This window comes from Semicossyphus pulcher, unplaced genomic scaffold (assembly GCF_022749685.1).
Source record: "Semicossyphus pulcher isolate SPU_LCO1_2020_fin unplaced genomic scaffold, fSemPul1.0.p SCAF_12, whole genome shotgun sequence".
NCBI lineage: Eukaryota > Metazoa > Chordata > Actinopteri > Labriformes > Labridae > Semicossyphus > Semicossyphus pulcher.
In genome coordinates this window covers 7,385,714-7,525,561 of record NW_027211626.1, presented here as the reverse complement: position 1 = coordinate 7,525,561, position 139,848 = coordinate 7,385,714, and the positions used below count along the sequence as shown (strand labels likewise).

The window sequence follows — 139,848 nt, the reverse complement described above, 5'->3', positions numbered from 1 at the left end:
TAGGCAGATAGGAACTTCTTCCTGTCTCACTTCTTCCAAGAGACTGTAAATTAGACTAAAAAGTGACATCACTATGGTACCTAACTCTACACCTGCATTCTTTCTTTAGACAAGCAATGAGCTGCTTCAATACTTTTGTTTTTGCAACCAGAGGGAAAATGATTCTACTTCTCAGTTGATTTATTACCTCAGTAAACATTTTCCTAATGAGTTTATGGTGTCAGGCGCTAGTTTCAAGTCTTTTCCGATAAAGAATATTTAAGAATATTTATAAATGATGCTCTCATTTAGGGTAAAATTGAAGATTACGCAGGGTTTGCTTTAGGGTATGGCTACCTGTGATTGACAAATTGCTCCTATGGCGGCAGGAAAGGGTTATCGCAATGCATATTCATCTAAACATGGTCACTTCTGGCTACAAAAACCAAGATGGCGACGGCCAAAACGCCAAACTCAAAGCTTCAAAATGGGGGTCCACAAACCAACGGGTGGCGTTACATTCTCATACGGCTTTTAGTGATGTGTTTTGGTTGGTTTACATTTTTTCTCTGTACAACAAACCACGTATAACATCTTAGTTGAACCACTGATTGACTGACTGGGACAAGAGCAAATAAACTACAGGTTTGAAAACCCTCCAAGACTTATGCAAGTTAAGACAATATGCATTGTGTGGTCGGCCTGATTTCTCTCCTTTCTTCAGTTATTTCATCCTGAGGATCCTGAGGTGTTGCCAAGCTCAATGACGTTTGTAATCCCTCAAGTTTTTTCTTCAGTCTATTCCGGAGTCTCATCCCACTGTGGGGAATTTCCCCCAGATTGAGTCATCTGATAGATGTCCTTATCGAATGCCCAAAACAGCTCAAGTGGGGCTTTTCAGTTCAAAGGATCAGCAGCAGTACTCCGTCTAGATTCACAGTCAATAAGGACAGTTTTCAACTGAGAAAGATCAGGAGGTAATATTAATTTCACTCCTTCTAATAAGAACCTTGGTGGCTACTTTGAAAGTTTGGGTTGTGAGCTCTTCTCAGGCGCTGCTTAATTGGCCATTTTTCTGGCTCTCATATCTGAAAAAGACTGAGAAGCACAAAAATCAGCCTTCAAAAATGTCCCTTTTGAAACCAACAGTAGGTGACTTTAAAGACACTCCACCAATGTTTTTCTCTGGCTTATGTTCTACCTCAACCCAATTGGGAAATGTTTATTAAAGGTCTAAGCTCAAAGATTTCAGTAGCGTTCCACGGTTGGCTTCCTTTGTTGCAGTTGCAACTCTTGATTTTCCTGGCTGACGGTCGCTTTCCTTTTTAGACTGTTTGCTTCATCTGAGCGTCGAGTTTGTTTCTTTTTCTTTGGATTTTCACTTATTTTTGAAGTTGTATCTGTAGTCATCCATCTTTTCAACACTTGCAGAAACCGGAAAAGCAGCCGCTTAGCTCCGCCTACCCTCTCTGGAAGACCAACCACTGCTGGGTGATGGAGAACGCGTCCCTAGCTGGGCGCTGCTTGTGACACCGGACATCCAGTCTGTAATACTGCAAATGCAAAGGCTTTCATCAGTGGGCCATAGGCTCAATCACCATTGTGTGACCTCATTCGGTGATAGATAGTGACTTAACAGACATTTATTTAAATGAAAATCTTTGAGATTATTTCTTTAAAGTTCTTTGAACTTTTCATATTTTGTAATTACATTTTTTCCCTCTCAATATGCATCTATAGTCGACAGTAGTCAGATGACTGCTTTTCATTTTTAGGGAGAACTTCTCATCTAGTTAAAGTCCCGTGTGCAGCTGTAGTGTCTCTGAACAGCTCTTGGTGACTGTCACAACTTATTCGATTGAAAGCGAAAGCTTTTTCCTCTGCGTCTTTCTAAATTTTGCTCCTGTTTAGTTTGTCCTTGTGCTCTGCCAAGCTGCTGCCCCCTCCAATTATGTGAAAAGGACATACATGGCCTCTGAATGTAAATGCATATTCATTGTGATTACATCAAGAACTAGGATGTTGTGTTGTTCCCATTTTTAGCACTAGACTGAATCCTACAAATGCTGCAGAGCAAAGAGCAGATTCTAAGTATAGAAAAATAAATAAAACGGCCCTTTTCTCAATTTGTTTTTTTTGTGACACATCTCAGTGTGCTCATTTCTCTGTACACACAGACGCATTACATCACAGAGGCACAGACGGAGCAAACAAAGAGGCTGAAATGCAACAGTCTGTTTCTTTTGTATTTTAAGCCCCCTGACATTTTATATCTACTGACTGAAGGCGTTGGTCAGACTTTGGTCATCTGTCTCGAACACAGAAAGATCAGGAGGCTTCAGAGACACGGCAGCTTCACAGTGATTCAGCCTATCTGTGCCTCTGCAGATGCTCTCATCTAGTTTGGATCCCTAGTCGTTGCCAGTCTTAGTCATGAGCTACTGCTTTCTAATTCATTATTTAGGTATTTATTTTCAGTCTCAGCTCAGATTGCAGATTACAATGTTTGATACAAATTTATTTGAGCAATGCCGTCTTAGGTGTGCGCACATTTTTCAGATATTTATTCAAGACCTTGGCTACTCTGCCTCCTGCATTTGGGTGGCAAACCATGGACATTTTTTTTGTCTTGACACCTTTTTGCTGAAGAATTCTTTTTCATAAAACGTGTTAATATTTGATGTTTTCAGTAGAAAAGCACAACAGAGCACAAACGTATCTGTTTCACCGTTAAACCTTCATATTGTTTTGCACACAAGAAACTGCTGATATCCAAGGATAAAAAGATTGACACGGTTAATTTCATGTTGCAAATAATAGCTGCTTAAAACGATCCTTGAAAGCTTTATTGTGTTTAGGGTTGTTTAAAAACAATAGGCCTTTTACAGTCGGTTTCACACTCTGACATGTCACAGTAGGAAACACACACGTGTACATAATATCATTAATGATGGCTGAATTTCATGCAGCTGTTATGGTTTCAGGGTCGTGGTGTTGTGCCTGCTGGCTCACTGTCACACATGAGTCACTGAGAAGAACAGATCCATGGTTAATGCTATCAGTAACACCTGTTTCTTTTTTCAGGCAGCTTAGTCAACATATCTGCCGTTAGAGAGGGTCTGGACTCTGAGACATGAATAATCACACCTTAGGTGCCTGAGCTGGCTGATTGAGAGTTATTGTACACAACTATTTCCAGCAGTTATATGAGTCTTTCCAAATATTCAGAAACAAGTTAGATACGTCTTAATTTACATACGAATTATTAACATTTGCACTAGGCAATAGCCCTTTTTACACTGTGGTTCCGCCTTAGCGCCGTAACGAAGCTCCGCCGTCATGCAGCCTTTCTACATTGGACCAAGCAACGCCAGCGTAAAGCTGTCCAAGTGTGTGTTTTTACATATCCTTCTGCCGTTGAAGAAGCAAAACGTGCGTGAGGTGTAAACAAACAGCGCGTGCTTCGAATACACAAACACAGCCCGGTTCCGCCTCTCTTACGCCTCTGTTACGACCTCCGATGTCGGCTCAGAGCCTACGTGCGTTTTACATAGAAGATGTAACATAACAGAGGCGTAATAATCCGGCCTTGAACTGGCAGTGTAAAAGGGGCTAATGTCTGTGGTGGAGCAGGAATTCAAATCCTCGACTGATCCTTGATACATTTTTTCATCCTGCAATAACAATGGTACACAAGTATATAAGTAAAGCCAGGCAATGTAAAGTGAACTTCAGAGAAATGGCCTTGACTTTTAAAGTATTATTCTGGTCTGGTTCTGCTCGAGGTTTCTGCCTGTTAAAAGGAAGTTTTTCCTTGCCAATGTGCCGAATATTGCGAAGTGCTACTCATGGTGATTCATGTTGGGCCTCTCTTTAAATAACATAACAAAGAGTCGGTCTAGACCTGCTCTTTTTGTAAAGTGTCTTGAGATAACTCTGGTTATGATTTGGCGCTATATAAATAAAATTTGATTTGGATTTGATTTTGATGATATATTATATAATGAGATGACTTGCACCAGTGTGATAATGTAAATGAAGGAGTTTGCTTTTTTTCCTCAATTTTTTCGATTGATCGTTTGGTTTGGTGAAAATGCCTCATTCTTATTAAAATTTGATAAAATAATTTACAGGAAAATCTGAAAATTGTCACATTTTTGAAGATGTAACCATTTACCATTTACACCATTACATTTATTTTTAATATCAAATGAGAAGGTTGATTAATCAAGTAATTGTTCCAACTTCATGTGTACATATTCATGTTTTGTGTGCAGAAATCTGTAAAATAACTGGTAACTAAAAGTGAATAAATGTAGTGCAGTATAAAGCACAGTATATCCCTCTGAAATTGAGCGGAGTAGAAGAAGAAAATACTCAAGTAAATACCTTTACTTCAATTTGTACATGAGTACAGTAATTGAATAAAAGTATGTTTGGCTCCTGAACAGTGTATCTCAACATGCTGTTGGAATTATAAAAAGGAAAATCTAAAACACTGTATGCAGCTTGACTCAAAGTTTTTCTGTATGACTTGCTCCGTGTCTCCGTGTCCTGCTCTGTCAGATTAATCTTGGTCTGTTTAAGCGGTGTAGCGTCATTAATGATAGGTGGTATTATGTGAGATGCTAAAAGATGAATGACGGTGTTTGCCTTGGCTATTACTCCCTCTGTTAGAGCGGAGCAGCGTGAGCACCTCACAGCTCATCTAGATCCGTCTAAATTTGCCTCGGGCAGGTGGGATCAAGGTCAGCGAAGCTTTGCCATCACAGTCACACACTGTGAACTATATATAATATAGCTCAGATAGGTTGGTACTGTGCTGAGGCGCTGCGGAATGAACAGGAATTTGTGGTTGGATGAAGTTTATCCTTTACTACGTGTGAATAACAGAGTAATTAGATGTTTTTGTGTGTATGTGTGATGCACAAAGAATTGTATGTGTATTTAGGAGTTGCTAGTATCTATGTCTGTGATATCAGAGCCTTGTGTCAGTGCCTATTTATTCCTTTTATTGATCTACTCCTGGTCCTCTCCCTCACACACTGGCGCCCACACAACACATTTCCCTCGGGGGGCTCGCTGCTCCTTCCCTGACCTTCATACAGATCCCAAGTCTCTCTTCCCTCCTCTTTCGCTCTCACTGTGTGTGCAGGCATGGGACTGTGGGAGCAGTCCACTAATAGAAAGTCTATTGACTGGGCCAGTCACTCATTGCTGCTATAATAGCTGCAGAGGCCCTCTGGACGCCAGTCGATAAAAGTGGCTTGTCTTGGTGAGAGGCCTTTGTCAGCACTGGTGGAAAATTAAATGTTTGATCGACCACCTGCAGTGTATACTGCCCTACAAAGGCAGAGCACAGTAACTACGGAAGCACTGAAGTTTAGGAAAAAGGATCTCAAGTTTCAGGCTGGACGACAAACTGTGTAACAGACAGATAAAACGGCTGTAATAACCTCATTTAATGTCTGTTAATACTGATTAGTTACCACTTATTATTTTGCAACACAGCCTTATGAATACCTAAAAAGGTAAATACTGGATTTTCTTTTTTCGTCTGTTGTTACCCGAAATATTATTTGTGCTTTTGCTGTCAAAAGTAAAAAAGATTAAATCTTTAAATGTTCCTCTTGTATGTTTGGAGTTTGCCTTTTATTATTTAGACTGAACATTGACTGTTGATTGAAAGAAATATCAGTGGATGTAGCCTTCAGGTAAATAGAGCTAATCTCGAAGATCTCAGTTTCGTCCTCTTTGGCGGCACCTGTGGCGATAAACGGTAATTGCGGGAGCACACTTCCCAGATATCCAGACAGTGTCGCATGTGTGACGTCCACGGTTGGCTCCGGTTGTAACTGTTGATTTTCCTCGCTGACGGTCGCTTTCCTTTTTAGACTGTTTGCTTCATCTGAGCGTCGAGTTTGTTTCTTTTTCTTTGGATTTTCACTTATTTTTGAAGTTGTATCTGTAGTCATCCATCTTTTCTTTGTTTGTTCAGCCATAGTAGATTACTGTTTACTCGCAACACTTGCAGAGACCGGAAAAGCAGCCGCTTAGCTCCGCCTACCCTCTCTGGCAGACCAACCACTGCTGGCTGATGGAAAACGCGTCACTAACTGGGCACTGCTTGTGATTTTTCATTCAAAAGTCGCAACCGACAACCAGTCTGTAATTCTGCAAATGCAAAGGCTTTCATCAGTGGGCCACCATTGTGTTACCTCATTCGGCAATAGGCAGTGACTTAACAGACATTTATTAAAATGAAAATCTTAGATTATTACTTTAAGGCAAAGTGGAAGTTTATTAGACTCTCATTCTTTTTAATGGCCAGCAGGGGGCGTCTCCAGTGAGTGCAATAAAAAAAATAAAATGTAGGAGTTGTAAAGAAAATGAGCCTTTTTCTCAGTTGGCTTTTGTAGTTACTGGAAAATGTAAACCATTTTTACATAAATTATGCATTATGCTTATAGCCTGCTTATAGTTTACTTGCTAATCAAGTCATAAGCTTTACTTTTTGGCCAAATATCTGTACTGCGTTTTACCTTTGTAAGGCTACATCTGTGTGTGTGTATGTGTGAGCATGAACAAAACCTGTGTGTGTAAGTGTAAAGAAACACCTGAAAATGGAAAGCAGGTTTGACAGGGGGACGGTAAAGCCTCTTTGATTGTCTGAGTTTACTGTGTTGGGGAAGGTGTGTGTGTGTGTGTATGCGCGTGTGTGATAATACCAGTGTGACCGCTAATTCCCGGGAAGCGTGTTCTTCTGTTTGCCTGGACAGCAAACAGCTGGCACAACTGCCTCACTGTTTTTTTTTTTGCTGCATATCCACAAACACTCTCTTATGCCAAGTCCTCCAAACAACATTTGGCAGCAGAAATTCGGTCTTAAAAGAGACAAAGTGAATACAAATTAAACTTTGCATCGTTAAAAATGGACAGCCAAGTAAATGTTTACCTCCGGTGTGCAGGGATGGATATCAATGAACGACCGAAATGTGTCTGTAGAGCAGATAGTTCCTGATTTTCAACCAGAGTTTTATTTACACCGTATTTTGTTTAGACCGAGCTTTTGTACAGCTGCTTGTGTTTTGACTACATGAAATGTCTGGCAACTTCCACTCCTTTTGATAAACAAAAAAAGGGTTTAGCAGAAAAACATTTTAATATTTCATAAAATAAGATATTGATTGAAACATGCATTATTTACAGCGTCCTTTTTTTGGTTGTCTCCTTCACTAAAACTACTATAACCGTCTCTATTTTCTCTCCACACCAATGGTAATGACTGCCCTTGTATGAAACAGTCTCTCAGGCAGCATTTTGTCCCATAATACCATCATGCACCTCATTAGAAAAGTCCCTAAGGTAGCGCCGGGGGGGAGTTAAGGAGGCGCTTTGATTGACAGTGCTGGCATTCAGAAGTAGGGGTAGGAGACAGTGTGGAGACAGGCAGCAAGGTCACTGTCAGGGGGAGAATAAATATGGAGGGACCTGCTCGCGCTCATAAAATCCGTCGCACATAGTGAACTGCTTCAGTCATGTCTAAACAGAACGAGGCCACCGGGTGAAGGACTATGGTGAGACAATGGTATGCACTTTGGAGGTGTTGGTGACTTGTGAGCCACTGAAATATGTAACACCTCTTTCTCTGGGCCACACGATCCTCAGGGGGCTTCACTCTTAGCGTAGCATGGCAGCATTGTGAGCTAATGCCGCTGTCGCGCCGCTAACCTCTGACACCTGATTCATGTCATAACTCTTGGGCCACAGCGGCAAGCTGACACGAGGTCAGCGCATTTGAGATCTCGAAAAGTCTCGAGTGGCAATCCTGAGGCTGTTCAGAGTGTCGTTATCAGCACGTACAAAGCCTTTAAGAGTTGTCTTTGTCGACACTTAAGCTGCTGTCTTTGTCAGGAGAGTTGATCACAGACGTTAGATAACTGCAAAAGTACTTACTGCTAATTCTGTCCCACATTTATGCTCGAGGCAGACAAGGAGGGAGAGCGGTTAATATGATTACGGCTAATTTCTGCCAAACTGCTGGTAATGCGGTTGAGGGAGGGAAAACGCATCCAAACACGCACGCACACACTCCCTGTGTCCTTCCATGCGCAAACATACACACACAAAATGCAATGACAGGCGACTGCTGATTGAGTTATGGTAAAATTAACTTTGTGAAAGTTGTGCTGCTTCCCTACCGGTGACAATCCGATTAGCTTCATTAACATACCTGGCGTCTGTGCTGGGATGGGAAGACAGGCTGATATAGAATTTGACAATGTATGGATGTATGTGGAGGGGGCGGCGTTGGCGGCGGGCAGGGGGTGAAATGAGGACGAAGCAGTAGCCAGATGGAGATGAGGTAGAGGAGGGAGAAAGGGAGCGGGAGGTAAGGGCTGTGCCGAGTGATATCTGCAGCGTGCAGGGTGTGAAGCGTGTCATCTGTCATCTAATAGAAAACCTGTGTGTGGCTGAAGCTGAAATGCAAAAACATACTCTCCCTTCCCTTCTGACGCTCGCTCTCTGCTGCTATGTGCACCCACAGGGGAACAGGTCCAATCAGTAACAGTTCCTCTGCCGTCCCCATCCATCCGTCTGCCTCACTGTCACCTGTCTCATACTTGCAGTTGTGATGCAATTCCCCACAATTGCGTGCTCAGAATTTTAAGCGAGCCGTGACTGAGAAGTTGACTGAGGCTGTTTGTGTTAGAGTTGTTAAATGCAGATTTTTCGACGGAGCTGCATTTTCAAGGCTAGGGTAACGAGCCTCTCATTTTCTTTTCAGATGAATGCATCTGTTTACTGCTTGTTGGCAAACAGTTATCTTTAAATGAAAGGCCTGATTGGCAAAAGATGCTTGCAATTAGTCCTTTGTGTGCTGCAAAGAGGATGTAATCACATAAACATGCTGTCCTTAATGAGCTGCTTTACTACGGTCATAATACAAATGATAATGAGAAATTGCACTAATACTTTATTGATGTACAAGAAAATTAAGAAATCAGTCACACATGAGATCCAGCTCAACTTTGATGTTACTGCAGCTGTTGTTCAAGGTCGGCGTGACCTTGCTGCAGCTTTGTACAGTGAGGATGCTGTAATGCCTTTAAGCTGACGTGTTCACATGTAGTCTCTGAGGATCTATTTACTCAGAAAGACGGCACCTGGCGTGGCGTGTGTGTTTGTGTGTGTGTGTGCATTTTCTGATCACAGAAGCGTAGCCAGTAAACATAGACTGTTGTGCAGATCTCATTCACTGTTTTAAGAGAAGAAAATTATTTGTGTTAGTTGTGTTGACACGTACACGACGCTCGTGACTCATGTGCAAACTGTCAAATGCCTTCACATGGACGTCCAAACAGCTCCACAGATTTTTAAGCATGACATCACCCACCCTTGGGATCTGAGTTATATTAACAGTCTATTCAAACCCTTGCAGTGTTTCTCATCCCACAGCGATCGTGATGACAGCCACCCTCTGCTCTGTGACCTAAAAGATTATATATCCCTCCTCGTGGGGAGCTCAGCACAGTTAACTCTCCGGCCTTTTTTACATTTACAAGCACAAAAGATGAGCCCTCTTGCCGTGCAGTCACTTTTCCCCTCCACTAATGAAGGCTAAGTGCGTTTTAGTGTTCTAATGGCTCTGCATTATACTCCATCTCATCCAGTTCACTTATACAACGGTGGCTGATTAAGGCCAAGACACGTTGATATGCTGCTTTAAAGAGGAAAAGGGTCGTGTATCGTTGGAGAGTGAGTAGCGCTATTCCATTTCAGTGATTAATTATTAATTTCATGCAACTTTTAAGACCTTAAACACATGAACCATTTAATAAAGGGTGTCACATTGATTCACTAATGATTTATCTTACTAAATTTGTTATGGGCACATTACAGTATTCTTAAGAGAACGGTGTCATTGTTTCTGCTGTCATGGAACGTTACATTAGGGCTATAAGTAGGCCTGCACAATACAAGGGGAATCTGCAATGTGCGATAACATTGTTCATTATTGCAAAGACAATATAACCTTCTATAAATACACAAATACTGTTAGCGATGACATACAGCTCCCAACCTTTTACTTGTTGGCATGTTTCACACAGTGCCTTGCCTCTCCTGAATCCTCTTTGCTCTTTGTGAGGCACATTTTCCTCGTTCTTCTCTACTTTATTAGCAAATGTGGTCGCTAACCTCGCAGGGACCACAACATTGACACAAGCTAACCTGAGGCAGATTACTTTTTAGCTGGTCACCCTGCTACCCTACCTTTTTTCGGGCTCTTTTTCTTCATTTCTGACTTCAGCAAAGTGAAACCTGCTTTGTGGATTTGAGGTCAGTTTGGGAAATCATGAATATTTCACAGTTCAGCCTTAAAAACTCCTCGGTTGCTTTGGTTGCACGTTTAAAGTCAGTGTTTTGCTCCACTACAATTGGAATGCACATAATTTTATATCCCTGCTTTTCACTTGAGAAGCATATTTTCTTTGCTGGTGTGTGTGTGGTTGTGAAAAATGGTGTGTGTGCGTGTGTTTGAATTGATGAATTGAATGAATTGAATTACGTGTTGTAGTCTTGTAACTTGGTGATGTTATTATGGGGAGCTAATGCCATTATGGTAGGACAAAAATGCAATTTGGCTCTGTGCCTTTGGAAGACGCTATCCACGTCTCCAATGGGCCCTGGAAAACCTCCGCCAGACAAAAAACGCGTCATCTGGCGGAGGCCAGGGAGCTCGCTAAACTACACTTCCTCAGTCTAGGACACCTGCCTCCAATGTCTGCAGTGTTTAGTTTAAAGAACCACATACCGTAAAATACTCGCTCTCCTGTTTTCCCTCCGAGACATTCCACATTTATAACTGACTCATGTCTCGTTCAAAATCGTCAGGTTTGAAATGTTGTATGTGTAAATGATGATCCACCGTCGTGTTTCGGATTCTGTCCCGCTCTGAGCCATCGCCTGCAGTGAAAACAGTAATATTTCACTTCAGCGTCTCTCGCTGTGCCGTTCCTTCCAGAGGGAGGGGCGCAATGCATGCTGGGTGTTGTAGGAACGTAGAATGGGCGAAACCTCGAGTACAACTTTCTCCACAGCTATGGCGCCAATTGTAAATATTATTGCTTCAATCGATTACAGAGAACACCAGCTTTGACTGACAGTGGCTTTTTCCAGGGGCGAATTGCTACTTTAAGCTAGCTCTGGTACAATTCATCGAATGGTAACGTTCATGTTTAATATTGTACATGGTCCCTTTTTAAATAGATAAATAAATAAATAAATAAAATTAACTGACTGAAGGATATCAGCACCCTTAAACACACACAAACCAGAACAGCAGAAAAAGTGTCACTGCCCTTCTAGTTACTGACATCAGTTTTTTTGAAAAAGTTATTACCTCCTATCTTCTCTCTTCTCCCGCACACATAAAGCTGATCCATCAAAAAAGCTGCCGCCCTGTTCTGTTACTGTGCACACATTTTATTCGCTCCGTCTCCTCACTGTAGGGTAATTTTCTGCTTTGCTCAAACTCTTAATTCAAACTGTGAATTTCCACTCGTTTCAGCTCACGGAAACAGTTTTCATTGGATTTGTTTGACATTTTACAAGATTTGGAGCGAAGTCACCTCACCCAGACAGGTGTGCATGAGGTAGATACTACATATGTATAATTTGCACATCACAAGAAAAGGATGTAGCATCTCTGACAGTATGTTTCTAGAGGGAGGCTTTAAAGTTGGAAAATGTGTCCCAGATTCGCGCACATTGCATCTAATTATAGCTGTACGTTTTTAAGTATGTCGTTTGTTCCAGACTAAATACTCAATGAAATTAAGTGTTGTTAAAATGTCAGTATGCATGCTCACTTTTGATTGACTCTTGACTGCAGTGTTGATTGACACTATTCTCCCACGATGCAATTAAGACTGGAAATAGAGCAGCTGCTTACAGCTACAAGATTAACACAATTTGCATTTGGTGATGAGACAGCTCCGGAGAGATCAGACAAAATTAAAGCCTCAGACATTTTGTCTGCGGAAAACATTGACTTTTATTGCATTTATATTTATTTACTTTAAGTCTTATTGAACGCACATTTCCAAATATAAAACAGGCGTCTTAGTTGTATGAAATTAAATGGGTGGGATACAATCACTTCCAACTTAATAATAAACTCTGCAGATTAGTGTATAGGATTTTCTGAACAGTGTTATCTGGATTAGATACAGTCTTGCTGCCATCTTGTAAGTAGGATGAAGATGAGATGCTAAATTTAGGCAGTAACGTGTAAACTAAATGGAGCCGACGAGCGGTGAGTAAACAAACACCTGTCAATCAAAGCAAAAGCTGCTCCCAAACAGCCCTTTTTTTCAGCCTGACGTTGTCTTTTATAAGACAGGTTAGACTTTCCCTCTGTTCATCTGGCCTCAGGAATGCTGCTTATTGATTCTTCATTCATTACAAGCGGACGTGGAGGGACGCTTGGTTGACAGTCAAACAGAGCACCTGACTAGCAGCCTGTTAGCTTTGACAACCTAATTTCAGCTGCAGACAGGCTGTCTTTGCATGTACGCGTGTGTATGTGTGTTCCAGTGTGTGTGTGTGTGTGTGTGTGTGTGTGTGCTGGCTCACAGATTAAGATCCCTGCTTTGGGGGGAGCTCCACAGGCCGGGAGCAGGATGCTAAGATGACAGCAGTCACGGGGGGGAACCATCAGATGTAGCCGTCAGCCTACAGACAGACTTATTACTCTGTCTGTCCCCCTCCTGAGCCGAGGCCCAGATACATACAGTATTAGGCCAAATGCTGCCTCACTGGCCCAGTTTAAACATAGCCTAGTTTAGAGGATTGTAGGTATTGTGGGACATCCCTGGAACATACCTACACTCGATCCCTTTTGTTTAGTGTAAGCCAGAATGTGGAAGCTACACTATGCAATGAAAGAGGAACAACATCAGGTAAATAGATTTTTGGTTGACAGAAAATTTCATTATTTTTTTTGTAACTCGCAGTTTTGAAGACGTCATTTTTATTGAAATTGAATGACTCTTGCTTAGAACGAACAAGATTGATTTGTCATGAAAGTCTCCAGATGGTGAAATAGATTTTAGACGGAGCACGCATCTTTGTAATGAATTTTTTAGAGAGCAGGCACACTGCAAACGCTATTTGCAACGATACTCGCATAAATCACAAACACACACAGACAAATGCACACACAGACTCACACATTTACATAAATACATAAATATGCAATAAAATACCTGTATGTGCACGCAGATATACAGACACACACACAAAGATCCAGACACACACACACAAATGCACACCCCTTTTAGAGTATGCTGGTGCATTCAGGGGCTAAAACAGTGAACGTGTCAGATCAGGGTTTAATTAAAGCCTCTCTGACCAGCCGTGGAGCAGGAACAAGAAAAAGCTTTTTACAGGCGGAGTGTTTAGTACTTGGCAAAGCTTTCTTATTTTAAAAACAGAAAGGAACAGATTTGGATTATAGCACAAGCCAAAACAAAGTGTCTGCTTGAATGGAAGTACAGCCTTGTTGTCTTCAACTTCAAACAAGGTTAACTTAAAGTGCACTCAGATTTGCATACGAGTCTTCTTTGAAATGCAAATCTGCAAGAGCAACCACTACGGATGTATGTCTGCTGCGCCCTTCCACCAAGATTCATGTACGTTGTGCCAGTATATTTTTCTAGTGATGTGTGCAATTTGTTAGTCATTAAATGTTGCTGTTTTTGCTAGTCAGCACCACATGTAGAACTATGATTATACTGTATATATACACATCAGCTATCCTGCCAGGATGGAGAGCTGGTCTATCTGACTTAAAGACTAATCTCAAGTTTATGTTACTAATGTTCAAACATCTGAAGATATATATAGTAACCAATACTTGCGTTCATGACTAAATCCTCCTAGTAAATGCTAGCCAGCCAACCTGCTGAACTAATATGGTATACATGTTAAACATTATATCTGTTCAATCTCGAAACCCTGCAGACAGACAAAGGCCCAATCCCAATCTCCACCCAGGGGCCTAAGCACTGAACCTTCACGGACTTGGGGCGTCGGGCATGCAGTGCGTGAGTGTGTGAGTCTCTGAGGGTTTGAGGACTGCATCAAAATGAGGAGTGGGACACGCTATCATGACATCACATGTTGCCTGGAAACCAGATGCGCCATTAAATCTAATGTTACATGTTTACATATTTTAACAAACTATCAAAAGTCAGAAAGGCCTTTTTTTTGTCACGGTTCCGTCATTGTTAACATTTAGTATTTTTTGTTCAAACTTTATTGAATACTACTTCAATGCACCAACGTTTGTTTACATTTAGTGGGGGGCCTGGACAATCACGTTTGTGTACTTCACTAAGTACGCTATGAACTCTGGGTAAATCACACAGGAAAGCCCGCAGATATGTGGACTCACGGAAAGTCCGTAATTTGGCGCTGAAAAGTCTGCATCAGAGCCCTCGTGCACTTGGTGGTTTGACAGTGGTACAGCACTGAGCACTCACACACTTACCGGGAACTCGCCGCAAAGTCCGTGAGTGTTGAGATTGGGATCGGGCCAAAGCCTGCTTATGTGTGATTTGTCAACACTACTCGAGCTACAAACGCACTACAAACAGAAACCAGAACACTTCTGATACCATGTTACGCTCCTGCGACGAATCTGCATTTCATGCAGAATCTGTAAATGGAGATTACATCTGTTTAGCATGATGCTACATGCTGATGTTGGCATAATATCAAAGTGGGACTGTACATATTAAAAGCCTCACAGAGCTGTTTGCATAGCTGTAGCTGTAGTCTTTTTTTATTACACTGATGGCACTGACAACAATGTTTTTCAGTTTAATTTATTTCCTGACTAAATGACAAATGAGAAAATTAGTTGAACCCAATGATTGTGCCAAATATTACGCTGAATTAACAGTGTTCAGTCTGGTTCAACAGTGATCCACGACTGTCCTTTTTATTCTCTGTGCATGGGTCATTTATTCTTACCTGGTCCAGCTGCTTGACCTTTTAAAGGTCAGTTAATGTGGGCCAGGTCTAAGGTCAGCCTGCTATAGGAAATAAATCAGGTAAATCAGGTCAGGTAACTCCCTAGAGATGTTAGATTGCTGCTTTTGAAGCATCCCTTCTCTTTTTTCCAAGAACTAGCGCTAACTTTGGTGTTGATGCAGAAGCATTCGGTGCTGCGTGCTGTGTGGGGCTGCCCGAGTCACCCGCCAGCCTGTGATCCACTGTCTGAAATGCCAGCCCGGGCTGTGGGGCTGAGTATTGTGATGGCAACAATGTTTTTTGACAGGGATGCTCTGACAGGCTCTGACAATGAACAGCCTGCTGCATTGAGCAGAGCGACGGAGTGGAAACCTGTTACCACTGGGCTGCACGGGGTCACATCACCACTGCTGACGGCAACAGCCAGTTCGGAGCATGCACACGCAACATGTGACAGGTGATGTGAGGGAAGCTGGGAATTGTGTGTTAAAACGTGCAGGTAAGAGGGCTCTAATGTGAGTGTTTGTATTTAAGCCTCCTGCGCTTTGTCTGTCCTTGTTCTTTGTGATTATCGTAAGAGGTTTTCATAATTGAATATGGCTCCCTGTGCACCTCCACCGTCGGTTTAACCTTTTCCATCGGGCGGGCATTGTTATTTGTAAATGAAAGAACAATTGAATCAAAGAGAAGTTCAGAAATTTTAACATCTAATGTTGTTTCTCCCCTGAAAGCTATTCTTGTTTGTCAGGAGGGGTGAGTCATTGTTTACAACTGCTTCGCTCTCACACAGAGACAGTACAGTAGTGAAATCGTCTCTCCGCTGCATCTGTGGAGGATATTTTCTGCCTTGTGTGACCTCTTTGCCCCGCATGATCTTTAAATGTCAACCGAAGACATATCTCCATCTTGACATTTCCTCAAATGCTTGTCATAATGATGCAGCTGTACGGGGTCACCCAGAGGAAACTACAACATCCAGTCCACTGTTTCTCTGGGTATCATTAGTGTGAGTCACTGATACTCATTCATGTGGTGTGCAAACATTACACAATCAATTACTACTGCTAATTCAGTGTGAACTCCACCGCGAGACGGGGCCGAGCTAACGTTGCAAATGAAGGAGTTCAAGAAGCCGAGCTGTGGTCGGCAGCTTCAAAAGAGAGATGAACTTTGCAGTAACACATCCCAGAAGAACAGGGGGTTACAGTGATAGGGTCATGAATATGGATGAGCCAAGATAACATGCCCCACTGAGGGCCAAGGGGAGTAGTTGCGTAGTATTCTCACACCCACTGGCTTATGGTACATAGAGGTTGGATGGCACAGTGGAAATGACATAATAGCAGCTTTAATGTTTTATTTAACTCATCTCCTGTTGACTATAGAAGGCCATTAAGAGCTCACAGCATCTCCTGTTTGTACTGATTTCCTCCCCCTCCTGTCGCTTTTCTCCTCTCTCTCTCTAGCACTTGTTTTTCCACAAATGTACCGTACTGTTCTTTGTAAATAACAAGCTTGGTTCGAGGAAAGAAAAGATGATAAACATTTTGCTCCATTGTGCAGCCGTCTCGCAGTGCAGTCTTGCTGTTCCCGTGTCGAAAGTCGCTGGGTTATTATGCTCATTATTTCAACAACATTTTTAGGAATTCATGTGTGTTTATGTTTTGGTGCTCTTAGCGCACCCTAAACTTTCCACCCTTCTCTTTCCTCTTCTTGCAGGGAACGGCAGTGTTACCAGGGAAATTTTGTGGAGGGAAACCAAGCTTTGAAGCTAATTGCTGGATCCGAACAAATTCTACTTTTTTTTAATATAATCTTCAACCATCGCACCAAAGGTTCAGATCACACCTCTACGCTTTCATGTGCTTCCTCTTTTTCTATATGAATTAATGATGAGTTATCACCATGGTGAAAGCCTATTTTACTTGATGTGCGTGCGTGCATATGAGACTTCTGACAGGAACGAGAATATCTATCTCCTGCTTAGTGTATACATGATATATAAACCTATACGGTCGGTTTATGGCGGTGGTTTGGAGAGCCAGCAGCAGTGGCCATAAAGAAACAGCTTATATTTTTATGTCGGCTGTACATTAGACCATAAAGAGTACATCAGCATGGTCGATACTATCGGTATGTAAGGAATTGTAATTTATGGTTATTCCAAAAATGTCAGAAATATATTTGAGGTTATTTGGAAAGTGCCCCCTAATATTGTAATGGGCTTCTATGATTAATTACCGTGCAGCAAATGCATGATTTAATCAATCAATCATGGTCGCTTGCTGAGCCGCTTCAGACTGATTTCAATGCATTTTGTCTTGTTCTTCATTAAGTGACTAGGTGACAGTTTAAACAGTCTCCTCGCTCACTGGTAAAATACATTTCCCGCCTCTGCTTTATTTCCTTGAAGCTTTATATTAAATTTCATATAAGTGTAATAAATGTCTTCTGACTTAAGTGGCGGTGCACCTCTACTCTTAAACGCTGCGGGAAAAGCATGCCATTACTACAAGAGATAATTCTTGAGCCAAATTGCAGGCACTTATACCCAAACATGTCAGTATATATCAGCTTAAATCAAACATTTTTCATGTCTCTTTCATTTGTTCATTTTTATTAAAGATATTTTTTTGGCTTTTCCCTTTATTATTTATAGTGCAGCTGAAGAGAGACATGTTGAGAGTAGAGACTGGGGGACGACATTCACCAAATGATCGGCAGACCGGGAGTTGAGCCTGCGATCAGTGCGTCGAGGACTGTGGCCTCTGTATACGGGCGCCTGCTCTACCAAGCTGAAGCAGCGCCCCATAGTTCGTATTTTTTTTACTGTTAGTCCACCTTATCGATCACCTGTCTTCTTCAAAGCTACAAATATCCATTAATAAGACTGTTTTACTAATATTCTGCATTTAATATTTTATAGAGCCAGACCGATATTATTGGCCGATACGTGCCTAACATAAATACATTGGTATCAGCAATTATGTTTCTGATATGCTCCAATATGGAAATTTTTTTTTTAGAAGATGCAATGCAGAAAAAACGCTTTGTGTGATTTAAAAATAAAGCATCACAGTTGAACAAACGTTGCCCTGCAAAAGAGTTGGTTGATAATGTATGTTTAAGTTATTTGTTTAAAAAACAGTCCTCTGATTCCCTTTTTGTAATGCTGTATTGTTGCGAAATCACTGCAGAATCCAGGTAGAAAAGCAGCTCAAAAATCAGCTTCGTACCTGTAATCATTTTCCCTTTAAAATCGGTATTGTTCTAAAAATTTCCATCTTCTCAAGACTCTAGTATCTTGTGGCTCTCTTTACTGAGCCGCAGTTTGATGGTTTTTGTAAGAAAGCACACAGAAAAGAAATGGTTTGGGTAAATGGAAAGAGAAACTGAGGGAGAAACTAAATGTAATAGGGGATTAATTAAAAAGATAAATAATTAAAAGAATTACTGTGAGTGGAACTGAAAACTTGAAGTTTTGCATTTGTGGAGAATTATTTCTGCCCGTATCAGCCAATTTGACACACATCTGCGTCAACGTGGCGCAAACAAAGAGAGAAATAAAAACACAGGTGTGGATTTTGCAAGAGAAAATAGATATAGTTGTCGTCTTCATTGTATTCATCATCAGGTGTGTTTACAAGTGTGCTCACAGTACACAGCTCACAGCGAGTCTCCCACTGCCAGCGCAGTTGACAGCTTGACATACACAGACACCCACCCGCAAGCATCATATCACACAATTCCTACCCATAGATAACATCTCTGTCATATATTATGTAACATCTGCTAAAATATGTGACTCACGGCACAGTCATCCTCTGCACTGACTGTGATCCCGGCACACAGACGCCACTTCTATTGTGAATACACCAGTGCTGGAGAGAGTGTAAGTGGTCATCAAAACAGTCATGGTGCACGTCAAAAATGCCAAATGACTTCTTGTTTTTGTGTTTTTCTTTCGGCAACTGACAACAGAGGGGTTGGTCATGTTGTAATCCAACAGCTTGTAGTCCTGCATCGTCCTGTTTGCTTTTTTATGACGCATATAGGATGTTTCTCTGAGGGGACAGTCTCTGTAGTGATTGTGGTCGTCCTCATGAAAACAGCCGTTATCAAAATCCCTCATGGCGAGTCCGATGCCTCTCCAATCGCTGGATTTTGGTCCATCCTCGCTGACTCCTCGGCTAGGGTGAGTTAATTTTCACTGGTTATCCGTACAAAAACATGACCCACCAATAGACAGTTTATTTCAATGCCAGCATATAAGTATCTTTTAATAATATCAATAAGAAACACATTTCCCTTATCACCCTGTAGTTCAGTGCAGATAAACACTATTAATACAAAACTCTTGTACTTCTTAAAACACCGATGTCACCTGCAGCTACCGCGTATTTACACAAAAAACACTTTTTTTGCTTTGTAAAACTATTTCACTTCAAACCCACAATGTATGGTTGTAAATATTACAGTGTGATTGCATAAATCCTAACTCATCCACATGTCTGTAGATGAAAAATAAATGTAATCAGGTCATTCGTAGTTCGCTCTCCACCATGAAATCAACAGAGCACAAAATGAAAACACTCTTTAAGTGTCACAGAGAGGAAAAAAAAAAAAGCATGAACCAAAAAGAAGTAACAGAGGAAAGCTAAACTGTAAGTGTTTTTCAGTCCTTAGAGAGAAATGCTGCTCAGTACCATTGAGTAGAGTGGAGCGTGTCTTCTTTATGCTCATGTTATGATGCTACAAACCCTCGTTGAAACCTACTTTACAGACAATCTGAAGACACTGCTGAGGAGCGCAACACAGCCGTGACTGCTCTAATTTCCAGGTATCAAAAGGTTTCCGCTTTTGATGAATAAATTAGATGTTGAAAAGAAGCCAGTTCAGCACTAAAAAGGTGACCTCTTTGTTCAGGTGCAGGCGTGTGCAGTAATGCATTACGAAGCTATCACTAGAAAGCAGCGCTATTGCCAAAACGCGCAAGCAATAGGTTTCAAAAAGGCAAGTGAATGCAACGCTTTACATCTTTCATGCATTGGATTACATCCCAGTTGTATTGTACATTGGCTGCTACATGGTTTGGGAAGTGTTTTTTCTCTGGCCATAGCAACAGAAAAATAAAAAACTATTATCTACATGTCGCCCGTCTCCACAGAGAAGAGAATTTTTGTCACCTCTGGACTGCATCTGACATCAATATTCAGTGCTATGGGAATGTTTTTAACAGTAGATGATTCACAAAGTTGCACAGACCCTCGATTCAGAGCAGGAGTTTAAAAGTCTTTGTGCTGCTTTTTCTCCACTGCCTTCAGTACTGTCACCCTGACACATCTCCACATTTTGATCATATGGAATATATGAAAAGATGGGTTTAAAAGGACACCATTTGAGAAAAAAAGTGACACCAATCCACAACATTTATAGACAACACTAGATTCAAACCAAAAAAATACCTTTTCGAAGTCATGGAAATTCATGCAGTCTGTAATGGCTGAGGTTGTCGGGAGTTTTCTTTTCCTTGGATTTGAAAGTCTGGGCCTGAGTAGGTCTCAAGTGGTCTGAAAGTGAGCCATGCGTGTGCCACCGTCAGCCTCGCTGTGTATGAAGTGCATGTAAACAGAAGACTGTGTTCAGACTTGGATCACTGTCAGAGCACTTGAGCTTGTTACAGAGTTATTACTACTGCTGCTCTATGACTATCATTGTAACGGTTATTACCACTCTGGGCAACGCACTGACATCAGTTCAATTTTTAGGATTGTGGTTCACACGGGAGTTTTATGGCAATATGCAGCCGCAAGTCTTCTGCAACTGTCGGTGTCGAGAACTCATATCAAACACTTAGGTGCTGGATAAATCTCAGAGATATATTTTTAGATCAAAGATAGAAGTAAACACACTCAATATGACCCACACATGCATACTGCAGATGCATGCACGGATGCCCATGACACCCATACACGCGTACACACATTGACACACGCACGCTGAAGTTACTTTGCACTACTTCCTCACGAGCTTCAGTCTGTGACACAAGTCCTTTTTTCTGAAGTTGTTTATTCCAATAATCTCTGTCTTCGTCTTCTTTCCAGAGCGGCCTGTCTCCGTGGCTTACTGCTGGTGTTGCTTCAGGCTGAAAACAAAACACAGGAAAGAATTTGTTAGTCGTGTTTTTTTCCCTCTGACACAGACAGATCCGACAAGACAGCGCTCTTTAACCACAGGGAACAACGAGCCCACGGGGGAAAGATATTCTGTTTCTGCCATTCTCTGTCCCTGGGAGGTAATCTCATTTACCTGTAACTCTATGTCGCATGCCATTCTTAATATAGCGTAGTGGGCAAAATAAACAAAGTCCTCATTGGTAATGGATCAAGACAAATGTGCAGAGATGTAACAGTAACCCTGCTATGCTTTTATTCTTCTGCTGCAGTACAAAGAATTTCCTTTGACAGCTGTACTGTACGTGAAGCATTAAGCAATAATCCTGTTCCACCATCTTCTCATAATTACAGCCGTGTATTACGCCTCCTATCTGGCCGTTCCCCAAATTAAAACAAAGAAGAAAAAATAGGAGCATAAACCCTCATGTTTAAGGTGTAATAATTACTGTGGATTCGGTCTTTATCTGGAGCTGCTGATTGTTTTTCAAGATGACAGGCGCTGTGGCTGCATTCTGCGGCTTTATCGGCAGGAAACAAAGCAACTCCAGAGGCAAAACCGCCACATTTAATTAAAACAAAGAGATAAGTTGTATTGAAGCTCATGCAAAGCAACACCCACCTAATTGAGTGAGCATTTTACACTGAAATTTATTTGGGATTTAAAGGCAGGAAAGTGTTCAGTGATACTGCCTCTGATCTCTGCAAAGAATGACTGAGATGAGAATATCACATTAGCATTCAGAGTTGGTCTCAGTAATTCAATTGCCTGAATGTCACAACAGAAATCCCGACAATAACGTGCAAGTAATTCAATACGTCTTTCATCTCTGCAGCTTTTTGTGTAATTGTTCCTCTTGTCAGCTTAACTTTGTTTCACGATACAGCTTTGAAATGTTTTCGCCTCAGTGTGACCTTATCGTGTCTGCTTTTACCTTTTGTTCGGAGAGACAAACAAAATCAGACACATAAAGACACAATGTTTGTCTGCGTTTGTGGCCAGCGGTCTGAGCCGGAAACAAAGCGCGTCCTAAAAACGGCACAGCAAATTCCACTATTTTCATCACAGTCCTTGTTAAAACGCTCCTCCAGAGTTTTCTAATGGGAGCGTTGCCCGGCGCACACTCTCCCAACCCTGAGAGGAAGAGAGAGAGAGAGAGAGAGAGAGAGAGAGGAAGGGATGCACAGGCACCATAGCTGTCAGCACCTATCCCGGTAATGGCTGTTAAAACAGTGGCCTCTACACCCTGTCTGCTCTGTCAGGACTCATCAGGCACTTTGGACTCTCTGAGGAAAGGAAGGATGAGACTCTGGTTGCCTTTAGTCTTCTCTGGGAGGGGACAGGTAGTAGCATGAAAGGAGGGGTGGGGGCAACAAGAGGAGAGGGGCAGAGTGAAAACAGAGTGGGGATGAAGAGAGGGGTCAGAGAAGTCCTGCCTGGGTTGTAACAGTGAATTGCGTGGCAGATGGAAAGAAAGAAGTCAGTCCAGCAGTTGTATCCAAATCATGAGTACACTCCAAACACCTTAAAGGTGTATACTACCTATTATTAGTGCAGATTGCATTATACTGTATATTCCTGTGTTCCTGAAGAAAACATACTCCAACATGCATACATACAGCTGCTACTATTGATAACTTTCCTTATCAGTCTGCCAATAATTTTTACGGCCTGTCACAGTGTTGACCAACAGTCAGCAGCAAATTGTCATATTTGAGAAACTGCAACCAGATAATCATTATTTTTTCCCTTCTAACTGATAAGCATCCTTTTTTTATTTAAACATTTCTGGATGTATTTTCTTTTCTTTTTAAAGACTATTTTTTTGGCCTTTCATGAGCGGACAGTGGATCGTGTTGGGAACATGGGAAGAGAGTGGGGGATGACACGCGGCAAAGGGCCGAGGGCTGGAGTCGAACCCAGGGCCGCTGCATCAAGGACTGCAGCCTCTGTATATGGCCGCCGATTTAACCGTTGAGTTAAACCAGCGCCCCTGGATGAATTTTGTATTTAAATAATTTGGGACTGCTCAGATTTATCTTGCAACACCATGGAGATCCTGCCCTCCAGGTTAGAGAAGGCTATTGGATAAAAAGGTTGAAAATAAATTGGAAAAAATGATAATTTTCAAGAGCCAAGAGCAAGAGATATGTTTACACTGATACAGTCAAATATAAGTTATCAATTTACAATGATATAAAAAAGATATTCTGTAAGTCTTCACATTTTAACAAGTTTGAACCAGTACATTTATTGACATCTGTGCCGCTTGTAGCCTGAAAAATGTATCAAAATTATTTCAGAGTAATCAATTAATTCAGAACGTTGTAGGAGCTGGGTGGGGTACACTTCATAATGTCAGAAGAAGAAATTTGCCTAAAGATACAGCTCTACATGTTTGTCATAAAGATGATAAAAAAACGTCCAGCTGCCACCAGCCATATTGTTTTGAAAATGTCCCCTGATGAGGCTTTTTTTTTCTTCTTTGTAGTGAGTTGCCTAGCTGCATATCATCAGACCAATTCGCAAATGCAAATTAGTCTGGAACCTCTCAGTTCATTTTGAAGTTAAAAGTGGCCTTATCAGTGGTTGCTGACAAAACTGCTTCTGGATGCTACAACCAATCAGAGCATAGCAGTCAACTGCTTGGTATGGCAGTCGGTTCCATGATCAATTCATTGGCATGGCGTGATTTAGTAGCCAACACTAAGCATTGTACGTAACCTGAGCTGCTGGCCAATGATGCAATAGCACATTCAGAAATTTGCACAAGTAAAGTTAGTCGTTGAAATGCCAGTTCACTGATTTTCAACCTCAGTCCTATCATGCTATCATGGGGAGCTAATGCCATTATGGTAGGAAAAAAATGAAATCTTGCTCTGTGCCTTCGGAGGACGCTATCCGCTTCTCCAATGGGCCCTGGAAAACCTCCGCCAGACTACGTAAAACACATCATCTGGCGGAGGCCAGGGACCTCGCTGAACTACACTTCCTCAATCTAGTATGCCCGCCTCCGATGTCATGTCTCGTTCAAAATCACCACGTTTGAAATGTTGACTGCAGACCTGAAGACTTTTTAGACGATCAACAGGTATATTCGCATCCTATTTCGGATTCTGTTCTGCTCTGAGCCATTGCCTGCAGCGATCAATGTCCTTGACTGGAAAACGGCAGTATTTCAGCGTCTCCCGCTCGGCCGTTCCTTTCAGAGGGAGGGGCGCAATGCACGCTGGGTGTTGTAGGAATGTAGAATGGGCGAAACCACGAGGTGAAAGCTACAACTTTCTCCACAGCTATGGCGCCAATTTCAAACATTATTGCTTCTATCGATTACAGAGAACACCAGCTTTGACTGACAGTGGCTTTTTCCAGGGGGCCAATTGCACCTTTATATTAAACCCGCCCCATATTAGATGGAAGGTTGTGATTGGCCCGACCTGAGACAGGGGAACTCAAAATTAGGTCTCAGCTTCATTTGGTTCAATGGTTAATACCCAATATTTTCATTTACTTGGGATGCATTATGATGGCTTTTTAAATTCATACATTTTCACATAATACATATGTATACTAACACAGCACATACTCTGCAGCAATGCACATAGATTTATCCTAATGAACGTTATTATTAGCATAGGCATGATATTAACAGTTGGGGTGTCGGTGTCTGAGAAAGGAGCTACAAGTTGAGGGAGAGTTGGACGCGGACAGGAGACCTGACGGAGCTGAGGAAGGTGCAACAGAAGGTGAGGCAGGGGATGGTTACAGAAGAAGGTCATGGTCTGTGAGTGAAGGAGCTTGTTAAAAGACTAATCCAATAATCTGTCTCGGGGACACACATGAGGGATGTGAGATATATGAGGAGAAGAATGTGTGAGAGAGAGAGGATATAGAGAATGCGTTTTCCTCTGCATCCTACGATTTGTGAGGATGCGAAGGTCACCTTGGCACCCTGTGTGTGTGCGTGTGTGTGCTACGCCAGGTAAACGCAGTCTGTGTCGATTGCTAACAGAGCTGTGAGTCATGATTCAGGCATGACCCCCCTCCCCCCCATGCTCTGACCTTATTAACAGCACAGACAGTGATGCTCTGGGCAGAATGTGTTCATGTGTGTGTGTGTGTGTGTAGTAAACACAGACTGTGTTTGTGTGAGTTTTGGGCGGAAGGTGTTGGGGAAGACAAAGACGTGTGCCTTTGAGGGAGATGAGGAGAGCCTAAGGCCTGAGCCTGCATGTTCTGTGTGTGTGTGTGTGTGTGTGTGTGTGTGTTGAAGTGTTGCAGAGGAGGCATGCGGGAGGAGAGCTCACCAGCGACAGTCCTGAATTAACCTTTCCCCTTGCCTCAAGCAGGGATAGGATGTGCACACACACACACATGCGCACACACACACATGCAGCTAGCCTGGCCTATTAGCAGGTCGATAGCTCAACCATTTGCATTCAGAGTTACTTTACACTAAGCACTGTAATCTCTCACACTGGTTGCCACCCTCTCTGTGCCTCTGCCTCTTAAATGTGCATTAGTTTGTTCTGCAGTTTGTGTGTGTGTGTCCTCTGTGATACTGATGCTGAATAATTACCAGGGTGAGTAGGCTAAATGGATTGTCCCCGACCTCGGCCACCATACCCTTGGGACTTGCGTTGACATCAGCATCAACATCACACACACTCACGCACACACACATAAACACACACAGAGGCAGGCCAGAGGTCAGCATTGTGTAACTTAAAAGCGCCGAGAAAGCAAAGGCCATGCAAACGTTGTGAGCGATGTGAACATGGATAATATTATACGGGTAGTTACAGCGACGCAGCTTCATTGGTTCAGATTACAACCCTGCTGACAGTTCCCATCGAGAGAAGTGCGCTTTACTGGTTGCTTTGTTTTCTCTCTTGTGGGCTCTGAGGGGCTAATTAGTGCCTGTGCCTGTTTTATTCTCGATTTTTGTTTTAATGCATGTATACTTGGACAAAAACTTTTCAGGCTGCATAAAAGCCACCATAGCCTGGAGGACATTCTCTAATGTGACTATGAGCTCTAAAGCAGCACTTGCTAATGGCTCAGACTGCTGGGTATTTCTAATAGGAACATTGTTTAACCAGACAGAGAAGGATCTACATAATCGAGCCTGACAGATAAATCAACATGCTGTTAAGCTGATATTATTGGCATTAATGTTGACAAATATACAAAAAGAGATTGCAGTGCATAAATGTTTTATTGGCCCAAGGAGACACGTTTGTTTAATATTATGCTCTGCAGCTGCTGCTTCTGTTGATTTTGATAATAAGGTTTTTGTTGAACCACTTACACTTCCTCATAACAACTCTTTTATTACCAAGGTTGAGGGATTTCTGTCTTCTTCTTCTTCTTGTTATATATTTACGCCGCAAATAAGAACTGCATTATTTACATACCTGAAAAACACGCATTCAAGTGATAAAGGTACAGAACCAAGAGGGAACCATGAAAGTGAACATCTGGGCTACAATGAATCACTAAACTCATGGTTCAGGTAGCATCAGAGTTTGGAATCGCATCTGATCATTTTTCGAATCAGCAAAAAATGTATATATTTTTATAACTTTACCTTCCATTACATGCGGTCTTTAAGTCTTCCGTTTCCTTGCTACACATGATTCACTGTGCATCTTCACTGCACAACCATTTTTGATGCATCTCAACCAATGACTGTATAAATTGATGGATGACCCATCTCCATCTGCTCTCATTGTAAGAAATTGATGCCAAAATAGCCCCCGTGACGGGCGCTGCCTTCTTGCGATGGTGACGTCATTTGGAGCTGCCATAGCCACTTCCGCCAACCAAAACACACAATTAACTTACCGAGCTCCCGCACGCCGGTGTGTTTAACAGCAGAACAGCTTCTTGTGTTGGTCTGAAGCAGACGTTCACAGATATGTAAACTTCAGTGACTGTAGTGATTGTTTTAGTTACGCCGTTCCTCCTCTACTCTGATAATCCGGAACAGATCGGCTGCAGGAGCCGGATTTGTCAACAGAGCTGTCAATCATCCTTTATACAGCATCAAATAACTCATTAAAAATAAACTTGTCAGAAAAATTAAGATTCGGACATTAATCAGCATGATAAGAACTAACTATAATGACAGAAACCATGTTTGAGAAAAATGTATTTTGTGTGTATTTTGGTTTTCATGTCCCATCTGTTAACATGGAGGAGGCGGGCTTTATGACCGATACTGCAGCCAGCCAGCAGGGGGCGCTCGAAATGTTTTGGCTTCGCTTTTATGGAGCTGTCATGTCGTCCATCTTTTTATACAGTCTATGATCTCCACAGAAAGCATCCTTCATTTTCTCTATTACTTCACAAATACTTTTGCATCAATAATACAAGCAGAAAAATTGCACTCCCAGATTGCAAAAATCAGATAGCAAGAGTTATTAATATAGGAAGCTGTTTCTTTGTAGCACCAGTGTTTGTGTGACACAACCCGCTAAATAAACATTACATGTTTGTCAAACTCCAGATTATGATGTAATGGCATCGCTGCATCATCCATGTCAGCTACATCTTTAATCATCGCACTTGAAATAAAACTCACTGTCATTTTCACTGCAACTCTGCATCAGGATTTAGCAGCAATCTGATTTGTATTATACACCATCATGTTCTATTTTGATTACATCCCCTGTTTACAAGCATGCCAAACAATGGGGGCTGATCCATATTGATCATCTGTCTTTGTACATATTGTTCTGTTGCTGACGAGAAACCCCCCGAAATATTAAAGAAATATTACAGAAATATTACAGATTAAAAAACGTATCATTAAATAGTTGTTTGTCTTCACAGGCAGATTGTTCTTCCCCAAAGATAGGATAAGATGCCAGGCCTTCTAGTTTACCCCACATATATATAAGTTTTAAAAAGTTGATTAAAATTTACTGTATGAAGGCAGGCATACAGTCACCGCTGGGAACAGCCTGTCTTTATCAGAACGCTTGCCAGATTTTACAGCTGTAGGGTTTGAATAACCAATTCAGCTCTGCTGACGGCCTTATGTTCATTATTTAATTTTAACTTTTTTCAACCTTGCTATTATTTCTCAAAGTAGGATTTAAAGTTCCTCTTCCTGCTTCAGTTCTGTCTGCTGCCCACTTGTGTCCCTGTCAGCTTGCCAGCTAAGTGCATTGGCTGCATTACAACATACTGTAAACTGAAATTGTTCTGCCAGGTTTGTCCAGTTATATCTCTGTTGTTATCATCCTGTACAGGTCCAATTACAGCCGCCAGTCTGGAGCGACTCTGCGGAGTCTGCAGCGTTTCAAATGACCTGCAGCTGACCGTGCATGGAGCAGATGCATGCTACAGATAAGGAGAGCTGGCAGAGAGGTACATCCAGCTGTTTAAAGAATGGAGAAATCTGTTGTTTTTTATGATGACACATTCCTAATGCCAAACATCACACGCACGCATACACAAATACACACAAATAGAAGCAGATACACATTCACACTTCTCATGGATGTTTCTGCGGTGAGAGCTAATCCCCCGCCGCTGTCAGCCGTGCTTTCGTCTCCTCCAAAAAGCTCCTTACACAAGCCAAAGCTCATCCTGAGTGTGAAAGAACACACACACACAACCCACAGAAATATATATACACAAACCGACACACACGCTCACTCAAAGTTGGGGTTGAAGATCTCTAAGCAAAGCGTTGTCCGCCCTGTAAACAGCCCAGAGATATGAACGGAACAATCTCGGTAGCCTTTTTCCATAAGTACTCGCACGCTTTTCTACATGCACACACATGCACTCACACGTACACGCATAAAACACATCTGTGCAGCTGAACACTCCATAATCAGACAGCTTGTTCTTAAAGGAAGTAGACTTAAAAAAGCGTTCATACTCATGCCATGTGCTGCAAAAATAAACCAATAGTGATGGGCACACGCACACACACACACGTGCAGCCCTCATTCACGGGCCCTTATGTCCTCTTATTTCTAAACTTGCTATGCCTTGGAGGTTGTCTGGGCTCATATTTGTGCTGCAGCCTCAGTGTTCGTGTGTGTGTCAGCAAAAAAGTGACAGTTTACACACTTTGCTGCACAATAAGTGTGACAGCAGTACTATTTGCTATCATATCATGCCCCTATACTACCCTGTTTTGCAAAAGCCAAAATGTAACGCACATTAATGTGGGAGTGGGTTGGGTATGCGAGGGAGAGAGACTTTGCCCAAAGCGGTCTCTAACACACACACCTCTGCTCGTATTGTGTTTCACCTGAGTGACTGGGTGAAGGCAGAGGAAGTGAGGTCGATGAGGTGGAACCTTCGGCCATGTTCTATGTATCCCAGTGGATCGATACAGCGGCACAGCAGTGCAACAGAGCTGGCAAGACTCATTTCCCGTACCAGTGTTCACTCTCACGGACTTAACAGAATTCAGCGTGCGTGCTCGCAGTAAGTCTGCGAGGGCTCAGGGCTGTCGCACTGTAAAATCGCTCGTGCTTTGAGGGCTCTCTCATGGACTTTTTCACACTTAATGCACACTGCCTGCAATCCTGCGAATGCTGCTGAAGGGAATTACACACAATCCATTGCAGCACTGAAAGCAGAGGGAAGCATTTTGTAAATATACAAATTTCTTCCTTGCCAATAAAACTCCTCGTGGAAAGAGGCTCACATCCCTGAAGGCTTGTCGCAATACCACAATCGTTCACTTTGATTGTGTATTTTCTAATTTTCTTCTAGTGTGGAAGCCAAGCTCTTTACAGTCCTCCATCAAACGTCGTCCACGTCCTGTAACCCTGTCTGATAACGTAAATGAGATCCTTTCTCTCCTCCTATCCCGTATCCATATATCAGTACAGCTCATGTAAATGTCTCTGCTTCCTCTTGTCTCTGTCGCGCTGCCCTCTTTCTGTCGGTGCCCTGTCAATCCATCCTCTCCATCCACAAAGTAGTAACGCCCTGCAGCTGTCAATGTACTCTCCATATCCGCTCCTTATCTCTCTAACTCCACCTTTCACTTCAATTTAAGGAGATTCTTGCAGAAATTTGCTTTCACCTCCTCCTTCACCTCTCTGGCCGCGGTACATCCTGTTTCTGTCTGTAATACTACATTTCTCCATGTCCACCTGTCTCTGCTAATGAATTTTGTCCCCGTCCTTTGCCATCTCTGCGCCCTTTCTTATTTCTCTTTGCCTCTGCCTCCAACACGATGCGTCTTTCTGTCTCTCTGCATCTCTCTCCCCATCTGTCTCTCTGTGTTTGTGGTGCATAACTGTCTCTCCTGTGTCTATCAGTCTTGCTTACTCTCCTTTTCTCTCTCTCATAAACATGACTCTTTCGGTGTGTCTGCCCTCTTTTCCGCTTTACGACAGTAAAACTGACAAAAGGAGAGTTATGAGCCACCATTTGCCCCACAGTTTAAAGCCTGTGTGCAGAGATATACATCTCAACAATCACACTTCTTAGGAGTTTAGCTGACGCTCTTATCCAGGCAGACCTGGAGTGGACAAAAAACTGTATTAGGAGTTCACTATTTTGCTTAGTGGCATGAAGCAGTTAATGGACATTGTCTTCTGCAGACATCAACCTTTAGATCTAGACAGAGACTTGTAGTCTCCCCCAAGAACATGATAAAACCCATTTTTCCTTCGTCTCAACAACAAGTTTTTACTATTAAAAAGAAGCATGTATTTATGGTCATTGTCAAACTACACCTGACAAATATACACCATCTTCCAGTTCAGCTTTCTATCACTGATGTGAGCTGCTGTCTGTATACCTTAGGAAATCACATTGTAGCGCTCTGAATAGACGTATAGCACTCTCAGAAAGAGAGTTTGAGTGCATAATGGACACTAGACAGTTATTGATATCTGTGGGCACGATTGTCATTGCCAAATGTTTATAATAAATGTACCTCTTAGTTGCGTGTGTGAGAGTGTGTGTCGGTTTCTGTCTATATTAGAGAGAGCGCGCATCAGAATGAGCACGCATGATTGAGAGCTTGGTGGCGGTCTCTGGCTGTCTTTGGCCCGTGCATGGCTCGGGCAGGAATCTCGCCGTCTCTCTGTCCAACAAACACAACTGTCCAATGATCAACTTAATTTCACTGTGTCAGCAAATACACTGATATTTCCTTATGAGGAAGAGCGCTGCTGTGCCTCCCCCAGAGACTCGCACGTTGTGAACTCGCCGATGTATGCCAATCTCACTAATGCACCCTTTGAATAGCAGAGACTGCATCGGGTGAAAAATAGCGCTTTGGGCTGGCTGCACTGTCTGCCCCCGTGGTTGGTCCGCTACACGCTACATTATGAGTGCGCTACACTTTTATTTTTCATTCTGTTTGTAGTAGATTACCCAGATATCAGATTTTTTTCTTTTTATATAATATTGGAATATTGATGTGCCTTCAAATACCCATCCCTAGTATGTACTCTGTCTTTTGGATCATACAGGATCATTCCCATACAAGTGACAGAAATCTTGCACTCTTTGATATAAGCATTCTGAATGCACCCAATAGCTAAAGAAAATTCTTATTTTTTTACTTTTTGGTCTCACCTCTCTTTTACCTCTCACTCTTGTTATTACCGTTATTTTTCTCACTACACCCACCTCTCTCTGTCCAAGAGTTAACGTGTTTGTAGAAGTTCGCCGTGTGCAGCCCAGACGCGTTATGCCTTGGGGTGGATAAATACAGACATTTGAACATAAGGACCTCAACTCTCTAAAAATACGAAATGAAAAGAAGAAACAGGCGCAACAACAAAACTTTATCCTTAAGCACCCTTTTATCCGACAAATGCTCCATTTATAACGCACTTAATTTCCATGTCAGTGCTGTAAAAAAGGAAGAGACGCATACATGCACACATGCACGCAACAGCGCCTATGGCCATGCTCGCAGCTATCTCATGGTAAATGCATGAGATGTAACCGGTCCATAGCACGCTCTCCTCATGCTGTTGGACATAATTTTCCTTCACACTGGCTGCGATTACACTTTGTAGAGTAAGTCATGAAATGATCACCTCATTGTGCGATGGTCATCCTTTATAATAAAATCACCTTCTTTCTATTGTGCTTCCTCAGTTTGCTCCACGTATCTCTTTATATATGTGCAACAGAAATAAATGTAATCCAGTGGATCTAAGCTCTGCTATTCCAACCATCAGATATTTAAAAGCCTGTACACGTACAACACATTTAAATACGAAGAGCAGCCTCGTCTCTTTATGCCCTAACAGTGTGTACAGAACTTGCACATGAGTTCTTACACTACCTCCATTGTGCAGCTGTTTGCAGGACAGATTTATACATTAGTAGCGTTATTCTTCCAGTGAATGCACTCTGGCAGACAACGACAGTGGTACCGTGTGCGTAGTGTCACATCACATACATCCTCTTTACACGACAGAAGAAGAATTGGTGTTCAGTTAGAAAGTGTTTGCATGTTTCAAATGGCCGTACCCACCGGCAAAAAGCTTTCCCACTCCCTTTTCTCTCTCTCACTTAGAGTGCTAGTCTCTATCTGCAATATATCGTACAAATGGGGATAAGAATGTTTCAAACTGTCTTTCCTATGTGGATTGTTTCCCTTATTTGTACGTATGAAAAGTTCTTCAAGTAGTTACTAGAAGCGGAGACTTTAAAACTCTCTCCACTCTCACACCTCCGAACACCTGGCCAAGTCCAGCAAGAAGTGGGCGTCCTTGTTGGATTATCTGAGAAAGTTGCTCTCTGTCAACAAATAAGTAGATGTTGTACTCACTTGTTCTGGTGCTTGGAGCCCTGGAGGTGTGCATGGTACTGCTCGATGGAGTTGAGGACCACACTGCAGACACTGCAGGAGTAACTACTGCGCAGCCCTGCAAAGACACAGACAGGTACAGCGGTTACTTTGGGGGCACTTTTAATAAGTTTGGTTCATTAAAATCCACATCTTTATTATCGTCTGCATCATCCGCAGCCGTAGCATCGGGCCAACGCGAGCAACAATAAAACTGAAACGACACCAAATAACTGTCTTATTTTGACACTCTGCAGTGCAGGGTAATTTTCCTAATTAGAGTGCATCTGCAAAAAGATTTGATTATACTGATCATTAGCAGAAAGCCAGTTGCATTTTTAGTTCCTTAGATCACTGCCTTCTCCTTTCTCTCCTTTTGAAACTTGAACTCCAACAGGGTAAGAATTAGCAAAGCACGGGGTAAGAAAAGAACACGGTTGTGTGCATGTGTAGCGCTGTGTACGCCCGTGCACGTTTGTATTGTGCTGGTGAATGCGCGCTTGAAATAGCGCTCCTCAGACACAGATGTGAACTAATTACAGGGTTTGCAGGTGGTCGAGATGAACGCCCAAAAATAGATGGATGAGGACGGAGATGCACTGATGGTGGTGGAGAGAGATTCGGTGGTGGAGGAGAGGTAGACTGAACGACTGAAGAGAGGAAATTTCCGGAGAAAAACAACATGTGAATAAAACGATGAGGCAGAGGAGATGGAGACATCGGTGAGAATAATGAGTTGTCACACTGCAGCAGTAATGTAAAATGCATGCCGGTGTTTAATGACCACAGCAGAATACATGACGTGGGCTTCTTCCTCGAAAAACATCTTTCTTTTTTAAACGTGGTGACTTCAGCAGAGCAGCAGGGCTGATTTTAAAATGTTGTGTCTTTCACAAAGGCAGAGGAAGCGGAGGAAATGCCCTCTGTGTCGATGAGTACGGGGCAATCAGCAGCATGACATGATTGGCTGGGCATTCTCTGTCAGAGACGCAATGAAGTGCTATTTCTGTTGTCTCCCATTTTTGCACACTGCAGAGCCGTCTCTGCAGAACTTCACTCAGATCAGAGATAAACAACCCTGACGCTTCAGGGTTGTATGACAAGGCAGTCAAAAATTAATTCCTCGAAGCCCTTTACCGCAGACTTTCCGTGCCCCCTGCACCTCTTTCATCGTCAGACGATGAATGTTTAAATTCTGGGTGTGGTACCTGATATCAGGTGCCTGTGTGTGTGGGTGCCCTTTTCTCTGCTGTCATTACTGTCCTTGAGATTTATGAGTTGCCTCTGTATTCCATCACCTTTTGACCTTCTGTGCCGGTAATTGGTGAAGTGTGTTGGGAGATGAAGTTGTAATACAGTTAGAGGAGTGGTGGGAGGTCATTTATACTGGGCCAGAGCTGCATAATGTGGCACATCTACTCCCTGTTGTCTGTGTCGGTTTCAGGGGTGATTAAGGACGAGCAGTCATTTACAAGAAAGCCACGACTGAATTAGTCGCCTGGAGTAAGAACTGTTTTGGCTTAAATGTTGATATTTGCATCTATTAGGAGCTGCCTGTGTGAAAGAGAGAGAGCAACAGAGAGATAATACATCCCTGCTGCAGAAATGTCATTACTTCTGCTCTCTCTTAATGAAAAGGCCATTAATTGAAGAAGAGATAATTTGGAAAAGAAAGGGATGATAAGTCTCTCATTCTCCTTCCTCCTTTCTCTTCCCTGTAATTCTATACTGCTGCGAGGATTACACAAAGAGGTCTTTTCTTGTATACACGATTAAGTGTGCTGCGTGCATGTGTGTATGCACACACACACACACACACACACACACACACACACACAAAGGCAGCTTCCCTGCTTTTAGCCTGATTGATGCCACCTCCCCGCCGCCTGGCCGAGCAGCACTGACGCACAATATGCTGCAGTTTGTGTCCGTGCCAGGAAATGTGCGTGTGCGCCAGTCTTTAGAACACACACTTAAAAACATACACACACATGGCCTCATGCACTGACACAGTTTTTTTTTTTGGGTTGGTAAAGCAGTTCTGGCACAAGACATCATTGTGCCCTAATCCATGGTAATTACATGCAGGGAAAGTGTGTGTGCAATGCAAGTGACAGCATGCAGCGTGTATTTGTGAGGGTGTTCTAAGCCTTGTTAATTACACATGAAGATATGCCAGGGAGAGAGAAAAGAGGGGGTGAGATGAGCTGAGGCAGTGGGTGTGGAGCTGTTTGTGGCTGTCCTTAAAAGAGTCTTCTGGCATTTCTGCCCCCCCCCCCCCCCCCCCCGGAGGAGACGCCTAAATGCTTGTCAAAAAAGTAATGAGCTGCATTCTGTGCATGTTCTTTTTGAGGGCCTTGTTGTAAAGAAATTCAACATGATAGATTTTAACCTCGCCTCAGCTCAGGCAACATTTATGACCCATTTGGATCATGATGCTCACGGCTCGTTCCATTAGGACTCTCTGCCAAGCTCTAACTGCAGCGTGTTTTATTTGTGAGCCTCCGGAGGGTTTTCAGGTTGTGGTCAGCACTGAAGACTGTGAAATCCAGTTTTGCATGAATATTGTTGGTTAAATGGAGGGATGGTTTAAGAGGCAGGGAGGATCACACTGCACAACCACTGCTGAACAGCAAGTTACATGTGGATAAATTGAGTTTTCCTCTATTTTCCTCTGCTCCTCTGGGACCACTGCCACTGAGAATCTCACTGTGAGGTATTCATGGGTAATTTTATTCACCGTGGAGGCAGGATAATAGTTAACAGAGCTCTTACTACCCCAGAGCCTTTGTTCTGTGCTACGCTGTAGCTTTACCATAAGCTTTGCAAAATTATGAAGGAACTGGGTCCAAAAAGAAGCCCATTGAGATGCAATCAAAACCAACAGTCTGCAGCAAAGGCTTGACAGTACGTCTCTCAGGAATATATCGCAAATACGATAACAGAGAGGAGAAGAGCTGAGAGTAAGATCGAATCCTGGTGGAATTTAACAAGTAAAAATACCGATAGGGAGACTAATTAGTTGTGCTGGAAATATGACACAAATTACAATGTTTGCTCCATCTGTTAAAGAACAAACATACACAGGAAGAGAACATAAAAGAGCTCTCCGATCGAAATGACCAGCTCATTATTTTGTGTTGTTGTTTCGTGTCTAAATCGTTATTCGTAACAGTTCATACGTTTGGACTGGTTCTTGATGAGTTCTTCAGAATGTATTGATGTTCTTGTTTGGTATTGTTTAATAGCAGCAGGGGCTGCACGGTGGTGCAGTGGTTAGCGCTGTCGCCTCACAGCGCCTAGTTCGAATCCTGGCTCGGACGTAGGTGGCCTTTCTGTGTGGAGTTTGCGTGTTCTCGGTCGCTGTGCATGCGTTGATTCGTACCGGGTACTCCATGTCCAAAGACATGCTCGTTAGGGTTCATTGGTGACTCTAAGGGCGGGGTCACACCAGCCTTGTTTAGTCCGATTTAACCGAACCCTGGAGCCTTTGTCCCTTTGATGCGGTTTGTTTAGGTTGGTGTGAACGCCGGAATTGAACTCTGGTGTGGACCAAACAACTGGACCATGGTCCGCTAGAGTAGACGGGATGGGACGGGACGGTCCGGTTTAATTCTGGTAAGAACGTAAACGGACTTAAAGTAGGAGCTAATGTAGGAAGGGGGTTGTTAATTGTGGGTTGTTAACGGGTGTCGACTCTTGCAGAGAGACAGGCAGTAAGATGAAGAGAGGACAGACGTGGGGAAGCGATGAGGAAATACAAATAAAGGCCGAGCAAACAATTTCACAAATGCTTGTGGAAACGCACAAGTATATGGAGATATTCAAACTGTTCAGTGACAAACTAAAGGAGATGGAACTGATTGATCTGTGCAACAATGTCAGTTAAAAGTAAAAAAAAAAACTGTGACTGAGTGTGCTCTCCCTCTTTGTTTACTTCAGGGAGTTTTCCCACGTGGAAATTCTGACCAATCAGAGAGCAGTTTCCTCATGCATCAAAACTTTTGGTCCGCTGGTAAAAGCTGCCGTGTGAACACAAACCAAACTTGAGCCAAAATGCAACTTTGTAACAATTTGGTCTTTGATTCGGATCAAACAAACGGACTTCATGTGTGAAAACGTGAAAGGTTGTCCGTCTCTGTGTCAGCCCTGTGATTGATCGGTGATCAGTCCAGGTTATATCCCGCTTCTCTCCTAATGGTAAATGGACTGTACTTTTATAGCGCTTGTCATGTCTTGTGACACTACATGTCACATTCAGACATTCACATACTGGTGGCAGAGGCTGCTACGTGAAGTGCCCAACTGTCAATCAGTCATCACACACTGATTGCCAATTTGGGGGTTAATTGTGTTGCCCAAGGACACTTCGACATGTAGACTGATAGAGCTGGGGATCGAACTACCAACCTACCGATTTAAAGACGACCCACTCTACCACTGAGCCACAGCCCCCCCAATGACAGCTGGGATAGGCTCCAGCCACCCCGTGACCCTGAACAGGATACGCGGTATGGATAATGGATGGATGTAAGTAGGAAAACAACTGAGTGTCAGGACTGCATACCAAACCTTTCAAAACACTTTTAATTACGTTAGTGTGGAAATCATTAACATACAGGAAGCCTGTTAATTTAACTTAATATGCAAAGCTGCTTATTTCATTGTTCGAGCAGAATAAACAGATTTTTGCCACTTGGGGACCAGAAACCCCAAATTTACATGAAAAGTCTTCCCCCGAACATATCAGCAAACAGTTGCTTACTTACAAACCAGCGATGCATCAGCATTTATTTAGAGTAAAAGGACTAAACCGTATGTCCAATATTCACTCTTCTTTCAGCTTCACTTTTGGGTCTTATGAATTCCTGACTTGGGAGAAATATGTGATGCTTTTGCTGTGTCTGTGTCTGTCTGCCATGTGGTGCTGAGCAGGTAGCTTTCAGACGCTTTAGCAGAGCTTCCCTGGCTGAAAATAGCTGCCTGCTGCTGCTGCTGCTGGAAACACTGAGGAGAGCGCTGAGACTGACGCACAGCACCAAAGTTAGAAGCCGATTAACCAAAACAATGAGCTGAAAAATGCTAAAAAAAGAAAATATGGTCGGATTATATTTATAGGTTCTGAACTACAGGTAAACCCTTTTACATTAGATACAGTCATTCGAGCCTTTGTTATAATGCAAATATACACTGTGTCCCAATGCAGGGGCTGCAGCCTTTGAAAGAGGCGGTCCACGGAGGACGCGCCATTCATAGCCAGCGTAGACCGTTAAAGCCGAACTGAAAAAGAGACAGTCTGGTCTACAGAGCATTTCCTGTTTGCGTCACCAGCTGTTCCCGCCCTTACCCTTTCCTCACCAAACGTCTGTTGTGTCGCCTAGCAACAGGTAGCTAGTGGGCTAATTAGCTAGCATAACTAATGTCAAGTAAGTTAAGATATTATTTTAAAGATAATTAGTTTCAAGGGCACTTTGGTTCATTGAAAATGTGTAACGCTAGCTATTCGATTGAGTTGAAACCAAAAACGTTTACATTTAAAAGTTTAGTCCTCCGCTGCGTGAGAGTTCGCCTTCTCGTTTTGAATCGGCGCGCAATGAATCTCAAGATATGTTGGGCCGTGAAGGATGCATCCGATGGATCATTTGCGGCCCGGGAAAAGGAGGACGCGTTTGTCGGCCGCATCTGAAGGAGCCTTCGAATTTGGGCAGCCTTTGACGTGCCGCTGTGACGCAATCGGCCTTCAAATATGCCCTTCGAAGGCTGCAGCCCCTCAACTGGGACACAGCTATAGATTATTTGAACTTTGAAGAAGACCTCTTTCTATAATTAGAACAGTTATTTGACTTAAATACAAGAACAACTGACTAAAGAGTATCTAATCTAATATATATAATCTGTAATCTGTAATCAGTAGTTGACACTGTTCAATGCTTCATGTCACAAACACATTTTGGTCGTTACTCTAAAGTATTGAGTTTCGATACCCTGACCTGGTTTAGGTGTCGGTTCTACATGTTTGGAACTACAGTGCCGACAGTAAATCTTGTTTATGTGTGCATGTGTGTAAGCCTGCTCGGCGACTGTGTCACTGTGTGCGCCGTCTCATGGGAGTCGAGGTCAGCACTGTCTCCAAACTCAGGCACAATCATCAATTACACACAATTTTCTTTGCTTTGGTACTTCACCCTCTCCCGGGTCCTCCCACACACACACACACACACACACACACACACACACACACACACTCCAGTCCTAGACACTTATCTCACTGCCTCTAATTCTCTGCTGAGTCTCCGGAGGGAAGAGACAACGCGCCGGCTCTGTCTTGAGGGGTTTCTACCCCTGTCGTGATTTATGTTAAGACACAGCTGAGTCAGGCGGGCTCTATCCCTCCTCAGTAACCACCCCCACTAAAACTCGGCTGCCCACCTCCGTAATCCATCTCTTAGGGGTTTTGTCTGGCACCTAACTGCTGAAAATAACGTCATTTCCCCCCCGTGCCCTGTCTGCGCAATCATACCGGAAAAATCCAGAAGGGAGAAACGGTGTCGATATAAATGTCATGGGGATTTTGTGATACGTTTCAGGCGTGAGAGTGTGAATGTGGGGGCGAGAGATAGGGGGAGACAGAATATAAAAGTGCAACTAAAGGTCAGTATCATCAATGGGACACAAGCAGACAATACAGCAGGGCTCACTGTGGAGCCATAGTTTGGGGAGAGAGGGAATATTGGTGTGTAAATAATTCACCTGTGCCTCGTGGGGAGCTAATGAGGATGACAGATGAGACATGACGAGAGATCGGAGCCCCCAGTGGCGCACACACACAGCCATTCACACACAAGACAACAATGGCAACAACAAGCAAGGGCACAAGATGGAGCACAGCAGCAGGAAGGGGCTGGAGATGATAAAAAACGTGAAGGGAAAACAATCGGACAAAGGGAAACGGAGGACAAAAGGACGGAGATGAGTCTGCACTTGGCTGTTGCTCTCGTTCCTCCCTCCTCCTCCTCCCTCCTCCTCCCTCTCTGAGCTCAGCTGCAGCCTCGCCCTCGACCCTCCCTCTGAGATTACACCCAGCACACCTGTGACTTCACACCTGAAGTGGTGATAAAAGCCAAACCGAAGTGGGAATCTCGCGCCAATGGAAAAGTGAAGAACAAACAAGTGACAAAGGATTTGCACTGAGGGGAGGAAGATGCTTCCCACTTAAGACAGCGGAACAAACACTTGATTGATGGCACATATAATAGATCCCGTCAGCTGCGAGCACGAATCTCAGACCAGTTTATTGCCCTTGGAAAGACGACGGGCAAAAGATGCTGCTGTAGGAATGTCTCGCTTTTATGTACGTCTATTTTACATTAGCAATTTAAAACGTGTTCTGTAGCTACATGCCGACATTCGGAGTCGAAATCTCCCAAAAAACAGCTGAGGTTGTGGGATCTGGGTCACAGTGTGCTCATATAGGACGATATCCAACATGACACCTCTTAAAGCCTCTCAGCCAGTGTAGGCGGCAACATGACTCATGCTTTTAATATGATTGGCTTCTTGAGATGATGGTTTGTGTCACGGCACCTGGAGCACAAAGCGAACAGCGCGGCTTCGGCTCACAAAGGATTTGCATGTGTGTGTGAGACGGCGTCCGCGCGCTGCGGCTGTGTGTGCGGTACGAATGCGTCAAAGTTGTGTGCAGCAGTGGTGTCGTGTGACGTGTGTGTTTGTACGTGTCGCGCTGCAGTAAGACGATGTTGGACGGTATCACTCGTAGGAACCAGAAAAGGAAACGCAATCTCTGTTCCAAATACTATAAATAATTTCATTAGAATACCCTTCTGGCACAAATGTGTGTGTGTGAATCAGTGTCCTTTTGCAGCTACATTTGTGCGTGGAAGTGTTTGTGTGGGAGAGGGGAGGAATAAAGGGGGAGAGGGAGACATAAAAATAGTAATTAAAACCCAGCACTCATTATGCTAACGGAAATTTAATCTCAGTCTTACAGATTAATTAGCAAGTGTAAGAAACAATATCTGCTTAATTGTTTACTTAAACACCTTATGGACCCCCCAAAGTGTCATTTTGAGTGGGACTCATGTTTCACCCGTCAGCAGGAATATTAATGTGTATACTCTGTTAAATATGCCATAAGCAGGTCTCATTACTTTGTCTTTTTTCACACCCTTACACATTGCAATGCTCACTAACAAGTGTGAAAGCTGTGCTGAAACATGAGGCGCCCGCAACCTCAGACGACCATGTGAAAAGTTTGTACTGTGTGGCACGAAGAAGGTGAAAAAGATGTGTCCAAAATTAACTTGGACTTAGACACAGTGATAATAGGAACATTTCTTTTTGGATGATGGATGCGCTAATGCTTCAACCTGCAGTTCATTCCTTAAAGGGGTAGTGCAGGTTTTTTTTGCAGGGGTTGTATGAGCTACTGATCAGAAGTGAGTATACCACGTACAGTAGATGACAGTCAGTAAGGCCCTCGTTTGAAGAAGATGGCCGGAGTACCAAGACGGACGCTAAGCTGTGTACTGCTGTACACTGGCCCACAAGAAACACGAACTGTAGCCACTTAAAGTCCCACATTAAAAACACTTTCCCCCCCCCCGTTTTCTTAGTAGTACTCTCTGCTGTGCTGCTGAGCTGTGTCCCAATCCAGGGGCTGCAGCCTTCGAAAGCCGATTGCGTCACAGTGGTGCATCAAAGTCTGTCCCAATTCGAAGGTTCCTACAAATGCGGCCGACAAATGCGTCCCGGGCCACGAAGGATCCATCAGGTCCATCCTTCACGGCCCAACACATACCGAGATTCATTCAAATTCAAACGAGATGGCGGACTCTTACACAAGAGTTTTAGGCTTCAACTCAATCAAATAGTTAGCGATACACATGTTTAAAAAAACAAAAGGGCCCTTGAAACCAAATATCTTTAAAATAATAGGTTAAATTATGTGACGTTAGTTATGCTAGATAGTTAGCCCACTAGCTACCTGTGGCTAGGTGACGTTTGTTGATGCAAGGTTATGGGAGGGAACAGTTGGTGACACAAACAGGAAACCCTCCGTAGACCACACCGTCCCATTTCAGTTTGGCTTTAGCGGTCTACACAGGCTATGAATGGAGCATCCTCCATAGACCGCCTACTTCGAAGGCTGCAGCCCCTGGATTAGGACACAGCTGTAGGTTACTCACATACTCCCTTTAAGACCACTGACCCAGTAAACCCCTCTAAAAAGTACACGATCGATTCTGTATTACCTTTCCATGAAGTTAAGGACTGCAGAGGCAGAGATTAGCACCCGACTGATATATTAGTTGCCTGACATATTTGTCAATATGGGCCTTTCACAGATATATTGGTACCCTGGAAGAGGTTTTCGGATATGCATCAATACATTTTTACAGGTGATTTCATGTAGGAAACGATGCAAGGAGTGATTTAGAAATGATGTCATTACATAGATTTTGCAGCAGTTAGCTTTGACGCCTTTGTAAGGATTAATCTTAGCACTGTCTGCAGCATACGTAGCAGAGCATCACAGCTGACCTGAGGCTGGTCTGCAGCAGAAAATGTAAACTATTGTTTAACATTCTTTTATAAAGGTTAAAGAAACCAGTCTTCTGAGTACGTTTGCATCGTCATACCATTGCAAAATAGTTGCAAATCCTCGAAGAAAAAGTTTTCATCCAGCTGGAAAGTTCACTGCATCAGCCACCATGTAGGAGATAATTGAATGTTTCCCCTCGTGAGTCGGTATCCGAATCAAAAATCCCATATGCATCTGGCTTTGGACTTTGGTTCAGCCTCCAAAAACCTTGGCTCGTGCTGTTAGAATAATGAAATTTACTAGCATATTTTTGCTGGACCCACATTACCCCTTTTAAACACAGGCTGTCTAAAAATCTGTAGCCTCCAAGCCCAGATGTCTGGATAATGTCAGTTGTTTAACAACTTCACAGACAGATTTTGACATATTAAAGTGTTTGACTGCCTCTTTAAAGGAAGGTTATACATTATGACGGTCCTCTAATCCCACTGTGAAACCTCTACTTCTACATCTTAATTTTATTTCAAGGAGGTTTCCAACCATCTGTTGGACATTAATTGTTTATAGTATATATTAACATGGGCCCAGGAGCGGGAGGATGATTTAAGTGAAGCTCTGGAGTGATTTAATGCAGATGGAAATGGTTCAAGGACATATGAGAGAGGTGGCAGTGATTTAGAACCCTTGTTTTTGTCCAAATGTATAATAAGCTTATGTTTATGGTGCTAATTATATCTGTGAGTAGCCAGTGTGGCTTACCTCAGTGTAATAACTGTGAAATGTACACCACACTGAAAGGCATATGAACATTTCAGACGTCCCTCACCGCCTCAGATCTTGAATCTGATCTCCCCTCATCATCTTTCCTTGTACAAAGTCCTAACACCCCTCCTGCCCTTCACTTGTCACTTCACTTGTGTCGGGTTCACGGCCAAGATTCTGACCTGTGCTCTCCGTGGCATCCAGACTGCCCGCTAGCTGCTCCAGGAGGCGCGCTCTGGCCGCGTTCCTCCGGTGCTTCTTGCCCTCGTAGTGCTGCTGGGCCATCAGCGGGTTGTTGAACCAGGCTCCGCACAGGCAGCAGTACTTCCCCGCTTCTCTCCCGCCGTTTCCTCCGACAACCCCCATGGGCCAGGGCAGGGCAGGGGGAGGAGGTGGGCACGCGGCGGGGTCCGTGGGCACCGGGGTGGAAGGAGAGGAATCTGAACAGATAGGAGATAGAGATGAGGAGTGAGGGATTGCAGAAGGAGGATTTGAGGATAGAAGGAAGACAGTCGGGAGCATATTAACCTTAATTCAAATGCAAATGAATTTTTAAGGCGCGAAATTAAAAGGACTAAAATATTTTCATGAAATTACATTAACATAAAAATATGCATTCATATTCAGATGTTCTCACTCTTTCTCACAGACAGACAAATGCACACATACACACACATGTACAATGAAAAGCTCTTTAGATCATTGAGAGCAAGGAGCAATCGAATTTCTTCCTACTTCATCATTTTAACCTACATGCTCTCCTCTCTTCCTCTCCTCGCCAATTGGAATTACAAAAAAACAAAAAGAAATGGCAGACTTCCAGGTGACCTGCTACTCGTGACATGACACTGGTTACCATGGTGATTGCCCATTAATAGCCAACAGGCCCTGACATGTCCACGGGACTCGGTTGTGTCTCACGCAGGGAGGCCTGCGTATGTGCGTGTGTCTGCACTCGTGTGTTTGGGTGGTGGATTGACGATTTAATCCACGCTTGAGAAAATGTGTGAAGGCTTATGTGTGTGTGTGCATGAATGAAGCTCCAGAAAAGGCTGCTTGTAGGTGTGTGTATCAATGAGTGTATATAAAGATGGACGACGCGTCTCCTCCTCCTCCTCCTCTCGTTGTATAGAGAAGAAGCCAAGATATCCCCTGGGGCTGGCGCTGCCATCTTGTGCATTTAGAGTCTTGTGCAGTAGAGATCGGCTGGTGGAGGCCTGTTCCGCTCCCCAAAACACACATTTAACTTACAGGAAAAACTGCAAAGACCCCTCAGGTTGGCTCAGTCTGCAGCAGAACAGCTTCTTGTGTTGGTCTGAAGCAGATATTGATAGTTTTTGGAAAGATTAATGACTGTAGTGTTAGTGTAAAGCAGGGTACACACTAGAAGATAATCAGGACCCAATTCCCTCCAGTAAAGTCCCAATCATTTGATGGTTCTAAAGATGATCTTGCCAGATGTTCCTGTGGTGTGAGGGATGTTAAAGGTGATTTCACTTCCCCCGATCTGCTCGGAAGGCCCTCGTGGCTGCACCGATTTCAAATCGTAATATTAAACGTGCGATATTTACGATCCGTTATCCTGTTGTGTGGGGGAAACCCTGATGACAGCCGAGCACGCAGTCTCTCACGTGGAACCAAACAATAGCCAATGGGGAAGCAAGCTGACTGAAGAAGGAAGCACGACAACCGCAGCCATGGCGACAAAAGCAAATGGGGAGCATGAAATAACATGTACAGGCCATGTTCACGCCGTCTCCACCAGTTTGTTCTTTTTTCTTCCTGAATTTTCAGTAAAAAGTCAAAAAACTATCATCGCCAATTCTTCCTGCCCGTCGTCCGCCATGTTTTTGTAATCTGAAGTCTCGTATGACCGCGTGAGATTTCGTGAGATTTCCAGATGTCGAGAGTTGGGACTGTGGTTGTTGGGGAATGAATCTGTTAGTGTGTGGTGTGCTGTTTTGTCGTAATCGTTGCTCTCCACACACTATAGGAGCAAAGCTGTTAAATCTATGATAATATATCGTCATGTGTGGGGTCTCTCATGTTTTCAACATCTGTTAAGATTTGAAAAATCTTTTAGTGAGGGCCGGGCTTTAGTTGCGTTTCTTCTCGCAGTTCCTCCTCTTTTCTGCTACTCAGGAAGTGATCGGCTGCTGGAGCCATATTTGTCAAAAGAGCTGTCAATCATGACGTTACACCCCCTTTTTATAGCATCAAATAACTAATTAAACTAAATGAACTCTTGGACATAAATCAGCATGATAAGAACTAACTAGAATGACAGAAACCATTTGGCGTGTATTTAGATTTTACAGTTTGACTCATGTCCCATCTGTTAACATGGAGGAGGCGGGCTTTATGACCTAAGCTGCAGCCAGTCAGCAGGGGGCGTTCAATATGTTTTGGCTTCACTTTTAGGGAGCTGTCATGTCGTCCATCTTTTTATACAGTCTATTATGTGTACAGGACATGTACCAAAGAAATCATCTCTGCTCTAACTGTGTTTGAACACAGGGAGGGGGTGTTAGGTCCTCGGCCAAACCGTGTGAGAAAGCTCCTAATGCCAGATGGCATGTCCGAATGTGCCGATTCTCCATCTACATGTGTCAATGCCTCTAGAGTTATACCCACTGTGACTGCAGCGCCACAATACTGCACGTTTAGCATTTTATATCACCAGTGAAAGCCCACTCACACATGCTTTAAAGCCAGAATGAGTCACTTCTTTCACAACAAGCATCACTGATAACAAATGAGGAGCATGCGTGCATTGTTGACTGGAGACCACGAGTGTGAAGTGTGTTAGTTTATGGTGCGATTTTCTGTGTGTGCTCGCCTGTGTTGACTTTAGCCCTGCGAGCTGATTGGTTGCTGATACCTTGATGTGTCTTTGGGCTCTGTTCACATAGTTACTGTATCTATGGCTGTGTCTGCGCTCATCTCACCGACCAACCAACCACACCCACTCACATTCCCCTTTGCTGGTCTTCGCCACACTATCGTCTCGCTTACAAAACCAACCCCTGTAACTCCTCTAATGTCATTTCATCTTTCTGCTTTTAATCTCAAAGACAAGGCCGAGCAAAAAATCTCTGGTGCTGCGTTTGTGTGTCTCCTGCGTGTGTGTGTGCCCTTGCATGAGTGAAGCGCCTGCACTGACAGATCTGTGGAGCAGCAACAGGGAGAGATCCTCCGATGTATTCTTGCTCCTCCATCCCTTGTTTTCCCACCCTTCCTTTTCCCATGACTGTGATCTCTGCACACTGGAGCAGAAGTAAGTGTTTTTCACGGAGCGGGGCACAGTGAGTGTGCGTGTGTGTGCGGGAGGAGGAGGCGGTGTTGTGTGAGAGGGGAGGGAACACAGGTACAATCTCTGCTCTCTGCCTCTCAGGGGCTTTCACCAACACACATGGCCTTTGGTTTCTCTCTCCCCCCTGTGTGCGTGTGTATATTTGTGTCTATGCTTGGGTCCATGTGTCCTTAGATGCAAGTGAATGTCTAGTGCGACTGTGCAGGCATCAGTCACCCTGCTTCTGTGTGTTTCTGTGCCCACGTGCGCACAAGCCTGTCAGATTTGCTGTGCATCTTCTGTAGAGCTCTCATCTCCGAGTGATCATGAAGGCTACTTTTGACTTTAATCGCTCCTGAAATCTTTTTCTTCTCTCCCAGGTCACTCTTGCTTTCTTTTCTCTTGTTTCTTTATCCTCCAGGTCCCACTGTCACAAAAGCGCCCAAACTCTGCGGCAACGACTCTACAGAAGTGACACTTTTTCTCAAAGTAGGCCAAAGTTTAGCAAAAGTCACTCAGGGGCTTGATTATAACACTCCCATTTTGTCGCGATTGCGTGTTTATGGCTCTTTGAATTTTCACTTTGAATCCAATTTGAATCACATTATGTAAAGCTCCCCTGGAGACGACTCACCAGCGCTGACACCAGAAAAAAAACCTGCTCATCTTAAACAATCATGAGCATGGACTAAAATCTATTTGCGGATGTCTTGATTTGTTAAGGAGACTTTTTTTTATTAATCAAAAAACTTTCATAAATTAAAGGCTGTCTGTTCGGTTCACCTTCAAAGTTTTACTTCTTGGGCCTCTGGCATGTTAGCATTTCCAGACACTTCTTCCTCCCTCTGATATCCAGACATTTTGACTGAAGCATGACTAACTCTTTCCAAATCCACTTCAGATAAAATATGTGCTTTGAACTTAAAATATCTCTCGGTTCAGCGATACGTCGCAAAATGTGGATGTCTGGATTACTCGGGTGTGAGCGAGCAGAGGTGAGATTGAGTTTTACGACCATGTTAATTACCTCGGCCTTCATTGAGGACAGGCTGTGTGTGCACACATCATGATTGGAATCCAATAGTGGTATTGATCAGATGGGGCTGAAAGAGTTGACAGCCAAAGTACCAGTTTATAATCAGAAACTTGATGGATCGGTTGCGCCAAGCTTTCACTTTTAAGTCTGACCTGAGGCCTCAGAGACAGACAGATACAAAGAGCAACGTGCTCAAATAATCTGTTTAATACTCTATTCTCTTTGTTTCTCAAAATCCAACCGGCACCCTCTTGACGTCCGTAGCTATAATGTATAAACCTGCGGTGCTCGCTGTGAAAGCATCGCAGTTCACACACCGAAAGACAAGGTAGGGCTGTTTTATGGCGAGAATCTTCGGTTACAGGATTCATGATTGAATCAATAACAATATATTTCCATAGAGACAAAGTGCAATTAAGTTCAGCTCCCAACAGAGGAGAAAACAATTCATGGTTCTCTACTGAGTTTGTATTGTTTGAAGGGGCCTCATGTAGCCAGCAGGAGACATACAAACTCAGTTCTGTTCCTGCTGGTAGTGCTTCCTTACACACAGCAGAGTTTTAGGCATTTAACTAAGAAGAAACTGTTTTTTTTTAAGAGAACAAAAGTGGATACAGGCGATAAGACGTGAGGTATTAGCAGGAGGACTGGAAGAAGTGTGAGATCCTGACACTCATTTGGCCAGACAAAGTGTAGAAGTGAAGGCTAAGCCTTCCAAGTCCTGGGATTGATCTTTCTTTAAACGGTTGTCTATAACAAAGTGTACAACTTCTGGACGAGTTGGATGATTTCCCCAGAAAAAGGTTTTTCAATGTTCTTTTGTCTCTCTGCTAGACATAGGGTATTAAAAATCCTCTGAGAAAATCCAGTGTTTAACCTTGTAAACATCTCCACGTGCTGTTTCTCATGTGCTACAAGACATATCAGGGACAACATCCGCAGTCATCTCCATGGCTGGGCCTGTCTGCTTTTAAACTGCAGTGTACCAAGGACAGGCTGAACAGCACGTTTTCAGATTGGCAGGTTTGAGACATCACAAACCTAAGGAGCCAATCCTGTTAATGGATGATCAGACACAATTAATTATTTCTAGCAGAGCATTTTAAATGTCTGAAAACATGACTGGAGCTGCTCTTTAAGGCATTTGCCTGCATACTGCGGTGCCGTGTTTCCCCATCCGTTGGGCATGGATTTCAGACTATGACGTATTAAGCGAGGTTGGTGGTGCTGTGGTTAGCGCTGTTGCCTCACAGATAGAAGGTTCCGGGTTCGGACAACGTGGGCCTTTTTGTGTGGAGTTTGCATGTTCTTACTGTGCATGCGTGGGTTCTCTCTAGGTACTTCGACTTCCTCCCACAGTACAAAGACATGCTCGTTAGGTTCATTGGTGACTCTAAATTGGGTGTGAGAGTGAGCGTGAAAGGTTGTCTGTCTCTATGCGTCAGTCCTGTGATTGACAGGCGATAAGGCCAGGGTGTACTGTGCCTCTCGCCCAATGACAGCTGGGATAAAAAATAAATCTTTCATGTAAATTTAAGTTACATTTTTTTCTTGCATCCTAAAAACATGGCTCCAGCAGTGTGTGTTTTATGTTTGTTTGATCTTGTTGCTCAAATCAAACCAGATAGCGACACAGGAAGAAGGTGTGAGATGTACCTGTGTTTGCAGGACTGGTCATGGCTGAGGGCAGGTTGGGCGGCTCCCCCAGCACCAGGCGGACTCTCTTGGCGTGGGTTTTGCCCTGGTAGTGCGACTGGGCCACGATGGCCGAGGTGAAGAACATGTTACACAAGGTACAGCACTTGTTTCTGTCCACCTCCGTCTCTGCGCAGTCCTGCAGGAGGGGAGGAGAGGAGAGAGCGGTGGATGGAGAGAGGAGAAGTGTTGTGAGAGAAATGTGTATCGCAGTGGGGGAGAGAGTGAGAGAGGTGAGAAGGAAAGAGATGAGTGGAGGTGAAGGCAGAAAGGTTGTGAAAAGAGAGGCAGGGAGAGGAGAAGGTGAGAAAAGGAGAGAAGGGAGATGAAAAATAGAGAGATGTACACTTTGCACTGACCCCTGAGCTTTGTGTCTGTCTCTTTCTTACACACACACTCACACACACGCAAGCACGCACACACAAAAGCGAAAAGAGAGGGCTGATCAAATATTCATCCGTCTCTCCGGGCTGAGGCTGTGGCTTGGCCCTTTCACCACTGCTGGTTCATTACTAATGATGAGGGGAGGAGAGGGAACACAAACACAGAAGACCAACCGCCTGATGGACACAGATGCACAGACACACACACACACTTGCAAGTACATGATCACTCACACACACACATACAGATGCAATTCAAGCAACGTTCCTCCTTTGCTCAATTTACACTCTGTCAATCAGTATGGAAAAACTACCTTACACTAAAACAAGTCGTGTCTGCAGGAAAATGACACCAATCTAGATCGTTTTTTTAGAAATGATCCCAAATTGTCTGTAATGGTTGGCGGAGTCGTGGCGATTGCCTGCAAACGTTTCTCTCAACAGGAACAGAACGTATAAAAACTGAGAAGATCTGAAGCGCGACCTTACATGAACTCTTTGTGGATGAAAACTTTACTGTCGAACTTTACCGAACAGGAAGATCACAGAAAAAGACAAATACAGAGACACTGCGAAGCCCCTTCCAGAGATGCGCTTCATTCCTCAAAATGTCCTGGTGATACCTGGAGGGGCTGCACGGTAGAACGCAAATGTCAGATTATGTTTAGTTGGACATTAAACAGGGTGCACTCTACTGCACCCTGGTACAAAAACCTTTCAATGGCTGACTAAGCAGAAGTGTGAATGCAGCAGGTAACTTTCCAACCATTCACAGCAAGCTAGCGGACGTGTTGATGACGCCGTCCATGTTGCAGAGTTTAGCTGCCTCTGCTCACCACTACACTATAGTTTTTAGTCCAGTCTTTCCTTTTACATCCTTATACATGCATCCTTAACAGGTCAAGCTGTTGCTGTACTGTGTTGTGTTTTGTTGCTGAACAGAAAAAGTCACACCGTGCAGCTCTTCACCAGAGCACAGAGTGAGCTGACCGCTGTGCTGCAAATTCTGTTTCTCCTGCCTGTGTGACGGCTGTATGTGCTTCCTGCACTGTTTGTCCCTTTTCCTCTTCTGTCGTGTCTTCCGAGCTGTGTCTTCATAGGTGATTGCACAACGAGGTTCACCTGGTCTTTGGGGCTTAAAAACCCCAGACACAGCATCTGAAGACGGAGAGGCTTCTGGAGTGGGGACTGCTGTAGTTCTGCCTCTCAGTAGGGATTTTGTCTTGTTGTGTTTTGGATGATTTTGTTGGAAGTTCACTTTATGATTTGGTTTTTTAATTATCATTTAGTGAATCCCATCTTAAGGTGTTTCACATGGTTATTTCTGGGTCAGATGGTGGATATTTGTTGGCCTCATAGGGCCGCCTTAGGGTGGGGCGTAACACCTGTAAACATGCGCGTGACGCTGCTGCCGTCACAGATGCCGTCGGCAGGATGATCGAGGCAGGCGACGCAGCTTTGTGGCACCTCGTCCCGGTGCAGGTTAACGCTGTGGCCACAGACGGACGGTTAACAGAGCCAATGTGCGGCAGCGTGTTTACTTATAACAGCTGCACTTGCAGCACATATACGGTGTGAGGTTGAGTGTGCCTCTTATTTGGGCAAGAGTTTTTCATAGCATTGGCTTAGCCTACATGCAGTACAGTGATTTATAGTTGTCTGTGCATGGCAACAGTTTGGGGAAAGCCCTGGCCTGTTTCCACGACAGCCTTTGCCCATGCACAGTGCAAGGCGTAGAAAGACATGCATCTCTGAGGTAGGTGTGAGAGATTTTGTCTGCTCTACAAAAAGACCTGACTCCATCCAACATCTTTAAAAGGTGTAAGGACAGGCTGAGAGCCAGGCCGTGACCTAACATCAGTCCCTTACCGCACCAATGCTCTTGTATGCTGAATAAGAACAAATCGGAGGCTGTTCCAGCAGCATATTAATAGTTTTGGAATGAGATCTTTCTGCAAATAATCCCATATTGGTGTGAAAAAACGACGGCCCACATATTTAAACATATGAATTAAGTGACAGTATAAAGTTACAAGCCTCTAAATTTTTCACTTTTGCAGCTAATTTCCAAGTTCCTTTTCTTCTCGCAGCTCATATTAAACCTCCACCTGTTCATCCAGGCTTCTTTCCCTCCATCTCTGAACTCTGGTTTCTATTTGTTGCACATCTCCTCCACCTCTCCTTTCTCTTCTTCCTTGCATTTTGTCCCTCCTTTCACACCAGCGCCTTCTCCAGTCCAGGTGTCGAGCCAAATTGGAGGAGCAAAGCCTCAGTCTGGGTGAGAGAGAGGACAATAATAGAAAAGCGTCTGCGACACCATATCTGTGTGTGTGTGTGGGTGTGTGCTGCGCGTCTGTGGGTGCGTGTGTGCGTCTCGTGTCAGCCCCGGTTAGCATCACGGACGGTGGATGTGAGAGTTAAGGACACCTTTACCTTCCAGGCTTTGTCTCTCAGCCTCCATGTCTCCCTCTTTCCCCATTCTTTCTCTTTCCCCTTTTCTCTCCCACTCTCTTCTTTTTCGTCTTTTCGCCTTCTCTTTCAGCCTTTTTCTCTCTCTTCCTCCCTCCCTGTGTCCTCCCTCCCCCTCTGGGCATCAGTCTCAGTGACTCTGTGTGTTGTGGGATGAAATATTTATCTGTATTGGCAGGCCCTCGCCACCCCCTCACCTCCTCCCTCTCTCACTGCCTCTCCTCCTCTCCTCCCCTGTGTCTGTCCCTGCTGTGATCATGTTAAAGGCTTTCTCTGAACTGTCCCACAGTCCCCTCTCTAACGCCACCAGAAACTCACTTTCCTTCTCCTTCTCGGCTGGTATGAAATCATTTCTCTTTGCCCTGGTATGGCATGAAGCTTTTTCTCTGGAGATGTCCTGATACCATTCTTCCTTCCTGATACCTAAATTTGCGAGTCAGCTCATACCGAGTTCCGACCCCATTCCAGTGGAAGACGTAGCTGAACGTATGAATGTTATATGATTGCTGTCATTTTTGTATGACAGAGAACTTTCTTTTATCTGGTGGTTTGACAGTCAGTCGTAACAGAGAAGGAATATTAATAAATAATCTAGGAATATATAACGATCCTGTTTGCTGATGATTTGCCTGACACATCTCTGTCACTTCTGTCTGCTTTAGAGCTTTTGACCAGGTAAGTTTGTTTAAAGAGCGGGTATTATGCTGTTTCACATTTTAAAACATATATATAATAATACAATGTTGGATTTTCAGACTAAACATGGGTGAAGTTTCAAATCTGTAGGTGAAAGTATGTTGGAGTAATCCCCAGGCTTCTCAGCTCAGTCTGCAGGCTGCTGTGAACGCCAGGTTTCACACTGTTTTTTCCACATGCAAAGTCATGTAAAGCCTCAACAGGCTTCGGAGAGCTGGGCAATCAAAATAAATTGGGCTTGTAGGGGCGGGGTTTCTTAAAGGGACAGAGCTGACTGAGTCGATTCAGGTAGAGGCTGTATGAGGGTCTGCACAGAGCACCAGTGTGAGAAAAATGATTTTTTAACTATAAATTATGCTAAGCTACTCCACAGGTATCACAGAGTGAAATATGAAGCTTGAAATTAGCATAATACCCCCCTTTTGAGAGCGCAGGAGACCTCTGTGCAGCTACCATTAAAAATGACGAATGCTAGAGAAGCTAATGCTAACGTTATCGACAGCTTGGCTTTGTAGCCCCTTTGACCTGCTGTGTCGCTGAAGCCTTGGAAAGGAAAAACACTGATGTAAAGTTTGACACTGTTTGATTCAGTACAGCTCAGGCTAGCCTTTCATTCTCAACTCGCTCTGCATTCTTGTTTGCTATTGTAATGTAATAAATGACCAGAAATGAGTTCTTCTTTGCTGCTCTAAAACAGTAGTTATGGCAGCTATGATCTCAGGCAGGGGCGTGGATTTTAGGGCTGGCAAGTGTTCTGGTTTCAATTTGTACTATGCTTGTAGTCCGAGTGATATTGACCAATCACGTATCAGCAGGCTGCAGCGTATGCAGGAAAAACAGTCCGTGTGAAGAGAAAAAGCAGGCGGAACGTAATGCGCCGTAATGCAATCCCGGCTCCCATCAGCGGCTATCTGACAATGATTTAGCTTCTTATTAATCTCTATAAACAGACATCTGCATGCTAACAGCTAACAAACTGTTCTATGTAGATCAAAAATTCAACTTGAGATAAATTCTCTTGAAGATAAGTCACAAAAGCCATTCAGCGTTCAAATTTCCTCGAATGCATCACGAATGATCGATACGGCCTCCGTTCAACAAACGAGCATTCTAAAAGTTGTTTACTTCTCCTCTTGAGGACAGACCTGACAAAGCTTCATTTTTACTTTTAACTAATCTGCATCATGATGTTGAAATTTGGCAAAGGTAAGACCCGTTAATTAAAGTCAATCACAAGAAAAAACAGGTTATTTTCTGTAAACAATGCAGCAGGCGGAACAGGAAGTCTTGACGGGAAGCCTTTTATGCTAACCGCTGGCTACACGCCCCGGCATGTTCACCGTTGTCCCCAGAGGCTGTATCGTCGTCACACTATAGCCGTTGGGATTCTCAATCGTTGCAGCTATAATACCTCCGTGTTGGAGGCTGCTGTTTTGGAGCTGCGAAGAAGAATTCATTTCATGTGAAAGTTGTTGATTTTCTCCGGGACTTATAATGACTGTATTGGATCGGTGCACAGTTTGGCATTAGCTCAGATACGTGAGCCCACGTTTCAGGCAGCATGTAGACATCTCCAATTCTGGTATCGGAATAACTCGCCAAAGGAAATGAAAAGAAGTGTGTGTGTATATGTTAATGTGAGTGTAGAAACAGCTTATTTTATGCTGTATTACCTTATACTTTATTCATGATTGCATCATAAAGGATGTGTTGCTTATGAGGACGAGTCTCACTACGTCTCCTCTCCTCTCACCTACATTTCCAATGCTCCCTCATTACCATCTCTCCATATTCTGATCCACCTCCTCCCTGATGTGTACTTTCTGCTCGTCCTCTCCTCTCTCACTATTCATCCAATTGTTCTTTCCCCCACTTACCCCCCCTCTCCTACTTTGTCTACATCTTCCCTCCCATGGGCACCTCGGCTGAGATCTTGTTCTACCCGAATCTTGTTTTACCAGGAAGGGGAAAATCAACCGCAGTGAGCCGGTGTCCCCCGACTGTGTGGTTTTTGGCCCGGGACGGAGAGACAGAGATGATTCTCTGATGCAGCCTGCAGTGGTTTCACCCGTCACAACACACTGTAAGGTAACAGAAGCAGCCGACAGAGATGAGACTGAAACACAAAGACGAGGCAACGCAAATCCTGCCGCTCAGTGACTGATGTCACACCAGGGATTCAGTGACAGTGTAGGGAAAGTTTTAAACAATCACAAGTGTGTGTGGGTGACTGACACATGAATAATTGCCTGCTCATTACAGCTGCCACTCTGCTGAACCGCTTTAAACAATAAACAGCATCTCTGACTCACTGTTTTCCTCCATCGTATATCTCAGCTGAAAGTCATCAACCTTTCTGTTTCTTCATTTTTGATTTCTAGACTTCTAACGTGGCTCATTTCACTATTCTCTCTGTGTTTTGTCTCTACCTGTCGCGGCGCACACATCTGTTGAGAGTGATTTGCATGCGACCTAATTGCCGGGAATGTTTCTGTTTGTGTGCGTGCGTGTTTGCCTGTTTATCCATCGCCTGACAGTGACGTCTGTATCGCAAAATATTTTTGTGTTTGGGTGGCTTCATCCTGCTCATGCACCTAACAATAGACTCCTAATTAGCTGTGTTAATCTTCCTCTCCTTCTGTTTTGCTTTCTCTCTGCTCCTCCTTTCTTCTCCCTCCCGCTCTGTGTCGAGGCGCTGTGGGAAACATTGCTAAATATACACACGGAGCAGCACAGGGAAACAGACGCTCTCATTTGGAGTTTGAAGAAGCGCTGAAAGTGTAAATTGAAAGGAGCGACGGTGCAAATATAGAATTAGAGGAGAATAAAAGGCGAGGGAAAATAGCACTTTATCTGTTGCCCTTTTCGAGAGGAGAAAACCGCTCAGACAGAGAGAGAGCGGGGTGGAGAACAGGGGAGAAAAACGGATAAAGTCCCCTCCCCTTTCATCTGGCAGCACCTTTACGACCTACTTTCTCTTTGTTTGCTCGGTAACAAACACTTCCACACCAACACACACATCACGCCATGGCAATTCTTTTCTGCCGTTCCCATTGGACTGCGCCACGTCAATCAGCTCGAGAACAGAGGAGCAAAAACACTAAGATGAAGCGCAGATAAAAACGCGCAAAATGTCCCCTGCGAGGGAAAAAAAAAAAGATGAAAGATACGAAGGAAGAAAAGTTTATCCGGAATTGAATGTCGAGAATTTCATCTCGGGGGAACGGTTCATCTCACATCAGTTTGCCAGCATTGTCAGATAATCAATGTCATATCTCTGTGTGAAAGGTTATGAACAAAGTGCTAGCTGTGGCGCTCACAGTGCGATACAGTACGGCAGATGAAGCGAGTGTGTGTATGTGTGTGAGCACATGGTCTCTTTGTGTGTATTCAGCGTCCCATATGAGGTGAAAGCCAGGAGGGGCTGAGTCATGTCTTATTCACTTAGGGAGACAGATGGAGACGCAGGTGTGTATTTTTCTACAATATGTGCGAGTGTGTTAGTAGACCCATGTGCTCTTTAAATGCCTTCAGTATTTCATAAACTCTGGTGTATGTGTATCACCCTTTTCGCACCTTGTTGTATAGCTTGTGTTCAGAAAGCGTCTTACAGTATGAAATGAATCACACTTTTTTTTTTTGTATCTGACGTTTTAATTTGAAATAGCTTTGTGGAGGATGTTGCTAATTTTAGTTCAATTTGATGCTTCAAAAATACTGCATGTACGTCATTTTTATTTCCTCTTAGAGAGGACAGAAGCACCAAAATACCTCATCAGTGCTGCAGGTTGCAAAAGAAGGGCATTTTGAAGCTGTTTGATCGACCAAAGTCACAAAGGGAACAGTGTCTTTCTTTCATGTGCTGGCAATCTGTCATTCAGTAATTGTCCAGGTTAGTTGAGGTGAGGCAGTAAGCAACATTTGAACTAAAAATAACGTGTGTGCACCATCAGCCCAATATTTAAAAGAACAGTTCGCCCCTTGAAAAAGCCACTGTCAGTCAAAGCTGGTGTTCTCTGTAATCAATAAAAGCAATATTTGAAATTGGCGCCATAGCTGTGGGAAAGTTGTACAAACAGCTCGTGGTTTCGCCCAATCTACATTCCTACAACACCCAGCGTGCATTGCGCCCCTCCCTCTGAAAGGAACGGCCAATCGAGAGACGCTGGAGTGAAATACTACCGTTTTACTGCAGGCAACGACTCAGAGCGGTACAGAATCTGACATACATCGAGAATATACCAATAGATCGTCTAAAAAATCTTCAGGTCTGCAGTCTACATTTCAAACCTGACGATTGTGAACGAGACATGACATCGGAGGCGGGCGTCCTAGATTGAGGAAGGGTAGTTTAGTAAGTAGGTTTTCCAGGGCCCATTGAAGAAGCAGATAGCGTCCTCCAAAGGCACAGAGCGAAAATGCATTTTTTTCTACCATAATGGCATTAGCTCCCCATGATAGCATGAGAGGACTGAGGTTGAAAATTGGCGAACTGGCCCTTTAACTATTGCATGTCATTCTAGCTTTGACGTATTTCCAATCTAGTTGTTTTGCTGCATAACCCGTCCCTTGTTGTCTCACTTAAGTCTCATTTTGCTGTGAGTTTAAAAAAAGGATACTGACGTGATCTTCAGGAACCATTTTCAAAGTTTAGGCTCATAAAAAAATCATGCAGAGAGACTTTGGATACACGTGGAAAAAGGAAATGTGGTGAGGACGGAGCCTTGAGGCACACTACATGTGACTGTGAACAGTGAGGGGAGCAACGCATCAACCGACTCAAGGACTTTCCGCTTCTTAAAACATAAAAACACCAACAGCAGGTATCACATTCCAACAAAGAACATCAATGTTTCATCCCCGCGCCGAAGTAACCCGGCTCGGCTGCGTGCTTGTTTTTGGTGCACAGATATGTGACCGAAAGAGAAAACTCGCTCCCCGCTTGGTGTCCTTAAATTTGAAGCCGTTAATCCAGCTCTGTCTTTATGATTTAGCCTCGCTGGATGTTTGTGTTTGATGGAAGCAGAAATAACTTTAATCTGTTTCCTTTGAAGATGTTTGCCTGCAGACACAAACATTATTTGACAGGGTTTTGAACTCTGCATTGCTTAAAGTGCAACCTGAAATCACTTACACCGAAGATGTTTGCAAATGTTGCTAATAGTTTTAACTATTACGGGTCATTGTAGGATCGAGGGTCATTGCATTAACATGCTGAACGATGGCTCAGGGTTTTGGCTGTTGCACTGCAACGTTTTTGGAGACACTACACCTCCCTTCTCTCCTCTCTCTCTCTCTCTCTTGCTTTCCCTTTCTTGCACTGCTATATTTGTGCATTTGTTTGATTAACTTATTTTTCCCACCAACTGTGTCCTTGAAGTGTGCTCTGTATGTATTCTGTGTATGTATGCGTGCATGATTCCATGTGGGACTTATAGGCTTGCCGGATAAATGGGGCACACAGTGTCCTATAGCAGACCTCCCTCTTCACAATACTCTATTATGTTTGCATTTACTTTCATACACACACACACACATGCACACACATAAGCAGAGGCAAACAAACCAACAAACACCAAGTCAGAATTTAATCAACAGCAAAAATGCACTTGAGCTTCACATTCCAAGCCCAACAATTCGCTGTGAATGCAAATGCAACCTCAGCATTCGCCACAATTGCAGAACAGGACCCTAGGAATACACAGACACAATGGCCCACCTTCAGCACACACACACACATTCAGACACACAAACATCCGTAAAGCGCTGACCTCCCTAGCCATAGCCTGCAACAGTCAGATATAGAGCTGCCTGGTGCCGACTGCCTCCACTAAATCTAACCAGAAACACCACAGCGAAGGCATGACCTCTCTTGGGAGAATTATAGCACAACAAACTGCACACAAAAGATCAAACAAATATTCCCATGAGCACTTGGCTGCAGTGGCCAAGCCCGAGAGTGGACAAGCCGAGTAAAGGATTAGATGGAGGCAATTCAGCTCAGGTCTTTGTCGTTAACATGCATGAAAGCATGCTGCAAATTCACACATTTTAGCATGCAAATAAATGTCCTTCAGCAAACACCCCAGCAGCTACTTCAGCTTGTGATCACACTGCAAAACAGGTGAGTCTTTGAGCTAGCCTGAGCATAATTAATATCAATATCTTGGAAATGAAGAATGTAGTTATTAGAGGAAAGAAAAGCTGATCAACATTGTATTTTTTGCACACACAGACATAGAAACACACTCGGGGAGAGCTTACTGGGTTATCTGGCCTCAGTCTCTTTGAAGGCGGTCCTCCATCTTCAGGGTGAAGCATGTAGAACAGACGTACCTTGTTGGCATGTTTCTTACTCTGAAAGAGAGACAGAGAGTGTCAGCCTGTGAACTGAGTTTCTTTTTATCATGTGAGCAGAAAATCTCTGACTGTCACCTGTCACCTCAACCACTCACTCCCAGCTTTTATCTCTGTTTCAGCTGATGATGCCAGCAGACACTTTGCCCCCCGGCTGGGTGACTAATGGCCCGGGCTGGTCTGAGCTTTCTGGGAGCCCTGAGTAACATGTGCGCGAGAGGAAGTGCTGCAGGGGGAAGGGATCTTTACTTCACCTGTGGACACTGGCACTGCAAAGTGCTATAAAAGGAGTGAGTGCGGATTTTGAAGGCTCAAAACTGACAAGATGATACCCTGGTTTTAAAGGGGCCATATCTTTTGAACGGAATTTTGCATGGGTTTCACATTTTTGGGTGTTTATTGTTCACAGTGAAAACTGCTTAATTCTGTGTTTTTCCAGAATTACATTTTTAAAAAGGTCGCCTCTGAAACGGGCCGTTCAGAACAGCTGCAGGTTTCTACGCAGAGCCTTGCTCTCGCTGAAATCGACCAATCGTCATGCACCGTCATTCACCTCAGGCTGCCTTCTTGCACTAGCTTGTAGTCAAGATTTCAATTTACCATTCTGATACCTCCTGGAGATTCTGGCTCGTACATATAAGGCTGAATAACCGATCCTAGAGCAGCCATGTTGTCTACAACTTTGGAGCGACAGTGCAGTGCGGCCGCTCCCCCATGTGGGATCGCACACGTGGGGGAGCGGCTATGCAGTCACTCCAAATCTTGTCAGCCAATCGTGCAAGGTCTGACCTTTGAATGGCAAAACGGCTTGTTCGTTTCAGAAGGAAGGAGAGGCTCCGAAAAATAATTAAATTAAAATATGCATACATTTTAAAAAACTTCAAAAACACATTCCAATAATAGAAAATTGATTGCATAGCTAAAATATGTCCCCTTTAAACCAAACTGCAAAAGTTTTCAATGTTAAATCATTACAGAACAGATTTTATATAATATCAGCTGCACAGAGACTGAGATAATGGATTGAAAGTCGTCTGAAAAGTTCAGTATGTAACTGTTATGATAATGGATTTTTATGCAGCTAAGCAAATTGTAATCTGCCTCTGACACATTGCTTTACACGATAAACACTATAAGCTATAATAAAACCAGTGGTGTTTATATGAAAGGACATTGAGTTGTCCTTCGTAAGCTGCTAACTGTCACTTTAATGCAGAACAATGAAAATCACTGGGCGTACTGCGGGCTAAAGATTAGCGCATGTGTGTGTGTTTGGACCGCTCCGCGTGTTTGTTGACACAGCTATCTTGCTTCATATACATTGAGTTTTATTGCCGTGCTCTGACCTTCACTCCTGTCTACTATATAACTTCTATTATTATCGGGAAATGCCACCGCCGGGGCAATTTCCCAGAAGCAAGTGTCAACACTGGATCTGTATCTTTAGTGCCACATTTGCAGTCCAATACACATAAATAATTGATAGACTGCGGGGACACGAGGGATCATCACGGGAGGAAAATGTTCCGTTTTGGGTTGATGAGAGTTTGAGGTGATTAAATTTGAAAGATAGTTGTCGTAAATGTGTTGATATAGCTTCAGCCAGAGCAGCCTCGTGTGGGAAACACTGTTTGATTTGTTGAATTCAGTTCTATAGATCAAAATGCATCCTTAAGTTAAGGTCTATATCATGGCTGAGGAGTGCACAAAGCAAACAGGAGAGTCTGACAGGCACTGTACTTCCTGCTCCAGTGCTTAGATTGGATCCTCTGCCCCTGGGAAAAATACCCCCCACCCTCCATCTCCACCACCACCCCCACCTCACATGCCTCCTCACTTGTCAGACTACTTTAATGCTTTTTGTCAGCGCTTGTGTGTTTGTGTGTGTGTGAGTGTTTGCCTGTGTTTATAGGTGTATAAATGGCCGTGCAGCTGATGGCTCTGGGATATGGTCTAAAAGCAGGGCCTGTTGTCCATAGTAACCCGGCTCTGACCCTCAGAGCTCACCTTCCTCTAATGGATGATGCATGTCTTTCTGTGACTCGTCTTTCTGAGTGTCAAATCAGACAGGGGCGTGCAGTTATGCTGTGCATTGGCTTTCTATGGGGCTGGAGTTCAAATGAAAGGTCCTGTGGCTTTGATCTGATCCCTGGACATTTTGATCCTAGAATAATCTGTGCTGCAGAAAATGACCTTTGGAGACAGTAAAACTTTTAGTCTCGCTCTCATTCCACTAACGTGAAGCAGTCTTATTTATCTGTTATGAGGTTATATATAGAAAGGAGTATTCCTAAATATCATCAGGTGCATTACTGCTGGACTGAAGAGGGAGGAGATCTCAATCAGATTTATGATCTGTCCAACAGAGACACGTGTACATAACCTTTCAAAGCTTGGAGTGGCCTTTCACTAAAGCTTCTAAGGGTTCTATGCTTACAAAGGTTGTAGAGGATCCTCTTTACTGATACTTTTTATTTTGTAAGAAGGGTTGGCAAAACAAGTCATGTTTCCTACATTGAAAACAACAGCGCTGTACAGTGGTTCAACCAAAGTGATCATTAAAAGGGCAGAAAGAGACCTCGAAGCAGCACTTATGATCTCACCGGTCATGGGTGAAGAAAACTGCAAACTTATCATCAGAATGCAGCGAAGATTTAAACAAGAAATGTCTCCTGTTTAGTGTCATGTGCACAACAATGCCTGTGATAAGTATGAAGTAACCCTCATTAGTATTCCTATTGCGTCATAATAGATGTAGAGGGTTAGTCTGTGGAAAGCAGTATTGGTATAACATCATGAAATATCTGCTGAGTGTACTATCGACTGACAGTTTGAACCTATTAATTCATACCACTTAAATCTATTCAATCCAAACACTGATTGGTTGGATTGAAAAGGTTGTCACCTATGGTGACAAATGGTAATTGCGGGAGCACACACACACCCAGATATCCAGACAGTGCTGCATGTGTGACGTCCTCGGTCGGCTCCGGTTGTAACTCTTGATTTTCCTCGCTGACGGTCGCTTTCCTTTTTAGACTGTTTGCCTTCATCTGAGCGTCCAATTTGTTGTTTGCATTTTCACTTATTTTTGAAGTTGTATCTGTAGTCATCGACCTTTTCTTTGTTTGTTCAGCCATAGTAGATTACAGTTTCCTCGCAACACTTGCAGAGACCGGAAAAGCAGCTGCTTAGCTCCACCTACCCTCTCTGGCAGACCAACCACTGCTGGCTGATGGAAAACGCGTCACTAACTGGGCGCTGCTTGTGATTTTTTCCCTTAAAGTCGCCACAGACAGCCAGTCTGTAATACTGCAAATGCAAAGGCTTTCATCAGTGGGCCATAGGCTCAATCACCATTGTGTTACCTCATTCGGCGATAGATAGTGACTTAACAGACATTTATTTACATGAAAATCTTCACGATTATCACTTCACTTGGTGCGGTAATGATCTGGGGTCATTTGCATTTCTGGACCGGAAAACAAAATCTATATTCTGTGAAGGTTCTGTAAAGTCATATTACACTCTAATTGGAAAATCTACAAAATTTACAAAAGTATAATTACAATAGTCACTTGTCATGCAACACTGTGCATCCACAAAGAATAGGTTTGAACCATTCACTCTTTTGGTGCTTGAAATTATTTCAAATGACAATAATGCATTTGGTGTCTGAATTAAACTGTTTACGGACTGAAGAGAAAACATCCAACTGTTGGTTCCTAACTTTCTATCAGTAATGTGTGAGTAAACAAAGTGTATATTAAATTGCTTCTGGGACAACAAGGCCACCTTTTATAATCCTGGAGCCCGTTTCATCTCTCTGATTCCAACGCTGCTCCCTCTCTTCACTCACTGTCTGCCTCGCACGGCGGCCACTGCTCTCTCTCCGACTCTGTGAGCTCTTTGAAGAGAGGCCAACTTTGAAACTATGCTTGAAAACGACTTCCCTGTCAAGTATAATGATAATGAGAAGGGTGGTGGACAAAGCTTTCTGCTGTGTAGGAACTGTGCTGAAGTTGCAAATTTGCTACTTTTTTTCTTCTTAATAATCGGAAACTGATCTGATGCATGACTCAAACCATTATCTGATCTGAAGCCTGACTCTTTGGATGTGTTGCACCCCTGTGCTGTATGAGTAAAGTTGCCTTTTGATTTCCCTTCCCTAACCTTCTGTCCTTATTGAACCAAAACTCTGTTCAAATTATTCCTCGTCTTGTCTCCTTGATCCACTGACCTCAGCAGAGGCCGTTTGTTAAGGGTGACACAGAAAACATGCGGTGACTCAGCTCGCCCATTTGTCTGAGCAACTCAAGGCCGTGTGTTTTTGTCAGACTTGGCTTGAGAGACAGAAATAGATTACTTTCAACTGAATGTGGTGGGTACACATGTGCACACTGTCGTGGTTCTAAGTTAATTCTCTCCAGATAAGAGCCTTGTCCTCATTAGTCTGCTTGTTAATCCCAATTGTGTCTTGTAATCAAGGACGACCTCAATGCAATACACGCACGTGGGCAAGCATGCATATGTGCCCTCGCACACACATACACACACATAGAGTCTTGTTAAATAATGAACAGAGCTGATTATTTAATGGCTATTCATTAAATTACTCCAAGTGAGTCTGCTGAGAGGTAGAGAACATTAAAATATAGAGTGTGTGTGTGTTTGTTTGTGTGCAAGTGACTAGCATTACCATACTGCATTAAGTCTATGTATAATGGATGAGCACTGTTCTGAACGGCACAAGCACAAATTGGTACAAATAAGGCTGATGCAAAGTGCACAGTGCGAGGATCTGCCTTTTAAAGCTGTGTCCTCGGTGCCGCAACATTTTTCTGTTTTGGTTTTGAGCGAACATTCCTGTGTGAGCAGAGACAGACTCACCTCATAGTGAGCGGTGCGCTGGGACTCGGAGATGAGCTGGGCATTGCAGATGTTACAATAGCTCTCTGTGAACAAGCCTCCATCCACGACGCCCGCAGACTTCATCTTCATCTGAGACTACACAAACACACACACGCAAACAAATATGAATATTATTAAAATGCGGGACGGAATAAAATGTCAGTGAACCGCACAGTGTGTGTGTGAGAGAGGTGCACGGACATGCATGGATCTCGTCTCCATTTAGAAATAGTTTTCTTTCACAATGACGGATTCAGAGTGACAGTTCAGCCCAAAATATGTTGATCCTCTCTGTCAGAACATTCTCTCATGGATGATTTTGGCTCCAGTCTTGGAAACGTGGCCCGAGGCTCTGGCTCCAGTTTCTGCATTTTATTTTGCAGTAAACTGTTTAATATTTGTATATATTTTTTGATACTTGGAATCCTTTACAAACTGAACCGAACATTCAGATGGAAACAAATTCCTCTGTAACTGTTTTATTTATAACATAAAGACCAACAGTAAGTTAATATAATCCCTTACATAGTAATATTTCTTCATCCAAGAACATGTGTGACATTATTGTTATGTGTGAAAAGCATCTGTTATTCAAGATTCAAGATGTTAATTGTCACTCCGGTTATACAGGTGCAATCGTGTGAAATGCTTGGGTGCTCCATTTAAAAAGGTAATACATATAAAAGACATATAAAGTATAGTAATAAAATACATAACAAAATAAGGAAGCAGTACTATGTAGAGCTTAATATATACAATTAAGGCAGAAGGTGGAAATCTAAAAATATACATTAAATGGTCAAAATATACACTTGAGGGTCATTATTACAAAGCTGTCTTGAATACTCGATTCTCATTGGTCAGTTGAGTCATGCAACACTCAGTTATTTCTGTATAACAGACCGATGCTATCAATAACAGACTGCTGCTAGTAACGCAGTTGTCCTCACAGATCTGGAGGACTGCGTCCAGTCATGTTAATCTGTAGAAAGAAGTATTTTTAAGAGAAGAAGAAGAAGAAAACCGTGCAGAAAAAGAAACATAAAAGCTAGACAACAGAGACATGGACAAAGTTGAAGAAGGCTTTGACCGTTACGAGGCACAAAACCAATTTGGGGCTGCTGTATGTTACATTAGTAGACAGACATAGTCACAAAATCTTTTTGTAGCTGAAGACATAAAATCATTTTTGAATTCATTATAATTCTTTCAAAGTCAATATTTTGAGTCCAATTATTGATTTCTTCACTAAGGAGCTGTGTAATAATGATGATAATGTACAGCAGTCAATGCCTGACAAGCATTACCCTGTCTGGGTTTGTTATACAACATCCATCCATCCATCCATCCACCCACCCACACTGCTTATCCTGTTCAGGGTTGAGGGGGGGCTGGAGCCAATCCCAGCTGCTGTATGGGTTATTTTAAAGCAGACATTTTTACATCCAACAGGAGGAAAAGCCCAGGTGTTAATAATAACTTTAACAATGTTCCATTCTATTCAGGTGTCTGAGAAAGTTATGACTGGCAGTCAGCGTGCACACAACCAGGACCATGAAGTTAAAGCAGCTAAATCTAATACAGCCATCATTAATGCTACTACAAACACCTTCTCTTTTTCTTCTGTTGGATGTAAAAATGTCTGCTGTGAAAAAGGCCTATGGGGAGAGAGGCGGGGTCACACCCTGGACTGATGGCCAGCTAATCACAGGGCTGAAGCATAGAGACGACCATTCACACAAAGTCCAGAATATCCCTTATGTTAATGCCAGTGGATGGTTGGATGCATCCGTGTATGTGTTGGAGTTATTTCTTGTATTGCAGATTATGATTTTACTGTCCAAACAACTTTTATCTCTTCGACTAAGCTCGATTCTTTGGCTCCACACAACTTTTCATGTCTTCCCGAGCTACATTTGTAGATTTTATTTTGACTTTCAATTTTGTAAATTCTGAAACACTTACCCAGAGACCCAGGATTCCAACTCTTTACATAAGCTTTCTGATCACGGAAAGGAAAAAGTAACACTGTAAAGTGAACAGCAAAGCCAAAAGAAACTTTGCTGAGGATTATAGTCTCTGAGATAATCTTTTAAAAGGTCTCCAGCAAGATTCCCTGTTGAGAAACAGTCTTTTTAAACCTCATCTGTGCTGGGACTGCCTAACCAGTAAAACCATAGAGACCTGAGCGTCCCACTGAGAGCGGTGGCTCTCAGTTCTTAACAACCAGGCAGCAGTGTTTTCTTTCGCTTCTATACTGATAATAGAAAATGGTTTAATGATGAGCCCTGTGGTCTTGTGTTCAATTTTCTATTCTCTTCATTATGTGTGCCCTGTAGGCGCTGCTCTGACAGGGTTAGGCTGAGTAACGGGTCTGTAGGGAGCGGTCCAGGAACATCAACCATTAAACTGGATGAGCTCTTCGGAAGCGGCAGGACGGGGTGCTTGCAGGGGCAGAGAGTTTTATAGTGCAGGGTGTAGGATGCTGCAGAGGTCAGCTCCAGTAACTCTGAGAGAAGAAGGCCTTTTGTCCTGCACGGGTATCCTGAGAATCGCAACCTAAGTGATGAGATCAGACAAAACGTACCGCATGTGTCAGCAGGGAGAGGAAGTGACAGGAAATTGATGGTCTTTATTTCAAGCCTAGTGTCGTGTAATTACCTTTAGCCCATGCGCTTGTTCAACACTTCCATGCACACACACACACATGTGAGTGCACACACACTTTTGGTAATTACCCCTGTCTGTTTTCCTTGTCTGTTTAGTGCACCCTGGACCTTCCAATTACCCACAGACCTGCTGCACAGACACTTCTTCCATTATGTAATTGAATTTACAAAACGAGCCCCCTTACATTAAAATTAAATGGCATTTCAGATACCGTTTCATAACATTACAACTTATACATCCCTGTGAGGTGTAATGTTCTATCTCAAATGTCACAGACGACAAGCCGGAACCTGTTTTGTCTAGAGGCGTAGACGCGTTATTACCTCCGCTATGTGAAGTGTCCTTGGAGACATTATGGATCAGATGCAGTTTGAAAACTGACACATTATATTTCCTGCATTTTTTTTCGCCCTCCCAGAATTTTGTGGCACAGAAAAGACCCTCCTAAACGTCAGCCAGGCAGAAGAGAACCTATCGTCTAATCTTTCGCCTAATTAAAAGTGATTGTGACTGCATGAAATATCCTTATCGTCCTAATATCTCTATTACCTCTGATTATTACATGCAAGATGGGAGAAGAAGACTAATTAATAGAGGCAATCTGTTGGTGAGATTAATGGGATGGCAGGCTCGACCAAGCGCAAAGATGGATAGACTGATAGTGGGGAAAAATAATGGAAGGGGGAAGGAGAGAGAGGGAAAAAGAGGGTGAGGCGGGGAGGGAGGGCGAGGTTTATAATTGGAGCACTGAATGTGATATATTCACGTTACATGGATCTTAATGTAAAAGTGGTTTAATTCCCTCCAAAGCGATGGACTCTTACGGTATAATATGTGTTTAGAGAATCCAATTTATTAGGCATCAGTTTCCAAACCAGCACGAACCCCAAACAGTCGGTGTTATATTTAGTATGAGCGGATTTATTTCGATTTCCTTTAATACAGTGTAGCTTTCTTCTTGAGTTACTGTACAGTATCTTATTTTCCACTCAGAGGTTACTGGAAGCTGTGTGATCATTGATGACGGAGGTGTGGAACAAGTAAATAAAGTTTACATATTGATGATGCATGCGAGTGGACGCTGATGTCAAGTCATGACTCAGAAAGTTTCAATCAGCCGCCGACTGTGATTGATGAGTCGTATGTGATCTCGAAGAGTTTCATTTAAATAAATGTCTGTTAAGTGTCTATCTATCGCCGAATGAGGTCACACAATGGTGATTGAGCCTGTGGCCCACTGATGAAAGCCTTTGCATTTGCAGTATGACAGACTGGGTGTCTGGTGTGACTTTCGTTGAATAAATCCCAAGCAGCGCCCAGTTAGTGACACAGTTTTCCATCACCCAGCAGTGGTTGGTCTGCCAGAGAGGGTAGGCGGAGCTAAGCGGCTGCTTTTCCGGTGTTGCGAGTAAACAGTAATCTACTATGGCTGAACAAACAAAGGAAAGATGGATGACTACAGATACAACTTCAAAAATAAGTGAAAATCCAAAGAAAAAGAAACAAACTCGACGCTCAGATGAAGGCAAACAGTCTAAAAAGGAAAGTGACTATCAGCCAGGAACATCAAGAGTTACAACCGGAGCCAACCGTGGACGTCACACATGCAACACTGTCTGGATATCTTTGAAGTGTGCTCCCGCAATTACCGTTTATTGCCATAGGTGCTGCCAAAAAGAACGAAACTGAGATCTTCGAGATTGCCACTTTAAAGGCCCTAAAACTCTCATAACTCTGAAATATCATCTCAATCAGCCACTTACTGTGATGGATGAGTCCTATGTGAACAACAGTCGGAACAGTTCAGTCAGATTGCCTATGACAAAGAGTTGTAGCTATTTACATCAACATTATATGGTTAGTATTTTGGCAGCAAAGGGCACTGCTTCCTCAGGGAGCCGAACTCAGTGTTCACTTCTAGCCTTATCTTTACTGATGCCATTCGTGAAGTTGTTCTTCTTTTATATCTTATGTTCTGGATATTACGTAAATTTATTGTGCACAACTTCACACCTTGACAGATAGACAGAGATCTGAAGTCATCTAATTTAAAGGAAGGTTAATCACAGAGCGAAACATACTGTATAATACCCCTTTGTGGCCATCAGATCATGGACACTTTGGACCCATGCTTAAAGCTCCTGTGAGGAACTTTCCGTCTGTGTTGATTTTGGCGCCCCCTGTGGACAAAGCTGTACCTCTTATCTCTTTGCTGATTTAATCCTGTACATGCTGAAGTGGTGGTTTTTAACAGAAAATCTCATCCTGCTTTCTTTAACAGTCAGATGTATCAATCACTTGAAATTTTTGCCCTGAAAAATGTAAACAAAGGCAGATTGCAGATTAATCGCTTCGTCTGACACCTAACCCCCCCGCCAGCAGTTTCAGGCATTAAAAATAACCATGTAGAAAAAAATCGCTGATGGTCTGGTTTGCTTTTGTAGCTCATATAAAGGCATCAGAATTAATTTCAGTCTGTTTCATAACCAGAGAAAAACTCTAAACTAAATAATTTGTCTTTATTCATACTTAATAAAAGAATTGTGTCTTTTTTCCAAATCAAAGTTTTATTAAGGTTTATACTTGTGAGGATAACGGTGGTTATAATTTAACATTTTACTTTTCCAACCTGTTTTCAAATTCAATACATGACATTTGCAATGTTGCACCACTTATCGAGAGGGTCAAGCTATAAAAGCAGAGCTTTGCATTTCAGTCACAATGATTGTTTGCCCTTCTTATTCAATCAAGTAAAGGACTCAGCCACATTGTTTCAAGGCCGGGGATTGCAGCAGAATAAAAGTGCCAAACTAGCAAAGCATTTTGTGCATTCAATGTTCAAGAATCAGAGTGAATCTGCTGGGAGAGCTAATCCCCCTATTAAACATGCATGATTATCAATCTTTAGGAAGTCAGCAATGCCAAAAATATAGCACATTACGAGGAGGTTGGAGTGGTGTAAGGAGCTGAGGGGGGGGCCGTGTTGGTGCGTCAGGTAGCAATGAGAATCTTTTACACCTTCATCAATCTTGAAACCCATCGGCTGTAGTCTGACGACGATAGAGCCTCTGGGGACAACGGTGAACATGTCAGGCATGTCCGGTTTAGCCTGTGGTTAGAGACCAAGACCTTTTCCGTGCGCTGCATTGTTTACAGTCCAGTACTTGAGAAGCGACCATGTGTTCAGATCAAAAGTGAAGCAAATTTCGCCTCTCCAGATATGTCTGCAAAATAAACACCGCAATTTCATGGTTCGTAAAATCCCCCGGAGAAACACCCTTTCATCTGTTTCTGGTGAGTCTCAGTTTCACTGTAAATAGTAGGAGGCTGCACTCCGGTAACTTCAGCGGTATGAACCCGAAAAAGAACCCATTTTTCTTGTGATTGACTTTAATTAACGGGTCTTAAGTTTGCTGAAATTTCAACATCATGATGCAGATTGGTAAAAAGTAAAAATGAAGCTTTGTCAGGTCTGATCTCAAGAGGAAAACAAAACTACTTTTAAAATGCTCGTTTGTCGATCGATCGTTTCTGATGCATTCGAGAAAGTCGGGAAATCTGAACGCTGAACGGCTTTCGTGACACAGCATCATGGGAATTTATCTCAAGTTGAATTTATGACATAGAACATGATCTTGTTAGCTGTTAGCATGCAGATGTCTGACAGCGATTTAGTTCTTATTAATCTCTATAAACAGATGGCCGCTGATGGGAGCCGGGGTGTCATTACGGCGCATTACGTTCCGCCTGCCTTTGATCTCCACAGGGACTGTTTTTTCTGCATACGTGATTGGTCAATACTACTCGGACTACAAGCGCATTACAAACGGAAACCAGAACACTTCCCGTACTAAAAAACCCTCGTCCCTGCCTACAGATTCTACATAAAAGCTGAGCTGAGAATGAGCCTGATATGAAGCATGTACATAACAGCTAAATACCACCTTCACGGACTTAATTCCAACATTAATTTTTGGCTATTTCACATTTTGTCTTTGATGTTGCGTCTGTTCTTTTCTCACAGGTTTGATAGAGATGTTGGTTCAGTTGGGGGGAAAAAAACTTAATTTACATACTTTCATGCATCATTCAGGATTTTTGCAATATTTGACTCATAATCTGATGACAGTGGGTGGGTTGTCTGCTCATGTGGCCAAGCTGTCAATCACATTAAACTACACCCACACAGTCCTACTGAAGCAGATTAGTTTTTAAAGCTAAATAAGTCGGGCTGTTTTTCTGTTTATTATTGATGAGCGAGTTGTTAGTATTTAATTTTTCAGATTCAAAGAGGAACTTCTCAGGAGTTTTATGCAAATGAAGCGAGGTGAATGCCCATAGAAATAGCAGAAGAGACAAAGTTTCAAAGTTGAAGTGAGGTCGTAGATGAATATCACAAACAGAAGCTCTAAATAATAATGAGCATAAACTCAATTAGAAACAGACTCGCTAAAGCTAGATGAGTCTTAGCGAGCGCATGAAAGCCTGAGGCACTTGAAGACTGAATGAACCTTAAGGGGATTTCCTTTTAAGACCACATCAAGTATTTAACACGGATGTGAACTCGGAGCCCTCCCTCAAATCTCAGCCTCTGGCCGACCATTCATTAACATGCTGGCATTGAATTGGACGTGGCTTTTTGTTCTTTTATAATAAGTGCAACCACTTAGGCTGTTTTCTGTCGCCTGGGCTTAGAATATTAATTAGTTTGTAATATTACTTGCAACTAAATAGCGCTGTACGAAGTGAGAGGTCTATTGTACTGAAGGAGATATAGTGTAATGTTTAAGCCTAATGGGGAGCTTAAGAGACACTGCTCCGATTAAAAATACATCCTCAATTCTCTTGTGGCCTGAAAACACACCTTTAATGGCTGAATTATATACTTGGAATGAACTAGTGAACGGCTGCATTACACTTACCAGAAGAAATGAGCGAGACAGATACTGAGGGATGGAAGGAGTCAGAACAGCAGGTGGTTTGGGGAGCAGATCTTTTGAGTTCTCTCCTCCTCTGTGTTTCCGTTTCGCCTCCATAAGGAGGTTAACCGCTGTGAACCGGACTGTCTATTCCCTTCTTCCTCTTCCTGCGCTCACATATTCCATACTTCCGATCCCATTTGGAATGAGTAGCTGCTCTGATTTAACTGTCAAATTATGCATTCAGATGATGAAATATTGACATCAGCCTGTGAGCCAATGACCTGTCTAATGAGTCCCGAGTGGGAATAACAAGAGAAAGGTTGCAGGGGTAATAATATGGAACCCTATATCGCAAAGGCACTCACCCGTGTCACTTTGATGCTCCACATTACAGCTTTTTTTCCCCCCTCTTGGTAATGTTATCTTTCTGAGCTCTGTCTTCCCTTTTGCATGCCCCCCCCCTTGCTCCGAGATTAACAACCCTTTGTGCATTAGCAATCAAAGGTACTAGACTGAGGGAATAAAGTCTTTAAAGGCGCTGGAGCCCGAGTCTGAATCCAAATTCACATTCATACTGTTTTCACTGCAGGGGCTCCCTTTGTACTGTTCTAGCTCAATGCTGCAAACATACACACACTCAAACACAGCTGGGCTACAGGCGCAGAAGTCTTGCTGTGGAATATAAAACTAAGAGCTTAAGATCATAAATGAGTAATGCAAATATGTAATTAGGGCTCCTGTCTGTTCCTCATTTATCATTTCAGGTTAATTTCTCCTGGAAAAAGAGAGTGTGGACTGGAGGTGCAGAAAAGTACATGCCAAGGTCAGCTCGCACTTCCCTCCCCTTGAGCCTGTTTGTGTTCGTGTTTTGATGATTTTCTCTCGCTCAACTCACCACTCGTCCTGCCCCAAATCCTATTTTGGACACAATTCACTTCTCTGAGTTATGTGTACATCCTCTCTATATTGACAGAGTCAGAAACAGTCCCACATATTCACACTCTGCTCTTCTATCTCTCTGCCTCCTTTCCCCCCATCTCCTCTCCCTCCTTTCTCTCCCAGCGGTGGAAATACGGCCTCCAGGGCAGGGATTACTCATGAGGGATGGTGTAGGCTAGACTTATCTACTCTTGCAAAAGAAGAGCAGATAAGCTACTGTATTATTCACCTCACCACTGGAATAAATTGCAATGCAACTTGAAGTGAGGAGACACTTATTCCTCTTGGGGATACTTGCAGATATTTTTTTTATCTAATATTTGAGATGGGTGTATGAGTTCATTCTTGGCTCTGCCTTGCAACAGAGATCCTGATCTTAATGAAACTTACTGAATAAATAAAGCTTAACAACAGAAAGAAAGAGGCGCCGGAGGCTCCCTTTGTCCTAATACCACTAGACTGGTTATTTAACATCAGAACCTGTACGCTGCTGACGGAGTATCACATGAGGACAAGGCTAGCAGTGTGCCTCTTTTATAGCAATGCCACTTGTTCCACCAGTTTGACCAAGACTGAAGAAGCTCAATTACCATGTTCAGGCATTCATTTCCCCCTCAGGATGAATTATAATAACATTGTTTATCCTCTGACTTTTTCATGGTTATGCTAACATGCTAATCTAAGAAACTAACATGCTAAACAATTTACCTTATCAATCCTTTGTGATACAAAGGAACAGAACTTTCACTTATCGAGGGAAATATTTAAACTGTTGGATCAATGTGGTGGCACAAAATGTTTTATACAGACATTCCTTGTTCCTAGATAATGTATCCTTACATGACCCCTGACATTTACTCTACCACCAGGAGGTGTAAGATTTCGTGGAGTATCCTCAAAACTATTGGATTGATAGTAGGGCTGCAAGATATTGGAAAAAAACGGTCTTGTACAACCTGTGACTCACAGAACACAACACCTTACACGCGCTGCAGGTGAAGCCGCGAAATGTCCTCTGTGGCACATCTGCTCAGTGAAAGTGTTCGCTTATGTGGCCACAGCGCTAACCAGCACCGGGACGAGGTACCGCTCATAACGGGACTACACTCAATAAGAAGCTGCCCTGGGTAATTTAGCGTATGTCTCAATCAGCCTGCCGACTTTGTGTGACGGCAGCGGTGCATGTTTACAGGCAGATGACAGACTGTGCAGTACAGCGGTCAGTTCGCTCTGCTCAGTTGAAAGGCTGCACTTAAGAGAGAACAGACAGACTTTTCTTGTAGCTTAGTCATGAAAGATGAGTTTTCCTTTTGCCTTAGGCAACAAAAAAAGGAGCGCATTCTGCGATGTGATTATCACACATCCGGCAGCGCAGTTGCAATGGTTAAAAGATTTAACGTGAAGCCCTAATTGATAGCTATCCTGACAGAGACACAAAGGTGTGAATTGAAAAATTATGAGTTATAATAACGTTTCTGGTCACCTGACATTGATCTACTTCAAAACCAATTCCAGTCCCATCAGCCTCAGCTGTATTTTGTGCTTAGTGCTAATCAGCAAATCTTAGCATGTTAACATGCTAAGCTAAGTTGGTGAACATGGTAAACATTATGCCCCAATTTGATTTTGAGCACGTTAGCATCGCCTTAAGTACAGCCTCTGAGCACATGGCTGTGTACTCATCTTGCTGCTGCCCGACTACTTCCCCTCAGGGACAGATAAAGGATTTATTGATTGACATGAGATACACAAGCATCTGATTAACTTGCTTCCTCAACTTAACAATTTTCTGAGGAAAAGTCTTCACCACTACTTCCTTTGATCCGTCCTGAAGGCAATACTGTCTGAAAAACCGTTACAGAGGAAGACTATAAACCTTGATTTAATCAGGAACATCCCAGCAGGTTGGAGTTTACATATATTTCATTTCTTCTTGGTTCTTTGTTAAGTTTCTTAAGTTCAAACGAATATTTCTCCATCATAGAGAAATGAGAGAACAGGCGGTTCCCCATAGTTCACTCTTTAGACTTTAGACCTCTCTGCCGAGATTAAACCTTTTTATTCATGAGGGTTTTATCTCTGAAAATCTCTCTTCTTGGACCATTACTTGTTAATGGTGATAACAGCAGATCCACCGCTCTAGGTCACAATATGGATTCATTAGAGGGTGAATGAAGACTATTATCCCGGGCAAAGTTAGGTTTCCCAGTTTAACCGAGCACATCTCCTCCTCCGACTTTCTATCTGTGTGTGTGTGTGTGTGTGTGTGTGCTTGTGTGCGTGTGTGCTCGTTCAGTAGGACTCTTAGGCAAACTGAGTTAATGGGGGGAGACAAAAGGCTGCCTGAAGTTTGAATGGTTGTTATGTTACTGTAACATATGGGGGATGCCAGGCTGGATGGCAACAAAGCTGTTGGGGTCTCTCTCTTCCATTAGCAACTAATTGCTCTGTTTTTATTCTTTGGCACATCGAGCCAGAGAAGTTTTACTAAATAGGACAAGAACATTTGGAGTTTTCACTTCCATTTTTTTTCCCAGTGAAAATAACACTTGTCTTGGTTTATGGGCTGAACACTCAGATTCAATACCAAGAGTATTTGACCTGGAACTGAAGGGATTTTACAGAACAGTTTCAGAATCAAACTGATGCAAGAAAACGGTGCCATTAATACAAATAGCCTCTTTAAACATCCTATTAAACTATGCACCAAAGCACACTCTTGGATGAGTTTGGCTTTTAGGAGCATGGTCGTCTCAGTGTAACACACACAGCCATACACAAGTGGGCTCTCTTTGAAAGTCTGTGATTGAAACTGGGATCAGAGCACCTAAGAATAAAGGATGGGCATTTTCAGTGATCTTAATATTCGAGTAATCTAATGACCTTATGAACAAGTAATCGAGTACTCGCAAATTATATGTATTTTTTCACCGTAAAAAAAAACATATGTCGGACACAGACCTCTCGCCTGTTAGAGAACATTACTATCTAACACTTTTACATTAATGTAAATAACTATCCAACAATGGAAAGCAAGTGCAATTTCAAATGCATTTTTTGAACAACCTTAACAGGCCCTTCAATTAAAGTTGTTGTAGCATTCTGTTGTCAAACGTCGCAGCGGTGGCGGACTGTATGGACTTCTGTTCTGTGTTGCTCAACACGTAACTCTAAACCAACAGCCTAGTCATACATTACAAGTTAAAATAAATATGAAATTAACTTAATTGACGGCAGTTTTAGCTGCAGTTTCACTTGAAAAACAAGCGATAACATCACGCAATGATGAGCCGTGAATAATACGTTCAACTTCATGATAATGACAATAATAAAAACAGGCTTACTGAGCAAACTAACGCTTTCCTCATACATTTTTTTCCACTCTTGTAGCTGTTGTCCGGCGTGTTGGTGGCTTGTACCTCGCTCAGCTCTGCTCACGGAAGCCTTCTCCTTCCACAACACTTAATGGGAGCACATCTCCAGTCACCATGTTCGTTATTAGCAGGCTAATCGTCTCCGCTCTGGTATCATCACAACGGTGTGTGCTAACAGGGCTAGCAAATGATGCGATGCGAGACTCCGCTTGCTACTGTGTGGTTAAGCATCGAACTAGTGTTTCTATGACGTACAAGTTTAACACCACAGATCCTGCACAGAGTGTTATCGTCGTCTCTTTTTTGTCAGAGTACTTCCACGCATCACTTTTCCTGGTCACGGCTGACATGGTGCATGTAAGCTAACTGAGTTTAACGTTACTCGAATGATGACGTCAACAACAAGTACTCGCCCCCATCCCTACTAAGAATATTATAATAATTAAGTACTTTCCCCAATATTTGCCCAAACAAACCTCACACATTAGCAATATTATTCTGTACAATCTGTATGATAGCAATGTGCAGATTAGAGCGACACCAAAAAGGAAGCAAGCAAATTTCCCACGAGGCAACATGCACCTCGAGACAAAAGATATACATTACCTCAGAGACCGAGCGGGAGTGAGACATAAAAAATAATGCATTCAAAAGATATTGGAAAGCAAAAATAAAAAAAGTGTAAAAGAAATCAGGCATAAAATTGCAATAAGTGGAACAACTGAAGTGACACAAGCCAAATAATGCTGCGTAATGACTTCCCTCTCGCCGTATCTCTCAATCCGTTCTCTCCCTGTGTTTCCATCATGCAGCGGATATGACTGCAAACAGATAATTAGCAATATGACACTTTCCCTTGTACTAATTAGTAAAATAAGCTCCTTGTTCTGAGGCACACAAAGGCTCAACCACTACCCTTACTACAGCGCGTCTGGTGTTTGACTATAAAGCCGGTGTATTAATAGTTTCAGTACAATACAGCTGAGACTTGATGATGTATTTTTGACCTAGGGGGACATGCACACAAATACCCTTGTAGAATCAGCTGTCAATCACAAGGCTCCTGTTTTATATGTCTGTGTGTGTTTAGCTCACTGTCAGTGTTTGTGTATGTTTGCTTGAGTAAATGTGGGTTGTCATGCCTGCAGGGATCCCCACAATAAGCCAGAGGTGAAAATCACAGCTTATTAATGCACACAGTGTGCGGTGTTTGTCTCTGCAGGTGTGTGAGCGCAATATTTCCTTTGCAGAGTTTCAGTTTATGAGAGCTTAAAAATACACTCTCGCATGGTCAGCTGCATCTCCTGCTGTGTTACTATGCTGGAGCAATTACAGAGGTCAAGGTCAGGGCAAAGACAGGCAACAGTGTGCAAGGGCAATCTCACACCGTAGAGATTTTTGTTTATTCTGTTCGGCGCTAACTCTTCTAAGTGTTATTACATTGAAAATATTGATTGCAGCTTTCGGGTTCATCTATTAGAGCTTGTTCCGCCCTTAAGTGTGTGTGTGTGTTAGAGAACAGCGCTCGCAGCACGCCGGAGATCCGAGAACAGAGGCGCAATCAATGGCATCGATCACGGCAATCAGCAGTCAAAATGATCAAACAAAGGAAATGAAGTCCGTGTTGAAAATAATCCAAAAGGAGAAGAAGCTAAGACTTTGAACTATTTTAGATTAAGTGTAAGGTAAATCAAGTAAGATCAAAGGAGGAAAAATAAGAAATGTCTCGCAGCTAAAACCTCGGAATCAAAGACGAGTCGGTTGCAAATGATAGTCTTCATCCGCACTTACATCCAAACTACAAATCACTGCCTGTTTGAGTCACACGAACTCTGCCTCCTTTGCCATTTGAGTCACAGAGTATAACACGTTTTCTAAATATGGCTGTGAGTTTGATAAGGTAATTGAAAATGCGACAGCAGCGTTTGTTTATTTTCCCGTCCGGAAATATGCCAAAGAAAAGCGAGTGAGGGGGCAAGCAGCCTGTACACGAACAGCACCGACTCTTCTATAGAGCTGTAAGTTATTTATTATATAGAGTCTCCGCATGCACACACTTCCCCCATCTGCAGGGATAGCATGCAAGCGTGCAAGCATCATACTGTGCTGTGTAAAATCATGACCAAACATACATGCACACAAAGGAATATGCAACTGATATGTATGACTGCATGCTGCGATAGACTAGCACACTGGCATGGACTAAATAGGGCATGACCTTGCAGCACCTAGCCTGTATAAATAGGAAGCTGTGATGAAGGGCCTTGGCTTCTTCAATTTTGCATCTATTTCTCTGTGTTTCTGCGAGTGTTTACAAAGTTTGAGAAAGAAAGTAACTTAAGGAGACAAATTCAAAAACGGAAAAGAAAGAATTCAACATCTGATAAGCGTATTTTTCTTCCCTCGTTCACTGATGCACCCACAATATCACCCCCTCTCCTTCCCTCCGTCCCTCCCCGTCTGGCAGCGGGCCAGTTTCCGAACGCGGTGATGGAGCAAAAGAAAATTGATTTCTAAAGAGCTCTGTCTGCTATTCCCGGATATGAAATATGCAACCAGTTATTAGTCTAACACTGATATTAACATAACACGACAACCGTGTCAAGATATATATTAAAGATGTCTCTCTTGTTCCCGCTAAAGAGATACATGAAATAGTGTAAAAATGATAATGCCACTTGTTCAAAGCGCGCCAAATCATTATCAATGCGGCTCGATTGTGATGATATCTGCTTTGTTTGTGAGAAAAAGAGGCGCAAACGGCTCCAGTTGGCTCGGAGAGGATGCTGCCATGCCACAGACAGTTCAATATCTTGATCGTGTAGACGGGCACAGCAGGCCGCTTCATAATAGTTAATATGCAGCTATTAATGAATGTACACTAAGAAAGGTCACATGGCCCACACACTGACTGACGTGCACTCGCGCGCACACACATGGACACAGATGCACCCGTGCAAAGGCTGGCATGCACGCAGTCAGCAGAAAGGTCACAGCATACGTTGTGCGAGAAAAAGATATTTGAAGAGGAAACGCTGCCTGTTGCTATGGAGCACTCCTCGAGAAAAACACACATATATACAGACACACACCTACACATGATGCTCTATCAATCTTAAAGAAAGTAGAGCAATCATACGCCCCTGACCACAAACGCGCACACATACATCCGCACGCGCTCAATCAATCCTTGTCCTATAAAAACAGGGAGGAAGCTGCAGCCACTTTAAAGAGCAGCACTGCCTCAATTATTGCCCTCGGACTGTTTGTGCATGTGTGTGTCTCTGCGTTTGTGTCTTTCTGTGTGTGTGTGCGAGAGTGCATATGCTCTATTTGTATGTATGGAGGGAAAGCGGGCACTTTTCAAGAACTACATTGCCTCTCTGTTTATTCCTTCAGGACTGTGTAAATTATGCCAGTCGGTTAATCAGATTCTCCCCCTGATGCAGCTCAGCACCTCATGAGAGGCGTTCAGACAGAGAGAGGGGAGCGAAATGGGCTGCTGTACATTCAGATGGCTCTGAGCCTCACTGCATATGTTCCACATTATGAACATGCTAATTAACTTGCTTAATTTATTTGTTTTATTTTACATTTTGTGCTCCTCCTAGCATCTTCACCTGGAGTAACATTCAGAAGTTATATGCAGCGTTGGCATAAATACAAGCAGTTATGTTTATACTTTTATCTGCGTACAAAAACATCTTAAAATGTGACTTAATAATCTTAAAATGTAGCTGACGTATTAGTCAGTTTAGCGATCAGCCAATCTAGACGAATACATTCAGCAATTTTGAGAACGCTGAGTTGTGAAGGGATTTTTTGAGGTACATAGTGTGACTCATTGTGTGCAGATTTCAGCCTCCCAAATGTGATTTCCTGCTGTTCATCCCTTACGTGATAATAAACTGAATATTTGGGGAGTTTAGAAAAGTGCTGTAATCAACAATCACTTTCATTATTGATGTCTGTGCTCATTATTTTCCTGGAAATCGATTGTTTTTTTCTTCATCGTGTCGGAAAATATTGTCGGAAAGTGTCTTGTTGTGTACAACTGCACTCTAAAACCCAAATAAACTCAGTTTATGATCACACAACACAAATATATGAAACAAATGTAAATAGTTGATGATTCATTTCCTGTTTGTTAACTAATCAATAAGTCATCTAATCATTCCAGCTCTTGTTTCGACAAAAAGTGATCTACTTTTCTGGGAATTTTCCTCTTATTTCTCCCATTTATACACATCACCTGAGACATGGATTATTTGGTGGATTCACACTAATAACCGTTGTCAGTTACAGCTCTTACATGTTGTGTAAGGTGTATTTCTCTTCTATTCTGTTCCAGCTCTGTGACACCTTACCGCCCTGCCTGCTGCAGTGACCTGTGGTACAGTAGAAGTCAGCGCATGCTGATCAATAACTGTATGTAAACAGAGCATGAAGCCTCGGCTCGGCTCAGATGGTCGCCTGCATGTGGAAAAATAGACCCAGTGCAACTCAGTGGAAATAAAAAGCCAGAGAATAAACTGCAGAAAGCGCCGCTCGGGGTAAAACGTCCTTTTCTCTGAGGACTGAATGGTGGCTGTGTGTGATGACATAAATAACCTGGAATTGTTTTACCTTTTGACACCTCATTACAATGTGTCTGAGTGAGTGATGTGTGATATTTGGGGGAAGCCTGTACTGTATTTATACGTGTGTGATTGTGTGTGTCAGTCCTGGTGACAGGCAGGCGGGTGCTCTGTAAAGGCCATAAGCTGGTATCATCCTGCCCCAGACGCCCAGTGTGAGGCTCACTGGACATCCATCCCAGAGTGACAAATACTTGCAATGAGAGCGCTCTCAATGAGATGGATAGGAGCCAGTGAAACGAGATGCAGCAAGTATCAGCACTAATCCATATTATATCTGACATGTGTCTCATTTTCACATTTCACTGGGAGTCATTATGGATGATGGCGCAGGGCTCAGGGTTTGCAATGCTGTGAAAAGTTTCTAAATCATGTGGAAAATCCCTGCGTCTAATTCCGACGACAGCGGGAAGCCAGGTTTTTATATATTCATTCAGACTAAACTGCAGCTGTGATGATGAGTGCAGAGTGTGAAGAGTTTATTGCCAGATAACTAATCTGCAACTATATTGATAATTGATTAATCATTTAGGCTACTTATCAAGCAGAGACACCAACCTTTCTCTGGTTTCATTTGTTCCAATATGACGATGAGTGGTATATATTTGGGTATACTGCTCATCCTTGTGCTCTGGGACACACTGATGGATATTTTTCACTCTTTTCTAAAGACCAAATATTTAAATGATTAATTGAGAAAACAATCAGAGTGATTGATAATTAAAATACATATAAGTTCCAGCCCTACATTACTCCAACACCTTATGGTCAGCATCCTGAGGTAACCTACACTCACACAGCTATTGACCTAATAGATAACTCCCAGTGCTGCTGTTAGGAGAAATTAATTTAGAAAATGCCCAATAGGGAGTATTATGGAAAAACTACATCATGCTGTGAGTTAGGGAATGTAGATTAACACCATGCCTTTGATTTATCTGAAAATGATGTTTTAAATATCACAAAGTTTGCAGATGTTGCTTCAAACTCCACGGACACTCAGCATCCCAGCAGGAGCTCCATAGAAATATTGAGCGATTTAAGGAGCTGAAACTTTCAGTATTCTGCTCCAAACAGACCGTCCAGACGTCGAGTAATGAGGTCAATACTGGTCGATAATTCATCTGTTGAACAAACTGTCCAGTCAGTATTTCCCAGTCCATCACTCACCTTGCGCAGAGGCAGCGACTCCTCTTCACGAGACCGTCAACCATCCGCCAACCGCCGGTAATCCTTTAACGTCCTTTAAAATCCGTCAAATGTAACAGCAGTCCTTGCAGGTGGCGCTTCCGTCGTAACGCTGCTGTTCAATGAAGATATTTTTGCTTGTTTCTTCTTCGAAATCACGCCGTCCCCTCCACAGAAATAAATAAATTAAGAATAAAAACAGAACTCCCTCGCGCTGCTCTCTGTCGTGATGCGCGTGTCCTCTAGCGACTCCTCTGTAGCCCGTAGTATCGCGCGGAGGTAAGAAGAAACGTTGCTCTGTTGATATCATCCACTACTACTCCGACCAAAAAAGGCACCGCGGAGGGAAAACAAAAACAAAGTAAGCTATCCCAGCGCGAGGGAGGAAGAGGAGGGGCGGGGGGGGGAGAGACGAAGAAGAAAGTGTGAGCAGCCTTCACCGGGATGAATGAAAGACGGAACGCGCTCTCGGCTCACCAGTGTATGTGTGATAGTGAACACTGAACGCTGGGTCTGCTGGGTGAGTGAGTGAGTGGGAGCTCTGGTCGAGTGAGTAGGTTTCCGCGCGGTGCACCCACATGAATATCGTCTTACATAAAAATGAACAGAGACAGAAAGAGCGCGCGAGTTCCCCGTCATAATATCATTATAATGCTGATGTTCTGTTTCCATAGCAGTAACAGTAGCCTAATTAAGTGTTCATGCGGATCAGGTTTGCAACGATCAGCCTGTCACACTAGATGACTATGATTTTCTAACGACCTTTGCGTATTGTTGCCATAGTGCTGAGATAATGTCATGGGGAGAAACCTGACAGGGAAAATAAAACGGAAGAAAAACAAAAATATTTTTCTTCTACACACAATGAACTATTTTGTTGCTGCTTTTTCCCAATCTTTGTACTTTTATTGAAAAGTATGACCTTTTCAAACTTTAAAAAAATGTTCAAACAGACAGGATGAATCACTGTTTGATTACTTTGCTTACAGCCCACAGACAGTAATGTAACCTGTTATGAGTGATGGCAAGTACCACTATGTTTTAAAAGGTTACATTGACATTGGATCCACTGTTTTTTGGATTGTATTGGAAAATCTTTATTGTCCCCAAGGGGCAATTTGGTTTGCATCAGTAGCACATACAGGCAATCCACATTATGAAAGACATAATACAAGAACAGGAGACATAAATACTAATATTATAAATGTGGTCCTTTGCTCATTTACTCAGAAATACTCATAGACACTATAGAAGAAGTGGATGTTGCCACTGGTTTTCAAAATTGAAGCTAATGAGGAAGTGCCTTGAACCTGCATTCTTCTAATCACCAGCAGGGGGAGACCCTTGGTTGCAAAAAGGCTAAACCAGATAGGAAATAGAGCCTACATCTCAGTTGATGTATTAACTCAGCAAGCATTTTACAAATATATATATGATACCCCTTTCCCACCTAAATTAGCGAGTTGACTCAGGTTTTTCAGACCTGGGAAGACCCGCTAATAAATGCCGATTGTCTCTTTTCCCATTGCCCGTGGAGTATACTCCTTTTGGTCTCTTTTCTGCTGCGTCAAAGTCGGACGTCACAAACGTGCCGCAAACCTGTCGCCTTATTTCTTCTTCCCCTCGGATCAGGAGAAGCTCTCTCACCTCGCTGTGTTGCAGTGTTGCTGCATCTTGCACAAAACAAATCACAAATTTGCTGTTGTATGTTGTTGGGAAAGAGGCTTTACTCAATACAGGTAAAATATGGTCCCATTTAAAATAACATCTACGATAACAGAGGGAATGCTTTAGGTCATGGCTACTAGTGATTGACATGGAAGTGCAACTGTGGCCTCTCAACCAGGATAGAGACGTAACAATGCTTATCCACCTCCTGAAGTATTCAAATGTGGTCACATCTGGCTCCAATAAACCAAAAATAGGAAATTAGGGCTTCAAAATAGGAGTTACAAACCAATCGGAGATGTCACAATGGCTTCCTGTGGATGGGGCAGTGTAAGTTTTATGAGTTTCTTGAACATACATTTGCATGCATGATATTCTTACAGGCTTTTAGATTGGCTGTTTGATCCCAGACACCTGCTCTCTAAGTGTCCTTAAAGCTAGGCACTTAACCCCAAGTCCCAGATGGTTTGACCAGTGTCTTGAAAGGTGTGTGACTGTGCGGTGAATTGTAAAGTGCTTTATAATTGCAGGTAGAAAAGTGCTCTTTAAGTGCATTTGCCATTCACCCGAGTGCTGACAATTGGGCCAAGAATTTGTCAACCATTTTTAAAATCGATAAAACGTTTAAGTCTTTTATCAAGCATAAATGTCATGCATTTGCTGGTTCCAGATTGTCAGCTATGAGAATTGGTTGCAGGCAATTTGAAGACTTTCAGCTCTGGGAGCTTTGACTAAAATGTCTAACTATATTCCTGATTTTTACAGATGTAATAGAGTTAATCCACTACATTTTTAATAGACAGGTATACATATTCAAAACAACCATTAATTGCACCCGTGCTCTTTAGTGTCCGACCAAGGCTGAATACATTTTTCCACATTTGCTCATTTCTCCCAAGGCTATAATTTCTCCTCTTCATACCGCATTTCTCTGCAGACATATTGATGTTACGCTGAGGACCTGGAAGCAAGATGCTGACTAGTCAACGGACAGGCTACAATATGAGCATGATTTCCGGTTTATCGCTGTTGGTCTAATTACAAACACGCTGGAACAGAGCGCACTCGTGTTTACACCGGGGAATTCTACAAATCATTATCTCTGCAAACACAAACTGTTGCAAATGAACCCACATTTCAGGAGGAAGTATTTCTAAGGAATTTGAATAAACAAACAGTTGCATTTGAATCCTTATCAAACCAAAGCAACATTATACAGCGATGAATCACGGTCCAACTCATAGAAACCCAATGTTGGGTGCCAGTAAGATTTGCACAGCCAACAATAACCACCCCTGATCCATCAAAAATGGCATTAATTTACTTAGTACTGCTAACACTTCCCCTAAGCAATCATATGCACCAAATTTAGAGCTTAGCTGAAAAGAATGACATTGCTATGCCCTTTTTTTTTTCTAATTTTTCTGTTCGATTATCCCGACTCCTTTTGAAATGCCACATTTTCTCGCTAGCGTATGGATGTGTATTCATTCCGGCAGAATGGGCGCCCATTACACGCTTTCAGAGGCTGTGACAGCAGCCTTCAGTGAGGAAGCCAAACACTTCACAGCTCAGACAATGTACCCCGGCAGACACACACACACAAGCACGCACTCCCAGATTCAAATACACACGAACTCACTGACACAATGCACATCGACGAGATGAAAGGGCCAATTTATCAAACCACCAGCCAAGGCAGGCCTGAGGACGTATAGTGCCAGCACTGGTCTGGAGAAAGAGGGCAGGATGTGCCTGTGAGTGTGTGTGTGTGTTTAACTTTGTGTGACTTTCCCTTTTTTTTTGGCCTTGACAGTAAAGTCTTTCTTCTTAACAAAACATGCACTTTAGCCTTTGGTAAAATCTCCAAAACAAACAGCATCACCTTTAAGGCTGACGCCGGATGAGGAGGCTGCTGGGCAGGAGAATGAATAGTTCCTGTGATTGTCAGGTGCTTTGGTGTAAAGGAGAGGAAGTGTGTGTGTGTTAGTTTGTTAGAAAGAGATTGGGAGCAAAACAGAGCGAGGAGAGAGACGGAGCCGGGGTTTGTCCCATGTTGTTTCTCATTAAACCGCAAGATCGATGTTCATTCTCAGTGCTTTACAGAATTTACAAGCCCAAGCTAATCCACTATTAGAGAGCAGCATGGCAGAGCTGCAGAGAAGGCACAGAGCAGTGTTGTGTTTGGAAGACAAAAGAACAACGCCAGAATGTGTCCAATACTCTTTCTGAACATCTCACAGGGTTTGCACGGCGCTCGGTTGTGTGAGGACATCCTCTCCGCCAGGCATTGATCAGTTGTGGGATGTTGTCAGGTCTTGAAATTGTTCATCTGTCTGAGGAGAGAGGGAGAGATAGAGAGTGACACAAAGAGAAAAGAATCTCATTTGATTTAGGACCTGATATTTGACAGTGACAGATGTGTTGCGTGAGCTGATATAAGTCGGTATTGAACCCTCGGACAGCCACGTGATGGAGGCTCTTCCTGGAAGATGGTTACAACAAAACAGTCTGCAGTGACATTTTATTGTCTTTCGGCATTTAATTACCGGGTTTAACCGCAGATTAATAATTGATTTTCATAAATTAATTTGTCAAGATTTTCCAGGCAGCTGCTTCGTTACGGTGGATTTGATCACAGTGAGTTGAGAAGCTTCTCATCTACCTGAAATTATTACTTTTAGGGTTCGGCTGATTGAAGATTTCATGAACCACCGCTGATGGCTGACAATTATTGATCGAGGAGCCCTCTAACATCGTAACATCTTGATTTAAAAGCCCCCCCCCTCCTTTCCACATCCATCTGTTGTTCCCTTTTCTGTTCAGTTCATTGCCCCTCTGCTGTATCAGCTTGAATTTCTGTCATGTTTTACCTCATTTTAATTACCGTAAAATCTGGAATATAAGGCGCTCTCTGTTTTGGGATTATCCCAGAGGGACAAAGGTTTTCTATAGCTATTTATTAATAAAACGTGTACTACACAACACTATTTCAATTCATTTAAAACACATTCAAAACAGATTTAAATTACAGCGTACCATCTGTTAGAGCTAATGTCAAGTTTGCAATCGTGCTAGCTACCGGTGCTGTTACTAGCGGTAGCTGGCAGCCTACGGTAACGTTGATTGTTGTGAGGGTGGCGGCTGCAATGGTGATCGTGACGGTGCATGTCCGTGACGGAAGTGTTAGCAACAATGAAGTTACTTTTCCTCGCTTAAAACAGCGAATAAAACACAAAACAGCACTGCGGCATATTGTAACTAGGAAAGGTTATAGCGGCTCGGACCCAGAAACAGTTTAACGCGGAGATGTGACGTCACCACTTAACAACCGACAATTTAAGCTAGGTTAAAACGCCATCGTCTGGGTAAAGTCCTGTAACACAATAACATACCTCTCTGCACTTTTTACATGGAAAAAAGGATTAAAAGTGATAAAGTATTAAAAAAGAAAAAAGTTTTAGAAGTGCGGTACATTTTATGGTACATTCTTCATGTGACTCAAAACGTCACATTTTCCTCACAGTCAGAGACAGTAAAAGTGTGCATCCTGCTTATATAAATATAAAATCCGAGTGCATGACATCTTTTCAGACGGCAGCAGAGCAGGTTGTAACATAACGTTTCCACTCTCTTCTTTAAAAAGTGCTTTTGCTGACTTCCCTGACAGTCATATCCGTTGCAGAGAGGGTCAGAGCCGCAGTCTGACTGCCCTGCCTCGCACTGTCAGACATCAAGCTGCCCTCGTTTTCTATCACCTTTCTGTGCTTCTGTTACAGTTTGTTATTTGGTTTGTGGTTATTCTGAGACGGGGTTTGTAAATTTTAAAGCTGGCTGTAGACCTCATGCTCCTCAGAGCTCTTCCAGCGTTGCTTTTGGCCGCTGCAGCACCTAAAACACGGCTATCCTCGTCCATCATGCTATCATGGTCAATGCCAAACTGGTAGACATCCCACAAACTCAAATGTCTTCACCTCTGTATGGTCTCTATGAATAAATGACGTGTAATATAGTGGTGTTAATGATTCACACCCTCATGCTGACATGAGGGAAATTCTTTAGGGTACCCTGAATTATTAATAACAACAACATAGTGTACTGTAAAGCTTCTTAATACCAGCATACAATACACTGGTAATAGCAGTCTTTAAACAAGACTAATAATAAAAGTAAAGTTAGCCATTTTATTAATATTCATATTGACCTTGCAAAACTCTTACATTGCTTGCAGGATGCCCAGCTCGTCCCTCACAGATACAACTTTTTCTGTGCAAAGTTAAAGCCGTTTTTAGAACCGGATTCTACCAGGACAGCGGACCGTGGAGATTGATACACCAGATTTTATTCCTACTCATCTGCGAGCTCCCAAGCTGAGGGAGTTGATATATTTAGATGTGAATATGCATGTGTTTATGTGCATGGGAGAACATTTAAAATGTTAGCCCCCTTATTTTGTGAAGTCGGCTTCAGTTCGGTGCATCTGTTGGGTTTTGGCTGCTGGGACACTCGCCCGGTCTGCTTGATACGGCTCCAAAGTCTGGGGGCAGCCTGCAGGCGCTGCCAGTTGGTGGCGAGCCGGCGCGGGGTATGCTGCCCATTATAGTTGGGGGGGAGAAAAAAGTAAGGCAGGCTCCAAGAATCAGGGTCCCTAAAGTATTTACAAAACTGATATGCCTTTTTTTTTTGTCCACCACAGGCTGGAGACACAGAAATAGAACTGGACTGCTGGGACACAGGCAGTGAGTAAGTAAGTAAAGAGAACATAGAAACACGAGGATACGGACAAATACGGGTCCATGTTCTCTCCAATAAAGTGTTTATTGGTGACAGCTGAGGGGTAATCCAGAGATAGAGATTTGATTTCAGGAGCATCAGCAACTCTTTCACTGAGATCACTTACAAACAGCCATATATAGAGGACAGCTGACACTGAGAGCGCACTGAAGGAGCTAAATCATAATTAACGTGATCTTGTCAACACTCAGAACACCAGACGAGGAAAGAGGAGCGAGGACAGAAGAGTAATTGATATCTACAGCGTCTACTCCAACGCAGATCATCCTCCTGATTAATGTCTCCTTCCTTTACTATGCTCAACTAATCAAATCACTGCAGACAACAAGCACAGCTTTTATCTTTATTGCAAAGATGGCAGTAAATGTATAGGCTTTTTGCCTTGCATGAGGGAAACTATGAAACGTTTTTCTTCACGAGCAGAGCTCTCCTTAAACTTAATTTCAGCTCACAAAACCTGTCAGTTCATTTATGCAAACCCTGCCAACATTAAGTGGCAGTTCATTAGCTTTTAACCTTTCCATTTTCTCATTACAGCAATTTATGAAATAAATAAGGGAAGTGAGTGTGTGTGACGTCAACCTGCTCGGCTGTGAACATGATTTACAGAGAGGTGGCAGACGGATCTATGTCAGCGCCGCTGTACAAACATGATACCTGTCATCAGATATCTGGAGCTGTATTTTTACACTAACAACGCCTGCAGAATCAGAATATGCATGAGGGTCTGCCATGTGTTTGACGTGTGAGAAGCAGGAGTGTCTGTCTTAATCATTTTAAACTATAGCTTAATTCAAATTCAAAATCCGCACATTTCATGGCAACATTTTTCACAGCAGCATGAAGCGTGTTCTTCTAAATCCCTTTTCTTGTCCTCGTTGAAATCGCATGCACAAGCCTGCAGTTACTGCTATTTAAACGCTGTTCTTTCCTCTTAAGTGTATAATCAATAGGCACTGCTTTAGGAGAGCGATGACTTTCATTGACCTCCAAGCCTTATTTTATGCATCCCGCCGGGCTGCAAACACTGCCCTCCTTTCTGAGCCTGTGCTGTGCTGTGTGTAGCTGAGGCCATCTAGAGGAAACATGAACACAGTGCAATGTAACATCTCTGAGCTTTACAATGCATTAGCTTGTGACACCATAGAGAATGCTTTTTCTATTTTAAACCACTTAGAGGTTAGAGGTGAAAAATATCTGCTAAGTATGATTCATGTGCTAGATAGTTTTATTCAAAGGAGCAATTGGCCCCTGAAAAAAGCTACTGTCAGTCAAAGCTGGTGTTCTCTGTAGTCGATAGTAACTGTGGAGAAAGTTGTTCAAACAGCTTGTGGTTTCACCCATTCTACATTCCTACAACACCCAGCGTGCATTGCGCCCCTCCCTCTGAAAGGAACAGTCCAGCGAAAGATGCTGGAGTGAAATACTACCATTTCGCTGCAGGCAATGGCTCATAGCGGTACAGAACCAGAAATGCGCCAAGAACATTCCGGTGGATCGTCTAAAAAATCTTCAGGTCTGCAGTCTACCTTTCAAACCTGACAATTTTGAATGAGACATGACATCAGAGGCGGGCGTCCTAGATTGAGGAAGTGCAGTTTAGCAAGCTCCCTGGCCTCCGCCAGATGACGTATTTTACGTCGTCTGGCGGAGGTTTTCCAGGGCCCATTGGAGAAGCAGATCGTGTCCTCCAAAGGCACAGAGCGACATTGCATTTTTTTCCTACCATGATGGCATTAGCTCCCCATAATAGCATCAGAAAATCAGCGAACAGGCCATTTAAAGGAGCCGCAGGTTAAGTGTTTTATAACTTCCACCTCATTGGGCAAAGTCATCAGAGGCGGAGGTTTTCCAGGGCCCATTGGAGAAGCGGATAGCGTCTTCCAAAGGCACAGAGTGAAATTGCATACCATAATCAAACCATAACAGCATGATAAGACTGAGGATGAAAATTGGCAAACTGGCCCTTTAAGTACTTTTTAGAAGAACTCCAGGTTTGGTAGCACTGCCCTGTAGTTTTTTTCTCCTGCGAGTTAGTGCCTTAAGTTGGGAACAGCTTAGTTCTAGCTAAGTTAATGTATAGCATAGATGAGGTCATACAGCATATTAAGGCTATTTTATTTATTTCATTGTAAACTGGTTAATCCAAACATACTGAAAATCTTTTTCTATAATATTTAGCATGATTACATTAATAATAAAAACTAATTCATCTCAGTTTAAGTCCTTGTTTTTGTTAGATCTTGTTTTTTTCTTCAGAACTTCAGGGCTTGGACGCTGGTTTAGTTCAGCTGGTAGAGCAGGTGTTCCATATACAGAGACTACAATCCTTGACGCACTGAGAACAGGTTCGAGATCTGATCTGTGACCATTTGGTGCATGTCGTCCCCCCTCCCCACATTTCCAGTCTCTCTTCAGCAGTCTAATAAAGGCCAAAACAATCATCTTTAAAAACAGAAGGCCTGACTCCACTCAACTTTACTATACTTATAAAGCATCTGTCACACAAACCTGCTGCCCAAAGTGCTGCACAGAATAGGATGAAAACGGCACACAAAGAATAGTTCAACAATAAAACACCTGTTGTAGTTTTAGAAGCAGACACAAGGTGGCCCTAAAGCGCTGCTGTGTCACCATTTGAGAGCAGCTGAGGTAGAGAGAGGGGGGAAGTGGAAACCTCAGCAATGTTTTATGACACACAATCAGCTGAGTGCTTCCATTTAAACCAACATTAATTAAATTTATGGCGAATTGAGTTTACACTCTGGAATTGAGTTTTCTTTACTGAAATCACTTTGAGTTGATTTACTCCATCTTTTCCACTTGGTTGCCCATAATTGGATCCAAATGACTCAGTCCTCATTACAGACGTCTCCCTGGAATTTAAACACTTGTGTTGACTCGCGGTGAATCTTCCTGTGTGTGTGTGTGTGTGTTTGTGTGTGTGTGTGAGTGTGCCTGGTGGAATTTAATTATGTTACAGTACATATGTGCATTTACAGTCTGTGTAATGTGGTTCGTCTTCCTCTCCGTGCTGGTTGCTGAGCGTGCTTTCCCAGTGTGTCACTAATGTTCTCAGCCATATATAGAACCCTGTGCTGCCTGGCCGGCAACACTGAGCTCCTCTCCGGCTTTTACTGGGAGGTGGAGTCATCTTAATCCCTTAAATCCCACTTTCTACCTCATCAAATCCCAGTCTTCCACTCCCAGAATCTCTCCCAAGTCTCCCCTTCGCTCCAGAGGATCTTATCTTGATCTCTTTGGTGTATTTAAGCAGGAAAACGGTACAGGGTCTATGCATTTTCCCACAAGCATCAGATTATAAAGATGCCCACATGCATGCACAGGCACATGCATTGATTTTCTCTTCACATGTATGTGCATGGTAATATATACACTGGCATTCCGGCAGTTGACTTTACACATTAATCTCGGCATCATCATTTCCAAACATCTTAAACTGCGAGCTCTACCTAAATTCTGAGAGTTTCCATCCCCTGTGTATCCATGCCGCTCCGAACAATGACATGATCCTCAAATGGCTTTATTCTAAATCCCCAGAAATCCGTAACAACCACCGGCATGAAAGTAAAGCGGGGTAACGCTTTCCAACAAGCCATTATTCTCTTTCTTCTAAACAAAAGGGACTTGGCTTTCCAGCTAACGAGACTGAACTCCGGGTCTTGCGGTCGGAATTGAAAAAAAAAAAGAGTTTTACAGGGGCCACAAAGTGCAGGGTCGTCGTCTAGTCACAGCCATGCATGTGTGACCGTGGCTGTGCATGTGCATGTGTTTAGTTTTTATTAGTGTTTGTTGAAGTTCAAACTGTCCTCAATATTTCTTCTCAGGCAGTCCATTGGTCGGGTAGATGATGAGATTACAGTGGTGGGTTTGGGGTCTACCTGAGGCTGACGTCAGGGACTGAGTGTGAGTGTGTGTGTGTGTGTGTGCGTATGTGTGTATAAGAAGGGAAATTTCTGTCTAAATAAGAAAAGTAAAGTTAAAGGAAGAATATGTAATATATTTACCGTAATTTATCATAAAATGGCCATGATATGTCATCAGAGATGAAGGAAACATGCTAAATTGGCTTCTCCGACAACAATGCTGCAGCCGGTATGTTCTCCTGAAATTGATTGTGTGTTTTGGCCTGCGCGATCCCGCCCACTGCCCATTTCTTCACTCCGGGTTGCCAAATATGAAACATATCTCGTTGCTCGTCATTGTCAAAGCCCATGTCTTGCGCTCAAGTAGGTTCAGTGTCCTGAACCTGGCAACCGACGTGAGCTTCCTTGTTGTAGCGTAGCTCTGTTTGGGAATAGCTTAGTGCCTGAGTGTGTGCAGGGATCGGAGCAGATCAGCGGAGCGTATTATCGGTAACTGAAACTAACAGAACGACTGTACAGTCAGGCTGTGTGTGTAATAAAGCCACATACTCCTCAAGACTGAAGCCGCGCTCCCGTGTCTTGCTTCCTGCACGCTGCTGTGTAAAGTGACGGGAGTTAGCCCCGAAGCTAGCAGCAGCGGCCCTGGGGCAGACCAATAAGTCTCCCCTGTGCCACGGTCGGAACGCTGAAGCAGGAATAATATAGTATAGGCTAACATTCAAATCTGGGGAGGAGGGGGCGGGGGGAGACAATGCTCTCCAATATTTTGAACTTGGACTGCAGTACCCTTTTTAGACGCGAGCTGTCAATGTTTTGGTCATTTAAGAAAGTCAATAAATTCGGCCTGCTCGATGGAGCAGTGGTTAGCGCTGTTGTCTCACAGCTAGAAGGTTCCTGGTTCTAATCCCGGTTCGGATGTAAGGGGCCTTTCTGTATGGAGGTTGCATGCTCACCCTGTGCATGCGTGGGCTCTCTCCGGGTGTGCCGGCTTCCTCCCACAGTCCAAAGGTCCGCAGGTGTGACTGTAAGCATGGAAGGTTATCTGTCTCTACGTGTCATTATTGTGAATGGGACGTACCCCGCCTCTCGCCTAATGACAGCTGGGATTGGCTCCAGCCCCTTGAACAGGATAAGCGGTGTAGATAATGGATGGATGGAAGTCAATGAATTCATGTTTCAAAGCCAACTGCCAATTAACTTTCTTTCTTATTACACTCCACTAACAAAAACATCATCCAGACAAATCCAGCTGCAAACTGCGTCAGAGCGATAGAACCCACGCAGGTGTCAAACCTTTATTTACTCCCCTTTGCACTCTAATGGCTGACTTCCTGTTGCCGCCTTTGTTGCAAAATTCATGTGGACATCACAGCCAAACAAGGATCAAAATAAAAGCTTCCATTCACATCTGGGGAAGATTAAAATGTTGGTTTATTACAAACCAAAACAAAAAACACATGTTTTTGATTCAACCAGACAAACTATAAAGAGAAATGTTATTTATAATTTAGTAAAATGATTCAAGAGTAACAGTCCAAACTGTTTAATTAATGGTATTCCATGAATTAGACTTGCACATGGGCGTTCGTTTGATGATAGAAAGGCTCTTTGTGCATCTTCCAGAAATGTGCAGCTGGATGATTTGTTTTTATGATCTGTTGTAGCAAACTTCACAAGAAGAAAGACTGAAGCAGAGCGATTCATTTGACCAATCGTGTATTTATCTGCCTAATGTTTTTGTCCATCTTGACACTAATGAAGACACAATAGAGTCCTAACAGCGTGTTTATGCAATTGGCTGCAAATCAATCACAGTGCTCCAATACTGATCAGGAAAGCAGCACAATCATATCTAATTTCTCTGTTTTTGCATCTTTGATTCCTTTGCATGATGCAAGAGGAGAAGGAGGATATTTACTGTAAAATCCAGAATATAAGTCGCAGTCTTTTGGGGGGTTGTAGGGACCACGATATCCTTTGTTTATGCCTTTGATGTAGGTCACTCTGAGGCTGACGGATATTATTAAACACTTGCTGTAACTTGCTTGAGAAAAAAGGGAATGTCCTGATACGATTTAAAATGTAAAAGATACGTGTTTATTTTGTACAACGTTAAAGAAAACGAGAATTTAAACCAAAATTTAAAAAATGAAGCGATGGGGAGGTCATGCAAGCTGCTCAAGGTTTAAAGACTGTAAGCTTTCAGTCAGCCACACCACTTGGCTGCAGCACTGTTCCCCATAAGCCCGAGCTGACATGCTGGGTTACACATACTCAGAAATCAGCCCTGCCTACTCCCCAGGCAAAGTATCCAGAGCCGTATAGACAGGCGCTGTGTCCGAAACCGCATACTAACGTACTGCCTACTACATACTCAAACAGTATGTACTGCATACTGCCTACTAACCTGACTATTAGGATGCCGTTCGCATCATACTCAGAGCCGTCTTCTCCGTATCACGTGACTTAATCGTTTACGTATGTCCGGTCTGATCCCCGGTCCATCTCCGCCATAGTAGAAGTTGAATAGCCGCAATGCATTTTGGGGCGGTTGAGTACAACCAGTGAGCGCCCGTCTCATACTCAAACTTCCGGGCCGATCTATTATACATCAGGGCATTTCTCGCATACACAAAATTGCATACTATGACTATGCCTGACATACTCAATTTTACGTCACGGTTAGTATGATTAGTATGATTAGTATGATAGTATGCGGTTTCGGACACACCGAGGGAGTCCCGTCAGTGGAGGTCCAATATGCTCCATGATCCGCTAATTGCGATGTCGTAACTCTCTCTCTCTCTAGGACTCTGAAAGTACCGTCACTCAGTCAGTCAATCACTCAGTTGCATACAGTCCCATGTGTAGGGCTGACCCCGGTGGTCAGCCAAAGAAAAGGTCTTAAAAGTGTGTCCTATACACTTAATTTTAGGGTAAATTTATAAATGTGTTGGACACACAGACTTAAGAAAACTAGATTCTTAAGAAGCTGTGATTACAAAAACAGTTTATTTTAGTCGCGATTCTTCCATCAACACTCCACAATTCTTTCTGCTAATGTGTCAGCCTGGGCTCAAAGGAGTGCTCCACCCTGCTGTGCTCATCGGGGTCTGCGGTGGACCTCTTACCTTGTTCCCACGAGTTAGCCAAATGGCCGATTTAGCTGAGCCAACAGAAAATGTTATATTAAACCTCAAGTGTTCGAACAGAGAACAGGAAGTGGCTGCTTGTTAAAGCCATCAAACAGAATAATCTGTGAGGGCTCTGCTAACCTCTCAGTGTGTGTACTTAGTGTGATGAATGTGTATGTGTCCATTTGTTGAGTGTGAAGACTGTTATTCTACTAATTCAATATCCATCGTTTCCTACTGTTTCCTGTCCAACTTCTGCTGTCTGCCAAGGAATGACTGACAGCTGGGCCGAGGCGCTTCTCTCTGATGTGTGTTTGTGTGTTTGGACCTCGCTCAATAGGCCTGGTGTCGGTGATTTACGTCGCTCAGGTGGACACACAGTTTGGCGTCCTGGGTAGATAATGTGTGTGTGTGTCACTGACGTCTCTCAGGTGAGTGTGTATCTAAGGTGTCCTGGGGGAAAAGGCCTGCCTTCCTGCTACTCTACTGTACATCCATCATCCATGCTGATAAGGAGTGTTTGTTTAATTGCACCTGGAGATCCATCATGCAGCTGTCTGTCTGTTTGGCTGCCGTTGCGTGTCCTGTTGCTTCACATCTGCTCCACTGAGGCTGTTTCAATATGTTTTACATAACGTAGCAGAAAGCCTCATTTGTCCGCCCAGTGTAACTTTGGAACTACTGTGTTGCAATTTGTGTAAAAAGTCCATTACATAAAGAGGGATTTACAGATTGTGCCGATTATGCTTTGTTTCCCCGTAATGTGTGTGTGTGTTGTCATTCACAGTACATGTGCAAGTGCTGTGTGTGCCTTCAAGTGTGTGTATATATATAACTTAGACTGTAAGGAACGTCTGTCAACAATAGCCTCTAAGAGCAACGGCTAACTTTTCGTAGCTTCCAGTGTAGCTAGCAGTTAGCGATAAAGGACTTCTAGGTGAGATTTCCTTTTCTGTGTGCTGCATTGTTTACAGTCCGACAAGCAACTTAAGAAACAAGAATGGAGTTGAGATAGGACGCCTCAGAAAGGATTGTAATAACGGCACTTAGCTGCGCTTGCTGTGTAGAAAGATTGATAAAGATTAACATGAACAATGATGGGAGCTGGGATGGCATTGTGGCAGATTGCATTCCGCCGCCTTTGCTCTCCACATGAACTGTTTTTCCTGCATGTAACAAAAACTTGCTGATACTTGATTGGTCAATACTTATTGGACTACAAACTCACTACAGACGGAAACCAGAACACTTCCATCCATCCATCTTCTATACTGCTTATCCTGCTCAGGGGGGCGGGAGCTGGGGCCTATCCCAGCTGTCATTGGGCGAGATGCGGGGTACACCCTGGAATGCCAGTCAATCACAGGGCTGACACACAGAGACAAGCTTCCAAGCTCACACCTCACAGGCAATTCAGAGTCACCAATAAACCTAACGAGCATGTCTTTGGACTGTGGGAGGAACTCCACATGGTAAGGACTTTGTCCGAACCATGGTTCGAACTAGCAACCTTCCAACCGTGAGGTGACAGCGCTAACCACTGCACCACCATGCAGCCCAACCAGAACACTTCTGATACCAAACTCCAGTGCCTCCAGATTCTGCATTTTTATGCAGAACTGTATATAGAGATTATCATCCTGGTTAACAGATCACAGTGGCCGCATCTTGTAAATAACAGCTAGTTACGCCCTTAAGGAAACTCTGCTTTATCATCAATTTTACACTTAATCGGACCATAATTTACAAAATAAGCATCATGCTGCATTAAAATAGTCTTGTGATGATAACTCATTCAGAAAATCTTTACTGAAATAATAAATCATCTGAGGAGTCGGCTCATTTCCTCTCTGGTTTCATACAATCAGACTTCTATTTGCAACCAGTGTAGGTTCCCCCTGCTGGCCACTGGAAGGACTGCAGGTTGAAGGCACTTCCCAACTGGCTGCCTTTTTTGAACCCAGAGGCGACGCCCTCTTCTTATATCGTGCTGTGTGTGTGTTCTGGTCTACTAATGAATATTTCTTCTTTGGAACAAGTTAGTCTTTGGAACAAGATGTTTCGCGAGACAGAGACATGTTTCATCATCCAGGGACAGGGTGGGGGAGGAGATTAATGTGGTGCTTAGACTGACACAAGCCTCAGTCATGAAGCTAATGCTCATATAGGCTTTCGTATAAAGAATAACCATTAACACTTAAAGGCAAAAAACCTCCCAGTACGCACACACTGAACAATACTTCATAGATGTGTGTGTGTGCACGCAACACTCAGATCTGACCACACACACTGAGACATGTTCTTCCCTTGTGCTTAGAGAAGACAGCGTTGCCATTCTTCTGTCTGCATTACGATAACACATTCTAAATGAACAAACAGGGAGAGGGAGGGTTGAAATATAGTTCATATTTAGCTAATTTAGTGGAAGCAGATGGACAATTTGATTGTTACCAAACTGAGCGGAACAGTGAGGACGCAGATTAAAACATCACTCCGTATTGTGTTGTCCGCCTTCAGGCTTCGGTATCCAGCATCCAGGTGCGTCAGCTGCTCTGCCACAGCGTGCGAGCACCATGACGGGCTGGCTCCTCTCTGGCCTGGAGGGTCTCGGTTAGCTCCAGATGTGGTCTGTAGTCCCTGGATGATTAGGCACGTAATGGAAGACCAAGTGGATTTGGCTAGTGCCTGTCTAGAGACTCCCACTGAGACAGAAGTGAGGCCTGATAGGGGTCATTTGATTTAGACCAGGGTGTCATTGCTTTTTGATGAGGCAATGGGTAGTTCTGCCATGCAAGTGAACTGGTCCTTTGGGTGTTCCAACTATGCTTTACGTGTCTGTAAAGTGCACTGAGGTGTGTTTTATGGTTTGTTTCTACGCTACCGAGTTGTAACCAAGGAACTAGTTAACTTCATTTCTAAAAGTCCGACATGGAAATAAAAGCATGTGGGAGGCTCACATGTGCTGCAGAAAGCAAGGTGGTCTTCACCATCATTCCTGCTCTATGATTAAGATGAGACTTTTAAATTATATGAGAGTCGTGTAAGTTTAAAGACGGCTGGCATAAAAACTGGAGCTTTAATAAATCCAGGGGATTAACGTGAAATAAAAAGGTTGAAACGCAGGCCGAGATGAATCAGAGATGATTTCAGCTATAACATTAGCATACGGCTAAAGGCTATTACAATAAAACATCTCAAATTAAATAAATCCCTAAAAGCCCAAAGACATTTTTATTTTCAATTTCAGCGCTGAGTTCCATCAATCACACAAAGCCATGAGTGCACATGCAGCACGCTCCTATGATTTATACACAACATAAACACAGTGTGCCACACTGTACTCACACATACACACATACATATAAGTGCACTTGGATGCACGTATACTGTATATACACGCAGAGCAGGGCCAACTTAAACAGTGATACATCAAGAACCCACAGTAGGTTTTACTGCTGCACAGTGTGATATGCAACCAGTGGGGGTGAGGGGGCAGCAGGGGGGTCTGCAGGTTTCAAAATGTGCACTGAGATTGAAAAATGGAACCCACAGTGGACGAGTAGGTACGAAACTTTCACTTAGTCCTACATTCCTCCATCCATGTCTCTCATCAGGGTTTAATTGGCATTTAGCTGCTTCAGTGGTTCCCTGTATGTGTGTGTGTTTAATCTTTAATGTCTATCTAGTTAGACCTTGAAACGAGGGACTTTTTTTTAAGTTTACTATTATTCTGTTTAAAGGGCCAGTTTGCCGATTTTTAACCTCAGTCCTATCATGCGATCATGGGGAGCTAATGGACGCTATCCCCTTCTCCAATGGGCCCTGGAAAACCTCTGCCAGAGTATGCAAAACGCATCATCTGGCTTCCTTAACTACACTTCCTCAATCTAGACGCCCGCCTCCGATGTCATGTCTCATTCAAAATCGTCAGGTTTGAAATGTCGACTGCAGACCTGAAGATTTTTTAGACGATCCACTGGTATATTCTCATCGTATTTCGGATTCTGTACCGCTCTGAGCCATTGCCTGCAGCAAAACTGTAGTATTTCACTCCAGCGTCTCTCGCTGGGCCGTTCCTTTCAGAGGGAGGGACGCAATGCATGTTGGGTGTTGTAGGAATGTAGAATGGGCGAAACCACGAGCTGTTTGTACAACTTTCTCCACAGCTATGGCGCCAATTTCAAATATTATTGCTTCTATGGATTACAGAGAACACAGAGAACAGTGGCGAATAGCTCCTTTAAGATTGAGCCAAATCTCCACAGTTTTCACACAAGAATATTTCCCTCCAAAATGTGTGTTTGTTTATCATGGATTCGCCTCCGTGTGCATTATTTCCCTCTTCCCGCAATGTGTTAACGCTCCTGGGTTTGCGTGCCTGCGTGTATCTCTGTTTGGATGCCTTTAAATGAGTCATTACCTGACGCTGACTCACAACCCCCGAGCGCCTTTTATTTAAAGTGACGTAGCGTTCAGAGGAAATTAAAAGGCAAATTAGGCACCAGACTAAACATGCTTCACCTGTGTGTGTCAGACTAAACAACATGCAGAGCCACATACAGTAGATGTGGTTTATTTCAGACGCACACGTCGCCGTCCTGTAAACAAACATGAGGAAATACACAATTAGAACAATGATCACATGTGGCTCGGCTGCAGTGGCCGGTAATAAACACTGACAGCGCATAACTGAATATTTTTGGTGGGCAAAACGCGTGTGTACATATGCACGGCTTAATTTATATACCTTAGTGTGTGTGTGTGTTCGTGTTCGTGTGTGGCAGGGCTGAGTTAAGCCGAGACGTCAGTATGTGTTTGCACAGACCGTAATGATTCTGCCAGGCATCTCTCCCATGGCGGCAGTACAGTGGCAAAGACACACACACACACACACACACACACACACACACACACACACACACACACACACACACGGCTGCCCCCCCCGCTACATTTTCAACACTCCCCTCCCTCTAAAGACATTATCCCCCCTCACTCTTATTTACTCAGGCCAGTAGCACTGCCATGGTAACCAGCAGTGTTTTGGAGAGTGCTTGTTTAGGGAATGTGTGTCAGGGGACAGATTAGCGAACACATGGGACCCTCTCTGCTCCTGCAGGCACCTGAGAGGGGAGGAAGTCAAATGAGGGAGGGGGAGCCAAAGGGCAGTAAGTCCACAAGCAGACGACCAGAAGTTTTTTCATCGCACCTTACTTTTATTTACTCTGGAAATGTTGCTGATGTATATGACATACACAGGTTACTAAGCAGCCTGTTCAGCCCTGTAAGTGAATCAGTGCGCTGTGCAGTGCAGCGGCTGCTACAGCTTTTTTATTATTAAAACATTTCAAAGCTCAGCGCTCTGCAGCTGAGTTGTCTCATTGTAATAAAAGTGTCTCTGTGTATAATCATCAAATCAGCTCTGTGTCCTCTGACAGCAGAGACATTCAACACAGTTTAAACATTCAAAACATTTCCTGTCGGATGTGGAGCAACAGCACAGATATGCACTGTTGCATGCACGGCTACAGTTAAAGGAGCAATCTGCTCCTGGAAAGAGAGCTGCCTGAACATGGCGATAGCAAACATCTCTGTCATCTTATGAGTCTTGACCAGGTGAGTGACTATCTGGTGGTGCTGGAAGTCAGCAGAGCGGACCCAGGTCTTAGCCAGCAGCCAGTCGTACTCACTGTCACTGAGCAGGAAGATCGGTGTGTCTTCACCTGGAGTTTGACCCAGCTGGGAAAGACAGTAGAAGTAGGCAAACAAAGAGGAATTAATTCATACTTTGGTGAAAACAGTAGAATGTTTCCCTCATATCTTAAAGGAGCAGTTCTCCCCTAGAAAAAGCCACAGTCAGTCAAAGCTGGTGTTCTCTGTAATCGATAGAAGCAATGATATTTGAAATTGGCGCCATAGCTGTGGAGAAAGTGGACGTCCTAGATTGAGGAAGTGCAGTTTAGCAAGCTCCCTCGCCTCTGCCAGATGACGCGTTTTACGTAGTCTGGTGGAGGTTTTCCAGGGCCCATTGGAGAAGCGGATAGCGTCCTCCAAAGGCACAGAGAGAACTTGCATTTTTTTCCTACCGTAATGGCATTAGCTCCCCATAGGCCTTTTCCACAGCGGACAATTTTACATCCAACAGGAGGAAAAGCGAAGGTGTTTATAGTAGCATTAATGATGGCTGTATTTCATTGAGCTGCTGGTCCTGGTTGTGTGCGTGCTGACTGCCGGTCATGGCTTTCTCAGACACCTGAATAGAACAGAACCATTGTTAAAGTTATTATTAACACCTGTGCTTTTCCTCCTGTTGGGTGTAAAAATGTCCTCCGTGAAAAAAGCCCTTAATAGCATGATAGGGCTGATGTGGAAAATAGTCGAACTGGCCCTTTTAAAAGAAGGCTTTTCAGGGTGCATGCATCTATACGAGCAGGTATACCTGACTGACATTACAGTAGCTGTTTTCCAGGTTAGAGTGTAAAGAGCAGAGAGCCTCTTGGAGCTGGGCTGCAGTGTAAGAAGTGACCAAGATAAACTCGGCGCACATCCTCCCTGTAATAAAACCCAAATCTCTCAGGGTGCCTAATCACAACAAACCTTGCACCAGCTTCAACATGATTGGAAAAACAAAACCAGTTGCTTCCTTTTCTCCTTACCTGCAGCAGCTTAGATGCAGGTAAGGAAAATCTGAGGATATTCTGATGTAAAAAATATCATAAATACTTCTTTCATGCATTAGAACAAACTACAGTCGTAAAGCGTGCAAAATTAAAAATCAAAACCACTCACATCAGAATTCATATAAAGGGACAGCAGCCAGAAGAGGGCAGTCATGTGCAGTACACCTTCATTTAGACTTGCACTTCTGTATTAGATAAAAATAACACAACTTTAGATAAAGGTTTATTTTGAGTGTCTTATCCTGTCTCATGTTTCATGAACTATAGCACATTCTGTCTGTTCTGTTAGGCCTTCATGCAGCAGGTTTTCCCCATTCAGTATCTGAAGAGGCCTGACGAGGGATCGGGTCCAGAGGAGTCCTTCGCGGCGCTTGGCACGACACAGATGTGTAGCTACTTCACGCAGCGACAGATTTCTCATTAGATTAGCTGCAGTCAGACATCCTGCAGATAGAGCTGCAGCGTGCATGAACACAGAGCCGATGCCGACTATAACTCGACTTCAAAGGGAGCGGCTCCTTCGTGTGGTCGGAGTGATAAAACTGCCCTTCAATGTAAGAATGTTAATGATCGGGGCTGCTTTTGATGGAAGAATATATATAGAGCCAAGTGAGAGCGTGTGAAAGAGCCTAAGTGGGTGTATGGGTGTCTATGGTATTTCACAATAAAGCCTCCATAAAAGAGTACTTGAACATAATACTTAACATAGTAATACATGACAGAATCACAGAGATAAATGGCCTGCTGGAGCTTAATGAAGTATCAGTGGAGACAGTCCAGTGTGGCTGGACGAGCTCGGAGGTCGCTGCAGGTTTAGAGTGTGTGTGACCGCAGACGCAGATGAATAGAGACCGTGTGAAAGTGAGGCCTGCTTAGCCGTGTTAGGGGCTAATTCACAGAGCCACTCGGGGGAAATTATGAATCAGATTGTTTTCGACACTACGACTAGAGTTTGGGCTCCGAGAGGGAGAGAGAGAGAGAGGCGTAGTGAGAGAGGGGCATGGAAAGAATCACAGAGGATTTATGATGTCTGAGCCCTCCTGTGAGAAGGCCTTTTCCTCTGACAGGCGAGGAAATACTTCTCCAATCTGTCTCCCTGCTGACACCAGTGCGTAACAGACACAAACATGCCCCCCCCTCTTTAACCCACCCGTGCCCCCTCACTCTCTCTGTGTCTCTCTTCATCTGCCCTGTCTTTAAATCTGCTCGTAATGATGCAGCTCATTGAAAGTGGTGAGAGCAGGGGAAAAGAGAGAAAAAAAAAACGAGGAGGAAAAAGAGGGATGCATCCAGTCCCCGGGGCCCGAGGGACGCCCGAGCTGTGGAAAATGTGCGCTCGTCGTGTCTTCATCCTCCTCCAGAGAGCACAGTTTCCAGGAAGTGTAGGGGTTAAGCACACACAGTTTGGCAGTGACCTTTCACCTCTGATTAGCCTAGCGTAGCCGCTAAGTGGTTCTCTGTGACTCCTCCACTCAGCCTGCCAGCTTCTCGCTCTGTTCTCACACAGTAGCAGCGGGCTTGATGATGTATTTCATGTGTCACGTGGCCGCAGCTATTGTAGTTAATGATTAAGCAGGCCGGCACGGCACAGCAGAGTGTAGCTTGGTTTCATTAGCGTGCAAATAGGCATGTCCACTCTACCGCTGATGTACACCCACCGCAGTGTAGCTGAGACATGCTAATAACAACAGGCTTTGCTGCTGCTGCTGCTGTACATGAATGCCTGCAGGCATTAACAGCGTGGCTTTGCATTGTGTGATTTTAAAGCTGCGCTCCTGTGAGCGTAACCACTGGCTTCGCTCTTGTTTTTTCCTCTTCTCCTGCAGCTGACCCATTTCTGACCCGTTTTTCTTGTCATGCCTGATATTAGAAAAGTTTAATCATTGCTGGGAGACATACAAAGAGGATTAACATTCCTGGGTCTCCTACACTCAGACGTTGCCCTTCTCCCTCCCGTTTCTCCTCTGTTTGGTCTCTCACCCCCTTTGCTCTCTTCGTCACGTCTCTCTCTTTTTGACCACTTTCATTCCTTTGCTTTTTGCCTTACACTTTTACTCCTTTAATAACTATAATAACAAGCCTGTCAGCAGTCAAACATCTAACTGACTGCACTTCTTCCAGCGCATTTCTTCTCTATCCTACTGTAAATGTCTGTAAAAGCACTCGAGGATTGGTGTAATACTCTCACCACAGACGTAGCTGTAATGACAGCATCAGATATTTAATGTAGCTCTTGTTTGTCTCTTCCCCTTCCTTTATTTGTTTGCATCTGTGCAGGATATGACCAAATTGTTTGTGTTTGCGTCGGACAGTTAAGCTGCAATTACAGCATTGCAGCGCGGAGTCTTCTGTAGTTCTCGGCCCGAGGGCAGAGCACGCTGTGTGTGGTGTGCGGGTTCCCTGGTGCCATGTCCTCTGTAATACATACAGGATGTGTCTGCTGTCTGTGTATGCTGTATCAACAGAGCATCTGTCACCTACTGTACACAGTGCTCTCTGTTCGGACAGTAAGAGCACGGCTGTATTTTACTTAGTAATGAGTTTGAACTACTCCACGTCTCTTCTATCTATAACTGATCATGTGTGCATGTCTCCGCCTGCCACACACACAAAACCACACTTTGCAGAAGTTTGTTTTTTATAGCATCAGATAAGATCCGACAAATCAGCTCCAACCAGCACTTTCAGTATCAGGTGTAACTGAGTAAGACTATGCTTCTCACCCAGCCACTTTCTGGGTGTAGAACACTCTCCCCTCTAACACGCTGTCCAACTATTCAGCAGAGGAATGAAAGGATAAATGCACATCAAGATAGGGGAGTATTGAATGTTTCACATGTTTTTCACTGTGCAACTCCAGGTGCACGTTTGACCCCTGAATGTAAAGAGGGCTCAACACTCTGATCTTATTTTACAGCGCACCCCTGTCGTATGAGTTAAAACCAATACGTAGGTACAGCTTTTTGATTGTGAGGTGAGATTATAACACAGATTTTAATACTGGAAGTCCGTTACCCATCAAATTGTTAGTGTATTTAAGCATTCCACGTGTGTTTATCCACGTGAGGCCGTGTGTGGCCTAAAACCAGATACCTTTCTGCCGCAGCCGAAGAGCGGGCTAGTATTTCCAGAGTTTGTTTGATGTATGATGCTATCTACTGGATGTATAGCACCACCTCGGCGCTGTCTCCAGATTGATGAGTAGCCTGCCCGAGGCTATACAGTAGAGACTCGGCCGGCCTTTGAAGTTCTTTGTTGATGAAGTCAGCCATCGTCGGTCTCAGCCTTGTTTCAGCTGTCCTACATCATGCGTAGAGACTTTAAGTATTTTCTGGCTTGTGGTTGTAGATGAAACTAATTAAGTCCTTCAAATAAATATTTTTATAAGCTAGCCTATTAAACCCAAGAGCTACACAGGTAGCCAAAGTAGAACAAATATTAAGCTTTATTACTGTTTGGCCTCAGAACGGTTTGAAATGAGCGTCTGTAACTCTGCTGGAAGGACATGACAGCGTTCCTCCATGACAGATTACATTATTGGAATTTTAATTGCTGTTAGTAGTTGGAAAGCACAGCTTTAGGCGCCAATCCAAAATGTCCCACTTAATAAGAGTCAAAATGTTACTGATGGCCATGACATATGGTTCACATCATGTCTGCGCTCATCGAAATGTTTAGTGACCGCTAGAGCCTAACGGATACGACAAATGTCGTCCTGCGGGCAACCAATCCTGTCACATCAGGACTAAAAGGATCAACCAGATTGGCGTTACGTGTTATTGATGGATCTCATGATGAACTGTAGAGACTTAATGGATGTAAAACATGTTACACCAAAGGAGAGCTGCAGAGACTGCCATTAAGAGCCTTTAAAGACTTGTTTTTAAACCTTAAATATTGAGTTATTAATTAAGTAATAGACCACAAAATGTGTTGTTTTATTTATTAAGTGTTGTTAATGAAGAGATCCAAGCAGCAACTTTTAAGGCTGAAAAAATAAGGCCTATTCTGAAGTTTCAAACTTTGACCTGCAGTTCCTCAAATGGCCACTTGAGGCTGGCTCCTGAAGCGTGTCAATCCCCATTAGAGGTGGGAATCGCGGGGTAACTCCTAACGATGCGCGACACGTGGCCCACGGTAACGATAATATCACAATACAGCGATTCTGTGACTACTGATATTTTGCAAAACAATCATATAAATGTAATGATACATCACAATATCCGCTTAACTAGAGAATACACAATGCCTCTAAAAAGTGCAGGATTGATGTATTTATTCACTTTGGTGTCAGTTTCACTGAATTTGACCCAAACTGAGTTTTCAGTATGTAAATTAAATTTACAGAACTATCGCACAAATTAGGACTTGAAAGTGGCCGGCACGTCTCTTAACGTCTTTTTACCGCTGTCCGACATTATCCTGCGGTCTTCTTCTTCTTCTTCTTCTTCATTCCTGCTGTCAGCTTCTTCTTAGGCCAGTTAATTTCCGTTCACGTTACACTCATTCATGTCATAAGTGCCACGGCGAGAAGTCACAGGGAAATCTGTCAAGAGCACCGTATATTTGTACATTAGGATTATCGATATTTGGTGGCAGACTATCGATAATTGTATTGCCCGAGTCAGGATGACGATACTTTGCCTTATCAATGTTTTATCCCACCCCTGATCCCCACAGAGGCCCATTAAAAAAAGCCAATTTTTACATTTTTAAAGATTATTTTTGGGGCTATTTATGCCTTTATTTGAAGAGAGGACAGTGGATAGATCCGGAAACAGGGGAAGAGAGAGCACCAAAGGTTGAACACGGGGCAGCTCATTGAGGTCTATAGCCTCTCTGGTCGCCGATTTAACCGCTAAGCCAAAACGGCACCCAAAAAAAAGCCTATTTTAACAATAGAAATTAACTTATTAAGAGACAGTTTGGGTCTCGATAGCTAATTTCCCTCTTCCTGACATCTCTACAGGCCTTGAATCTTTATGTAAGTCATGTATTCAAATTATTCTAAGGCTTAGAACCGTGCATAATTAAAGGCGTGGCCACTTTGAGTGACAGTCTGGTGGCACTAACCTTCTGCTGGGCGTCGAGTCACTTTACTTGACCTGTTAGGTATCAAATATTGTCATCTCTTGCTAAAAAAAACCAAAGATGGCGACCACCAAAATGCCAAACTCAAGGCTTCAAACCTAACGAGTAAAGAAGCTGATCTAGCGAATAGCTTGTGTCGGCCAAGCAAGTGTTAAATTGTGAAAGAGCTATCATTAGCGTTATCTTCCATTCGCCACAATCTGACCCCTCTCTCTGCCTCCGCGTCGCAGCAGCTTTCATCAGTCATGGAGCTGTTCTTCTCAGCCTATCATCAGCTGTCATTAGTGCTCTGAGAGGCCCCTGCTCTCACTCACACACACACACAGGTGACACAGCACAGGCTATACTTCAAGGTTAGGCCTTAACGCTTCCCCACATGAATTCTTTGATGATATTTCCGCCACAAATGTCGGAGAAAAATCGCAGTTTCCTCCTTTCCTCGTTTGTTTTGTGGGACGTTCCCTTTAATCTGATTTGTGACTCGTGTGTGTTTGTCTCGTGTTTTTGACCTTGTGTAGGAGAAACAACCTTTACCCGGCAACCGCAGCACACACCCTAATTGATTGCTATTTGTCATTGACCTGACCGCCTGTTACACCAACAAACACACATATACATGCAGAACCGCCCCTCTGTGATACCATATCTCCTCCTGCGGCATTGCTCGTTGACAGGTAGCCAATAAAGCCATCATTTTGCGGAGAGAAGGGATGAATTATTGGAACCATTCCGTCTCTGTCTCACTGAATACACACATCCGTCTCCCCTGTAGTTACTTTGACAAAGACATGACCCAGTTTTTACCCCGAAGGCATGCAACAGGCCTTTATCATTACAGGCTGTTTCATGGTACATGCGTATCCCTTCCACCCTGTCAGCAGACACCGCAAGCATACTTTTCCTTTTCAACTCACTCTTATGTAAGTCGTCTTAATCCTGGGAAAAACGAACTTGGGAGCTCCCTTTAAACATTCGGCTTGGCTAATAAAACATGAGCGGTTACATGTGCTGCCCGCTGATTAAATGCATCAGACATTTACATGCCACATTACAGAGGGGTTGCTTTGTGGGAGTAGATTTCTGCTGATCCTCTGGCTGTAGTTTTCTTCGGGCTGTGCTGCGTTTTTACATTTCAGAAAGTACATTTTATTTCTGTTTTAAAAGTCTCCTTCTTGCTGCTCGAATCTGAAACTCTGGCCTCTTCTGGGGCGCCGTCTCCCCGGCCGCTGTGACTTGACTTTCAGAGCTCCTGATGTTGTTGGGAAAATGTGTTGCTGTTTGCTTTGGCGTGGAGGAAACCTGTAAAAGTCTATTCTTGGCTTCTGAAAAATTAAATCAGGCAGCCGCGAAGCTGCTGGCTGTGAACTGAGTGACTGTGTCACGTTAGTGCCTGGTAAACACAGATAAACAAACACACACATCAGTGACAACCCTGCGCGTTTCATGTGGAACCAGGAGGTTAATTACAGGCGTGTTCTAGTGCATGTATGTGCTGCAGCCATGTATGTGTCTGAGCTCCTATCTATATCTGTCGATGTATGGATGAGCCGGTGCAGCACAGTTTGAGCGTTGTTTGATGAGCTTGGCAAAGGAAGCCGTTGATTTGTTGACTTGTCCCTCTACATCAACAGAGCTGCCAGCAGTGGGTCTGCAGTCAGTGCAATGGCAGAGACAGAGCGAGAGAGAGAGAGAGAGAGAGAGGGAGAGAGAGAGAGAGAGAGAAGCTTCAAGGCTGTCCTGGCTCCAAACGGATCATATTCTCCATCAAACCTTCTTTAGAATATTCATGCTCTGACACAAATGAGGACAACAGTCATAATGTCAACACACACAGTTAAATGCCGTGTGTGTTTGTTTACAGGGAGGGACCCAATCAATTAGTAAAGTCATGCGCCGCTATGGTATCTGCATACAGAATCGGGTAGATATGACATGTTTTAAACCTCGTCTACAGTAGTTATCAACAATAAATACACAGTCATGTTAAACATTCAAAATAAAGCAAGTCAGATGAGCACTGATTATAAAAAGACAACATCCTTTTACATTTTCAACATAAAGCTTGTCGGCAAATGTTTCACATTAACCAATTTAAGAAGCCGACTATTACTGACAAATATTTAACGTTGGGCCGCATTGAGGTGCAGTGGCTGTCGCTGTTGCCTCACAGCTGGAAGGCTCCTGGTTCGAATCCCAGCAGCTTTTTCTGATTCGAGTTTGCATGTTCTCCCCGTGCATGCGCGCGTTCCCTCCAGGTACTCCGGCTTCCTCCCACAGTCCAAAGACAAGCTCGTTAGGTTCACTGGTGACTCTAAATGTGAATGTGAGAGTGAAAGGTTGTCAGTCTCTGTGTGTCAGCCCTGTGATTGACTGGCAACCTGTCCATGGTGTACCCTGCTTCCCGCCCAATCAGAGCTTGGATAGGCTCCAGCTCCCCTGTGACCCTGAACAATATGGATAATGGATGGATGGATGGATGTTTAACGTTGCAAAGCAGTCACAGTTTGGTTAGCTGTAGGCACCTAAACTACCTGCTAAGTTTTAGTTTTAAAGTAAGTACTAACATGCACGCACTAGTTGGGTAACTTACGTACATTACTAAACTAAGACACCATGCATAACATAACTACTTAGCACATTAAATGGTAAATGGACTCTACTTACATAGCACCTTTCTAGTCTTACAACCACTCAAAGCTGCTTTGACACTACATGTCACATTCACCCATTCGCACATACATTCACACACTGATGGCAGAGGCTGCTACATAAAAGTGCCCAACAATCAACTCTACCACAGAGCCACAGTCGCCCACATAACTATCTCATGTCACAAAAAGTCAAAGGAAGTCAACATTTACTGTTTATCTCACAGGGGAATCAAACCCCGGTCGGCATAATGAAGGTCCTGTGTTCGTTTGACCCATCAACTGCCCTCGACCTCCACCCCAAGTGGTCTTTGGTGCTCTTCATACTGTGCCACCTGACCTCAACACCACACTAAAACAGTAAGACAGAGGACAGTGTCCAGGAACGAAACTAGCAAGGTACCTAGATCATCATACTTTGACGACTAAGATTCTGTCTCTGACCTGGGAGTGAGAACGGGATGAAAAGAGGCCAACACAGGAGAAAAAACACACGGAAGAAGCTTCTCATTGCTGTGTAATTTCTATTAATCAGGTCACAGCATCTGAATTTTTGGGCGCTGAGTGTAAGTGTGGATCAAAACCTGACGCCATGCCTTCCAGGCAAAGGGCTTGGTCCCCTGGGTCGAGCCAATGACACATCCAGCAAGTACAGCTCATCAAAGGCCCGGGGTGGTGAGTAAACAGAGACTTAGTGGTCATCGCCCGCTGGTCAGAAGTGTGAATGAAAGCGGGACAAATGGGGCTCGATGGGTGTCTGTGAGGAGGAGGGATGTCCGGGAAACGAGTATTAGGGACAATAAATGACAAGATGAGATGAGGTGGAAGGGTGGTAGTGTGGTTTCTGCAGCCAGGCCAGATCAACAGTCTCTTTCTCTCGCAGCACCCATCATAGCAAAGGAATCTCCCTTTTGTATCTGCCTGCCATTATGAATCAAAGCAAGTGTGCTACTTGAAAAACGCTGCCATTCAGCTGTAGATACAGATATCCATCCTGCAACTGCTGAGCTAGCTGCTCCTGTCTCGCCGAGTAAAACACTGCGTGTGCTGGTGAATGTGTGAATGTGTGTGTGTTCGGCCTGGGATGGCTCTTTTCCTTATAAGCTGGTGTTGACAGGCAGAGACAGAGGTTGTGTGGAGTGTGATGAAGGAGCCAGGGGAGCTCTTTCAGATAGCTGAAGGTCAGAAACGACCAAGAGCCTCATCATCGCTCACTCGCATCGACTGCACTGACCACAAGATCAAGGGGCCTGTCCCTACAGTGTATCTGTAATATACATACAGAAGGGCAAAATCTATTCCCTTGCATTTTTGATTAAAATTTTATTGATCCATAAGTTTAACTTCAAAATGACCAGAAAAAAAGACATCTCTATTACGACGGATTTGCATCCCAGGCGAGATCACACACGTGTCCCTGCATGCTGACAAGTCCACTCTGTCTCCCACAAATTACATTTCTTTTACGTTATTAAACTGCTGTGCTAATAACGTTGTGGTGACAAAGTTATCCCTGCCTGGATTATGTTCACACACAACTTTTTTTTTTTTTTTAAGTTAATGAAACACTACATTTATGTACAGTGATAGAGTCGCAGGGAGCTGGTTTTGGAAGATGGCAGGCGTATAAAGCGCGGGACTGTCACACCAGAGTCCACGCTCATGTTTGTGATTAGGTTTAGGCAACAAAAGAAACTTCATGTGAGGAAGAGATTGTGGTTTTAATATACAATCAAATGTATCAAGTAGGGCTGCAACTAATGACTATTTTTCCATCCATCATTTATACCGCTTATCCTGTTCAGGGTCGCGGGGGGCTGGAGCCTCACTCTCCCAGCTGTCATTAGGCGCTGATCACCAGTCAATCACAGGGCTGACACATAGATACAGGCAACCTTTCAGGCTCACATTTACACATACAGGCAAATTAGATTCACCAGTTAACCTAACGAGCATGTCTTTGGACTGTTTGAGAAGGCCGGAGTACCCGGAGAGAACCTACACATGACCGGGGAGAACAACTCCACACAGAAAGGCCCACTTCGTCCCAACTGGGATTCAGACTAGGAACCTTTTAGCTGTTAGGCAACAGCGACATGACTGTTTGTGTAAGCCATTAATCTGTTTGATTTGATTAGTCCTTAAAATGTGAGAAAGTTATGAAAAATTCTCATCATAATTATCCAGAGCTTAATCTACTAATTTACAGAGTCTACATAGAAGTGTAGAATCTGTAGGCAGGGACGTGGATTTTCGGGACGGCAAGTGTTCTGGTTTCCGTTTGTAGTACTCTTGTAGTCCGAATAATATTGACCAATCACGTATCAGCAGGCTGCGGCGTATCCAGGAAAAACAGTCGTAATGCGCTGTAATGATATCCCGGCTCCCATCAGCAGCTATCTGACAACGATTTACCTTCATTTCTATAAACAGATATCTGCATGCTAACAGCTAACAACCTGTTCTAGATCTAAAATTCAACTTGAGATAAATTACTTTGGCGCGGTGTCACGAAAGCCGTTCAGATTTCCCGACTCCCTTGAATGCATCAGAAACGATCGATCCAATCTCCGTTCAACAAACATTTTAAAAGTAGTTTTCTTCTCCTCTTGAGGACAGACCTGACAAAGCTTCATTTTGACCTTTTACCAATCTGCATCATGATGTTGAAATTTCGGCAAAGGTAAGACCCGTTAATTAAAGTCAATCACAAGAAAAAACAGTTTATCTGTAAACAATGCAGCACGTGGAAAAGGAAGTCGTTTCTCGCTAACTGGCGGCTACATGTCCCGGCATGTTCACCGTTGTCGAGGCTACATCGTCGTCAGACTGTGGCCGACGTGATTCGAGATTATCCAGAGCTCGACGTGGCACCTTCAAACGGTTTCTTTTGTCAAACTTGCTTATATTTACAAATCTGCAACCAAAAATTATTGAAGTTTTTGCTTGAAAAATTACTGAAACTATGTATCAGTTATCAAATTATTTGGCTATAACTTTATAACTGATAAACCAATTAATCAATTATTTATTTCAGCTCTAGTTTAAAGTCACTGCTGATTTTTTTCCGATGATGAAGTCACTGCTGGTCTCTGGTGAATTGTCTATTTTGTTGGAAAATAAATGAAATAAGTTGACAGTAAACATGATGCTTGATTTTTCATTGATATATAAATGGAATAGAAAAACAAATTGGATTGGCATTCGGTTCCTTAAAGCGTATTTGCTGGTGTAAATTGTTACCCATAGATAACATATCCTTTGCGTTGTTCCTTCAGACTCCCACTTCACTGAGAGGCTTTTACTGTGAAGCAGCTGCACGGCTGAGGCAACATACATGAGAGTACGTGAGCCACTGTAGACTGGAATGCTAATTTATTGCACCTAATCTGGATTTGTGCATTTTTCATGACTTTCTCTGTCAAAGGATCAGCTTAAAACATCGTTCCTGACAGTTCTAACAAAGCGGTGTGAAGGTGGGGGCGCAGAGGCTTCTCACATTTACATTATGCAAGTCGAAGGATTGTGTAGTCTGTTGTGTGGCTTTTGAAAGAGATCATGTTGATCCCATGATCCCTTGGGCTCATAACACCCTTTAAGTCCTTGAGAAAACCACAAAGATGCATGGTGGTCCATCTGACAGCGAGGGAAGTCTCTCTTACTTACTGAAAATCCATCCATCCCCTGCAGACATAATACTGGTCATGTGTTCTGCTGCATCTGAATGTACATTGTGTTATTAAAAAGCGGTGTATTGTCCCGCCATGTGGTCTGGATAGCTGCACCCGCTCCCTCTTAGCGACTGTGATCTCACTGAGTCTGCCTAAACAAATACTTCATCCCTCTGAGGAGGAGGAGGGCGGGGCGCAGACAGCGAGAGAAATCCGTACCATGCGGCATAATGAAATATGTATTAGCGGAGACACGGCCATTAAACAAAGACACATCTATATACAGCACCTGGCCCTCAGGGCTTCACGTTTTTATTGAATATAAGCTACAAAATCCATGCTGCTTATTTAGCTTCATCCTGACCCACCTGAAGACACAACGCTGTGATATGACACCAGAAACTCTGGAATATAATGTTGTTTAAAGGGCTTTAAGTGTCCTGTAAGTTATTATAAAAGGTCGGGGTATATTGAAGTGTGTTTGGATGACACGAGAAGCTTTAAATGATCAGTCCAAACTGACTCTGTCACCGTGTGCCGCCTTCACAGCGTTTGCATATCGTTTCGGCTCTTTAAGCAATCCGCAGAGCGATGACTTCATCACTGTACGATTGATTTAAGTGCTTTCAGCTGCTCGTGCCTTTACTGTATCTACACATGAAACATGCCGAGGGTCTGTTCCACCGTATTAGTTTCAGCTGGGGCTTTTTACCACACGTGAGGGGGGTGTTCAGTAGTTCAGAAGAAAAAAACACATTTTAACACCATTTTTTTTAAAGAAATATGTTTTTTCTCTGTGTATTCTTTCAGCCTTTCTCCTGTTGTTTATGTTAGTGTTTTTAGTCTAGAATATACTTTGGAAGTCGCATGAATTTTCCCTGTTTAAAAAAAAGCCTTCAAGCCCTCTCATAGATTCACTGAGGACTCGAGAAGTCTGACTGAAAACCTGCGTCCTCTCTGTCTCTATTAAAGGCCTCCAGGAAGCTCTGCTCTGTGTCTCTCATCCCTCAGACTCTGATGTCTGAAGCAGAGGCGCACATGCACACTGAAACTGTCACGTATTGCCACAGATTAAAGGTAAAAGAGACACATATTAAATCCATATATTAAAGCAACAGAGGGTTGCTCTGCTGAACCGGCTGACCTTGTGCTTGTCTTGGCCACAGATCTGTGTTCATACGTATGAGAAACACTCCATGTATGGCAGACAGTGAGCAGGATTCAGTGCCTTTGATCTGTATGTTGTGAAGAGGATCACAAGTTTCCAACATCAAGTTTCCTGAGCGGAGAACAAGAAACCCAGAATCATTTACATCTGGCTCAGTCGGCCTGAAGAGCTCTGTGCTGCTTATAACTGTTTCACTGACTGCTTACTCTCTGTCTTTCAGTCTGTACATACAAAGGTTAAGAATGCAAAAAGTTATTTTCATTATGAATTAACTTGTTGTGATTTTTCAATAACTTGATTCTAAAAATGTAAAAAAAAAAAAAAAAACAGGGCCCAAGATGACGTATGGTTTCTTTCATCCGACCAACGGTTACATAGAAAACAATATTAAACTGACAATAGGGCTTTTTACACTGCCAGTTCAAGGTGGGATTATTACGCCTTTGTTACGTTTTGTCTTCTATATAGAACGCACAGAGGCTTGATGGTGGGGCGAAGTCGTTCCACCTCTGAGCCGGCATCGGAGGTAGTAATAGAGGCGAAACGGTGTCACTATTAACAGCGGAGCCGGCAGGGCGTAACAGCAGAGTGTGTGTATTTAAAGCACGTGCTGTTTGTTTACACCTGGTGCACGTTTTGCTTCGGCAACGCCGGTCCAATGTAAAATGACAAACGTGGCATGAGGACGGCGCCTTGTTATGGCGCTGAGGCGGAAAACGCAGTGTAAAAAAGGGCTGATACAGAAGAAAACAGCAAATCCAAACTCAAGAGCACCTCAAACCAGCATTTTCGCTGACAAATTGGGAAAGGATTTCGTTCTTTTTCTGTCATAAGTCTTATTGTGTAATTCTTCTTCCTTTTTCTGTTTCACATCGTTGTTAAATTTGCACTATTGTTCTGACAAAACAAGCAATATGAAGGTGTCAACATGGGCTACATTTCATACTTTTTATAAACTCGGAGGATTTCAATCTGTTGAAGCAGACTGATTATTGTGAAAACTCTTTCAGATATCTGTACATCTGTGTTTCCCCCTCAGATGCTCTCACTTGTACGTTCACACCTGTGTTCTGTTGCATGTCTCCATGTCTCTGCAGTCAGACAGTTGACATTTCAGCATCCCAGGGTCGCTCACTCGACCCCGACCACACAGCCCTCGCACCACACAACACAAAACAACACAACTCCTCTGAAGCAACATTTTCCAGAGGAACATGCTTTCTCCTCCTGCCCGAGTGCTCCGCTATGCCAAACATGTGCTGCTCTTTGAAAAGTTGGATCATTAATGTCCATAAACACTTCAAACGCAGAGGAGAGATTGCTCTGGAGCTGGCTCGCTGGAGCTGCATTTGGTGGGGTTATTGTTTTAGGCAGCGGAGGAAAGTACAGACCGTTTTTTGGGCGAACAATCTGCTCATGGAGAGGAATCAGATGATAAAGTGTGAGCAGTCTGTATTCACACCAAGAACAAATACCAGGGGGAAACAGTAAAGTACATCGGTTAGCAGATTTATGTGAGTATTTGTTGCAGGAGGCTTTAGGTAAATATTTCTGTCTTACGTTTGAGACATTGTGGACAAAACCAGAGATATGGATAATCTCATCATTTCAGCGTCTGTGCCAAACAAGCGCATCACCACCCTGTCAACTGACTGCTGTAGATTTTGGGAGTGTCCTCTGTCCTGCAGTTCCCGGACGAATGTGTGTTCTGTCGTCTCTGGGGCCTTTGTGATGATATCCTTGGATTCATTACAAGCAGAGCCTGGCAGAGGAGACGTGCGAGTTGCAGAAAAGGGGTCGGTAATAATGACACAATGACAGAAGTAATTGGCTGTGAGTCAGAGTGAATAAGTTAGGACTATGCATCTTCATCAGGGAGAGAAGTGTGCTGGCCCGAGGCTGAGGAGGTGCAGAGGGTTGAAAGTCTGAGCAGGAGGTAAAAACAGGCTTAAGTACAGACCCCAAAACAAGGCCAATTAAAAGAAAAACACTCATGTAAGTATCATTTTGATCATGGTACAACTCACTAGGTATAAAACTACCAAAATACCCCCGGAGCAGATGATGCCATCTTTTGCATTTGGAGCCAGAGTCTGTGCTGGAGACATCAGCCGGTGGAGCCGCCGTATTGACGTACCGCTTCTTCCTCTTACCAAAACACAACACGTTTAACTTACTACAGCTGCAGACTGAGCTATTAACACATATGGAAAGTTTAATGACTGCAGTGTTAGTGTTAGTTATGTTTCCTCTCGCTGATCCGCCTCTACTCTGTTAATCCAGAACAGATCGGCTGCAGGAGCCTGATTTGTCAACAGAGCTGTCAATCATCCTTTTTACAGCATCAAATAACTTATTAAGTAAACTTGTCAGAAAAATGAACACTTGGACGTAAATCAACATGATAAGAACTAACTATAAAGACAGAAACCATGTTTGACAAAAGTGTATTTGACGTGTATTTAGATTTTATAGTTTGACTCATGTCCCATCTGTTAACATTGAGGAGGCGGGCTTTATGACCTATACTGCAGCCAGCCAGCAGGGGGCGCTCGAAATGTTTTGGCTTCACTTTTAGGGATCTGTCATGTCGTCCATGTTTTTACACAGATGGTCTGCATACATGCAGGCTGACGCACAGCTTGTGTCCTCACTTCAAATGATGGTAGCCATAGATCGTAGACCTTGTAGCTCCATCTTCATGCTGATATTCAACTATGCAAATATCTGTATTATTTTTGTTGTAAAGTTTTTGAAATTCAGAAACAAAAGTAGTTCAGTTTTCGCTCATCTTTCAGGTCAAGCAGTTCTCAAAAGCTTGACTGCGCCCACCAAAGGTCAACAAATTTGAACTTTTGGTGCTGACCTGCTCCACTTGGCACTCTGCAGACATGCCTGCAGCGTGATTACAAAACAACATACACAGTAATGGAGGAGGGGCATGCAGGGGCTGCTTTTTCAAGACAATGTGACTGCAACAATACTCTTAATTCTTTTCATTTGCATCCACTCAGGACAGAGAAAGGGAGCCTTTTATCACATAAGTACTGACAGACGAAACATACTTGAATAAGACAGCAGAGTGTATAATTTACCCACAAGTCAAACACATTTTTATTTCCTTTCTTTTCTGTTTATATTTATTTATTTGTAAAGCAACTTCTCCTCCAGCTCAACCCTTTTTTTTCTCTTTTAGCCAAAAAGCCATTAATTTTGTATGCATGACACAAGCATCCCTACAGTTTGCCTGATCAGATCAACACAATTTGTAGAGGGGACCAAAGTTGTTAATTCTGGCTGCTATTTTAGATTTAGTCTTAGTCTGAAGAGGAAAATGCTTATAAGTCACATTTTAGTCATTTTTACCCTTTATAGTTTTAGTCCAGTTTTAGTCATTAAAAAGGTCATCACATTTCAGTCATTACTTTTAGTCAAAACGTTTTCTCTGTTTAAACTAAATCAATTAGCCTGACACAGGTTCAGTCTCTGCAAAGTCCTTTCATCCGTTTACATTAATTGTTTCCTAATGATGTTCTGCATGGGTAATAAAGATCCTCATATGAGCTCATATATATATATATGTATATATGGAAACTTCTGGAACGTAACGTTATGCATGTAAAGACAGAACGAAGTCGTGCAGCTACAGTAGCACATACTGCACATTCCTCTCTTGCCTTATTTACAGCAGCAGTCTGAGTTTAGCTTTAAAGTTTTATATGTTCATCATCACTTCTCATGTAAACAGTCTGACTGAAGCAGAAAGCCGGTGATCGCTCCTTTTTGTGCGCAAGAAGCGCCAAACAACGCGCCCTTTTTCTGTGAGCACATTTTACTCCCGTCTCGTCTCGTTAACAAAAAAACAAAACATACATGTCATCAGAGTTTTTATTATCAACGATCTATTCTTAGCTCGTCTTCAACATGGGAAAAAAAGGATTGTTTCGTCATAATTTTCGTTAATGAAATGAACACTGCTTCCAAGTTTTCTCACAACAGCTTAATCAGCTCACACCATTTAAATTGTGAAAGCATTTCGACTTAAATCAGGGGATCTGTGCGCCTTTTAAGGACCCATTGTGTTCAGACCTCTGGGACAGAAAGGAGGACACTCGATGGCAGAGCTCACAAAGGCACCGGGGCTGTTTCCCCCTAACAATAGCAGATGCCACACACCCGCGCTGAGCTACACTGATTAGCCCGCCCTGTGTGAAAAGAGCCTGACAAGTGGGAGATGGGAGATTATGTCAATTAGTGGCCACCGTCCCACCTGACGAGACGGCCTTGTCTCTCAGGTTCTGATGGGGTCAGAGGTCGTGACCTGGCTGCCAAAACATGGAGGCTGCACACAGAGGGGGCTTTCACTCTGTCTGTGTGTAAACTGTGCACAAACACACACACTAACAAACTTTCACCGCCCTCTGACCTTCCACTCATCCCTGCCTGACCTTGACCTCTGCTGACAAAAAGAGAGAGAGGAGGGTCAATGCGTCTCCGGGGAAAAGATTTATTTATTAGCTGATGCTTGTCTTTCCAAATAGGTGTAAATCTCTGCGCCGGTCAAGTGTGTGTGCGTGTGTGTGTGTGAAGAGTGTTAACTCTTGTTTCCACTCGTGTGTTTGTTCCAGTATTCGTTTTTCACTGCGCATTTGCATCCTGGAACTTCTCTGAATTAATACTCATGAATTGTGTTTGGCTGCGCCTTCTCATGACTATAACTGCTTTGATGATTTTGTGTGTGAAGGCGTCGGAGCGTGGGCACGTGTTTGTGTGTGTGTCCGCGTGTGTGTGTCACTGCTTTCCATGCAGCTGTAAATCTCCACGCTGACATGTTGGTTCAGTGGGGAAACAGCAGGTTTGGGACACACTGATGGCCTTCACATATGGCTTCAGGACCCGGCCCATGGGAGGCCTTCTACTCCACCTATTAATTTATTCATTTTCCACTGCAGAGGAGACACTGAGGCCAATGTGATTGTTTCCGAGAGCCAAAGTCCCCAGAGAGCAGCCTGGGTGTTTTCTTATCCAGTCCCCTCTCCCCCCTCGTTCTTTCCCTTTGCCTCTTCTGTCCCTCTTTTCCCCACGCCCGTGTTGTATTGCTTGTGTGTGTGTTCTGTGGGTCTAACCTTATCACCCCAGTGCAACAGGCCGGCTGACAGGCCTTGAATGTCATTGTCACAGTGTCATTGTGTCACTGAGTCAGTGTGGGACACAGATCGGTACCAAGAAGGGTCACTTCTTACTCCTCTCACACTCTGCCACTTCAAGTTTGATTTGATGGATGGGAAACATAACAAAAAAGTTTTAATGCAGCCAGGAGGCTTCAGGAGGGATGGAGATTTCTTTGCTTTAACCAACTAATTGATTGCTCAGAGATGTCTGTAAATAATCTCTGTGAACAGAAAGAAAACTGGCCAACATTCTGAGATTGAGTTGGAGCAGTCACATTGCAATTCTTCTCCACTTTGGAGGCAGTTTGAGACACATGGCTGGATGTTAAAACGATGAAAACATCATGTACTCTCCAATACCTCCATTGAAAAACACACCTACATACACAATACTTAGATATTCCATTTGTAAATACATCATTCTGCGGTTTATTGAAGGGTTTTATTCTTATTCTGGCCTTTCCTTCAGCAGCTATAAGAAACAGTGTAGAGTGCTTTACCTACCAAGGTTTGTATCGGCTACCAGGAAGGCAAGACAGATTAAATGGGATTAGTGACCTGGAGTCAAAACAAAGGTGTGTATATATGTGGCCAAATCCAAACCTAACTGTTGCAGCTTGACTTTATTTTGAAGTGAAATACTCGCAGTGTTGTTGCGGTGTTGAATTCTCTGTCCAAACAGCCGAGCTCACGCTCATGATCACGTGAGGCTAACGTCCCATCAACACCAGAGGGTACTAACGACTCAGGCCACAGCTCAGGGTTAACGACTCACCCTTGGTTACACGTCTATTAGCACACTAATGACCTTCAGAGGCTTATATTTCTAGCTCCGTCCACCAGTCAGTTTAGAACTGAAGAAGCCTTCTGGATGAGAGGTGAAACGTCCTCGAGAACTTTAACAAGTCCAGCTGCCTTTTGGATTAAGCTCAGAGTTACCATGACCTGGACGACTGAGAGCCTCCACAGACAAATGAGCTACTTGAAATGAAACTAAAAAACTTGTTACTGTATCGATTCTCAAAATCCCTGTTTCAGTTTTATGTTGTGCTGTTAGAGGCCAATGTTTATTCCTTTTGCACAGATTGAACAAAGAGCAGTGATGTGGTGTTACAGTGACTGTGATGATAGATCACATTCTTCTGATTGCATGGGCTCTTCATACTGTGACAGTTTTCCAAAAATTAGATCAGGAAATCACAACATCTCACCTATAGGGCTGTGACGGTAAGCTCATGACCGCAGTACTGTGACGCCAACTGCGGAGTGGACCCAGTTTGTTTCTAATTATTATTATTATTATTATTATAATCTTTATTTAACCAGGAAAAGTCCCATTGAGATGAACAGACTCAAGGGAGTCCTTGAAGCAGCGTATAAAACACATAGTTATAGATAGAAAAACACAAAAAGGGACAACACTTAAAGAACACATAAGAGAACAAGACGAGCATTAGCAACTCACATTTTAAGTGATAGATTTCCAGCAGTCAGTTCTGCAACCAGGTAAATAAAAAACGACACCTCTAGTTCTCTCATTTTGTGTTTTAATGCATTTAATGAGATTAATTAATTGAGTTTCAAGTGGTTTTACAATGTATTCCATGTGGCAGAATACCGTAGACCTATAGCTTGCCAACTCAAAATCTAATTTTCAATAAATTAACTGAAATAAAATGTGAACACTTCATCAAAAAATGTTCCAACATTAGCAGTGAAGCACCGTTTTTTTCCCTTCACTGAAAAGCCACACGTCACATTTACAGGTTGCTGTGGCAGCACGGAGAAAACAGTAGGAGCTGAATTCTATGAGGTTTGCAGAAGAACAATCAGGAGTAGCAGCAGTGAGATTCTTCTCTGTTGAAGAGAGTGAAAAACAAAATAGTCAATCTGAGCTTATGTCTGAGAAAGGCGCTAAAAAGGCCGGTATGTTTAGCTGCGTGAGGAACAAGGTAAACGATCAGCACACAAGAATGGCAGCTCAGTCTCCGAACGTCAGTTGATCAGGATGAAGGATAAAGAAATCACACCAAAGTGAGTGACAGGAGGGACGGGAAGCTGCTTGTGTTGGCTTTATAGATAGTAATAAAGTTAAAAAAACCCCGATGATAATCAACGTTTTTTTCTCCGTCTTTTAAGCGCCATTTGAAGTGGCTTGATGCGGCACTGGGCTGGGGCGGTGGTTAACCGCCGAGCTGCGAGGGGGCGTTAGTGTTTCACCGTGGTTAGAAAAATTTAGAACGGTCACAGCCCTAATCTCACCATGCTTAAAGTATCACAAGATAGCGCAGCACAATGTAATCTTAACAGCTGTATTATCATACCGTTTTGTATCCTTCCAGTACACTGCCCTATAAACACCTTGTAAAACGACTGAATTGGTAGTGAAGTACACGGTATTTTTCCTCCAATACGTTATTTGGTTTGAAAACATACTTGACATAATTCATTCACTGACTGAATGACTCACTGGGTGGAGGATCCGTGGAGGAATTTGCTCACTCCAGCAAAAACATTAAGAGACTGGAACTGTCAAATGTGCTGATGTCAATCAGTCGAGTATTAATAAGTAACAGAAAAAGATCTAATTGGAAAGATCGCTGGTGACTGCTCAAAGACCGAGTACAGACATGTTGAGGCGTCTGGGCGTCACAGAATGTAACCCGTACAAATACATGGAAAATGAAAATATGTTGAAAGGTGCAGAGTGGATGTAAGAGAGGAATAAAAAGGACAAGTATTCCAACGCAGCTGGAAACTTGTTGTTCTAAGAACGTTCTGAGAAAGTTACGTGAGATGTTCTGGTAATGGTTATTTGGTTCCCAGAATTTTCCTTACAATAGCAGGAGAACGTTCGCTGAAAACATTTTCAGGAAGTCGCAGTGAGAAAGTTCAAATCACATTTCAGGAACGTTTTATAAATCACGTTCTGACGTCCCAGGCCTCAATAACATCCTGAAAATATCTTCAGAATGTTGCAGTTAAAACGTTTTGAACTTAAGCCCAGTTCAGATCAATGATTCACAATGCAACAAAACACTTTGTTGCACAACTGATTAGTTGCAGAGCGTCTGAAGCCGTTGCGTGGAGTTGCAAAAGATTTGACTTGTCAAATCTCCAAATGCAGTTTTAGAACAGAATGATGTCACTATTTCACTTCAGCCAATCAGGAAACAGCATAAATTGGCGTAGGCACCCTGCCTCTGGCGCTGCGGGAGCCAAAGACGGCTCCAGATCCTCTCTTTCCAAACTCTCTGTCTTCAACGTTTATTAATCAGTGTTACAGCTAACACTGCGAGCATGTTCACTGTCACTGTCATCCATGTGTTTTTATAACGCTAACAGAAATCCAGCTAGATCATTTATGTAACCTGGGCCTATTTCTAATGTTATATAGTATTCACACAGAAGTAGTGGGGGATTGTCAGTGCGTCGTTGCTATGGAGACGATCTGTGTGCGTTGCTTTGATGTGGACGGTCCAGTTTTAGAATGTTTACGATCAGATGTCAAGGGAGTCTTTTGGCAGTTGCATCCAGTCTCGGTGCGAATCAGTGGTCAGAACTGGCCTTTAAAACGTTCTTTCAATGTTAGATTAAAATCTTTTCTTTCAAACGTAATTAGAACTTGTTGGTAACGTTAGCCGATGTTATGGGAACGCTCCCCGCTAGCTGGGGACACACGTCGAAGAGTCTGATCTTTCAGGCTCAGGGAGGACGAATAATATTAACCTCAGCTCTATGGAGGATTATTTATGAACGGAAAGTAAGAAAAACCTTCAAAATTCAGATTTTTACACACGTTTCATTTTATTTTATTATGTGACTTGACATGTGTAACTGTTGGGACACTTTTGGTGCCGTCATTCCTCTTTTCACAGGTAGGTAGCATTATTTACAGTGTTGCAAATAATGCAGAATGGAATAAATGAACGTAATTATACTGAAGTGACTTAAATTTGCTGGTCTAAAATCATCATCATGAAGTGTGAGGGTGTCACAGAGAGCAGAGTATCATCCACGTGTCTCTGAGGAGCAGTGATTTCATATTCCACAGGCACTGTTAGCAATGTTTTAGACTCCACGTTGCAGTGACTAAGAAATGAAACGACTGAAACAATCCTCCTTTATCATTCATATTCATCACGACTAAGAAAACCATTCAGCCAGCTGAAAGCGGCCTTTCAGCTGGAGCGAGTACACGCACGTAAACGAGAGCAATGCCGTGGAGAGCGGCCCGCTCGCTGTGTGTGCACCACATGGACAAAGTTTCTCTGACTTTATTACAGGGAGAAAATGATTCCCTGGCTCGCTGCGGGCCTTTGAAAGGGAGTCTACACGGCACACTTATGCACATCAACAAACACGCTCACAAAAACACATACACACAACAAAACGCAACATCTTTAATGCATTTCACTGAGCGAGTAGGGCCAAGGCTCGCAGCCAGTGCGCTCCTTCTATCCATGTGCTGCTGTTTCCATTCGCTCTCTGTGCTTCTTCATGAATGTAAAACTCTCTGTGCTGTCCTCCCTTCCTGCAGACAGGTGGTCTGTGGTTCAGACCAGAAGGATGTTGGCTTACTTACTAATGCTGTTTTAATGGTGCCTTGTGTGGTGGTTAGACAGAGACATGCTGCACCTAATAGAAATTCTTCTGACCCTCCAGAACGTTATATAAAGCTTTTTCTGTTGAGGTAGACTAGTCAAATCTGATTAACGTTTACATGAGCCCGTGTGTGTGAGAGAGAGAGAGTGTGTGTGTGTGTGTGTGTGTGTGTGTGTGTGTGTGTGTTCATTTCTGCCTTTACGTTGTAGGTAAAAGAAAGCAGAAACTAAATATTGAGATTTTTTCAGCTTGTCCAGTGAAGTTATAATATGTAGAAAGTATTTAAACGGATTTCTGCATCTGCCTTGCTTTTAATAAATGAACTGGAAACCGTTTCAGTCATTAGAGCTTTTTTACTGGTTTAAAGAAAAATGCTATTTGCTTCCAATGCAAAAAGTCTTGTCCAAAGACAATGAATTACATAACATCAGCAGTAAATGTCAGACTCTTCGCAGAATCGAAGCGCTCCTTCCAAAATCGCTGCTTTTTTGTTCTCGGCTCGTGTCCTGAAAACTGGAGAAAATCTAATATTGAATATTGGATTTATGTTTCTCTTCCACTGTCCATTACTATTTAGAAATGAAATAAAACCTCATGGATAAAAAGATTAGACTTTTAAAACCACGATTAAAGTCAGTGCTGCAGGGATGATGTATTTTTGCAAGCCAACACAGAAGGGAGCGTCATCCCGGTTCTTTGGACAAAATCTGACTTTGGACTTCTGCAGAAAATAAGCTCTAAACAAAAGTTTGATACAAAAGTGTTCAGAGAGAATATCGTCACAGAACAACCACACTTTTCTGATTGTTGACTTCTATATGCAATCGCTGCATGAAAAAGCTAACCTGTTTACGTTTTGTTTGCATGACTTCTCAACGACAATGACATCACCAATTTATCTGGAGTGATGGGACTTAAAGTCATAATCTCAAAGAGCTCAGTTTCATCTTTGGCAGCACCTATGGCAATAAACGGTAATTGCGGGAGCACACTTCCCAGATATCCAGACAGTGTCGCATGTGTGACGTCCACAGTTGTAACTCTTGATTTTCCTCGCTGACGGTCGCTTTCCTTTTCAGACTGTTTGCTTCATCTGAGCGTCGAGTTTTTCTTTTTCTTTGGATTTTCACTTATTTTTGAAGTTGTGTCTGTAGTCATCGATCTTTTCTTTGTTTGTTCAGCCATAGTAGATTACTGTTTACTCGCAACACTCGCAGAGAGTGGAAAAGCAGCCTCTTAGCTCCGCCTACCCTCTCTGGCAGACCAACCACTGCTGGGTGATGGAAAACACGTCACTAACTTTTTTCTAACTCAGACAATGATCTTGTGTATTGTGATTGTGTTAAGCACAGACCTCATCTCAGGCATCTCAACAAAAACCCTTTGACTTTGAGACTAACAGTGCAAATATGCTCACGTATTTCCAAGTTTCGGAGTCATTCCTCCACCGATCTCTCTGGGTAAAACTCTCATTTACAGCACAAGCACGCAGGCTTCATCAGCTCGTATCCCAAATGAACTTCGTGACACAGGGAACATGTTTGTTTAAAGTCGATCACACCCATCTCTCTGGGTTTAATCAAAAGACGGAAAATGTAGAACAAGTTTGAGGGAAGCTTTGTTTCAGTGTATAAAGAAGCAAGTTCTAACATTAACTTCAGGAATGTACAGTATAGTGCATGTTAAGTGTGTGTGCGTGTGTGTGTGCAGGTGATGGTCACTATTCAACTGTGAAAAAGGTGCTGCTTATCAGCGCAGTGCAATAAAACCAGACAATGTGGCCATTCTTCTACATTGTGTGTGTGTGTGTGTGTGTGTGTGTGTGTGTGTGATGCCCTTTCTGCACCGCTCCTCTATAACCAATCAGTGTTGCAGTGCATGTGTGTTTGATGGAACTGATGTTTGATTTGAGGTCTCATTGGAGGAAAGTGAAACAATGGGAGCTTGTAGTCATAATTTTCCCAACGTGTGTGCGTGCGTGTGTGTTTCTTTGTGTGTGGCTAGTCCCTCATCAGGCCCTTATTAAGTACACTAAGTGACCTTTCAGGAGGTGCTGATGGGTGTGTTTGGGACGCGGCCAAGTTTCTCCCTCGTCTCCTTTTTCACCTTCTCTTTTCCTTTGTCTCGTTCCAGTTTGAGTTCACAGATTTACAGGTCGCGTTTAATGAAAGCTGCTCATCATGTCGCTCTAAGCTGTGCGTTATCTTCCGCAGGAGGCTGAAAGCGGAGATCTCCACCTGTATGGAATTTTAAGCGCAGTATTTATCGCGTTGGATCAAGAAGGGTTGAAAGGTTTTTTTCGGCCTCTAACAAAGGCGTTCGAGTCCAACACATTTCTCCTCATTAGCCCTGTCCCCTCCTGCTTCTCTCGTTCCACAGTCTAGAGAAAGAGCATGCACTATCTCAAAAATCAGATGGAAATAGGTCATCGCTCCACTGGCGTCCACACTCGAAACACTCTCCAAAAGCCTCTAGATTTCGGGAAATAGGGGCGGAAGACTGTAAAAATCGTACAGTTTCACAATTGATCCATTCTGAACAAAGACGCCAAATTCTTTTCAGCGCCGTGAGTTCGTTACGTGTGCGTCTGGAGTGATTAAGCTCTGGGTGGCTTTGATAAAGTCGGTCGCCTACATTGCAGCCTGCTGTCTGTCTGCGTCACCCCTTTACTCTAAAGAATTAAATAGTGGTGGTTTTGGAGCCCAGGCTTTGTGTAAGGCCAAGCTCTCAGTGTGGATCTGGAGGATTTTGGCATTGCACAAAAAATAATTGAGGTTTTACCTTTTTTTTTTTCCCTTTCAAAGGAGAAATGAAGGTAGAAGGCAGGCGGGCCATGTGCAGCCTCGCAACCTTTTTATGTTCTGTCAAGTTTTGTTAAGAAGAATCTGTGTAACGCTTTGTTCTCTAATTTTCCACTTAATAATCAGTAATTGAAAAATGTCTGTTTCTACCATTAGATTGATAAATGGGAACTAAAGAATATTAAATTGGAGTAGTTTTCTTTTCTATCATTGCCATGTGTCGACTGCATGCTGCAAAGAAAATACAAACACTATATTATTTAACTGTAGCTGTGTCCTAATTCAGGGGCTGCATCCTTCGAAGGACGTATTCGAAGGCCGATTGTGTCACAGCGGCGTGTCGAAGGCTGACGTTGCACAACGTATCCCAAGATTCATTGCGCGCCAATCTAAATGATATGGTGGACTGTCAAGCGGCTGAGGAATACACTTTCAAATGTAAAAGGTTCTGGTTTCACTCAATCGAATAGCTAGCAATATAGATGTTAAAAAACGAAAGGGGCCTTGAAACAAGTTACCTTTAAAATAAAAGGTTCATTTACGTGACGTTCATTATGATAGCTAGCTACCGACCTGTTGCTAGGCTACAGGAGCTGACACAAAGGTAAGGGCAGACCAGACCGTCTTATTTCAGTTCGGCCTTAGCGGTCTACACAGGTTACGAATGACTCATCCTTTGTAGACTGCGTCCTTTGAAGGATGCAGCCCCTGAATTGAGACACAGCTGATATTTCAAATGGATGTAAGTAACTGAGAAGTGTGTGTATAAAGTGTGTATTGTAAGTATGCAATTGTGTTTTCTCAACCAAACCAACATTTCGTCCAGGTGGTCAGAGAAGGTGTATATTCTTTGTTTTCAATGATAACGGTAAAGAAATTCACATTCCAAAGAAATATTCTTTATAAAAATTTCAAATATATTTTATTCATTTACTTTTTTGTAAAACAGAGTTGTATTTCAGTAACAGAACTACTTACAGGTTAACTGATTAGAAATATTATCAAAGTAAAATTTTCATTATTTTATTGCTACAGTGAATTCAGGTGCTATGTCTGCATGTATGATTTCTGCTTTCATACAATATACGTTTAACTGAAGCAAATTCAAACATTTGAGTACAAAAAAAAGAAACGTTTTAGGAGTGATAGTGAAAAATAGCGAGTACCAGAGACTTATCAACCCAACACTGTTGGTTCTGTCCAGAGTCTCTTTCTCTCTCTCTTTCTTGCTCTTTTATTCTCCGGAGAAGAGGATGTCTTCTCCGCCTCGACCTCTTTCTCTCTCCAATTCAATAGCAAAAAATATTCAAGTTTCCCTCTTTCAGGCCACAAAAACATTGCTGTACAAAGTCAGTGGAAGCATCATCCAGTCCGCCAGTCTGTCTCGGTCCGTCTTCTTTCCCGGCAGGGATAAAAGAAAAAAGCCCCGTTTTCTAATCATCTAGTATTCATCTGAATTACCTACTTTTTACATTATTAAAACATACAGTTAAGTGGATCATCTCTTTTTCTCTGCTCTGATGTTGTTCCTGGAAGCTCTGTGCCAGTAGGCCCATTGCACAATCCACATGTTCTGTCGAGTATCATTTCTCTTTTCTCATAGAAAAACACCCCACCTTCCCGCTCAGCCCCCTTTCATTCGGGTTGGTCTATAATCATATTATTGAACATTATTGTTGAACATATTTTCCTTCCCATCAATGCCTCAAATATTAAGGTTCCCATTTCTTAATGCTACCGTCTAATTGATAAAGTCGCTGTAAGCTATCATACAAGTGATTGGATCTACTATATCAGAAGAGGAAAAAAGAATTGTTTAGGAAGATCGCTTTGAATTGCAAATTGGGGGTAGATAAAAGTGTCTATTTTGGGAAATAAAATGATATCACCCAACTTGTATAAAATCTGTGGTTTCTTTTGGGGTTTTATTATTCGGGGGAGCTGTGGAGTGTGCAAACTTTTCCCCTCTCCAACAACAAAATATCTGATCTAAGTGGATCAGGATGACCCCTCTGACTTCTTGGTTCACGTTAAAGTTAAAATAAAAGCTCTGCGCCCTGCGTCCCTGTCCTTGACTATTAGGTGGGCTGGTAACAGATTTTGCTTGGATCCAAGATTCAGCGAAAATGGGAACTGGGATATATGTGGAACAGGATGGAATGTGGGGAGCGATCGTGGATTCTGCGAGCCACGTCACTGGAAGACGGTGTGGTAGGTTGGACACTGATGGGACTTCATGTACTTGATGGCAAACTTGAGCTCCTTGCTCTTCTTGTCCCACTTGTGGATGGACATGAGCAGCAGCTGTTGGTCCACCTTGCGGCCCATGATGAGGAAGTTGGTGCCCAGGCTGTCCAGCTGGGCGCATGGGCAGTTGGCGCCGTTCTTGATGTACAGGGTCAGTTTCTTCAGGTCCTTCTTCCTCAGCACTCCCTGCTTCAACACTTTCTTCTTCTTTTGTGCTGCGATCAGCTTCCGGTCGCCCTTCTCCTTCTTCACCTCCTTGATTTTCATCTTGAGGACTGAGGGAGAAGAGAAGAAGACATTTTGACTTAACGTTAATTCTATAAATCACAGATATTTCCAACCAGAAGCTGTTTATGTGTCAATCTGAATACCGTTTCTTGTTTCTGCACTAAGCTCTGTGCTGTGCAGCTATTTTACACCTCTCCTGAGTATCATCATTTACCTTTTCCAGCAGCGTATAAAAACTGCATCCTGTGGGTATGTTTGTCTATCTGACTTGGGGAAAAGCCATAAACGAAAGAAGGAAATGCTTTGGGCGATACAACCAAAGTATTTGGAAGCAAGTTCAGGTGACCTCTGGGGCCCTTGAGGTAGTTTCTAAGTCAAAAATCCTTTTAAGCATATTACAGTTCTCTCTGACATTTAGCGTCACAATTTGGCCTGTGCTTATGCAAGGGCAAATTTTAGAACTTGATGGTTTTTGTTCCGAAATCTCAAGCTCAAGTCGAACCTTTAGGAAGTTAGGTATGAAGTAAGTCAAGTCTGTGTCCCAGTTTTCTCACTTGGAAGAAACTACCCTACCCTTCCCTCCAGTTTGAGTGCCCCAGTGGAGGGTAGGGGGTCCTGTATCTTTTAGGATCAAGGGGTTGTAGTAATCTGGCCCTCAAAACGGCCCTCCAGTTGGAGTGCCTTCAGGTACAGACTCCCTCTCGAGACTCCAAGCAGAAAACTCCAGAATGCTTTATGCATTGAGGCAGTGGAACATGGAACATGGCAACAGAGGAAGGGAAAATGACCGTATCTTAACATCGACCATATCAAATAATCATTCAAAATTGAAAAATTGGTTGGAATATTTTTATGTTGAAGGAAAATTAGTTGCAGTTCCAATTCCATTTCCTGGTTATATTTCAGCCCATACCCCTAGTGAGTTTGTTCTGAAGGACCGCTACCTAATCAAGGACACTCCAAAGCCAGAGGTAAGGCCAGATGGGTGGAATTGGGATTGGGACCCAAGTCAAGGGTTTAGGGCTTCATTAATCACACCGAATTCTGACTGGAGTCAAGTTCTCAAGTCTTTAGTCTTAAGTCCAAGGCTCTGCTTCTACATGGAACTATCACTTTTGATTTTTGTAGTAATATACAGACAATCCTGTGTTTTTAAACAAAAAATAAAGAACAGATAACCACTGTACGACGTTTTCTGTGTCCATGAAATTCGGTTCAAGCAAACTCCATTTTTACAACCTAATAAAGTACTGACTAGTATCTCCCTGTGAGCCCCGTGTTTATAAGTTCAGATTTTAACACTTGAAAGATTAAAATTTTAAACTGCCAAACGTTTGAGAAAGGAATTCTCTGGGTGAACATTTTGACAGGTGACATTAATCATGGACTGCAAAGGCACGGGGTCGGCATGAAGCATCGCTATGTACCCAAGCCTGTTGGAAGATCGCCACTTCACTTCTCGCCTGCTTGTCTACGGTTGCATAAACATCCCTCGGTACACTCTGATACGTCTACACAGTACAGAACATGCAAGGCGATAGCATGTTCAAGAAGGAATGTGTGTGTTCAGCTCCCTTTCATTTGCATCCTAATTCACATCCAGCTCCTTCGACTGAGGACGTGTGTTTTACGTGCTGCATTTTCGTGCCGACATGGCTGAGAGTGTGTGTACTTTAGTGAATGACTGCACTGTATATGTGTGGGTTCTGTTTAAGATGAATTTGATTGAATAATTTCCCTCCCTGCATCACTTTGTAAGCCCACTCATATTCAGGTACAAGTGTTGCAGTGAGGGCCCTCTGTGGAGTCTGGCCAGGATCCTTGTGACAAGCTGTGCCCACGTCTCTATGCGAACTCTTTCTTTGAAGTGAGTAGAGTTAGCCTGGAGGTAGAATAAGAATGAAACAGGAGAGGGGGAACAGGTTCTCTGTACGCTAAAGCAAGCAAACTACCCAACCAACAGAGGGGTGTACTACCAATCGATGTCAACATACGCAGGCTTCCTTTGCCTAAAGCGGCTTGACTAAAGCGACAACCCAAGTCAGAGGTAACGGCTACCACAAAGGTGGGTATCAACAGCTGAATTAAAACAGAAACTCTGAAATAACCTCCTTCCCACCAGGTCATAGGCGCCGATCCCGTCTTTTGGGGCCCGAGCAACCATGGAGATTGCCGAGCCTCCACCGGTGCCAAACTCAGGGTTTCCCACACATGCTCTGGCCCCAAGGCACCCACGGGATCAGCGCCTATGGTTGTATAGGCAATTTGGTGACCCATTTCCAGCCTCTGCAGTCGATTAACTAGTGGGCAGAGACATAAATCGGCGCCTATGCACCAGGTCATAGTATGTGCAACATACTTTTCCACGGGGATCTAACCAGGTTAAAGGAGAGCAAGCTTCCTGACACTTGACTCTGGCTTTAGGCTCAAGATACCTCGCTTACTCTTGCTGCACAGTGCAGCCCTCAGGTATACGCTTCATGTCCGTGCCCCGTTACATTCACTTTCCTCCCCCCTTTCTTTTCTACTCCTGTCATTTACTGCTGGATGATACGACGAGGAATGTGGCGAGATGAGACATCAAAAGTAGACTGTAATAAAACACCAAGTACACGATGCTCTGAGGGTGAACAGCGTCCCAAGATGAATAGGTACAACATTCACGAGGCGTGAGATCAAGCTGGAATCAGCTATCGCGCTATAGAAAAACACTGTGGAGTCATTCTTGCCTTGATCTCCAAATCCATACGTCATGGTTATCTCGACTTCTACTCATCTTTATGTCTCGTCCAGTCACATACATTAGAGCCAATAAAACGTCCTTGTACGGCTGGATATCTGCTTTCACATGTGGTCGTGTTTCACTGTAATGAACAGAGAGTCTCTGGGTTGCTCTCTGATCCCCACATGTTGGACGATTGAGATATGTAATCGTGGAATTAATCAGACAAATAAATATCTGTGATTTGGTCGAGCTATGATTACTTTTGGGGGGTGAGCTTACATTTTCGGCGCAGCTGTGCATAAAGACGTGTTTTGTTGTTATAGTTGGACGCAATGTGTTGGGTGTTTATTAATTTATGATTAATAATGGGTCATGTTCTGTATATTCAGGACATCTTGTAGGTGTGGGTAGCTGCCAGAAGAAGGATTACGAAACTTTGTCTCCTTTAAACTGAAAACATTTCCTCTGCGGGACACTACAATATAGAAACATGGCCTTCAGCACCGCCTGGCCACATTTCATTTCCAATTACACCATTCCCACTAATCTGTTCAGAACTGCAAGCCATGTTCTTCACGAGTCTCCCAAGGTTATGAGTTTTTTTGTCCCCATTTATAGTTGAATGCTCAGAATGTTATGAGCAGAGAAAATACCGAGCAGTATATCATTAACTCTGAGCACTGGGGCAATAGTCCATGCAGGCGGAGATTCAGCCGCTGCAGAGTGTGATGGGCCAAAAGCCTCGATGAGCAGAAATAATGGAATAATTATGTTCTGGCTTGGTGTGCCGGTCATAACTGAGGTGAAGCTGGAATGCTGGAAAGTTTAGGAAACGGTGTTGAATGGACCGTGGGGACTGAAAGCTTTTAAAATAATTTATCATTATATGAGAAGAAAAGGGTAATGGGGAGGGTGATACAATCATGTGTTTTGCTTGCTCATGTCTTTGCTCATTTATTTTACAAATACTCTAAAGCGTGGTCAAATGGAAAGAGAAAGATCAAAACTGCAACGATCACAAAGAACCAACCTTATTATTTGTATGTATAAAAATACCGTAAAATCCAGAATATAAGACCCAGTCTGGTTTTTGGGGTATCCCAGAGGGAAAAGGGTTTTCTATAGCTATTTATAAAAAATAAAAAAACCTGTATAGTTATTTTAACACTATTTAAATGTATTTTCATTTGAAACACATTCAAAACACACACAAATTATAACATGTGTGTTTGCTATGTTGAGTTTCTAATCCTCCTAGCTACCGGTGCGGCAGTTGAGCGCAGCCTACGGTAACATTGCTTGTTGGGAGGGTGGGGGCTGCACAGCCAATCCTGACGCAGCATGTCCGTGACAAAACTTTAGCTTAGGCCATCTTATACACTGAATTTAACAGTACCTGATGTTTCTATCCTCTATGTTTTAAAACCAAGCAGACTCTCCAGGTTTTCAGTCATTTCCAGTGTGTGCCGCTTTTAGAAAAGACAAGTTGCAGCAGGAGTTTAGCCGTCAATGTCGCCACCTACAGGCAAAGAAGGCTACAGCAGCTGCATTTTTATCTTTTGTGACCACCATGGCTAACAACCATTATTTACTATTTAGTTAGCTAGCTAGGTAGCAGCTACAAGCTAGGCTTAAGCCAACCAGCAGTCTCATAGGACCGGAGCTGGTGAGGGATGATGTCATACTGAGTTTTGTCACATTGAGGATCATAAGCGCTTACATGTACAGGGGACTTTCTTTGTCTTTACACTTTTAACAAATGGTTTATTATTGACATTAAATTAAAGTCATAAACATGTGAAAACCATTCGACTAATGGCTTAAACTTAAACCTAGCCTAACCCCGACTATATTCAGTTCTCCCTCTTTCTAAATGCTTTGACTTACCAAAGTCACTGGCGCAGTAATGCTCCATGATGTTGTCTGCTTTCAGCTCGTTGTCACACGGAGGGCACGCCTTTGACACTGTGGAGGCAGAGAGATAATACATCATTAATAACTACACCAAATCACATTTCATGTATCTAATGGCCGAGTTGAAATAATTGTTTGTCAGGTGCAGTCGGCACAGCCAGTGAGCATGAAATCGTTAAGCGTCGAGCACTTTGAGGCACTTATGCGCAGCCCCCCTCTTCGTGTCAGAGGCGATTTGCTGCGGAGCGAATATGCAGTCCAGCAGGCTGACTGATGTTTGCCCTGCAATTACACCGCACAAAATGTTTTTATTCTGGACCTTGTATATTTTGGTGGTGCAGGCGTGGTCATGGCTGTGCTGCAAGGTAAATGCTGCAGCGGGAGCAGCTGAACATGGTGAGAAGTGATTCAGTACACAGACGCAGCCAGCAGCACTTAGGCCACACAGCAGCCACACATTGTGAAACAGCGAGAGGAAACCAAAGCAACAAGTTCGGTTTATTTTTAACTCCAAATTTATGGTCATGCCTGCTTTCCTGAAAAGCATGTTTAACCTCACTAACAGCGATTTAAGACTCTGATGTTATTGTGCACCGATGCAGTGGAGATACAACATGACACAGAACATGATTTTTATTTTTGTTTATACTAAAACCTTGCTTGTTTATAAGCGTTTACACTCATGTAAACAGTCTGAAACAGCCTTGGGAACGTGATAAACTATCATCATATTTTGACAAAATCAAAAACGTAGTTATTTCACGTTCGCTTTCACAGCCCTCTATCTTCCTCAGACACACAAACACACACAGATCTGCGTCAGACTACCTCGCAATTTTCTCCAAAGGCTCTTCAATATAAAACTTTATTATGACAATTACGACATGAACTCCATGTAATCCCACAGGGGCTGGTTGTAGCTGCACACATCTAATATCAGTCTGCTCATCTGCGAAACGGAGCCCTGGGCCAATTCAGACAACAAGGAATAATACGAGCAAAGGTCAGAGAGGGAGAGAGAAGGATGTGGTGTAGAGAGTTCCTCACACCGCATGCATACAGGACGCCTACAGGGCGGGGGAGTGAGCTGCATTTTTCAGGACGACTGTTTATACGGGAGCAAAATTCAGTCACTCACCTCTATGTCTGAAATCTGTCTGAATCTCTCCCCCTAAAATCTGCATTTCCCTGTGTCCCACTTACAAACACACTCATACACACACACGGGATTATCCGAGCACAGTGCGGTCCAGGCCCCTGGGTTAAAAGTCAGAGTTCAAAGGTTATCACCCCAGCCCGAACCTCAGCGTCTGGGCAGATAATAACAGGGGTCAAAGTTTAGCATGCTTCGCTGCACAGGTCGTGGGGAGGTGAACCCCTTAACCGACGCACTGAGCGCATGTATGTGTGTGTCGGAGGGAGCTGAACCATGTTCTTGAAGAGCAACTGCCAGTTTTTGCTCCTATGAGGGTTCCCATGCTTTGGCTGACAGGAGACCTGCGAGGCCTTCAGGGTCAGGCCTCTAATTGTCTGGTGCTGACATGAAGACTGGCACTGAAACACACACACACACGTACTGATCAAGATCAACGCCAAAACTCTGGATTTGTCTGTTTTGAATGATTCCCTTGAAGCTGCTACGTCTTATTCAGACTTCACCGCAATTCATTCTGGTTTTTCGCAGGGGTGGTATGTTGGCAGGAGGCCCAGCTGTGTGGATGCCAGAGCATGTGTCAGGAGAAAGCGGGCCCCTTCCGTGAAACCCTGTTGAGCTCGGAGCCAAAAAAACCACCACTTGGATGCCGTTGAGGAATCAATTAAGCGACGACTGCCCCCATCACGGTCTGGTCTCCGTTGAGGGAACCACCGTCGCGTTCTGATGGGAGGCACTGCTGCGTGGCTCGGCATGTTTTTATTTTCCTGGCCGCCTTTCCACCCAGCAAATATTTAGACATTAGGTCATTCATGTATTTTGCCATCATCTCAAAGCAGTTTTGGAATTTCTACCATGCCGTGTGATAAAGTTGGGAGCACGATGTTCCTGCGTTGGTTGACTTTGGCTTTGGACCACCTCTTGAGTGCTGCTTATCGTCATTCGCACGCCGAGTTACGCTCAACTTTGACTTTATTACAGAAACATTTCTGAATCACAGTGATAAACGCTTAAATATTGTCTCTCAGAGCTGTTGTTAAGGAGGAGGAGTAGGTCGGGATGATTCAGGATATGGGGAAGCGGACGATGGGAGCAGGGAGGTCGTCTGTTGGAAAGCCCTGCTGTTAATCTTCAAACATGGAGCCAGAGTGGAAATGACGTACGGCAAGAGTCCAGTAATTTAACTGCACAGCTTAGTCATAGCTCTGAGGTTAATATCACTTTCTCCTGCTTTCCTTCTCCCACTTTCATGTCCCTTTCTCCTCCGACTGACTGAAAACCACGACATTTCATGTAACCTCAGTGTGAGAGAAAACTTTGACTTACTTGAGACAACTACGGATAAAAGTTCTGAAATAAACAGACGTACTTTTATAAAAACAAGAGGCCCCATAAAGAAGCATCATCGTGCAGCAGAGTAAGATGCCTCCTCTGAAACATTTGTTTGCTCTGACATCTGAAAGCTTGATAACAAAATTAAGATATTTTCATTCTGTGGTGATCAGATGGTGCAATAGGAAATTGCTTTGTGCAGTTTATTTAATTATGTAGACGCCCTGCACGATCCTAATTGATTCCTTAAAGACTCCATTTGTCATTAAATGACAGTCAAGAATCCTTCTCTGACACTTCAGAGGTTCTGTTGAAAACATTCTTAAAAAACAGTCGAGTGAAATCTGAGTCGCAGTGTACGCAAAGTTACAAGCTTCCTTTTTCTCATCCTTTCTCCCTCACACAAGAGATAACCCGATCTGACAGTATCATCATCCGATCTGCTGACGTGTCTCCAAACGCGTTCCCTGCAGCCGGACCGTCGCACCTTGTTTTATGTGAGGAACGTTCCATTTAAAGTATGCGCGGGTCACTGTCTCACGCCTCATTTGGGCCCTTTTAAGTTACGAGCAGCAACACTTATGACATAAAACGGTGCTGCGCCGGAGATGAAATGCGGCGTGTGATTTATGTCGGAGGTCCTAACATCTGTTTTAATGCGGCATGCAGACGGACAGAGGAGGACTTAAATACGGCCCGCAGGCAGCCCCCGGGGCCCCTAAAACACAGCACGCTCCGTGCATCTGCAGGAATCCTATACAGAAGAGAAAATACATCCTCAAAAGGCCGAGGCAGTCTTCCATGCACAAAGCGTTGGATCACATTTTCCCTTTCATATAGCAGCCAGGGCCACATGAGTAGCGCCCATTGTGCTGCTGGGGACCTGACAGTGCTGCCTGTCTCCTTTAGCATGGTTGTAACTTACACTAGCCGCATCAGTGAACACAGCGAGGACAGACAATATCTTTCACACCAGGCAATTTCAACCACTTTCACTGGACAACGCGCATATTGTCTTGAAGATTCTGTGGAAACATGCAATTTGGGTTATGAGGTTCACCACGTGCACTTAAACAGACAGGGCAGGATCCGTCCTACGCTTATCGTACCTGCTGATTTGCTGATGCTGACAGCAGCTAAATGTAGCATCATTAAATCCATAAGGTGGCATTAAATGTGCGCTGTGTGACAGACAGGGCGCAGCTGGCTGTAGGATGCCTGCGCCTCTTTCGGCAGCAGTCTGCTCGTCTTCCCTGGTATGATATCTACCACATAATCACACTCAGTGGGCCCCTGTTACAAACGTCACCCCATGCACACACACACACACATACGTCAAAAATCCTCCACACACACACACACAAGTTGAGCTCAGGTGCTGCTGGTGCTCATCTCCGGTTCGACTTTGACAAAGAGGTGGAAAGCGAATCTGACTCGGTGCTGTTAGTTTCCACAGCAGCCCTCGAACCGTGTTATATCATGTAATTGCAGAATAGCTCAGATAGCATCGAGGCCTCCCAGACGGGGAAGTGGAACAGCTCTTAATTCCTGTGATTGATCCAAGTCCCAAAGATTCACCTGGATTACCACCAGAGTCCTCACATGATCCCGTGTGGGGAGACTCATCCACGTCCTTTGACACAGAGAGTTCCCAGGAAACTCTCCTCTAATGGTTTTAAGCTGAGATTTCTTTTTATTATTGCTGGCTGTGTTTTGTGTGTCTGTGTGTGTGTGTGCGTGTGTGTGTTTTAGAGCCAAAAAGCTTGTCCTCAGGATGGCCTTGTCGGCACATCAGAGAATCTCTGCTTCTTAACAAAATGTCAGTGACTGAGCCTCCGGGCTACAAGTGATACGGGTTCACTCTCGGTTTCTGAAACACACACACACACACACACAGCCGTACGCACAAGCGCACACTCAAATGTAATCATTTAAACTCAACCAATTGTCTGTTTTCATCTCTTCTTTAAAATACTCCCCGCAACATATTTGCGTCTTTTTCCTCTCCCGCACAAAATTGCTCAACGCCAAAGCTCCCTCTCGCCCGGTCTCCCTCTGCTATCTGTAATCTAGCCGTCTCTGATCATTATTCGATTAGATAGCATCAACAAACAGTCTCCTGTTTTGAGGAGGTGACAGATTAAGTCTAAGCTGCCTCCCTCTCAGGGAGCGCGTACAAGAAAAGAGTTATGGCTGCAACGCCAAAATGTCACATAGTTGATTTCAGGCCTACAAAAACACAGCAGCCATTTTCCCTAATGGAATAAGTCAGCTCTGCATCCTCCAACAATCTTTTCCCCCTTTCTGAACAGATACTTTACGTAGATACGAGTGTGCTGTGAGCGTTATTGATAAAAAGCAGAGATATGACACACAGCTGGATACGAATGACAAGACCTAAATGCTGTTGGCTGTCATTTTTAGTACTTTTAAAAAGAAGTATAATCAATCAAAGAAGTAAAACACAATTTATGGAACATTTATATTTCTAAATCACAGAAGGGTACGGCCAAAACAACATGTCGCATGCTCAGTGAGATAGGAGACGTCCAGTTAACCAACTGATGCAGAAAACATCAAACTTTTATAGTCGACCAGATGTGCCTTAAAGGAGAAGTTCAATATTTTTAAACCTGGGCCCTATTTTTACAAATGTGTGTGTTGAAATGACACAAAAAAAAAACGTCCTGTTCAGGTGACATCTCACCACCCACGTGATTTCAAAACGAGACTTCTCCTTGAGCGAGACTTCTGTTTCTGGTCACACAAACAGGATCTTATTCTTTTAAAAAAAGGATGATCTTTGTCGGGATCATTTCCGTAATGTTGTCGGACACCTGGGGTAACAGTCTGAGCCTGTCAGCGGCAAAAACAAGCGATTTTAGTGGACGGACTTTGATCGGGCGCATTTGCCCCAGGGGATTATGTTGCAGCCATCTACTGGGCCGATTCCAAAAGTTTTGTTCCTATGAGTTATTTCAACACACAACTTTGTAAAAATAGGGCCCATGTTTCAAAATACAGAACTTTAAAAAATGCTTCCCTC

At 43.3% G+C, this 139,848-nt stretch overlaps 2 protein-coding genes across 2 annotated transcripts in view; both read right to left on the bottom strand.

The window, feature by feature from the left end:
* Nucleotides 1-18,612: 18,612 nt before the first annotated feature.
* Nucleotides 18,613-82,378, bottom strand: LOC138588488 (zinc finger matrin-type protein 4). Its single transcript, XM_069658636.1, has 7 exons — nucleotides 81,868-82,378; nucleotides 64,135-64,251; nucleotides 59,152-59,244; nucleotides 49,301-49,478; nucleotides 43,499-43,756; nucleotides 32,975-33,071; nucleotides 18,613-21,166 (listed from the first exon to the last, which is right to left on the bottom strand). Exons 2-7 carry the CDS (start codon nucleotides 64,243-64,245, stop codon nucleotides 21,145-21,147), a joined length of 759 nt encoding a protein of 252 aa, XP_069514737.1. The 5' UTR covers nucleotides 64,246-64,251; nucleotides 81,868-82,378; the 3' UTR covers nucleotides 18,613-21,144.
* A 46,666-nt stretch (nucleotides 82,379-129,044) lies between these two features.
* The window catches only part of sfrp5 (secreted frizzled-related protein 5), a 13,453-nt gene continuing 2,649 nt past the window's right edge, over nucleotides 129,045-139,848 (bottom strand). The window contains exons 2-3 of the mRNA XM_069659251.1: nucleotides 134,291-134,368; nucleotides 129,045-129,725 (exon numbers count right to left, since the gene is read on the bottom strand). Of these exons, the coding sequence (XP_069515352.1) occupies nucleotides 129,397-129,725; nucleotides 134,291-134,368 (407 nt within the window). The 3' untranslated portion in view covers nucleotides 129,045-129,396. The remainder of the gene's footprint in view (nucleotides 129,726-134,290; nucleotides 134,369-139,848) is intronic.

Excerpts from the sequence above, each read along its gene's own strand:
- LOC138588488 (XM_069658636.1), bottom strand. The coding sequence starts at position 64,245 with ATGAAGATGAAGTCTGCGGGCGTCGTGGATGGAGGCTTGTTCACAGAG. Across the intron at positions 33,072-43,498 it reads GGATGCCACGGAGAGCACAG|GGCTGCGCAGTAGTTACTCC; the intron begins GTCAGAATCTTG and ends GTGTCTTTGCAG. Across the intron at positions 21,167-32,974 it reads GGCTCCAAGCACCAGAACAA|CCTGAAGCAACACCAGCAGT; the intron begins GTGAGTACAACA and ends TTTTGTTTTCAG.